Source organism: Branchiostoma belcheri, unplaced genomic scaffold, assembly GCF_001625305.1.
Source record: "Branchiostoma belcheri isolate BF01 breed outbred unplaced genomic scaffold, Haploidv18h27 scaffold2, whole genome shotgun sequence".
NCBI classification, from domain to species: Eukaryota; Metazoa; Chordata; class Leptocardii; order Amphioxiformes; family Branchiostomatidae; genus Branchiostoma; species Branchiostoma belcheri.
Window position 1 is genome coordinate 6,461,241 of NW_017803490.1, and position 118,362 is coordinate 6,579,602.

General features: G+C 39.6%; 2 protein-coding genes across 3 annotated transcripts in view; one reads left to right on the forward strand and one right to left on the reverse strand.

Annotated features, from left to right (window-relative positions):
- Positions 1–19,317, forward strand: part of LOC109468777 (ephrin-B2-like) — a 154,301-nt gene extending 134,984 nt beyond the window's left edge. Inside the window, exons 2-6 of the mRNA XM_019767103.1 lie at positions 12,010–12,124; positions 13,132–13,294; positions 14,039–14,119; positions 14,977–15,072; positions 18,903–19,317. Of these exons, the coding sequence (XP_019622662.1) occupies positions 12,010–12,124; positions 13,132–13,294; positions 14,039–14,119; positions 14,977–15,072; positions 18,903–19,060 (613 nt within the window). The 3' untranslated portion in view covers positions 19,061–19,317. The remainder of the gene's footprint in view (positions 1–12,009; positions 12,125–13,131; positions 13,295–14,038; positions 14,120–14,976; positions 15,073–18,902) is intronic.
- A 26,212-nt stretch (positions 19,318–45,529) lies between these two features.
- On the reverse strand, positions 45,530–117,832 carry LOC109468958 (ephrin-A5-like). Of its 2 annotated transcripts, XM_019767333.1 has the most exons (6): positions 117,572–117,831; positions 51,605–51,719; positions 50,954–51,122; positions 47,245–47,340; positions 46,622–46,699; positions 45,531–46,025 (listed from the first exon to the last, which is right to left on the reverse strand). In XM_019767333.1, the coding sequence occupies exons 1-6, from the start codon at positions 117,676–117,678 to the stop codon at positions 45,844–45,846; spliced, it is 747 nt and encodes a 248-aa protein (XP_019622892.1). In that variant the 5' UTR covers positions 117,679–117,831; the 3' UTR covers positions 45,531–45,843. The 2 variants fall into 2 exon arrangements, with proteins under 2 accessions (XP_019622893.1, XP_019622892.1); XM_019767334.1 differs by lacking the exon at positions 46,622–46,699 and having other exon boundaries at positions 45,530–46,025; positions 117,572–117,832.
- Positions 117,833–118,362: the final 530 nt, after the last annotated feature.

Here is a 118,362-nt window from a genome sequence, read left to right on the forward strand (position 1 = left end):
AGACTTGTTTGAAGATTACAGATTTTACGTAGTTTGGGAACAGCGTATGTACGTAGCCTGGGTGTTCTGTTTGCGACCCCCCCAATGATATTGATGGTTCCATCTGTCTTGAAATACATCTTGCAAACTGCCAGAAGAAGTTGTTAAAGTAAAACAAAGTAGAATCCTAGGAGACTTGTTTGAAGATTACAGGACTTTTGTAGTTTGGGAACAGTGTACATAGCCTGGGTGTTCTGTTAGTGATCCCCCCAACGATGTTGATTTGTTGGTTCCATCTGTCTTGAAATCACATCTTGCAAACTGCTAGAAGAAGTTGTTAAAGTGAAACAATGTAGAATCCTAGGAGACTTGTTTGAAGATTACGGGACTTTCGTAGTAGTTTGTGAACAGCGTACAGTACGTAGCCTGGGTGTTCTGTTGGCGATCCCCCTAACGATATTGATTTGTTGGATCCATCTGTCTTGAAATCACATCTTGCAAACTGCCAGAAGAAGTTGTTAAACTTAAAGTGAAACAAAGTAGAATCCTAGGAGACTTGTTACAGGATTACGAGACTTTTGTACTGTTGTTAAAGTGAGAAGTAGAATCCTAGGAGACTTCTTTGAAGATTATGGGACTTTTGTAGTTTGGGAACAGCGTACGTAGCCTGGGTGTTCCGTTGGCGATCCCCCCAACGATATTGATTTGTTGGATCCATCTGTCTTGAAATACATCTTGCAAACTGCCAGAAGAAGTTGTTAATTTAAAAGTGAAACAAAGTAGAATCCTACGAGACTTGTTTGAAGATTACGGGACTTTTGTAGTTTGGGAACAGCGTATGTACGTAGCCTGGGTGTTCTGTTGGCAATCCCCCCAACGATATTGATTTGTTGGTTCTATCTGTCTTGAAATACATCTTGCAAACTGCCAGAAGAAGTTGTTAAAGTAAAACAAAGTAGACTCTCCAGAGTCTTTGAAGATTATGGGACTTTTGTAGTTTGGGAACAGCGTACATAGCCTGGGTGTTGTGTTGGTGATCCCCCCAACGATGTTGATTTGTTGGTTCCATCTGTCTTGAAATACATCTTGCAAACTGCCAGAAGAAGTTGTTAAACTAAAACAAAGTAGACTTATTTGAAGATTACGGGTTTTACGTAGTTTTGGAACAGCTACAGTACGTAGCCTGGGTGTTCTGTTGGCGATCCCCCCAACGATGTTGACTTGTTGGTTCCATCTGTCTTGAAATACATCTTGCAAACTGCCAGAAGAAGTTGTTAAACTGAAACAAAGTAGAATCCTACGAGACTTCTTTGAAGATTATGGGACTTTTGTAGTTTGGGAACAGCATACATACGTAGCCTGGGTGTTCTGTTGGCGACCCCCCCAACGATGTTGATTTGTTGGATCCATCTGTCTTGAAATACATCTTGCAAACTGCCAGAAGAAGTTGTTAAACTGAAACAAAGTAGAATCCTAGGAGGCTTGTTTGAAGATTACAGGTTTTACGTAGTTTGGGAACAGCGTACGTAGCCTGGGTGTTCTGTTGGCGATCCCCCCAACGATGTTGATTTGTTGGATCCATCTGTTCCGATGCTTTTTTTGTCCTTGTGGCCGACGAAGCGGGTAAATGTGATTTAAAGACCAATCTAGGCAATCTGGAGTAATGCCGCCATTACAGCAAATAGTGGCACCATTATCATGAGAAATGGAGCAGGAGAGAGACCGCGGCCTATGATGATAGTGCTATCCCCGCCGAGGCTTGAAATACGGTCAGGTCATGTGTTACAACCCAACTTCGCCGTACAATCGCCGGCATGCGACAAACCCCGACCCGTAATATCTCATAGTCCGGCCGTAAAGCGAGCGAGAGATTGTGACTTAGGCAATATGGGGCGAGGGTGGAACACACTAGTTAGTGAGGTCGAACTGGCCACGCGTGCAGAGGACATCTGAAGGTCAACAATACATGTGCGAAGCCGGAGGAATATGCAACATTTAGAGATAATATATGACTACCGGCATCAGATGTTCCTTTGGGAATATGCCGTGAAAAACGGATAATGATAAAAATTTGCTTTTAATGTAGTTTAATAAAATCCATATTCCAGAACCGAGGACCCTCATAAAGGTTTAGGGCTCAGTGTTTGCAAAAGTGTCACTGTTAATTCCCAAGGCATAGAAGTACTTATGATATTAGTATAAATGCCATTCAGTACAAGGAGCAGTGGTGTGAGTGTTAATACTATTCATTATCAAGGATAGCAGTGTCAGTGTAAATGTCATTTAGATCTGAGGGGGCAGCAGTGTCGGCGTTAATGTTATTCAGCACCAAGGACAGAAGTATCAGTGTGAACTTAATGTAGTGCTAAGGGCAGGAGAGTCAGTGTGGTTGTTATTCAGCACCAAGGACAGCACTGAGCCAGCAATACAGCATCAATTCTATCCTGGGGAATAGTATTTCAATGGGGATGATATTCAGAACCAAGGGCAACTAGCTAAGGGCAGAAGAACTATTGTGGTTGTTATTCAGCACCAAGGACAGCTTCAGGGACAGCAGTACAATTAGAATTCTGACCTGGGGAATAGTAGTTTAAATAGGGATGATATTCAGGACCAAGGACAGCAGTGTTAGTGTCACTGTAGAATCAGGAACAGCAGTGTCAGTGTGAATATCCTTCAGCACCAAGGACAGGAACAGGAAAGCAGTACAGCATGAATTCCAACTTGGGAAACAGTAGTTTAAATGGGGATGATATTGCAAACCAAGGACAGCAGTGTTAGTGTTACTGTGGTATCAGGAACAGCAGTGCTAGTGAAAATCCTTCAGCACCAAGGACAGTATTAGGGACAGTAGAATATTAGTCAAAATTTTGGACATAACTGTTAGGTGTGAATGAAATGAAATATCAGGTTAACAGTGTTATAATTGTGAATGTTATTCAGTATCAAGGACAGCACTGTTGACTTGAATGACCTTGAATATCATAACAGCAAGGACATTAAGTACATGTTATTCAGCGGCAGCAACCATAGAACTTTTTTCAGCCCCAAACTTTCCTCACATTTCTCTTCTCCATCAGGTAGATTGAAAAGTAACAAGGTTACTGTCTAGTTCTTGTTTCCAATTTTCCCTCCCAAATTCCCGTAAGCTCCTAAGGATGTCTCGAGCATGTAGACACAATTTAAAAGCTCAACATTGCCAGACTCAGAGACATAAAGCTTGCATTAAGTCTGTACCACATTCGAAGGGGATGCACTAGACAACCAATTTCTTTTCTCTGGCTCTGGTCCAACGCAAGAGCAAAGCCACTTTGTTCGGAGTGCATTACTTTGTCCAATAGTTGCAGGCTAGAAGACATGTTCTCTGTGATATATCTGCCATGGATAAGTAGCAATGGCCAGCAAGCAATCGTAGATGCTGTTTCATGTATGTTAGGCCACACCATTTTTTGGTTAACGGATTTGCCCGCTTTGTTTTTTTCTGATTTGAAAATAAAAATAAAAATTCAGAATCAACAGCAAAATGCTCATATTTTGCCCTGAACAGTTGAAAACAGTCCTTTTCTTTCTAGTCGTTACAGTTATTCCATCTTTCAATGCAGTGGCATCACTAAAAGTTCAAAATTCATTGTTTGAATTTTGAACCAGTCTGGTTTGTTGACTTCATGGCTCCTATTGTACCATTTTGGGCCATAATAGGATGCCTAGGCCTGTTTTTATTTTTTTTATTTTTTTGCCCGCCCGCTCCATTATTTTTCTAGAAAAATCCGTTAACCAAGAAATTAAATTGGTGTGGCCTTAGGGAATGAGAGATGGCCAGCACAAAGGGTTGAACTGCCTTGTCTGTAACATTTGTCTGAAAGGAAAGAAGAAACTGGGGAGGTCCTATACTCTCTTCTAAGTTTCAGTGTGTTGAGAATGCTGTTCAGCACCAAGGACAGGGATGGCAGTTTCTACACTATAGACACTTTTTGTATTAGCAATTTGGTTTGAGCCAATATGTGATATTAGAATCGTTATGCTTCCTTCTGAAACTAATTTCTAACACAACTTAATGAAAAAAGGAATCCTCGATTTTTTTTTCAAAACAGCACTAGTTTTTGTCAAGTATGGAGCAATCCACTGCTTCTATGATATCACTGTGTACAAATAGAACATGTGACTCAGTGAGCAGTGGATCAAAAATTTCAGAAAGTTTGTGGCGTTCTCTGTGTCTATGTACTTTGTTGTTTGATGTAAACTTTCTTGTATTTTGAAGTCATAAAACTTTCTCTTTATTTCCTCTGCAAGAGTACTGTGGTGCTCGTGATGTATAATGTTTAGCCCTGGTTTGAATAATAACCTTACACGTCTCTGCCTTATTCTTGGCATCCTCTGTCTCTATGTACTTTGTTGTTCGATGTAAACTTTCTTGTATTTTGGAGCCATGAAACTCTTGCCATTTTCCTCTATAAGAGTACTGTAGTGCCAGTGATGTATTATGTTTAGCCCTGGTTTGAATAATAACCTCACACATCCCTGCCTTGTTCTTGGCATTCTGTGCCTATGTACTTTGTTATTTGGTGTAAACTCTCTTGTATTTTGGAGCCATAAAACTTGCTCTCTTTTTCCTCAGTAAGAGTACTGTAGTGCCAGTGATGTATAATGTTTAGACCCAGTTTGAATAATAACCTTACACATCTCTGTACTATTTTGTTTAGTGTAAACTTTCTTGTATTTTGAATTCATGAAACTTGCTCTATTTTTCCTCTATAAGAGTACTGTAGTGCTAGTGATGTATTATGTTTAGCCCAGGTTTGAATAATAACCTTACACATCTCTGCACCATTTTGTTGTAAACTTTCTTGTATTTTGAAGTCATAAAACTTGCTCCCTTTTTCCTCTGCAAGAGTACTGTTCCAGTGATATATAATGTTTTAGCCCTGGTTTGAATAATAACCTTACACATCTCTGCACTATTTTGTTCAGTGGAAACTTTCTTGTATTTTGAAGTCATGAAACTTGTGCCTTTTTCCTCTAGTGCTAGTGATGTATTACGTTTAGACCTGGTTTGAATAATAACCTTACACATCCCTGCCTTGTTCTTGGCATTCTATGCCTATATACTTTGTTATTTAGTGTAAACTTTCTTGTACATGTATTTTGGAGTCATAAAACTTGCTCTCTTTTTCCTGTGCAAAAGTACTGTAGTGCCAGTGATGTATAATGTTTAGCCCAGGTTTGAATAATAACCTTACACATCTCTGCCTTGTTCTTGGCATTCTGTGCCTATGTACTTTGTTGTTCAATGTAAACTTTCTTGTATTTTGGAGTCATGAAAGTTGTGCCTTTTGCCTAGACTATAAGAGTACAGTTACTGTAGTGCCAATGATGTATTATGTTTAGCCCAGGTTTGAATAATAACCTCACACATCTCTGCACTATTTGGTGCTTTTATAAATGAGTGGGTTGTATCAAATAATATGCCATGATGAATACACAAGCTGCACTTTGTTGGACCGATGCCAGGAGGCGCCGATATTAGAGTCTGCTGCCAAGCAGATGTACGACCCCGATAACGCAGGCAATTCTGGAGAGATGATGGAAAATGGAGCCGGCTTTTCAGGAAGTTAAGTCACCCTGTAATGAACCCGCTGCCAAAAATGTACTTCCCAGTGTCCCTTTAACCCCTTTACTGCCCTCCGACTCTGTAACCAATACAGATCCAGCCCTAAATTTAAAGGGCAAGCTTGGCAGTGAGAAGGTTAATTATGTGTAACAGGATTTAGAAAGGCTTTAGTTACAGGGCCTTTTGGGGCATTCATGAGCTGGATCTTGGATATAACTAGTAAGAAGAACATTATTTATCCATATCTTCCCTGGAAAGTTGTTGCTTCCTAGTTTTCATTGTATAAAAGGATTTAGAAAGGCTTTAGTTACAGGGCCTTCTGAGGTATTCAATAGCTGGATCTTGGATATAACTAGTAAGAAGAACATTCTGTATCCATATCTTCCGTAATAAGTTGTTGCTTCCAAGTTTTCATTGTATAACAGGATTTAGTTTCAGTTCTGAGGCATTCAAGAGCTGGATCTTGGATATAACTTGTAAGAAGGACATTTTTTTTATCCTTGTCTTCCCTAGAAAGTGGCTGCTTCTAAGTTTTCATTGTATAAAAGGATTTAGAAAAGCTTTAGTTACAGGGCCTTTTGGGGCATTCATGAGCTGGATCTTGGATATAACTAGTGAGAAGAACATTTTTTATCCATATCTTCCCTGGAAAGTTGTTGCTTCCTAGTTTTCATTGTATAACAGGATTTAGAAAGGTTCAGTTCTAAGGCATTCAAGAGCTGGATCTTGGATATAACTAGTGAGAGGAACATTTTTTATCCATATCTTCCCTAGAAAGTTGTTGCTTCTAAGTTTTTATTGTATAAAAGGATTTATTTAATGCCTTCTGAGGCATTCAAGAGCTGGATCTTGGATATAACTAGTAAGAAGAACATTTTTTATCCATATCTTCCGTCGAAAGTTGCCGCTTCTAAGTTTTCATTGTATAACAGGATTTAGTGAATGCCTTCTGAGGCATTCAAGAGCTGGATCTTGGATATAACTAGTGAGAAGAACATTTTTTATCCGTATCTTCCGTAATAAGTTGTTGCTTCCAAGTTTTCATTGTGTAACAGGATTTAGTTTCAGTTCTGGGGCATTCAAGAGCTGGATCTTGGATATAACTAGTAAGAAGAACATTTTTTATCCATATCTTCCGTAGAAAGTTGCCGCTTCTAAGGTTTCATTGTATAAAAGGATTTAGTAAGGACTTAAAGTTTGAGGCATTGAAGAGCTGGATCTTGGATATAACTAGTGAGAAGAACATTTTTTATCCATATCTTCCCTAGAAAGTTGTTGCTTCCAAGTTTTCATTGTATAAAAGGATTTAGTTAATGCCTTGTGAGGCATTCAAGAGCTGGATCTTGGATATAACTACTAGTAGTGAGAAGAACATTTTTTATCCATATCTTCCGTAGAAAGTTGTTGCTTCTAAGTTTTTATCGTATAAAAGGATTTATTTAATGCCTTCTGAGGCATTCAAGGGCTGGATGTTGGATATAACTAGTAAGAAGAACATTTTTTATCCATATCTTCCCTGGAAAGTTGCCGCTTCTAAGTTTTCATTGAATAAAAGGATTTATTTAATGCCTTGTGAGGCATTCAAGAGCTGGATCTTGGATATAGCTAGTAAGGAGAACATTTTTTATCCATATCTTCCGTCAAAAGTTGTTGCTTCTACCGGTAAGTTTACATTGTATAAAAGGATTTAGTTAATGCCTTCTGAGGCATTCAAGAGCTGGATCTTGGATATAACTAGTAATAAGAACATTTTTTTTTAATCCGTATCTTCCGTGGAAAGTTGTTGCTTCTTAGCTTTCATTGTATAAAAGGATTTAGAAAGGATTTAGTTTCAGCTCTGAGGCATTCAAGAGCTGGATGTTGGATATAACTAGTAAGGAGAACATTTTTTATCCATATCTTCCGTAATAAGTTGTTGCTTCCAAGTTTTCATTGTGTAACAGGATTAAGTTTCAGTTCTGGGGCATTCAAGAGCTGGATCTTGGATATAACTAGTAAGAAGAACATTTTTTATCCATATCTTCCGTAGAAAGTTGTGGCTTCTAAGGTTTCATTGTATAACAGGATTAAGTTTCAGTTCTGGGGCATTCAAGAGCTGGATCTTGGATATAACTAGTAAGAAGAACATTTTTTATCCATATCTTCCGTAGAAAGTTGCTGCTTCCAAGTTTTCATTGTATAAAAGGATTTAGAAAGGCTTTACCCGGTAGTTACAGGGCCTTCAGAGGAATTCAAGAGCTGGATCTTGGATATAACTAGTGAGAGGAACATTTTTTATCCATATCTTCCCTGGAAAGTTGTTGCTTCCTAGTTTTCATTGTATAACAGGATTTAGAAAGCATTTAGTTTCAGTTCCGAAGCAGTCAAGAGCTGGATCTCGGATATAACTAGTAAGAAGAACATTTTTTATCCTTATCTTCCTTAGAAAGATGTTGCTTATAAGTTTTCGTTGCTGCAAATGTGCAGAACTCCCTGCCTGAGGATGTTATAACATATCACGTATCTCCTCTAATTGCTTTCTTGATTGATAGTCTGACACCAATCACCATGTATCATCAATTATTTCCAATATCAAATACTTCGCAGAACCGGTGTAACGAGAAGCAAACTTCTGAATGCATGTTTGATCTCCGTTACCGTGCCGTTACCGAGGACCTTGCAACTTGGAGCCAATCACAGCTCTCGTTTACATTTTACGCAAGTATTCGAATACCGATTGATCCTGTAGTAATGGGTGCAAAATTATTTGGCAGGGAAGCAATCCTAGGAGCAAACAGGAGCTCGAATAGGATGGATACCAGGCTACACCCCTAGGCCTAGAAAAAAATGTTGTGTTTCCTGTTTCCTGACTGACCCTAGAAAAAACTTTCGACCCGAGCCTTTTTTTTGTGGATCCCTGCAAGGGACATAGATTTTTCAAGCTGATCGACCTCTTCTAGCTCCATGATATGACACCTGAGTGATGAAACATTGTACAATCAGTTTCCCAAGTTCCAACACTGACATTACAAATATAAGTGTCCTAATGCTAGTTTTATGTTGTTAAACTGTATTGTACATTATCAGATTGGATCACTAGAGATCACCTGTGAGAGTCTAAAAAAAAGAGGAAAAAGAAATAAAGATAATCCCTACCTACTGAGCCTATTTTTTTCAGGACCGAAGCAGGAAACACAACATTTTTTTCCTAGGCCCTATCTGACACCTCCTGAAAAGTTACATGTCGTATTTCCGCTCCTGAGCGCAACCTCGGAGATTTATCCCCTGCCCGAGACAGCCTGAGTCATTGTCCCTGAGAGTTAGGCCACACCAAGTAAATTTTATGGATGACGTCCACGCACGCATTGATTTCGGCCTGTTCCTAGAAAGAAAAAAAAAGAAATTCCACTTCCTGTAACTATGACCAAAGAGTCACGACAGTGCCACAAATCGTCAGATTGACGTGAAACCCGTAACGCGAGAACAGGACAGGACGACAACTGCTGTTACACCTGATTTATTGCTGTTTTGATTACGAATAAAAGACTTCTTGCTTGTTACACTGTGTCACCTCATTCAAATTGTGCCCTAACATTTGTCGTCTCTTAGTATATTTCTTATCTAGGCATCTTGTTTTTAGGGCCCTTCTTGTTTTTTTTTCGCCCTCTCGCATTAGATTTAGGGTCTCCAAAGGACGTCATCCATAAAATTTACTTGGTGTGGCCTTACCTTGAGTTACTGTAACTACCCGTACTTCAGTTCCATTACAAGTGATGTATACTATCGCGGCGTTATCTCGGAATTGCGTCAAACGGTTGAAGAATTGGGTCCGCCAGAATCCGCGGATGTTCCCCAGTGATAAGAGACTTTCTTTCTTGTTCATCCCCCGGGAGAAAAACGACGGATCGCGGGGAAGCGGCGGCGCTCTTTGAGCCGTGTGTATGCGACCGGAACGATTTCTGTCAGCGGAGTGATCACAATGGAGACTGTGGATATAAAACAGGCATTTAGGTACTGAGGTGTGATGCTTACGGCTTGGGATGATGGCACATTCTTCTCTGTGAGGCTGCTCAAATTGCCTCGTATTGCTGCTTTTTTAGACAAGTTTTAGATACATAAGCTTGCAATGGTGTCAATTGTACAACTTCTCTAACTGAAAGTGTCTGAGTTTTTTGTAGGTCCTGGGATTATTTCCTTGTACTCCTAGCTTTCTAGACAAGTTTTAGTATAATCCTGCAATGTTGTCATGTACAACTTGTCTTCTGTGACTGAAAGTGTCTCTTCAATGCATAGATAGCTGTATTTTGGGACTTTGTGAGAATTAGTTCTTGCAATGCTTTATTATTTCATTTGACATTCTTCCTACTAGAATAAACTGTTCTTGATTTGATCTTTTAAACTTGATTTCTCCCTCAGGTAGGCTTAGTATATGTTACTGTTTGTATCTTTAATGGCTTTCACTCATGTTGAAGTTGAATTCTTTGGAATTCAAGAGTTAAGTGAGAGACATAATAATATGACACTTTTTAGTATGACAAAGGCAAGGTATTCTAATTTCCCATGATTTGTTGGGAAAGCTTTTTAATCTCACACAATTCACACCGAGATGGCAAACATTTTGTATAAACCATAGCCAGAGCTTTCCAAAATTTAGCATGAAGTGTTGTCAGGTCCCCCTCATTATGGCAAACTGTAGTGCGGACCATTCCACAGGCATAACATCTGTCTATTTGACCAATTTCTTTTCTTTCCAGCTGCTTCCCAAAGCCTCAAGTAGCAGCTAGCCCATACAGCCCCATAAATGCCCTTAACTGTTGTAACAGTCTTCTGCGTTTGTCTGTATTCAGTTCAACAACTCTGTTGACACAACCCTCCCTAGCTGCAGTTTGTCAGGAAACTGTCAATCATTCCCCGTTGCTTAGCAACCACTGTTGCTTAGCAACCGGGAATTCAAAACAGCAAAGACTTTAACAATGGCACTCCAGTCTTTACTATAGTCAGGTCAATACAGCCCAGCTTCTGAAGTATTTAGTACTTTGTTCGCCACTCCTGACCGTATCAATTTTCATTGGCATCAATTCTGTAGAAAAATTGTTGGTCAACGTAACAATTCTAGTAATATGACCGAGCTTTCTAGCATATGATGCATATAACACTTTCATATTTTGTGATATGAACAATATTCTTTATAAGATTGTGGTTCTATGAGTATGAAGTGATTTGGATGCAAAGTTGTCTAATTCTATGTTGGTTGGCAGAATTTTTAGATATTATAAATTTGTAAAAAAAAGTGCTTGAACTCAATCACATATTTCGTTTGTTGCAATTATTACTATGTTCTTTCATCTATGTGCATGTACTAGGATTTTCACCCCTTTGTTGTGTGTTTTCAACGATGGACAGATTTGACATTTGCTCTGAAGTAGTTGTTGTTGATTTAAAGTGAGAGATGGCACCAAGGTCAAGCCAAGGTCACACCTGACCAAACCTTCGAACTATTTCCATCCTTTAAGAGCAGATCCCGACACAAAGACGTGTACGTGGAAGCTTTAAGAATCAAGTCCTGCCTGCGCAAACCAAATTGTGAAAAATAAGCTTTGATTTTGTGCCACTTTGATTTATTGTAGTTTGGATTGTGTCGTTAAATTAAGTTGAAGTGCGGGCTAGACTGTTAGGACAGCTGTGAGGACTGATTGTTACATGTGCAGACTCAATAAGGTTTAGTCTGGGAGCTTTTGGAGGACCTGAAAGGGGTTTTGTAAGATGCAAGATTTGTATTCAAATTGTAGTACATGTAGCTACATATATGTATGTATTTATGTAATCCAAATGTAATAGAACTAGTAAAATATGAAAAGAAAAGAAAAAAAAAGGCTTTTATCAATACACTTTTATTTTAGGATAGAAATGATTATTAGTATTGCTATTTTTTCAATCTTACATCTAATACATACTTTATAGTGCACCCAGATATTTTCCTAGGTTTACGTTATATGTAAAGATGTTAAATGTATAGTTACTGTTGTATAAAGCATATTCTTAACATCTGTCATTCTTAACAAGCGTCAAAAAGTAATAAAATTATTGTAAGTTATAGTAACATCTGTGTCCATAATATCACCAGGGTCCATAATATCGCCACCTTGAGAAACAGTGTGCTTTAAGATATTTTTACTGCAACATACTTTTGGTATGCACTCCTGCACACCTCAAATGTACATACCTAGGGTATGTTGCAGTAAAAATATCTTATAAGCACACTTTTTCTCAAAGTGGCGATATTATGGACCCTGGTGATATTATGGACACAGATGTTACCTAATTTTTTAGGTAATAGCTGCACCAATGCACCTGTTACCAAAAATGAATTTTGAGCCCTGGATGTCTGACCTTCGTTGACGTACACATAAGTTGACCGTTGGTTGTTGTTGACCTCTCGGCAGATTGTCCGGATGGGGGTACTCCATTACAGTCGAGCTGGATGATAAAGTGGACATCGTCTGTCCCAGGGTCTTCAACCGTAGCAGACAGGACCCACAATATAATACACTGTACCAGGTATGTTACAGACAGGACCCACAATACAACACACTATACCAGGTATGTTACAGACAGGACCCGCAGTACAATACACTGTACCAGGTATGTTACAGACAGGACCCACAATATAACACACTGTACCAGGTATGTTACAGACAGGACCCACAATACAACACACTATACCAGGTATGTTACAGACAGGACCCACAATACAACACACTGTACCAGGTATGTTACAGACAGGACCCACAGTACAATACACTGTACCAGGTATGTTACAGACAGGACCCACAATATAACACACTGTACCAGGTATGTTACAGACAGGACCCACAATACAACACACTGTACCAGGTATGTTAAAGAAATTGAGATACTATACAGTTTAAATTACTGTTGGTTATTATGTACACTGTTTTCACTGTCACTTCTGTACCGTGAACTTATCATTACAGTTAACAAATAATTCCTGGACTTTCTTTTTCCTGCACCTGCCGCCACCGTGAATATATAGTTCCGTGAACATGTCCATTTTTTCTCAGACCGTGAACTTTTGCTACCGTGAACATAAAGTGAATACAGCAAACTTCTCCTTGCTAAAGGCAGTACCAATATTTGTGCTAGCTACAAGGTACAAGCTAAGGCTGCAGCAGAGAGAGGGTTAAAAGTTGCTGATTGCCAAAAAGTTTTCATTCATGTTACATGAAGTGTTGTTTTTGTTGGTAGGTACAGGAGGAAGGATATGTACACGGTGATGTATCCCAGGGGAAGATGTTAAATGTAGTTGTTGTTTTTATTGTTGTTTATAGGTAGGAGGAAGGATATGTGCACTGTGATGCGTTCCAGGAGAAGATGTTAAATGTTGTTATGCAGCAAGTTTAAACAAGCATAATGACTTCTACCAACACAGATGAACTTTCAAGTTAAATGTTGTTGTTGTTATTTTTATTGTTGTCATGTTTTGTTTGTTTGTAATGTCTTGGGAAGATGTTATATGTTGTTGTTGTTTTTATTGTTGTTTACAGGTACAGGAGGACGGTTACGTGCACTGTGATGCGTCCCAGGGGAAGATGTTACTGAGATGTGACAAACCGTTTCAGGACAACAGGTTCACCATGCTGTTCCAGGAGTTCAGCCCCTCCCCCTTCGGTCTGGAGTTCAAACCAGGAAGGGACTACTACTACATATGTAAGGACCTTCTGGGACTGATAGTAATAAAGTACAAACTGTCACCAGTCACTCTGGTCTTCCTTAGTAGACTGACCCGGTGAGGCTTGTCACGTGGCTTCTTTGAAGTGTGACATCAACATTGGGTCATATTGCTCTTATCATTACTATGGTTTTAGTCCTAACATTTGTGCTTGGATCAACATGATAGTCACTATCCATAAGCAATGGCACCCACTATAAGAATTGTGATATATATTGACAAGGTATAATAGGATTAAGAGATAAGGGAATTCTTTTTACACAACCAAAGAGTCTCACCTCGCTGACGTTTCGGTGTCTCTCAGACACCTTCTTCAGAGCTTCTGACTGGAGTACTGCATCTCGCCGCTATATGTAGCTATATGAAACTTAGCCACGTTTGGGATAGTGTTCTCGCCGCAAAAACGCCACCTACATCGGCTACATATAGCGGCGAGATGCAGTACTCCAGTCAGAAGCTCTGAAGAAGGTGTCTGAGAGACACCGAAACGTCAGCGAGGTGAGACTCTTTGGTTGTGTAAAAAGAATTCCCTTATCTCTTAAGTTTTACCAACCTGATGAAACTATTTTCGGGAATATAATAGGATTGTTGATTACTGTTATACATAAGATAACATATCAAAGGATATGAGAAAAAAACTTGCTGACTGTGTAAGCAGAGAAATATGAACAACTCATTGCACAAAACATCACAATAAAAGACCTTGATGTTTCTCTTCTCAGCAACCTCTACATCAGAGCTGGGAGGTCTGGACAACAAAGTGGGAGGAAACTGTCGCAACGGCATGAGACTCAAGATTACAGGTAAACATCAGAAACATGAAGTTTCATGAGTAAAGAGACTCTTTTTACACAACCAAGTCTTTTATTCAGCCGATGTTTCAGTGACCATCTGTCACCTTCCTTAGGGCAAGCAACACCTGTAGCAGCCACACCTGTGCTGCGGTGCAATGTGAACCAGTCAGAATTGCCCTGAGGAAGATGAGAGACGGTCACCGAAACATCAGCTGAATAAAAGACTTTTGTTGTGTAAAAAGAGTCTCTTTACTCAGTGTCTTACCAACCTGATGAAACTATTCACGGATGAAGTTTCATGGAACTCTTACACTGTTATTTATAATATTTTGTAGTTCTAAAGCCTTGTAGTATTGTTGCTTCATAGTTATGTTTACCCAAGGAAAGCATATTGTTTTTGCTCTGTTTCCTCTTCTTCTTCTCCAAACCAATAAGGTCAATGACCAGAGGTCTGTCACCATGGTAACTGGTGTTGGGTTACATCATGCAATTTTATAGCAGGAGGGATTTAGACTCCTGTCTGACCATATATATGAATGTGTTTGAGTAAGAATTAACAGAGCAGACCAAATGCGAAGGTAAACATTATGCATTTGCCCTGTCTAGTTACTACTAAGTAATTGTTGCCATACATACTTGAAACTTTCCACTTGAAATATTAAAAATGCATTTTTTTCTTTGTACAATTTTCTTGTTATAAACAATACTTTTTGTATTTTGGATTTTATTAGACTAACTGTAAGAAGCTAATCTTTCCTTAGAAAAGTAAAGAAGACGTTTTTCAAATGGTGGTTTGAAAGTGGAAGATAGGTACACCTGTGGCACTTTTAGCAACTGTTGATTTCTTGTTGTTGTTGTTTTTACAGTGAATCAACAAACAAACATCATTCCCCCAGTGGAGAATACGTCAGAGTCCAGTCACTATGTGGTGGACCTCACACCCAACTCCATACCCAGAGAAGGTAAGCAAACATTACAACAAACAAACAAACAAACAAACAAAACATTTCCTCAGTGGAAAGAATTGCCATAAAATCTACAAACAAAAAATAAAACAGATTGAAATATAATTGTCCAGAAATCAGAATATTCAATCAAATAAACCCAGAGAAGGTAAGCAAGTATTACAACAAACAAACAAACAAAACAAAAAAATCCTCAGTGGAATGGTGGTGGATATAGTAATAATCAAATGATGCTATCCCTGTATTTGATTGTATTGGAAAGAATTGCCATAGAATCTACAAACAAAAAATAAAACAATTGAAATAATTGTCCAGAAATCAGAATATTCAATCAAATAAACAAACAAGCAAACAAAAAATTCTCAGTGGAAAGGTGGCCCTGTATTTGATTGTATTGAATTAAATTAAATTGCCATAAAATCTACAAGCAAAAAACAGATTGAAATATAATTTCCCAGAAATCAGAAAATTCAAAGTCAATATCCTCACACACCTGTTTGTTGCCAGATGTTGTATTGTGTCCTGTAGTGTCTTTTTATTTTACAACATACTTTGTACCATTTTTCATCCTTTAAACCAGCCACAAATTCAAGTTCAACCAACTGTATATTGTGGCTTGTCTGAAAGGCAATATATATGCCATCCAGTGGACCACAGAAAAGACAAAGCTTGTTGAGATAGTGTGCCAGACTTTGAAATACGATTTCCCCACCATGCTCTTGGCATGACATGGCAGTAACTTGTTAGGCCTAACGGTAATTCTAAAAAAGAACTAATCCAATTGGCTTGGCCTTTGGCTACATTTCCGTCAACTGGCCACCGTTGATATACAGCCTCTAGTGTTTCATTTGACGAAAGCTGCAATCCCCGTGACTTCCACTTTGAACTTCCTGCAAATTAGTCCAAGATACATCGTCCAATTCTGCCGGCGGGGATGTGAGTTGTGGGGGGCCTACGGTAGTGTTCATTACACTGTGGTTTTGTCAAAGTGAAGAGTATGGGAGCTTGCTGTCGGCTCATATGTCTTGTCTTCTCCTCAACCACATCAAAGTCAAGCTGACCCTTCCGCCAACCGGGTTAGAAGACTCTGTATGGTGACGGATGAAAGATGGGGTTTTCCTCACACCATTAGGCTGAGTAAGGCAGGCGGGTCATTACCCACCGACGAGGAAGCCGGAAATAGTTTCGTTTTTAATTGAATGGAACTTTTGCAAGGTCTTTTCGGGCTACAAATAAAAGACTGATGCTTGCAAAAACATCTAGAACATCTTCCTTGCCCAAACTTCTTTTCTGTACTCAAATAATCTTAGAATTTTTCAGTCCAAGAAGCCAGGAATAGTTTCCTTTTTAATTGAATGGAACTTTTGCAAGGTCTTTTCAGGCTAAAAAAAAGAAAGACTGATGCTTGCAAAAGCATCTAGAACATCTTCCTTGCCCAAACTTCTTTCCTGTACTCAAATAATCTTAGAAATTTTCAGTCCAAGATGCCAGGAATAGTTTCATTTTTAATTGAATGGAACTTTTGCAAGGTCTTTTTGGGCTACAAATAAAAGAAAGACTGATGCTTGGCAAAAACATAATTTAGAACGTCTTCCTTACCCATACTTGTCTTCTTTTCTGTACCCAAATGATCTTTTGATTTTTCAGTTCAAGAAGCCAGGAATAGTTTCATTTTTAATTGAATGGAACTTTTGCAAGGTCTTTTTGGGCTACAAATAAAAGAAAGACTGATGCTTGGCAAAAACATAATTTAGAACATCTTCCTTACCCATACTTGTCTTCTTTTCTGTACTCAAATAATCTTAGAATTTTTCAGTCCAAGAAGCCAGAAAAAGTTTCCTTTTTAATTGAATGGAACTTTTGCTAGGTCTTTTCGGGCTACAAATAAAAGAAAGACTGATGCTTGGCAAAAACATTAGAACATCTTCCTTACTTGTCTTCTTTTTTGTACCCAAACGATCTTAGGATTTTTCAGTTCAAGAAGAATTTGTGTGGTACCAGGGGCTATTTTGCCACGGAAAAACTATTCTGTTGGACGCACAAGTAACGAAAGAAAAAATGTCCTATATTTACATGGCAAAGTAGCTCCAACAGTTGAAGAAAGTTTTTGTTTTCCTTTAGTTAGCAGTTACAGTTCTCCCATATCATCAGTGTCTTAAAGTTCAAAATTCATTGTTTGATACTCAAATCCAGCCTGGCTGGTATGTTGTTTTTGTGCCTCCTGTGGCAGCATTTACATGAAAGATGCATGTTTCTTTTGTTTACTATAAATAATAACTTTTTTTATTGCAAACTGTTGCCTAGAGGCTAATTGCAAGCACAGTAAAGAACATTTACTCATACTCACTACCCGGTTTATTGTCTGTTGTTTCCCGACTTCTGAGGACGTATTTGATTAAGAAAAATAAAGAAATATAAACTGGTTACAATAATCCATTCATTTCACTTTCATTTTGCCCAGCCTCTTCATTATTTTCTGGCAAAAATCCATGAACCAGGAAATTAGTTTGGTACGGTCCTGTAGCAGTATTCAGCCAGCCCTGCTGTAAGGCCTAGGAAAAAATGTTGTGTTTCCTGTTTCCCCGACCGACCCTAGAAAAAACTGCCAACCCTAGTCTTTTTTGGGGTTGGACCACTGCAAGGGACATAAATTTTTCAAGCTGATCAACCTTTCCTAGCTCCATGATCTGACACCTGAGTGATTGTACAATCAGTTTTCCAACATTGAAAATATGAGTGTCCTCATGCAAGTTTTACTTTCTTCAACTGTATTATATAGGCTGGATCACTATAGATTGCCAAAGTCTAATAAAAAAGAAAAGAAAGATAATCCCTGCCTACCAACCCTATTATTTTCAGGACTGAAACAGGAAACACAAATTTTTTTTCCTAGGCCTAACAGAAGGCATGAGTTACAGTAAGGTACTGGAAGCGAAGCCGGCAGAGAGAGCCGCATAATCAAGAAAGGAAAGAAAAAAAGATAATCCCTACCTACCTACCATATTATTTTCAGCACTGAAGCAGGAAACACAACATTTTTTTTCCTAGGCCTAACACGTACAGAAGGCATGAGTTACAGTATAGGTACTGGAAGCGAAGCCACCAGAGAGCCTCATAATCCAGGAATCTATCATGTTAGTCTAACCCCTCCGGTAGTCCCACAAGTCAACGATAAGGTCTTTCCCCCTCCGTCAGGACAATAGTCCGATCCATCAGTGACAAACTTTCCCGGAAGATCGTGGAAAGATGAGCTACAGAAGCAATCTTTGACGGAATAGAGTTCTATATCACAAGAACTTGGAGGAGTTCAGGATGGCATATGGTTGCATCAGAGCTTCTTTTTTTCCCTGTTGGCTTGGTAATCTTGATAAATTTCTTATAGCACAATGGTAAAGGCTAGGAAGTCAGCAACTTGTGTAGGAGATAAATTACTGGGAGAGGGGTGGATAGAGTTTGTTAGTTTTTGTTTGTGTCTTTCTGGAGTTGTATGGAAGATAATAAATAGGTTAATTCATTTGGTATTTTGCATAAGATGTGACTGCATGAAATAGCATATTTTCAAATCTTCTGTAATCTTTTTATTACCTTGAATACATGTTTCAGACATGTATTTAATGCAATTCTAATCCAAAGCTCTATATATTCTGTTTTGAGTGAAATTGACCAGAATTTGACATATTTTTCATGTATGATACAAGACTACCTTTATATCACTTATTGATTTATACAATTATAGTGTAAAAGAATGCACAGTTAAAACAAAAAAAGACTCACCTATAAATGTGATGGTACGGTCTGTAACACCATACTATTAATATGTATTTCAGACACACCAGATCCTGGTGGAGGGGGGAGCAGCACCCAGGCTAACAGGCCAACTGATGAGCTTCTGCGTCCGCCTGATGCCAACGCTGGGACAAGATTAAGACTAGACGTGACCGCGGCGGCCATTTTCACCAGTCTCCAACTTATTTTCTGCTTATAGTCAAGTTCCAAAATGTGAATAGTTTATTCAAACAATGTATTCAAGCTTCTAAAAGGTCCTCAAAGGACATTCGAAATGGCTTTGTATGTAGGAAGCCATTCAAGCTATGATTAAGAATTAAGCTTTTCATGTGGTGTCTTATGAAAGAAAATTTTTTTCTTCACTTTTAAAAGAAGTATAAACCTGGCAGTGAGCTTAGCGCAGGCAAAAAACGTGCCAATTTGTTGTATATTGACAAAATTGTGAAAATACTTACATTAGGCCACACCAATTTAATTTGTTGGTTCTCGGATTCGCCTCTTCGTTTTTTTCTGATTTGCAAAAAAAAAAAAAAAAATTTATTCTGGTCCTGAATCAACTGAAAAATGCTCATGTTTTGCCCCCAACAGTTGAGGAAAGTCCTTTTCTTCCTAGTTGTTACAGTTTTCCCATCTATCATTGCAGTGGTTTGATTAAAAGTTCAAAATTCAATGTTTAAATTTTAACCCAGCCTTTTGTGTTGACTTCATGGCTCATTCCATAGCATTAAAGCCTATAATAGGATGCCTAGACCTGTTTTTATTTTTTATTTTTTTCGCCCTGTCGCTTCATATTTTTTCTGAAAAAATCTGAGAACCAACAAATTAAATTGGTGTGGCCTTACCTTATCCCACTAACTTCTCAGTCACAGGAGCTTTTGAAAATGTTTTCAGTACTATCATGTATTGGTGATTAGATTGGGTGTGTTGTGGCCTTGGGCATTTTGAGACTGTGACGGTTAAATCAGTTTCAGTACATTTGACAGTTGTTTCAGTGCTATACATCGACCATGGACAGCTGTATCAGTAATTTGGACAGCTGTAGCTGTTTCAATGACTTTGACAGCTTTTCCTGTACCATAGATAGCTGTTTCAGTACCATGGACAGTTATGGCTGTTTCAGTGACTTGAACTGCTGCCGCAGTACATAGACAGCTGTTTAAGTACCTGGACAATTACAGCTGTTTCAGTACATAGACAGCTGTTTCAGTACCATGGACAGTTATGACTGTTTCAGTAACTTGGACAGATGTTTACTACCATGGACAGTTACAGCTGTTTCAGTACCAAGGACAGTTACAGCTGTTTCAGTAACTTGAACAGCTGCTGCTGTTTCAATAACTTTGACAACTGTTTTAATACCATAGACAGCTTTTTCAGTACCATGGACAATTACAGCTATTTCAGTACCATGGACAGTTATAGCTGTTTGATTATTTTGGACAGCTGCAGCTGTTTCAATAATTTTGACAGCTATTTCGATTACTTTGACAACTGTATCAGTACATAGATGGCTGTTTCTGTACATAAATAGCTGTTTCAGTACCATGGACAGCTATTTTCGTACTATAGGGACAGCTGTCTCAGTACTGTAGATGGCTGTTTTGGTACTAGAGACAGTTATTTCACTACCATGAACAGCTCCTACATTGGTGAGTAACACATTTTTGCTTCTAGGTTGTTCTAGAGAACAGCCAAGCCTGCAATGCTGTTCAGAACACTATGATAGTCTTGGGACAGCATCCTGTGTTTTAGCATCTGTGACAGCTCTCTGACAGCTCTTGTATATAAATACTTAGAAAAAAAACCTTGCACCAATTCATGTAACCGGCTATGACATTGCTTCTTTTTGAGAGGTCAAAAATATGGCAGAATCAAAGGGACAGTCATCTTGAGCAAACAATTCACCAGGGCACATATGGTGTATATGGAGGAATTCATTTCATAGTGAAATTGTAATTTCAGCCTCTATGTGGTACATTGCACAAAGAGTTACTCATTTCAATTGTTTGTCAATTTATTACTAAGATAAGAAACCTCATTATGAAATTTCCACATTAAATTAGTGGAAACTCAAGATATTCATATAACAGTGCATTGTACAAGAATCCTCTATTCTAATTGGTTGCCAAGTGGGCTATATTTTCAGCAATGCTCGGTATTTAACAGAATTAACTCCAAATAAGATTATGGTTGTTCTTTTAAATAACTGCTTACAACAAATTCACAAGCTACTAAGTAGATTCTTTGGTGACTGTTTCTTGGTGAATTTTTATGATATTAGAAATTGTACATTATCTGTGGCCTGCAGAAAACTATAGTCAGAAATAACTGTGCCTCAATGCAGTGGCAAGGTGTGTGTATCTGGAGAAACGTTGTACAGTTTTTGGTGTTGTTGGTTCTCAACATTCTGCTGCCCTTGTTGTAATAAGGCCACACTGGTTTGATTTTATGGATGACATCTGCACGTGCATTGATTTTCGCCTGTTCTCAAAGAAAAAACATGTCCTCCAAGGCTCTGGCCTGGGTGCCATCCTCCGTAGTCCATGGTAGCTAGTGACAGTAGGGAGCCGGCATTAACTTCGGAGGACGGCACCCAGGCTGCCGACGCTCCATGACTCAAGAACTCAGTACATGCATAAAGTGCTGATTCATGAATTCCGCAAAAAGCCAGCATATGCCAGCTTGTGGTATATGTCGCTATGTACTACTGCAAATTCACAATACCAGCTTTGTATTCCTGTGGTTTAGCAGTATTTTTATTTTTGGCCGGATTTTTTTCTTTCACCCGCTCACACTAGTTTAGGGGTCTTCAGAGGATGTCATCCATAAAATTAAGTCAGTGTGGCCTAATGTATAATAGAACACTAGCTAAGGGTATACTTCTGCACCTGCCAATGTTAATATAGAGGGGGCTTTGATGGTGGGGGGGTTGACAAACTTGTCCAAGTAGAGTTTGTTAGGCAGAAAACAAGATAGAATCTGCTTTGAACCAAGGACTCAACTCTAAGTTGTTAATTGGAAAATGCATAACCTTGAACTGAATGACCTTGGACCTAACGACATTCCCCGTTAGTCTCAGCACTAATTACTCGCTAATTACTTTATTGTACAGTGGGGGAGTGAACTGACCATGCATTAATGTGCATCTACAGCAGTGGAAAGACTATTAGGACTTCACTATCTTTATATAGATTATGTTTTTGCCTTGTAAGGCAGGTCTGTAATGTACAAATGTAAGGCCACACCAATTTAATTTGTTGGTTCTCGGATTTGCCTCATTTTTTTGTGATTTGCAAAAAAAAAAAAAGATTCTGCTTCTGAATCAAATCAAAAATATTCATATTTTGTCCCCAACAGTTCAGGAAGGTCCTTTTCCTCCTACCTTTTACTGTTTTTCCATCTATCAATGCAGTGGTTTGATTAAGAGTTCAAAATTCATTATTTAGATATAGACCCAGCCCTTTGTGTTGACTTCATGGCTCCTATCATAGCATTTGGGCTATAAGAGGATGCCTGGACCTGTTTTTATTTTTATTTTTGCCCTGTCCATATTTTTTCTGAAAAAATCCGAGAACCAACAAATTATATTGGTGTGGCCTAAGGATGGCCTCTTGTGTGTGTGTGTGACTAAAAGGGAGGTATACATACTGGTAAGCCTTGTGTCCTATAATGACAAAAAAATCAGACTAGCCCTGAGTTACAGTTAAATTTATTAATAAAAGCATAAAAGAATTATATGTGCAGATTTATGCAATAAAATGTGATGGTTATGACTCTGTAAAAAGTTATTAAGGGTCATGGATATATTTTGATAATTGAACAGCTGTGAACAAGGAGCTTCTATTTGAAGTTGGTGAAAAAGCCACTAGATTTGGTAATAACAAGTTAATAAGTTAATCTATAAAGTTAATGGGTTAAGCTATAACATTGTAGGTCATATCAACTTGCTTTCCTGAACTATTAAATCACTGGCAACATTGAATGTGCCATATTGATACTAGAACAATAATGTACTCTCTAACAATTGGTAGTGGAGTTTATTTCACGCTATTTTGAATAGAAAATTAGAGTATTTTTTCTGTTCGGTAAAAGTATGATTGTGGATTTTGAAGCAATTAATGTCATGTGTGTATATTATCATGTAAGTTGAAAGAAATTTCAATAGTTTGATATTTGTATCTAAGAACACATTATGTATTTAGTTCTGTAGTATGAAACATAATATGTAGTACCATAGTGTTATATGGTAGTTCCATAATATGCCAAAACAGCTTTTCATTGCTTTTGGGAGATGTGAAAGCAACACTACTGGTAGCTGATTTGGAGTTTTCAATGTTGTATTTTGTTGGCAAAACATCAGAGTCATATTTTGTATGCTTATTTTGCCTGTTCATGCAAATTTACTTCATTGGTTTTCAATATTCAAGACTATTGTACAAACTGTGTAACTGATTGTGTATCAAATATTGATTTGTTTTGGTTTTTATGATATTTGGAATCTTAGAAGAAAGCAGCCTTTTTGAAAGATGTTGTGAAATTACATGTAATGTGTGGAAAGTAGTATCAGTGAAATTTTTCAATGCTTAAAGCTATTTTTAACATTGAAATGGTTGAGTATGAAAATTGTGGCTTGTGTCTGAGCTTCATTGCCAAGATCATTTGAGTTATCCCAATGTTACAAAATTTTCAAGGAATTAAGGACTCGAAAATTGAAACACAAACTCAAACACTCAAACATAGAAATATTAACACAATGTATAGCAGGACCCAAGATGAAAGAACTTTGCAGTTTGACCATTTTGTATTTGAAAATCAAAAGGAATGAAATAACTCTGTGGCTGTGAGAATTGACCGATCCCACATCTTCATTTCTTTACATTCTCGTCTTTTTCGTTTGATTTTGGCATTCTACGACATTGGTATCGTTTCCCGATATTTTTTTTTGCAACTTACGGTACGATATATTTTCTTCTTTTGCAACTGTTTTGTACCATTTACAGTATGGTTAAAAACTTCTTTTTTTTTTTTTTTTGGAAACAGCCAAAAATTCATCCATATAATCATATCAACATGCCCTATTGTGATTGACGGTCAGGATCGGTCTATTCCTGACTGCTGAGTTTTGCGCAGTTGTTTTCCATGATTATTGGACGTGTTTACTTGTTTGTGTTGTCACGGGTGATGTAAATAAACGGCAGAAAATGGAGGCCAATATTCGGTGTTGATTGTTATTTGAAACAAAAACATTAAAATATTGAATCGCCATTCTGCAGGGCTCATTGTCTTTTTTGTGTTTGACTGAATACTTTTAGACAATTAAGATATTTCTTACCAATGATTATGTTCAGTCTTTTTATGACCCACTCTGCTAATTATTTCTCTAGGATCAGTAAAGTTACATCATAAGTGCAACTTCCACCACTAATTAGTTAAATCATCTGAATAAATTATGATAATTAGCTTCCAAAGTCGGACTACACCAACCAAACCAAAATAAATGTTGATGAGAAAATCGGACAAAACTTTTTTGTTAAGTTTCATCGAAATGTTCTTCTGTAGTCTATTTTCACACACTCTCTTGCATTCCTTAAGGCTGAAATCAGTTATCTTCTTAATTAGATTATCAACTTCATGTTAATTAAACAGCCGTTTTGCACACCTGTGTAAAAAAAACACTTGGTTTGGTCCGTTCAAAATGGCGTTTTCGAAAGACAGGGAAAATACTGGGAGGATTTTCGGTAACTTTCTCCTTACTTCCTCGAGTTTTCGTCGGTAGAATTTTTCGTAAGTGTGTAGAAGAATCTTGGGTACTTATTTGCCGTGGATTTGCGCCGTTTTGGGGAAGTTTTGAAGAGAAAATTCGGATTTCCTGACCTGGCGAATTTCGGAGAGGACACTCAGCAAAATGGCGGGACAGTTGGGAAGAGTTGCATGTTCTGAAGACCACAACGACATCTTCTCCTGCTGTTACAGGTAAGTCAACAAACTGTTCGGCTAAAATTATTCCCAGGAAACAAGTACAAAATGTAGTAAGAATATGTCAAGTTATATTCCGCAAGAAACTCATGTAGTTCAGTGAGTTCTGAGGACCATTTTTGACTGAAAAAAAAGTGTCGCGTTTTCTTGAACATTTTCTATATGCGGTGTTCTTGTAGTCTTAAATGTATGGGTATGCACTGGAATTAGTATGTCTTATTTCATATTTGTATAACGTTGTGAGTTTATGTTATATTTAGGAAAAAGAACAATTTTCTGTTTTTCTCCACGTGGTACAAAACACCTGTAGGAATGCGCACGTGTGCATGATTAAATCCTTCTGATATTCCCGCCATTTAATCTTAAGTAAACAAGGCAGTAACGTTATCCGAATAGTTTCAAGGGATTGAAATAAAACACGGCACAAAAAGTTCGGAAACTTTTGACCAGTTGATCTTAATTCGTTTCTTCCTTCTTCTATGATCATTTGCATTGTATTGTACATTATTGAAAAGCTTGTTCATTTTCCTTTTACTTTTTAAGTTTTAGACCCCCATTTGTAGTGACATAATAATTTAAACATTTGTTGCGCTAACACTATAAACAGATGACTACTTGGGCCGTAAGTTTCCAAACATTTTACGCCGAGTTTATTCGGATTTTTCACAAACATCTCCAGCTTCAGATAATTAGATAAAGTTGCATGATTTTCAGTTGCTATCCACGTTTTAAATGGTCAATAATAAATACAGCTTGTTGATCAGGTGTCAATTTCAGTTCTAAAGTGAAGACATGTTTTAAACACATTATAACTTTTGTCATAGCTCTTTTGGAATGCCATAACTTGTCACCAGCATTTTTCTGAAATCAATCATGTCTTAAAAATTCATATATCTTAAGTTGTTCTTTGGTCAAGATGCATAACTGCAATGCATAACACTGGGCTGATAACAACTTGCAACTATTTCTTCTATTCATAGAAAGATCTATTCATCTGCATTCCTGTGCTGTGCTGGTGTCTGGTGATTTTAAGACACAAGAGGAATATCAGGTGAAAAAATCTGAATTCTTCATTTTACCTACAACTATTTGGTGTTATTTGAGACAAGTGTGTAACTTCTAATGTCTGTATAGTTAGGTGGCTGCTGACTGATGCAGTAGTGGGGATTCCTGTCTGAACCTGACAAGAGAAGATTGGACCAGGCCAAACCAGATGATTTGAGGACCCAAGAGGAATATCAGGTGAGAAAACTCTGAATTCTGCATTTTACCTAGGACTATATATTTGGTGTTATTTGAGACAACTGTGTAACTTCTAATGTGTTATAGTTAGGTGGCTGCTGACTGATGCAGTAGTGAAGACTCCTGTCAAAACTGACTTGGAGAAGACCAGACCAGGTGATTTGAAGACACAAGACAAATATCAGGTAAGAATATTTTGAATCCTGCATTTTACCTTACTTTTTACTTGGTGTTACTTGTGACAAGTGTGTAACTTGTAATGTCTGTATAGTTAGCTGGCTACTGACTGATGCAGTAGTGAGGACTCCTGTCTGAACCTAACAAGAGAAGATTGGACCAGACCAGATGATTTGAAGACCCAAGAGGAATGTCAGGTGAGAAAAATCTGAATTCTTCATTTTACCTTTGACTATTTAGTGTTATTTGAGACAAGTGTGTAACTTCTAATGTCTGTTTAGTTAGGTGGCTGCTGACTGATGCAGTAGTGATGACTCCTGTCTGAACCTGAGAAGAGTGGATTGGAGATCTAGAAGACCAGATGATTCGAGACCAGACCAGGTGATTTAAAGACACAAGACAAATATCAGGTGAGAATATTTTGAATCCTGCATTTTACCTTACCTTTTACTTGGTGTTACTTGCAACAAGTGTGTAACTTCTAATGTCTGTATAGTTAGGTGGCTGCTGACTGATGCATTAGTGAGGACTCCTGTCTGAACCTGACAAGACTGGCTTGGAGAAGACCAGGTGGATTGAAGACACGAGAAATATCAGGTGAGAAAGTTTGGAATCCTGCGTTTTATATTGTACCTTTCCGTTATGTCATGTTACTTGAGACAAGTGTATTATGCCTGTTGTTTAGTTAGGTGGCTGCATCTCTTTCCTTGTTGAAGACATGGAGTTTTGAAGCTCCAGCATACCTTTGCAAATTTGACTTTAAAAACAACATATTACGTATACACACACACAAATTAGGCACCCCTGAGTATTTTTAGAACAGGCCTATACATTGCCATACATCTGCCAGGAATATTGACATCAAGGAACCAAACCTATTGCCGCTTTACAAGATTCATATGATTTATTGTTATCACTCTGAAACTTAAGACTTCATAAAAATAACACACACTCAGAAACAACTTTATATATTGAGCATTCAGCAACATTTCTAGGAAGGGGCAAACAAACTGGTCACATGCACGTTTATATAATTTTTACTTCGTCACAAATTGTCTTATTTGTCCTCTTTTATCAGGTGTGTCCCGAGGGTTTGCAGTAGTTCCTGTCCTGACTGGGAGAAACTTGTGATCATGGGCGACTTCTGTCCAGACCAGTTGACCTGAAGACACAAAGTGAAGAGTAAAATTGTACAGGTGAGACATCGCTTCACAATTTACAAGAACATTTATGTTGTAGGCAGTATACTTATATCAAAAGTAGCATTAGTTAGCAGCATTATTTGTGGTGACCATCATTTTTACTGTTTAACATTTCATCATGTTCTTGCAATTAGCCCTCGGCCATGAATTTGCAATAAGTTTTCACTAATTATATATGTCTAGTTCTAAATTACTAAAGGTAAATGTCTCTCACTGACTTTTGGTTTCATCTCCCCACATGGTTTCATCTCCCCACATGACTCATGGTGGAAGGAAAGAAGGAAGGAAGGACCAGACTTTGACCAGTAAAGCAGTGAGAGAAGACACATGCTGACACAGTTGTGAGTATAGTTTTTTTGTGTAGCACAAACAAGTACACACACTTGCATACATTTCTATCTTTACCCTCCAACTCTGCTCTGCTCTGCTCTGCTAAATGCTTTGCTTTGCTCAAATTTACTTTCCTAACACTGTCTGAACTTCCATGGTGGTTAAATTTGGGTCAGGTTTGTTCTGACATAATTTGAACCTTGCAGTCATCGGAAAGAAATCCATTTTTTTTGCAAAAACAAACCATTTTCTGGAAAGGACTGTCACCTATTCCATTGTTTAGGTGTGGACATGTAACAAAGATAATTAGAAATTTAAACATTCAAGATTACAATCAAGAAGTTTCCAATTTACTTTGTTGATTGATCAAAATGACTGTACAGTAATCCTTTCCCAAGATTTGTGTTTGAGGGAACCTTTTTTTAGTTGCTAATTGACAAAATTCTTACATCTATTTTGAGATGTTTCACAGTTAGCCCAAAATTGCCTCAAGCACTTTGCTGAACATGCCTTAAGCCACAGAAAAGAATACCAGACCACCATGCTCATTTCTCGTGCCCATCCTTTCCCCACATAGGAACTACTTCCCATAAACTAGCCTCACTCAAACTTGCACGGTACATCACACTTTTCTCTCTAGTCTCTTTTTCCTAGCCTCCTTCGCAGTCTTTTGGGCGTCTGCATTATTTTTTTTCTGTGAGCGACACGAGTAATATGCCGCGGAGGGCCGATTTGCTGCCAAGGGAGTTTTTGCCGCGGACAGGTTTCGTGCTCCAACAAACCTTCTCTCTGCGGCAAAAACTCCCTCGGCAGCAACTTGTCCCTCCTCGGCATATTACTCGCGTCGCTCACAGAAAAAAATGACGCCGACGCCCAACAAGTCTGCAAAGGATGCTGTGGACGTTTCTACCCAGTTTTTTCTTGCCTTAGCCTTTCATCCTGTGACTCTGCTTGGTTAATGTACACTGCTCCTCACGGTACCTCACCCTTTTTCAAGCTCCTCTTCCGATACTTTGGACCTTTCCTGGCCTAATTGTAGTCTATCCTCTGTAGTTCTGCTAGCTCCCCAAATAACTTGGGACCTTTTACTATGTTAAGCGCAAATTGGCCACTTTAATTTTTATGCTGAATTTGGCGTCACAAAAAGTTGTTCGTTTTGTGTAGTTAAACATCAAATTGCCCCAAAATTGTTGCTTTTGACCTGAACACTTGCCCAAAAAGTTGGGCTAATTGGGACCCTCAGTTGGATAATTAATTGGATTAAAGTTTTCCCGCCAAAAAACTTAGTATATGGGGATTCTGACCTTTGACCTCTACTCACTTTCTCTGAACACTTAGCCACCACACTTCTACTTGCTACACCCAACCAACTCACACTGTTCCAATGCTTTGGATCTTTACACTTAACTTGTCCAAACACTGTGTGACACTCATGCTATGTCAGCCATCCCGAAACACTTAGTTACTTGTGTGAGACTTTTCTGCCAGAATGATTGTCACTCTACTCGTCAGTCAATGCACAGAAGTTTGCTCCCCTGGGGATGTCTTTGCGGAGACACGGTGTTTCGACACACCAGCATTCCTGTGCAATTGACTGACGAGTAGAGTGACAATCATTCTGGCAGAAAAGTCTCACACAAGTAACTAAGTGTTTCGGGATGGCTGACATAGCATGAGTGTCACACAGTGTTTGGACAAGTTAAGTGTAAAGGTCCAAAGCATTGGAACAGTGTGAGTTGGTTGGGTGTAGCAAGTAGAAGTGTGGTGGCTAAGTGTTCAGAGAAAGTGAGTAGAGGTCAAAGGTCAGAATCCCCATATACTAAGTTTTTTGGCGGGAAAACTTTAATCCAATTAATTATCTACTTGAGGGTCCCAATTATCCTTAGCGTTTTCTGGCAGGCAGAATTTTGGCCAAAACATTTACACAAACAACCAAGTGTGCAGGTGCAATGTGACAATTTTGGCATTCAATTTTTTGGTGCCTGACAAATTTAACTCAAAAGTGTTAGGAAATAAGTGCAAGGGCCCAAAGTGTTGGAAAAGTGTTGGAAAAGCGTGACATAACGTGTGAGTAACACCAAGCCTAGTGTCAAAGCCTGAAGGAGAAAACCTCTGGGCCAGGGTAACAAAAATCCACAAAGCCCCTCTCCGTTAGCGTAGTAGGCCTGATGACGGACAAAGTTGTTCGTCAACAAGTCTACTACGCAGAGTTGAGGCACGTGTAAGTTTGAACCCTGGGACAGAAGTTCCTCCTCCAGGCTAAGCCCAGGGACAAGAAGTTGAAAGAGAGGAATCGTGTTTTGTCGTACAGTGATAGAAACTCTGTATCAAACTTTGTTACCTTTGCTTAGATAGTTGAAACAATACAAACCTCCCGCTCCAAAATCCAGGCCTACTCTCAAGCTCATCAAATAAAGTCTGTCAGCGTAAAACATCACTGTCAAACTCTACTAGATCAACGTGAGAAGAGCCTTAAATTTTGCAACAGGTGGTTGGCATTGCTACAACTACATAAACTGTGACAACAAAGTCTGAAAACTATACGACATAACAGAAATTGGCCGAGCAAAACTAAAACGATTATTTTTTCAGATATTACTCACTCAAAACGTTTTCCCTGGCTTTGTTTTGTTACAATGTGTACTTCCAAACTCATTTCAAGTAGAAAGCAGCTTCAGAGTATTGTTCAATTTTGTTCGACCAATTTCTTGCACCCAATTCCTCTCTTTCAAACATCACACACGGCAGCGAACCTGTAGTACATTTCACTCTACAGAGAGAAAGCACAACATTGCCATTTCCATTTTCTGTAAAGAAATTGGCTTATAATATTTCCAACAATCATTATGTTTTCCATAACTGTTCCACTTCATGACTGGTAAAAACGTTACTTTATTTCTCAATTTCTCAAACTTATCAATACCTGGAATTTTAACATTTGTATTACAAATAATCTTGTTATTTTTTTGTGTTATCCTTCAGGCATATTCGTCTATGAGAGATGAACAAGACATTAAGGTTCACGATAGTTAAGCTTTCTTATGATCATGACATTGAAAAAGCTCTGTTTATTGTAATTGTAAAAATTTCTAAAATTCATTGAAAAGAAGGATTGCACATTTTATACATTTGCACTGATTATACAGGTACATGTAATTTATGTTCTGGAATTACACTGGGAAGTGTATTGATAAAATATTACCATTTCTGTTGAGAAAAAACATGTATTTTGTGTGTTTTTTGTATCTATTATTGTTACAGTAGTAGTATATAGCTTCATGTAGCTTTGTTACACCAGCTTTATGTTAACATTTTGAACTCTTGCAAATAAAAAGGACAGATGGCATTACAATTTTGTATCTGCAACATTTGTTCAACTACAATTTTATTACCATCTCAGTTGTATTGTTATAATGTTTTAAGGCCAAATCATACAGTTATTTGGCAAAATTGGTAAGGAATTGTTCTGAAAAAAGCACGCATTTCCTCAACAGCCTACAAGAAGTTTAAATCTCACAAAAAACTCCATCTAATTTTTTTCAATCAGCACTATACAGTTACCTTATTTCAAGGTCCCTAAATGTACATTTTATTTTCTTCATGAAAATTGCCATTATCATTTCAGAAACAGTCAGTTAAAAAGGCTGGATGTGTATCATGATGAAGAGGATATCAGGGAAAACATTTTGATTGCAAAATGTCTTTTGAAAATGTACCCAATTGTCATACCGAATGAAACAACAGGCAATATTGCATGTGCTCTCAATAGGAAAATGTACTGTGTTCTCTGCCAAATCCGCAATAAAATGTTAGTCACAACCTTAAACTAGATGTTAGTATAAAAAAATGTGAACTCTTTCAGAAATGACAACAAATACCTGAGGAAGGGCCAGTTTCAACAATCGTGGTGGTTGGAACTATATTTTAAAGGATCGCAGAGATGCCCTATCCCAAGATATTTCGTTGTCATTTTCAGGGGTGACTGCATGCAATGTGCTGATTACGCTTTGCGCTAAATTTCGGAAGGCAGTGGCCTGGATTCGCTCTTCATTCGTGCAGACTGGACGCAACGCAGACGTACTTACTTTGATTTTAAATTATGCAAACTTCAAATGGCAAGGCGCAAAATTCCAGTGCAGTGGCCACAATTTACTCTTCATCATGCAGACTGGATGCTTAAAACACAGTCATAGTTTGATTTCAAATTATGCAAACTTCAAATGGCAATGTGCAAAATTCCGGAAAGCAGTGGCCACAATTTACTCTTCATCATGCAGACTGGATGCTTAAAATGCAGATGTAGTTTCATTTCAAATTATGCAAACTTCAAATGGCGAGGCGCAAAATTCTGCAAAGCAAAAACCGACTTCGCTTTACGCAAAACTACAACGACAGATTACGCTGTGCGGCATGCAAACCCCTATTTTTGAAAGGGTTCACCTGTAAATAAAAGTCAACTCACAGTCAAGTCCGATGTTCTCTTCTCTTGTACATGACTGACAGGTCCTTCAGAACACCTTCAGGAATCCTCCAGGAATTACGGACAGGAACACAGATCCTCCTTGAATACAAACAGGTCCTTATGGAATGTGCACAGGATAGCAGACAGGTCCCACAGCACACACAGGAGCATGGTCAGGTCACAGTCACAGCTTCACATAACCTATAGGGTGTAAAAGAAATACACATTCAGAAAAATCACAGGCCACATTTACAAACACCAACAATAGCTCACAGTTCCCACAGCACACACAGGAGCATGGTCAGGTCCCACATGGTCAGGTATACAGTATCAGCTTCCCAAACCTAGGGTGTAAAAGAAATACACATTCAGAAAAATCACATGCCAAATTTACCTACAGCAACCATATTCACAGAACATATTATGATGATAATTTCTTTAAGTTCTAAAACCTGCTTTGGTTGGGAGAAAGAGAACATGAACTTTGCTAGTGATACAAAAGAAGAGCACAAAAATGATCATAGGACATCATGACCAAACAACAATCACTTGAAAATACATCTCACATACGACATCACATTAAAAACAATCCAAATGACAAGACAATTACGCATTTCAAGTTGACAGAACTTTTCATCAAAATACAAGCAAGGTACAAAAATGACTGATAATAGCAAATTATTACATGGAAATGCATTTCAAATATCATTTGAAAAAACATAAAAACATATCAAGCTCACATTGACAGCACATTAATGGGAAAATAAAGGATCTGCTACAAACAAGTTAATACAAACATCAAAGCTGTGTACCCTGTCATTCTGCAGGTAAGTACATGTATATGTATATACACAGTATAAGTCAATCATAAGTCTTAGACAATTATAAAAAAAGACATGACTGAAAATTTCAAGAAACATCAAGAAACAAATACAATTCTTAGCTTAATAAACACCAGGTCATATGAGTTATAACTGTGAACACTGATCAGAATTTCATAAAACACTGCACTGTTTGAACTGTGGATGAATACATGATATAATTGAAGTATACGTCACCCTGTACATGATAAATAAAACAGTCAAATAGTTTCAAAGTCACACTGTGTACTGACAGAATATTTACAATGCAAGAAACATAAGTTCATAAATTTCTATATAAACCAACAAAAGACAGTATAACATAGCAAAAGTCAAGTCATATATCAAATACACATTGATCTATAATTATAATGACCAATCATTCATCTGCATCATAATAGTGAATCATCAATAAACTGCCCTGATTTCATTTTCAACAATTCATACACATAAAATAATCTCATCTCAAGAGTTCACCCTAGGCAGCAGTTTGAGTTAAAAAGCTTGATCTAGACAGATTGGTTATTGTGAAAGAAGTCCTCCCAGGCTCCGAGTGACTTGTACCCTTCACTCAATTCAGTCTTTGAGTGAAATAAAACCTAAAGAATGGAACACAAGCTGCCCTTTCATGTATACTGACCTGCTGGGGATTCGAACCCAGGACCACAATGCCACCTGACCACAATGTGTTGTTATTTGTCCCAGTGTTCTTCAATCCCACGAATGTTGTGTTCCGGATAGTTTCAATCAACCTGAAGGACCTTGAGAGTGCTTCAAACAATCTTGAGATTTTTAAAAGAGTCTTGAGATTGTTTTGAAGGATCTTGAGATTGTCTTAAATAATCTTGAGATTTTTTTTAAATCTTGATATTGTTTCAAAGAATCTTGAGATTGTTGCAAATAATCTTGAGATTGTTGCAAATAATCTTAAGATTATTTGGAACATCTTGAGATTTTGGGGGGAAATTCTTGGGGGTCATTATGATCCGTACAGTATAATAATAACATGAAAATATCAGCTAGATATAAAATATCAGCTAAGATATGTAATTATCCATTCATGTTCCCAGCAACAAAACATACTATATTCTCTCACTTTCGCTGAACAAAATGCCATTGTGTCCCTCCTTGTAACCAATGGCTCAGAATATAATTTTTTACATCAAAACACAGAGAATTTCACCGAAGAAAAAGTAAGTCTAAACTGCTGTTGAAATCAACCCAACAACGCAAGCACGTTACCAGTAAGAGTGACGTCTAGCGGCGTGAATACGAACTGCAGTTTCACCATACGCTCTCTAACTCGAGTCTGACTTTGAGTACAAGACTAGTGTTCTCAGTTTTTCAGGTCCCGATTGAAGCGTAATTCTGTTTCTTGAATTCATTTGAACGTGTCAAATGGCAAATAACAAAAGAAGAAATGCACCAGCGCTTTGACAGCTGATATAAGGTCTTGAATATCAAAGTTACCACTAGTGCCATGGAACTTCGTCGCACATCTCCAGGCATTCTAACTTAGTCCAAGGAGCGCCCTCCGGTGGCTGTTTAATAACTGCAGCATTAAACCCAGGCAACCTCCGCCGCAAATAATATGCAATATTCTATGTTTTTGCTTAATTTCAGACCAATACACTCACCTAGAATAGTCCGGAAAGTATAGAGAACAACGTTAAGCAGTACTCACCACCTAAAACGGACGTAGTGCGTCTTCCAGAGTGAATTTTAACGACCGAGTTCTTCCTCTTCCGAACACTCTCGCCATCTTGGAACGGCGTGGTCCTGCCACCTGTACATGAACCACTGGAATTTGCATTTTCTTAATTAATCAATAATTAGATTACTAGTATTAGATTGATCAGAAGGTAATAGACAAGCACCGAGCAGGCAAAGTGGCCATAATTTGCCTTAAGGATGTTAAACGCATAATTCAACCTCGAGAAGATACTTATTCGATCGAAAATCAACATTAAAACAAGTATGGGAAACGGCTGTCCTGGTTGGTTCTTACTTAGAAATGCCTTTAACAGTTGTACATCATGTACACAAGACATATTTTTTATTATATCGGTGGCTTTTAATCTATTTGACTCCATCTCAGAACCTTACACGCATTTAACTTAGCTTGTCGGATACTAGTAGTACTCCAAAGTTGTAGGATGAGATTTTCCCCACATCGGGGAAAATCGTCATTAAGACCATAAAATCCCAGTGGCGGCATAGAAATAAGTTGAAAAAACTTGAATGTGCAGTCACCATGTCTTGATGTTTGAATCAAGAAAGAAAAAGTCCCAGCTTAGACGCCGAAAAAATCTGTTGCCGATGCAAATTTTGCGTCGCCTTTCAGAACGGTCGTCGCCTTTCAGAACGGTCGTCGCCTCTTAAGAACGGTCGTCGCCTTTCGGAACGGTCGTCGCCTTTCAGAACGGTCGTCGCCTTTTCTCAGAACGGTCGTCGCCTTTCCAGAACGGTCGTCGCCTTTCCAGAACGGTCGTCGCCTTTTCTCAGAACGGTCGTCGCCTTTCAGAACGGTCGTCGCCTTTCAGAACGGTCGTCGCCTTTTCATGCCATATCGCTGGCTGGTCGTCGCCATATATGATCGTACCATAACTTTTTTGAGGCCCAAAGCGTATAAAACGTAATATATACTACAAAAAGTATTAAAATAGTAAATATTGGTGGAAAAAATGAAAAGCACAACCTCGGATTTGAACCCGCCACGGAAATATCACGGTGTCGATGGACCGTGCTTTTACACTTAAAGTGGCTTAAATTTAGCCGTTCTGACATCAACCGTTTCAAAAGGCGACCACCGTTTACGAGACGGAAATTAGCGCTGCCTGCAATCATGTGTCCGATCATGTCTTGAACGTAATGAGTAGATTAAGGATAAGTGTGGATATTATCCGTTTTCCCGTAATATCTTTAGCCTTATACACAACTATTCCTCCGATTATGAAAAAAATCTTAGTTTCGTATTGTATGCTGGTTCTGACTATTTATTGGTGGTACCACAAAATAAATTGATTCTTCGTGTAGCTTGTTTTTGGCTATTTTAAAATGCTTCAACTATGAAATGATGACGAAAATGTGCTAAGAAATGAACGTAGAAATGTCAGTGTGACAAAGATTTCCTCATCCAGAATATTTTTTGTTTTCCCTTCCCTGAAATAGCATTGGATGACTTTAACATATGGTTGCCAGGGAGAAAGTTGCTTTGTCAGTACATGTACATGTACCTTGTAGCCAGTTGATTTTATTGGTTTATTGGTTTAAAACTCTCCTTTAGCTGCCCACCCGAGGGTGACAGCTACTCTTCCAGGAGAGAGTATACACATAAACGTTACAAAACATCAAAACACATACATATATACATCATCATATTTACATCATCATACACAGCCGAAAATGTGATACTCTATAATGTGCAGAGGTGCCCATAACCTAAATATAGAAGTCACCCTTCCTATGGTGAAATCACCCCAAGTCTTATACTACAGTCATAAAACTGACACATTCTGAAAACTATAGCTGCCTCTACACATGACCCCTGTTCTTCAATTGGGAATATATTTATGAACTTCAACTTCAAGGGGAAAATATATATCCCTGAGACATTTTTGTGTGCTTGAAGGAGAAATATGGCCACAGAATGGGCAATAACAGGAACAAACATAATTTTGAAAGGATATTTTGGATCAGAAGCTTTCTTTATTGATGCAAGAAAAAAGTACATTTGAATTTTGTAAAATCCACTTCACACCATAAAATATAGTGAAATATAATTATAAAAATTCTAAACAAAATAATGGCTAATATAAGTAAATGTGGACTATCTTGTCACAATAAGGTGAGATTATCATAGGTTTTAGTATCTTTCTCTGTAACTCTTACACTTAAGTTGTCTAAATTATATACCTTTGGTCCATGTACGGGGTGAATATGTTCATTGTCATTTATCACTCACTAGTCTGTTAGAATCAACTTCAGTCCATTGTATTAAAAGATAGAATCTGCTCTCACCTGTGAAAAAAACTCCCCAGGCAACTTTTAAGGAGGACTCCACAATTCCTGATGCTTCTGATAAGCTGCTGTTCCCAGAATGCTTTAGGGCAGGTATCCATGGCAACCCACATGATTGGCAGCAGTGTCAGACAGTAGAAGCAGCTTATCAGATATTCACTGCTGCAGTAGGATTAGAAGTTGACAGGACAGATTTGAGAACCTCGAACTTCAAGAAGTAACAAATCCTTACTAGAATTGCAAAGCAGTTGGGAAGGCAGCATCATAGCAAGAACAATTGTCCTTGGATTAAGTGCCAAGATTTCAGCAAAGATGGAATTCCAGTTGTTTGAATTTCGAGTTAGATGTCAGGAAAAAGAGCATAGGGATGGATGGAACAGCTTAGTCATGTCTTTTTTGAGTGTTTGAAAACCAAAGGTGAAATATTTTCTTCAAGCCTCAAGCAGACTTAATATTTTTCATAGGGAAATGAAAGCAGAAATTATTGGTTTAAACTTTACTTTACTTTATTTCTTTATTTCAGGCATAACTCGCCCATATACAACATACATATAAAATACACAACACAATTACATCAGTAAAAGAATAATATGACTATATGTACAGACGGGCCCAGTTATTGCGAAAGAATCTGCTACGGAATATCACTTCAGATTTAAGAACAGATTGGATAATGTTGTTTGAGGACTTGTATAGACGGGATATAAATGAGTAACATTGTTTACGCCATGTAGCATCAAATGTGTCTCTTTTTCTACCTCCATGGTTAAGCTACATGTATTTGTTTGTGAGTTTACTTTTCAGCTGAAATGTCATACGTCAGTTTCAGAGAATGAAGTGGACTACTGGCAAAGAAAAGTTTCAACCAGCTACAAACCTGCTACATTTTTTTATCCCATCTTCACCTTTGCTTAGCAAGGCCAACTAAAGTCAGAAAGTCGTGCCTGTTTCAGCCTATAAATCCATAGATTTCAACCTTACTTCCTAACTTCATCATTTAATTCTTCCACTACGACAAGTATGTCAAATGTCAGAGACTATACCAGCTGGAGAATTCCTGGTAGCGTGCATCTTTTCCTCCTAATTTGAGCTTGTTTCTCGCAGCGGTGATTTGAAGTGATCGATAAAGGACCAGGGGGTTGTTGAGGTCAGCTCTATTGACTCCAGGGTCCTGACTTCTCCGTAAATTGCTCTCCGAGGGTCCACCAGACAAGCATCGGCTCACCCGCGCTGTCAGCCAATTACAGAAATATGACAGGTATATGGCTGGCAACAGATGAATTTCTCTTGGTGTAAGAAGAGTCCACCATTGAGAAAGCATTTTATGATGACAGCATCTTGGCTTTATTTTTCAGTCCCTGTCCTGTGACATTGACTTTGCACTCGCAGACAATTGTTCAGTTTCAATTGCAATACCCTCTAAATTCTTCTGCTATAGAAGGTTCAAATAAAATGCCCCGGTGTGCGATGGTCCAAATTCTTGTCTGATGATTCACTACGGACTCCAGGAAGAGTAGCTAAATTTACACTATTGGAGATCCTAAACAAACAAACAAACAAACAAACATAGGAGACTGCACTATCCGCCCCATTCAAATGATACCCCATTCAAATGTTACACCTACATAGTACATAGCCCACAACATTTCAAAGGTTTAAACGACAACAACTCTACCAAGAATGGAGCCATAAAGTCTTTCCTTCCAAAAGAACCTTGAGCCTAAATCTTTTTGAGAGTTGAAAATGACTGAGCACATTTTACATGTCCCAGGGGACAACATTTCCTGTACTTAGTGATACCCTAATGTCCAATACAACAATGCTAGGCGATTTTGCAAAGTGCTACAATGTCCTAAATAAATCCCTGCTTTCCATGTTATTGTGATATGGCATATCAGATATAATTCATGCATCCACCTAATTCAGTCTGATGGTGGGAAATGCACCATAACTCAGCATGAGTGTTTCTGATGCACCGTTCAATCGTTTGTGCATAAACCAGCATCACTAGCCTCCGCAGCAGGCTTATAGAAGTGGGGGTTTGGTGGTCTTCAGCTGTTTTCTGATTAGCCCAGTTCTAAAAAAACGGGGGTAATTCAACCAGGCCGGCTATGCTGTCTATAACAGAATCATCAGAAAATAGCACATAAAAGCTCCCAAAGACCCTGAAGATCCCCAAAACCCTGAGTTTTTGGCATGCTATGGAGGCTATTCTGATGCATCGTCCAATCTTTTGTGCATAAACCAGGCGATGCTCATCCCTGGGATATATTCTGGTTGTCTGAGCCTACTAACTATTCTCTCGGTGGCATAAAATACGTAGTACACCATCTAAATCCTGAATATCAGTATTTACTACTGTAACAGTTCAGGCACCAGAAAGGTATTTGACAAAGCCAAGGGTTTTTGCTTAAATCGAAATGGTGCATAGAGGAGTAACAATGCATTGGAAGTGTATGTGATGATTCAGTTCATGTTCTTTCAAAATGTTGCCCAGAATTTATACTTATAGATTTTTTTCAAATTCATATAAACAGGTTCGACATTGTTCATTCTGGTAAATTATATAAATGAATGAATAAAAATTATTGCTCGACAAATCGTACATGGTACAATGTATGGCAGTAAGAGATAAATGACAGTTTAACCCAACTGGCAAATGGATACTGCCTGGCAAATTGATACTGTCTTTTGCAGCCACCTAAACATCTGCTTGGAGACTAGCAACCTGCTAGAATCCTTGGATAGAACATGATATGCACATAGATGTTGGGAGGCCAAATTGTTGTAACATTTTCCTAAAGTAGTTAAGTTTTTGTTACAAGCTGCCTAACTTACCTCACTTAGTGGCAAACAGTTTGTGGCAAAAACAGGCAGCTGCTACATGTATATGGGAAACTGTTTTGATGAAATAGCCTCCCACATCTGCTTGGATATAGTATAGCTCCATTGTAAACATGGCAGGTATAGAACACACCGTTTCAGTGGAAGAAACTCCTCCTTGAGCAGAGGAGGACACTTCAAGGTTATTATTTTACAGGATATGGTAAGGAGGAAATGTCAGACATGTATTCTGTCAATCAAAGTTTGAAACTGGGGGAACTTTGGATAAGGCATCAATGATGGCGGAGTGACAATATATTATCGTCAGGTTGGTGTTTTGAAATAGGTACAAAACATTTAAAAAAAGATTGGATTTACAAAAACACTGCAGTATGATGTGTAAAATGAGTCATTCTTTGTATCTGTGAATGCATTTAATGAACAGAATTGAACCTAAGACATAAATAAAGGAAAATCGGTCAAACACTAGAAATTTTTTTTGCCTCAAAAATCATGCAAATCGCTTTAGTTTGTAGCTTATTATTTCACTTATACTCTACAAAATATGAAACATTCGGTTTTCGGCGTCTAAACACTTTCACAAAGTCATAATATGAAATATTCCGAATAAAGTTGAAACCCCCTTACGAGCCTTTCGCTTCTCGCAATTCCCAAATCACCGAAATCCGGGAGTGGAACTGTCTCCGTTAACGAGATACGGCCCTTTTCGGCACTTCCGGTTTGACAAGGCCCTAAATTAGGGTCTCTTGGGGTTTACGATTTTTACTTGATCGACGGACAAATTTTTATTTTTCCAGAGTATGCCAAGTGTTTTCAATAACTTTTCAACGGTTCTGTCGTATGTTTTATATTGTCTATAAAAGCCACTAAAAAGAAAAGCCGTACGATAAAGTTTTATTAGTATTTTTCGGTTCGTTCACGGTCTCGCCGTTTGCAGAACGCGCAATTTTTCAGAGACGGCGCGGCGAGCCAGCGGCAACCGGAAGTGGCTATTCTGATACACAAGAATAGTTTATATCGCGATTTACACCAAACACTGGGCCGGTATTGCCTAATTTCTATCACAAATAACTTTTAATGTCATGACACAAGCTTACATCGCTTCATTTGGGGGAGTGGTGTAGTAGTTTGGGGATAAGCCGGGTGTCCACGGCGGGCTGGATTGTAGAAAGGCCCGGCGGTCACAGCGTTCAGAGTCCCCGAGCCGGCCTGGGCCGGGCTCCGGCGTTCAGGGTTCATTTTGCGAATTTCTTAATCTATAAAAGAGATCGGAAGATTCTGGCCTTCCTCTGACTTACCCCCGTTTTCTGCCAGTCTTCCCTCACGAACAAACCTCTTACACAGACTTTCTAGGGGGAAGAAATTGTTTCTATGATGGGCCGGACTCGAGCTGCTCTCTGTCCCCCCACTGATCGCCGCGCTCTGCTCGACAACAACAACAAATCGGCCGAGTCGATGAATTCCCTCCTCGTTACATTGTCTGGTGATTGTTTTATCGATTCAGGCTTACGAAGTTTAATACTAGCCTGGTCCGAATTTTCGCCTCGCAACGCTGAAAAAAATCAGCGATGCGGAGCAAAAATCTGGACGGTAACGTTATCGTGGATCGGGCGGCAGGAGCCCTCTGCCGCGGCAACCTGTTGGAATGCTCGGCACCTGTTACGAGTTTTGCGCCGCGGGAGTTTGACTGCCGACGATGCGCTGAAATCTTACCGGGTGCGAAGTTACACCCCCATCAAACTGCTTTCAAGCCGTACCCGGAAATTCAAGCCGTGCCCGCTCACAAAGTCTGGCCGTACCCGGAAATACGTTCCTCCAGTTTTGAGCGTACATTCCTCCAAAATTGGTACACTTCTCCGCGTGATTGGATATTTCGCCGCGCCCACACCCCAGCCGGCCAGAATTTTTGAGCGGGTACGTCCAGAATTTTTGAGCGGGTACGGCCAGACTTTTTGAGCGGGTACGGCCAGACTTTTTGAGCGGGTACGGCCAGAATTTTTGAGCGGGTACGGCTTGAATTTCCGGGTACGGCTTGAAAGCAGTTTGATGGGGGTGTGTATATAATCTCCAAGCAGATCATACGGTGGCAAGGCAGTATCCATTGGCCAGAGGAGTGTCCATTAGCCACCGAAGATCTGCCTGCAGTCGAAACGTCAAAGGCTATTAACACCTAGTTGTTGCCTACTCAGAATGTGTTTGCCAAGTAGTTTATTGCCCTAACCACCGGGCAAGGCTATTGTCCTCCTTGTGGGGCTGCATGGTTGGCCGTTACAGGAAGTCTGTCTATGGGTCACAACACCAACTGTTATACATGTATTGGGCAGTTTTAAACAATGGATCCGGAGGAGAAGGTTCACCTTGTGTTTTGTAATGTCTGGCATGGGGTTTTAAATTTTAACCATAAGTATCCATTTCCATGTTTCAGAAAGCATCACAGTGCCAGCATACAGAATTGTATCTGATTCAGTTAGGGGGGGAACTCCCACTGAGATGTGCGCGGGTGACTGAATTTGTCCCAGATTCAAGCTATAAACCGCTTGTAAAAACCTTAGCGTGGCCAGTTTTTCAATTGCTGTTAATAGGGGCACAAGGAGGGGCAGCAACACCATTTTTGAAAGGAAGTGCTCCTCCCTGTGCGAGTGCAGGCAGATCTTCGGTGGCTAATGGACACTCCTCTGGCCAATGGATACTGCCTTGCCACCGTATGATCTGCTTGGAGATTAGTGTGTATACTCTGGCACCCCTGACGATAGAATTGGATGCCATACTGCTAAGTTCAACTTACGGTTGACAAGTTAGGAGAGTGAAGTGCATGGATCAAAAGCGCCTCTAGCAGTTTAGTAAGGGACTGCACCCTAATGTTAGCTATGGCGCTCCTTGTACTGCAGTAATTTACTTTCGCCGCATAGGGGCGCTTTTGATCCATGGCAATTTCAGCACATTGCTACATGCCGTTGTTCCCATTTCTGCAGTAATTTTTTCGGCCGCTGCCGGGCGTTTATTTTTAACCATAACGATTTCAACCCAAGTGTCTGAAACGGTCGATTTAAACCGGCAATAAAGACGGGCAGACTTCAGAGGAAAGAATTTTACCAAGGAAATATTTGTGGGAAATATAGAAGCATGATTTTTTTTGTCTGAACGGGTAAGATGGTGGTTTGATTTTTCTTTCATCATTGATTATTCATTAAACCTCATTTATTAAATAATAAATATAGTTTTAAAAGTTTATGCATCACACACAAAAAAATTACACCACAAAAAGTTTCATTCATGGCATCATTTATAATTTTCACATATTTCGCAACTGAAGATACAAGAAATTGACCATATTTGCAGATAGAAATACATATAGAAATACTTTACACACATTGATGAAATATCTACCTCTACAGGTTGTCACAGACAACAATCATATACATGTACAAGACAATTGTAGACTCCAAATAATTCAACCTTATTGAGATCTACCGGTATTACTAATCTACAAGCAGATGTTAGGTGGCCGCAACAAGTATCAAATTGTCCAGGCAGTATCCATTGGCCAGACTGTATACAATTGCCATCCAAATTGGGTGGAAAATAGATACAGTCTGGCCAATGGATACTGCCTGGCCAATTTGATACTGTCTTTTGGGGCCACCTTAACATCTGCTTGGAGATTAACCTATTACATCATTAAAGTCTAAGAGGCATTGTAGTAAACTTGATTCAGTGCTCAAGTTACATATACAAATTTGAATTTGGGTTGATTTTGTGAAATTTTACTATCATAGATTCATAATAAGGGTAGCACTAAGAGTTGATATGAAAGTCAGTATATATTTTGTATAAATCCAACTGTATAAAAAAGCCTCGAAGGGTTGTATAGATAGCTTAAACCACATTGACACCCAATGATTTGAATAGTAGTAGTAAATCAAGAGAAATCTGGCCAAGATACAAGCATTTTCAGTACATTCTACACATATTGCTGCAACGGTATGTCTACAAAACAACAAATTTCACTGAGTTCACCTTATACTACATCAGTAACACCCAACCAGACTGAACTATTGGTACATAATTGTCACATTCTGTAGATTGTAATTGAATGTCAATCAGTCAAAGTGAAAGAAAGATAAGATGAAAATAAGGATCATTTGCAACTTGAAAATGAAATGGGTATTTCAAAATCAAGATAACTGTGCAATTCTTTTTCTCAAACCTGGAGGAAGAAAATGTTGAACAGTGGAGTTTGAGTTTTGTTACAGAATTCCCCCCTTACCCTAGTTTGATACACTCAAGCCAAAATTGCACTGCACAAGCCTTTCTTACATCAAAGCATCAGCAATTGGCACTATTTATTATTATACATCTATATTCATTTGCGATACTTTTGTCAAATATTATATAATTATGTCCAATACCATACCACTGCCAGGACATTACTTTCATGATATTCAAACTGAGCAGATGACATATTTTACGGTCTATTAAAAATGATGCATTATTGCTTTTTTTTTAAGTTTGAGAAAAACAAATAGATGTGGTCAGGGCTGTGTAGTGGATAACATGTTTGAAACCAGCTTTGGTTGCATCTTTGGTCCATCTTACTTTAAGCCAGAAATAACAAAAACAACAGACTTTCAAAACTTAAAACACAACTGTTTGAGTGAAATACAAGTAAATAACTAGAACTTAAACATTCAACAATGTAATATAACATGACTATCCCTCACAACAAATTGTCTTCCCTAGAAAAGTCACCAAGCCCTGTAGCACTTTCAAAACGTAACTGTTACACGATTTTCAACCAATGAGATTCTGTTCTCAAGTCCTTCCCTTGATTCTTTGCAAATAAGTTCTCAGTTCAAATTCTGAAAATCTACTCCAAATCTTCATACTTTAACATCTTCTCTATACATCTACATACATGTAAACCACAGTTCTTGTCCATTCTCTAAAACTACTTCATTCAAATTTTCACCCCAAAATGGTGGGAATATAGAGCTCTCTGCACTTTATACTTACAGCCAATATACAAACCATTGAAACAACAATTTACAGACTATTTACAAGATCACTGCACTCTGAGGAATGTCTACTTGAGGGTGTTAAGGGGTTTTCTGGTAAACATTTACTTTTGTAAAAATTTTGTTACTAGATCCAAAACGTGTCTACATATTTTCCTCCTTTTCCAATACTAGTAAAATGGAATAATTAATATCAAGATACAGTTTTCTAGTCTGATGTACCATGTACCAAAAAACCCCTCACATACCCTCCTACTCTCAATGACCAGGGTTCACTGTGGGGGTAGCACTACACCCCTGTTTCTGTTTAACAATAAGTTATTGATTCAATCAAATTTGTCCAATTTTTATGTACCAAAACAAAAAGTGTCATCCATCTACATCAAGCACATACATTTGTTGAAAACAATGTGTCCAACCTTTTTATGGTTCCACTAGAACTTCATTTGCATTGATATACCGGATAAAAAACCTCTGCAGAACACTAGCTATGCTGATTCAGCAAGTCATAAAGACTTGCCTCTCATACATAAGACATAAGACTCTTGCCAAATTATGTTAACCTTCATCAGGCTAACAACTGTTTTAGTACCAAATTTGTACCGGTTATGGATCAAGGTGGCATATGGCAAAGGTTAAAAATCCTTTCAGTCCCTTCCATAGTTTAACCCTGCTAATTTCTTGACACCCTGATACGTACTATCATTTTATTGCAGAGGGTTTTAACTGCAAAAACACACTCAAGCTTACCAATAATTTATCGCCGCCCTCCCCACAGTGATTCCTGGTCATTTCTATCCTTTCTCCATCTATAATTGACTGTTGTACATTTATCTCAGTAGCCAAATGTCGGGCTATAGTCTAGTCAGAGCCCACGCGAGCGCGACCGTGAATAATGACGCGGTTAACGTCGCCGCTCTCCCAGTTAGCCGCGACGGAGCGCTGCTCGTTCTGCTAAAGTCGTAGTCCGGTCTCGGCACCGCCGTTTCTTTACTGATCTCGTTGTTAATGTCGCTGCTTTCTGACCAATCAGCATCTGTAAAGAGAGTAGGTGTTAGAACTGGCATTTAACATTCCTGATGAATATTTACGCATATAAACTTATTATGTTTACAAAAGGAAAATATACTGTTTTTGCTCAGTAGATCTATCCTCTTCTCCAAACATCCTGGAGGGACATGTCTGCAGCCGCCATGCATCTGCCCTGATGCTTGCGGCTTGATTGATTGAAACATCCTCTCTCCTCCTACCATTGAAGGAACTTATAAATCGATTTACAATTACTGTACAGAGTTGCTTATTTTTTACTGGGACATATTCGACTGGGACATATACCATATGTTTCTTAGTACACTACATTGAAATGATTGTATTGTTGATTTTTCAGCACTAAATTGTCCTATTTCTAACACAGTTTAAACTCTAGAGGATGAAAAATAAGAGCAAGACAAACTATTGCATGCAGCAAAAAGTCTCAGAAGTGTGAACTTCATACAAAAGAAACGGTGTGCAGCATTTGCAGTGACTGTGAACACAGCTTAGTTATTAGCGCTTAGAAAGTTGTGAAAGCCACCCCTACGTGTGATGGGAAGATGGAATAACCCACAGAAAGAGTGTAGAGTGCGGCCTTACCTGGGATGCGATTACTGGGTATGTGGGGGGGCGATCTTCTCTGGGTTTGCTCCTCCACTACATTGGGTGTTTCTGTGGCTGGGGGGGAGGGGGAGAGAGAGAAGCCATGTTAAAGAAGAGTGCAGCGACAGACAAGCCACAGAACCAAGAAACACCCAGGTGCAACGTGTTAGCCACAGAAGTTTCTGAAGTGTCTGAAAGAACCAAGAGAGGGAAGATATCATGTACAATTCTAGCACATTTTTTTAGTTATCCACTTCATTACTCTAACCATCAAGATACCCTGGCATATTGAATGGCACATAGTACAACAACGCCTCACTGTGGTCACTGTTGGTACTACAGGCTTTGGGACTGAAGTGCTGCTGAAATTCGATCTCCCAATGTGTGACAGAAATTGTACTGCTTTAAGGCTTTTTTTCATTGTTTCTTACATAGTCTACTTATTTTCTGCTTTCCTGACAATATTTCCTTACAAACTTAAAACAGTACATTCTTATGAAAATAAAATCAATACAGATAATGTAATATAATACCAAAAAACTAATTATTAAATGGTTCTGGCCAGCATCTTGAACATCTGGACCAGTACACTTAAGTGGAGGGGTGGGCAGGATACTTACTACTTTTACAGCAGATGGAAAGTTTCATCTTCATCCCGTTCACACAGTTTCCTCCAACGGTCGCATTCAGGCCCCCATACTCCCCTGTAGATGTGGCTGATGAGAGAACGACATTTCCTCATTAGGCAAAAAAGTAACAGGGCTATGTTGATGTAGTCTCCACCAGACTCCTTTGCAGGCTGAATAAATAGTAGAAATCGGCTAAGGAGGACATCATTGGCCAGAGGAGTTGGCCGGCCATAGAGGGTCCAGCTTGCCAGCACAGGCCGATTTCTACTATTTATTCAGCCTGCAAAGGAGTCTGGTGGAGACTAATGTTGATGAAGGTTAGACATCCAGGTTAACAATGCTATACTCATAGACTATTCAAACTTTACTACTGAATAAAATACCTGATCTACAATGTAGATGTTTCAAGTGACAACCATTTACTGAAGAAGAGTATGGATGTCACTCAAAATGTCTGGAAGTAATGTCCATATTTTATCTAGGAGTACAGTTGAAGTGAATAATAGCCTGGGTACCATCCAGATTTTTTAGAGTTGCAGAGCGAAAATCCAGATGGTACCCAGGGTATATGAAAAACTGGGTTACATACAAGTCAAGACATGACAAATTCCAGGACTTACTAATGACTCTACTGTTCCATACTTCTCTGAGGTAGCATTTAAATAGCTTGAAAGGAAAACTTGTGGTTATCAAAGTCTGATCTAAGCTGATGAAATGCAGGGGTCAGACACCAATTAGCTGGTATAGACAGGAAATATGTGCAGGATAACAGAACAGGTCCTGTAGTATTTTAAAACGGCGGTCATTAAAATTTTCCATTCCCTCACCATTCACATACGACCAACCTTTCTGAACTTTCATAAATCCCACTGCTATATTCAGATGTTTTCTTTTCCTTATTATTTGACAGGAAAGAATATTGTTTCCCTTGCCAATTATATACCAATCCTATGTCCTAAACCTATGGATAAACAGAGCATGTCAGAAGAATGTACTGCACCTGTGCGAAACCAACGATAGACTCGTCTTTAACTTTAAAGATGACATCCTGTCTATAGTTTTCATACAAGTCTGTTATGTCGGAAAAGATATTATCTGTTGCAGGCAATTCCGATGCAACCAAACATCCAACAAAAATCATGAAAAATCCTGGTTTTGCGCCGGTGCAGTACGTCCTGGTGTTGGTTGATAAACAGAGCCCAAACCACTAACCAGCCCCACCAATAGGCCCAGTTATTTGTCTATCAGCACTAAGTCCCTGTGGCTTTAGTCTGTCTGCTGCCACCCAAATGTTCTGAGTAATTGACTCTATAACCTTGGACTTATCTCACTTCCAACTCTACTCCTTTTGTGTTTTACAGAACTGAGGGGCTCACATAAAAAATCCATTTGTTCAAATGGAGAAGAAAGACTTTTTGGGAGGTCGAAGCTTTTATTACGGGATAAGATGAACATGGAAGATTCTGTAACATGATACGGTGTTTCTAAAAACATGCCCTAATCCACTTTAATCCCAGTTGATCCTGTATTTGGACATGTTCTGCACAGCAGGCAAAATTCATTAGGCTTTTACGGTCGCTCAGAAACTCTGGCACAATCAGTCTACCTAAAGCCCGGACTAAGTTCCTTCATTGCGCTGTTCGCCTTTATAACAAGACAATTCAACAGTAGTGTTATATAAATATCGTACCTAGCTAAATTCTTTGTTATAACTGCATCTTATGCATAGATTTGTGTAATTAATAGTCTCGTATATGTCTTAATATTGTGTTCGCCTATGTTGTTTCATGTGCACAATGAAGAGTGTCACAAATCATTGTTTTTAATGTTTTATATACTATGTAATAAGGACGTAATTCGGGTATTCGCCCGCGAGAGCCTTCCTGAATAAAATTTGATTTGATTTGATTTTACTAAAAGTTTTTGTTGTGATGGGGTAAAACTGCATATTCTGGTGCCATCCTTTTTGACTTGAAGTTCTCAGTTAGGCTGTGTGGGGAGTGGGCTGTGGTATAATTTCCTTGGGGGCATGTTGGCCTTGGAGCTGAGGAACTGGCCTGTGTTGGCCCTGGAAACAGTCTGGCTAGAAATTCAGAATATGTGTACCTTGTACATCTACTATAATCTGCGCTATTTTCTTCAGTCAAATTTTTGTAAGCCTTTAAATGAATCCTCTGGGAGTTTGGGCTATTTTCAAATCTAGGCTGTTTTCTTCAAAGATTCCAAGCCTTTAAATGAATTATTTGGGAGCTTGGAGCTATTTTCAAATATTATACATTTCACTCCTTGTAGTATAAAGTATGAAACAGAAATACGACCAAAAAGGTGGGGACTAGAGAATTCATAATAGTTCCCACCCCCCTATACATCTCAGCTCTTCAGAACAACTGTAGAGTCAGACTGATGCTATCTACTGCCCCAGCAGACAGGCAATGTGTTAAAGATTTACTCTCGCTGACAGATCTAAAGTCTACAGACAGCTAAAATACATCACTGTCTTCTGTTATGGACCTTCGCCCTACTTTCCTAACTTTATAGGGTGTTCCAGAATCGAAGACACTGTGGCTCAAGGTACATGTAGTGGTGGAAGTCTACAAATATAAAATTTGCCATTTCTTGCCTTCTCTGAGGGTCTGAATAGGGGATAGCTTAATGGTAAATTTTCCAGAGTGCCAGACTAGTATCAGGCCGTTAACCCTTTCCCTTCAGCAGCCAGAAGCGTTTCGCCACCCCCACTCCCCCCGTCTAAATTACTGCTATGGGGAGTTGAGCCAGAGTTTCTAGAGCAAATCTTTCTTAAAAGTTCTGGTGAGATTTTCCCCCATACACGTATGTCATTTTGAAACATTGCTGTCTTCTCTTACTAGCAATCTGATGACCTCCAAGTTTGTGCACACCATTTGAAATCTGCTTTTTATCTGATATTTGGTATCTTGTTTCAAAGATGCCTGTTTGAATTATAGTCTTATTTCCCAGCTTGACACCTTCTTGATAAAACCAAGCTTCCTCCTGGCTCCATCTTTAGATTAGACTTAGAGAAATCCCTCCCAGCCTTCAGCTGTAGTATCTATGATTCAAACATAAGGAAACTGGGACAAAGGTCTTCAACAGAGAAGACAATGATAGATTCTACGTTTGAGATCTTTGCAATCCTCACAGCTTGGAGACTCTTTGACACCAGGATGTTCAAACATTGGGGAAATAGTGTAAATTATACAGTCATATTTTATACAGTCATATTTCAAGTTCTTTCCACACTATATGGTGCATAGTATGATGCCTAGCCCTTGGGTCATACAACTTATAAAAATCTTTCCCAATGATTGCTTCTGCTCTGATTTAGGTTGAGATTTACATTTTTGTCAGTGCCCGTACTTTATTCAAGGATTCTTTACAAAGTTTCTTTGCTAAGAAGTTACTATAGAGCAATGTAAGATGGAAGGAAAGGATAAGAAAGAAGGGAACATAAACAACTAATGTTTTTCTAAAGTTTCTTTCCTAAGAAGTTCCAAGAGAGCAATGAAAGATACTCACAGATAAAGTAATCTCTGCCTGGTTTGAACTCATGATTGCTTCTGCTCTGATTCAGGTTGTGGTTTATGTTTTTGCCAGTGCCCGTTCTTCATCCTAGGTTTCTTTACAAAGTTTCTTTCTTAAGCTAAGAAGTTAGAGCTATGTTAGAGTAATAAAAGATACTCACAGATATAGTAATAATCTCTGCCTGGTTTGAACTCCAGTCCGTAGGGAGAAGGGCTGAACTCCTGGAACAGGATGGTGAGGCTGAGCGGTCTGTTGCGGTACGGCCGGTCACATCGCAACAACGCGCGTCCTCGCTCAGCATCACACCGGTTATACCCGTCTTCATCAACCTGGTTAGCAACAATAGGTTAAGTCAGATAACTTATTAACTTATCTTAAACTTACTAACTTATCAATAAAAACAATGGTGGTCACAGCGCAACAACGGGCGCCCGCGCTCAGCATCGCACCGGTTATAGCCGTCTTCATCAATCTGGTTAGCAACAATCGGTTTAATCAGATAATTTATTAATTTATCTTTAACTTGCTAACGTATCTAATGAATAAAAACAATTCTAAACACATAAACAGGTTTTTAATTAGAGAATCACTTAACAAGAGACCGTAGAAAAAAAGTAATCATACTACAATAAAGATACTTAATCAATTTTTGTTGCCCAAAACATACATATTTAAAAAATATCACACCTGATTCTACAAAAATAAAAAAAGAGGTAAATTTTGCACAGCAACCTTTAATTTTGTCTCTGTAAAGAAAACAAAAGCTGTATGTTAATATGAATGTGTGTTAATGTCTTTTCTAACAACTTACCTCATATAGAACGTTGTACTCCACCAGTTCTGTGGACCCTGTTTCGTAGTGCGGACAGAAGACAGTCACCATGTCATACATGTTAGGGGACAGGTAGTACCCTCCGCCGGAAAATCTGTGAAAAAACAGAGCAAAAACTTGGTTAGAACTTGTGAAACATCACAACAACACAGTATAACACAACACAACAGCAATGCAACATGGCAATTATAATACCTCTGAATCACCAAGTTACAATAATAAAATTTTATTCTCCAGGTTAAATATAACCATCAATTTAAAAGTGTGTTTGAGACATCTCTAGTGAAGCACTATGCAGTTTACAATGCAGGTATGCAGGAGCTAGGAGTGCACTTTACCAAGTGTTGTCACATTGGAGACCTGTTTAGATAGATGCATTATTTTCAGGGTGGTGAATATATGTGACCTGGCAATCACTTATACCTCCTAGAAAATATGACACCCCCTCCCCCATGAGATCTGACCCAACCCCCCCTGACCCCCCCCTCCCCAGTCCTGTCTCCCCCCCTCCCCCCTTTTATCTCCCCCCCATCTCCTCCCCCTGTCTGCTGCTGACAGCTCCACATTCCTAGGGTCATACTGAACAGATTGCACCATTAAGGAGGGACCCTATAGGCATGATTGACATGGGAACTTCCTCTAAGATATGCCATAGATATTCAAGACCTAGGGAGAGTTCATTTATTGAAAAGAGGGAGGATCGGTTTGTTACTCTGTTATTTTACAAAACAGTAAAATTCTTGGTGGCTACAGCTACAACGCATTACGTAGGATTAAAAGGGAGAATTATGCTCTACGAAAAATGTGCCACTTACGCTCGACGTTGAATTAGAGCGGTCCGTCTACGCTACACTCAGAATTAAAACAACCAATTCCACTCTCCCCTTCTAACCCTAAATCATCTAACCCTAAATCATGAAAAATGTTTGACAACCAATAAAATGATTTGTTATGGCCTAACCTACTCAACGAAACTTCCTCAAAACTTTCCAAGTACTAAATCTCTCTACAGACTACAGCCCGTTCTTTAACAGACAAATTGTCTCTTCTTGTTCCTGTAAAACTAATCAAGTTCCTGACGACCCCTTTGTTACCCTCTGTTACAGACAGTAATGGTAACATCAGTCTCGTCCTGACTCCCAAAAATAAACCACTCCTCCCCTCACTCACTTAGAACAGATGCACACAGTCTTTAGGAATGTTGTCATCCTTGTCTTCTGAGCCAGTAATATCTTCCATACAAGTCTTCAACATTACTGGAATGCTGTTGTTGGAAAACGTCTTAGCATTGCTTATTTCTTACCTAAAGATTCAACAACTTTCTAAGTAGACTTAATTTTAACTACATTGATAAGGAATGTTGTCATCCTTGTCTCCTAAGCCAGTAATATCTTCCATACAACACATTACAAGTCTCCAACATTGCTGGAATGCTGTTGTTGAAAAAGTTCTCAGCATTGCTTATTTCTTACATTGAGGATCCAACAACTTTTTAAGAATTCTAACTGTCATTTTTGTCTCCTAAGCCAGTAATATCTTCCATACATGTCTCGAACATTGCTGGAATGCTGTTGTTGAAAAAGTTCTCAGCATTGCTTATTTCTTACCTAGAGGAGCAACAACTTTTTAAGAATTCTAACTGTCATCCTTGTTTCCTAAGCCAGTAATATCTTCCATACATGTCTTGAACATTGCTGGAATGCTGTTGTTGAAAAAGTTCTCAGCATTGCTTATTTCTTACCTAGAGGAGCAACAACTTTCTAACTAAGAATTCTAACCACATGTACAATGACATCCCTAGACATAACTAGACATACGAGACAACAACAACAAATCCAGACTACCTATTCATTATCGCTCATCTTTTTCAAAACAGATGCTAAACCGCAGTTTCTTAAGAGCCTACTTTCCCTGTTAAACAAGAGACAGAGTCTTCTTCCCTTTTACTTAAAACCCAGCTAACATAAACTAGGTCAATCCTCCACATACCAGTATGTGACCTGTACTGAACTCCTGGGTACAATTCTAAACAGTCTAGTCCTATAATACAGGACTTTCTTTACTGTAAGAACAGTTTAGCATTCTTGCTATTTAAAACCGACTCAAACCAAGACCATGACATGACTTGAATGAGTGTGAAATTGACGACTTTACGACTTTAAATCATGAAGACAAGTGTGTTTATTTTCTAGGGCTACCAAAACAGTACATATTTTTCAAGACCCACTGAGAGCCCCGCCTCTATTTGGGGTAACTCTAAACAGGACAGTTCCTTTTCTTTTCAGAAAGTGTCTTACCAAACGTTTTCTTGAGTCATAATGTTTAAGAAGTTAACATGATTTTGGACAGAACTTTACATAGAAAAAACATCATATATCCTAAACGTGTATGTTATACTGTGTTAACATCCGTGTCCATAATATCACCAGGGTCCATAATATCGCCTCCTTGAGAAAAAGTGTGCTTAAAGATATTTTTCTGCAACAGACCCTAGGTATGTACATTTGATGTGTGAAGGAGTGCATACCAAAAGTATGTTGCAGTAAAAATATATTTAAGCACACTTTTTCTCAAGGTGGCGATATTATAGACCCTGGTGATATCATGGACACAGATGTTACTTGTTGCCATGTTTAAAATTTCTTAGGACTATTCTATAATTGGAAAATTGAACCCGCTCTCTTTTCTTTCTGGTTAACTACTTTTTAGGCAACCAATTATGGCCAATTTACAGGAATTTTGATCCTGCTAAGCTGTAGACAAGGGATCCACTAAAAAAACAATTAGCACATTCCAGTCAGGCCCAGATCTAGACAGCTATAAGACAGACAGGCTCATTCAATAACTAACAAGGTAAGACAAAGATTTCTAAGGTTCATGCTTGTTTCAACAACAATTTGTAATGGCCATTTCTAAACACTGAATGTTTACTGGAATGACCTGGTAAGTTTAACAGTTACAAATTGTTTAAAATGGATTTTTGTTGTCTAAAAAGTACCAGCACACACAGAATGAAAACCCCCCCCTCCCCACAGAAAAATGAGAATTTGGAGCTTTGGTACTTAAAATACTTTTATCTGTCTCCTGCAACATTGCAAGTTGTCAATTGTCAACATTCATACATGTAATCTCAATACATTTTTGCAGGTGGATACTTCAGCCATTGAAAATGTGCTAGTGGGTACTTAGTATATTTGCCTAGCCTCCATAGCATGCCAAAAACTGGGGATTTTGGGGGTGTTCAGGGTCTTTGGGAGCTTTTAATTTCTATTTTCTGATGGACAACATAGCCGGCCTGGTTGAAGTAATCAGAAAACAGCCGAAGACCACCAAACCCCCAGTTCTATAAGCCTGCTACGGAGGCTAATCAGAAAACAGCCGAAGACCACCAAACCGCCATTTCTACAAGCCTGCTACGGAGGCTAATATTTGCCTAACTCAATGACATTTTATCCAACTTTTCTGCCTAACTCTATGACTTCTATACTGGTCCCAGTCTGTCCTTGTAAGTCTCCAGATCAGATCTGGGAGGTTCATTACCGTCCCAATTCCCACCCTGCACACAGGTTAAGGTAATAATTGAACTAGCAAAAGTGAGGATCCCTGTAATAGGAGTTAACTCCCTCCCTAGTTGCTATAGTTATGCCTCTGGAAGTCAATAATGTGGTTCTTATAATGTCTTTGATATAAGAAAAGAGTCTATGTAAAATGGCTAAGACAATAAAATTAAACTGGTATTGCCTTAAAATCCTGTTAATTTGTAAAAATCATTTTATTAATTTTTTATTTTTTCAGGCAGCATGGCTGATATCGGGTGCCTAAAGATACACAAAGATACACAAATTAAACATACACATCATTTTGGTATATAGGGTGTGCCCATCTGTTTCGAGAGCCCTTGGGCCACACAGTTGTGCAAGCACTACAGCAGGGGGCTAGTCCATTGGTACAATGGTAGCGATGTGTGTTCAACTACATACCATAATCTTTCTCATAGTTGCCTAGTAATAAGAAAAGGAAGCATTATGTACCATTTTTATAGCTTTAGAAATGAAAATTGATACTTTCAAGCCTTCCTAAGTCTCTTACGTACATTTTTACTGAATTTTACCTTGTAATTGTGCTTTTTGCCTTGAGTTTGGCAGGCTCTACAGTTCTTTTTCCTTCTCTACATGAATGAGAGGAGAAGTCAAAAGAACACGCTGCTATGTTGTACATCACACTACTGAACAAATCCCTACCCACAGGGCCACCCCAGTGTGATATACACCAAGCTTAGCTGTAAGTCTGGTACATCAATCCTTATGTATAACACTGTCAGTTTTAGTGTCACAAATGGGCTATGGGGAATAGGGGATATATGCATCACCTTGGGATGTGTCTACTAAAACACAAGTTCAGCCAGGTTCAAGTTTATAAAGGATTGGACCATTGTACTGAAGGGAGGGAGTCTGTATTTTTATTTTACTGGGTCTATGACTATGATTTTTGTTGATTGTTTGTCTTACATTCGTGAGGTTGTGGGTTCAAATACCAACATGGTAATGCCTAAAATAGTACATACTGCTTTCTCTATTCAACACTTAGCGCATAAGGAAAAGGGTATGGGAGTTGAACACACACCACTACCAGTGGACAAGCCCCTTGCTGTAGTGCTCACACATCTAAACCTGTGTGGCCCTAGAGCTATAGAAGAGGAGATGGGCACTGCCCTATATACTATCATGTGAGAAGGATTCTAAATTCATTTTACATTCCATGTTACGCCTCAAGTTCTGAGTGATGTAAGAAGCTTCTGAAAAGATTTTCTGGGATTAATTCCGTGACAACAAAGGTGTGACATACGACTAGAGTAGGTGGAAAACTGGTGGTTTGGCCTGGAGGTAGGGAAAGCGAGGTCACACGACAAACAGGAACAGGTGTACATCGGCTGATTATCTGTGTAGTGGCATTCTCTGAGATTAGCAATGTCATGCTTATCTGTAAGACTGAGATACAGGCCTTAGGCAGGTACATGTACTGATGTAGCCTCTCCAGGGTTAAACATGTGGAGATATACAACACACTGATGAGGGTCTGCATGGGGGGATCCTGGCATTAGGAGAGGTGATGATGACACTTGACGGTAAAATAAATTCAGCCTGGCCGGCAATGCTTTTAAGAAAATTTAACTGTCTTCTATAACGCTTTGGGAGGAAATTCTTTGGAATGTTTTTTTTTTTTAAATACTATGGGGGTGTCTAGCAAATCTAGTCTGTAGTCCTTGGTCACTCTGTTATGATTTTTCAACTGTACAATATGAATAATCTTTTAATAGTGTTTAATGGTGAATTCAACAAAAGTGAACAATTATGCTCCACAGAATTTACCGACAATGCTTAACGTTGAATCAAAAGTGGCCAGATATGATTAATAGTAAATCAAATTCAAATGGCTCGATATACCTCATGAAAAAAGGCCTGAAGACCCTTACTTAGTAACACTACCTGCTACCCTAAGGTTTGACTATAGGGTGATATTCCTTTGGGACCCTAAAGACAGAGCCCTTGTAATATTAACATTGTCCTAGATAAACATAGGGGTTCATCAATACCTTAGAACAACCCTGTCCACAGGAGTGTAGGCAGAGTTAAGCTGCCTCTAGGCCACTAAACCTGGATCATGTCAGCTGATATATGTTCTACTAACATCTGCGTTTCAACCTAAGGATTAGGTCTTGTCAGAAGTACCTATACACACACAAGTGATGAAACAAAGCCGCCTGCAAGACTTCAGAAGTTAAATCTTAAGGCTATAGATTTTAAGACAACTCACAAGTGTATGTTAGTGAGAGAGGGTGCGTAGTGTAAGCATCTTAACACATACTTAGGGATTAGCGTTGTCAAGACTTATGCCCTTGATAACACAATTCAGCCACTGGCGAAAAGAACCGAGTTTCCGTCTGGAATCCATGTTCTTAAACCCACAAGACAAGCCGTAACCCTTGTAAGAAGTCTCACAAGACACCTTTTGTGATTAAAGACATCAAACCCTATCACCATAATGATGAATATACTAGAGAATACTGGGGGCCCGCATGCCCTTTTTCGTAGTGCGTAAGCTGCCATTTTAATTCTACGTAGAGCGTAGACAAACCGATATAATTCAACGTAGAGCATAATTGGCGCATTTTGCGTAGAGATGCACGTTTTAATTCTACGTTGTACATTGTAGCCACTTGGAATTTATCGTAAAGCGTTATTGCTACTGTAGCGTAATACGTAGCCGGCTCTCAAAATTTAGTGTAGAGGGATCCCCCCCCCCCCCCCATGCAGGCCCCCAATAGTGTTAGCTTGGGGGCTATGTCCTGTAAGCATTCGCAGCTGCAGTGTAAGAGTGAATACAGGATTACAGCATACTTTCAAGGATTACTCTGTATGACCTGTTGTTTATCACTGCCTGAGAGAAGGACTGTCTATACAGAAACTTTGCGCGAAGAAACTTAATGATTGAAAATGTTTGATGTAGTTTATGATATTACAAAAAAATGAAGGAAGACATGTACTTTTTTTCTATCATACCCAGCAAAACAAATATTCTACTGGTGAAAAATAAATTAATTTTATTCTTGCAAAATGAAAATTACCATTGGGTGGGGGAAAAAGAGAAAAAAAACTTTTCGTATTTCGCATCAGAAGGTAAAAAATTTATTTGTCAGGCATTACAAAATAGCATTAACAATACCAAGCTTTTAAACAATTTTGTAATAGACAAAAAACTTTTTGTTACAACTGTAAAGCAATGAGGAAGGGTAGTCCAGGTGTTTAAGCTCTAGCGGTTCTCCCTTAAGGATATTTCACCAGAGACTCAATCCTTAAGTGAAAGGAGGATGCCCTTGTCTTAAATCTTTAAGAAAACCACAGATTCCCTTAACCTACAGGGAAGTGTGTGGTTTGTGGGGTGAAGTAAAGTCTGTGTCTAGCGGAAGTCTGTTCCAAGTATTCACTACATCAAGGACAAGGCATATCTGCACTGACATCTGTATAGCATATGTCACGTTATAACTTACTAGTAGGTATCAGCAGACATATATGTAGATGCCATTAAATTTCTGTATTACAAAAGAAGACATGTACTGGCAACAGGGCTCTAGCCTTTTTAAAATCCAATCCGTCAACCTTGACAGACAAAATTAACGAAAGGAAAAATATAAAAACATCCAAAGGACCACCGACAACCTCTCTCAACAGTATGACTATGATTTGACTCTCAAAAATGTGGGAAATTGTGTCTTGAAGGCTTGAAAATCCAAAATTTCCCAATATTAGTAATGAGTAAAGACAGTGCTTTTTTCTTCTAATGGTATAGCTCTGTAGACCATCAAGTTGAAAATGCTAAGATCAACAATTGGTATATAACAGCAGAAGCTTTTAGACAAAAGTTTCATAACTGTGTGAGACAAGTTATAGGTTTATTCTAGCCACCAGTAATATTGCACCAGGGAACCTACCTGCCCTCATACATGCCTTATCTAGCTAATCTGTCCCTCTAATATCACACATATTGGCCAGCTTCTATCAGAAGGTTACACTCTTCTAGTCACAGGAAATTCCGCTCACTCCTACGTGACTTTCCTGTCCAAATCTGGGGCCGGGAATTTCTCATTCCATCACACGAATGGCTCCAGACAAATTACGCTTAATAATTGTCTGAAATTCGGACACCTTGCAGGATTTGGAGACAAGAAACATGCACGTATGTAGACAATACTACGCCTACTTAAAATGGCAGCAATGCTTCCATCCTCCCTGGGGCTAGAGCAGACCACAGACAATATTCCCTTGTTATTTGACAGACATATAGGTCAGATATTGTGACACAATGGCAAACCTTTTCAAAAGGGGACAAAATTTTGGTCGTAATATGAAAACGCTGACCAGATACATGTATAGGAACAAAGACTACACACGGGTGACCAAATGTTAGGAAAAAATACCTTTTGTAGAACATCATTCTATGAATAGCATCATACAAAACATACTCAACTAAAGGCCACTTTCCTCTGTTATATCTCTTCTTGTCCATCATGCCATAATCAGAAAAAAAACAGGAATGTTCTTCCTAAACTATATGAACAAAATAAGCTCCAGGTATAGTCTTCACATTTTTTGTAACAACGAAATCTGCCCTTGCCTCCAAACTACCAAAGGCAGTTACTTACTGACAGTGATGCAACTTTGCATGATGGTGAAAATAACCTTGTTTCAAACAATTTCTTCTCTACGACAGCAAACTTTCCACTCCAATTTGTTCTAAGATGGCACAATCAGTTAGCAGTGAGTCTTCCTATAGCAGTAAACCATTCCTACAAGCCTCTGAAGTCACCTCTGACAAAGTCAAATAAAGATAGTGTAAAGACCTTTTAACAGTTTGATGCTAGTGGTTTACTTTCACACGGAAATGACTGCTGGGGATTTCAGGCCGTCACGAAGGATGCATTCCTAGACGGCTGACGCTAGTCGTGTTGGAATGGACTGCCGTAGATTCTGTGACTTTGTGACAGCTCAAACACTGGGAATTAGTCCAAATTACAGATGTTTTCAAGCTGAAGAATTGTTTTGAAGTCAACTTTCCAGTGATTTCATTTTATAGCGAGTTGAGTCAAGCTTAACGTAATTGAAAAATGAAACTCAGGATTGAATAAGCAATGTCATTTTTGTTCATGCCCAATGAACACGTACTTATTAATATTATGAAAATATGAAAGGGCTTTTGACTAGTGTGAGCTGTTTATGACTGCAGGAGGGTAGTGATTACGAATTACTAGTATGCAAAATTTTTGCCGCCATTACTGATTACGACTTTACGCTTTGCGGCTAATGTACTATTACAAATTATACTGATTTTGGGGGAGGTTGCCTACGGATTGCGAAGACTAAAAAGGCCTGATTACACCTTTCGAAAAAGGGCATGCAGGCCCTCCTACTTGTCCTACAACCACACAGCTCAGTTCTTGTTGCCTAAGTCCTGGTGACATTTGGAGGCATTTAATATAAGAGCCCACAGCCTTTGATGGTTTTATATCAACTTCATACTTGGTTATTAAAAGTTGGTATGTTTATGTTTACTTTTTAACCTGTGCCACTACTTGTAGGAACTAATTTAGGAACTGAGCTATCCTGTTTGTTTGTTTGTTTGTGCAGTAAAATCATAGTCTATAGAGACTGACTGAATGACAGTAGTAGTAATAGTAGTAGACATAGTAGTACATTTGTAGTAGCATGCCAACAATAGTAGTAGTAGTACTACTACTACTTGTCCTACAACCAAGCAGTGCAACTGTTTTTGCCTAAGTCCTGGTGACATTTGGAGGCATTATAAGAGCCCACAGCGAGCCGACTGCCGTCAGCTCTGCTTACAGAGATACCTCCGCAGCGGGGAGCCATACAGAGCACGAACCGGGGATTCTGGGTACGACCTCTGCACATTCCGCGAGTGCCTCACCAATTCTGTCAAGAGCCCTTCCAAACACGATAGCACAGTATAACACAGTATAACACGCTCTATGAGGGCCTGCAAGCCCTTTTTCGTAAGGCGTAATCAGGCCGTTTTAGACTTCGTAATTCGTAGGCAGCCTCCGCAAAAACCAACGTAATTCGTAATTGGACATTAGCCGCAAATCGTAGAGTCGTAATCAGCTCTGAGACTTTAACGTAATTCGTAATAGGCGGCGAAAATTTTGCGTAATTCGTAATCACTACCCCCCCTTGCAGGACCTCCTCTATGCATGCCAACATTTCCAAATACGATGACACTACATGAACGATGACTGTTGTTGCATATTTCTGGAATGATGAATCTCTGTTAGGCAATGCAAATAAAATCGAAAATAATTTTGATAAAAAAAATTCTCAATCATCAAGTTGATGTTGTTAGATTCTCTCATATTTTCTGGATGCTATGTCAAAATATAATTGCATGCCTTTGCCTAATACTACAAGTATAACAAACGAATTTGAATACAACCACTGATTCTATTTTTCCCTGAACAGAGACAGAGGACGCTACAGACTACCTGCTGTGTAATCCACTGCTGACTGACTCACCGATCTGTAATTTGCATAAAGTGACATCACAGAAGCAGTGGATTTACATAAAAACTGGAGTTGGATATGTTTTTTTATATGTTTGAAGAAGACGAGGAAGAAACTGAGCAAAAACAATAAACAAGAAAATTGTCTTTCATGCTGGCAATAATGATTAAAGATATTCTTTTTTTTCCTTAATATGTCAGAAAAGTGAAGAAGTATTTTGAGTTGATGAGGTGGGAGGGGGGTGGCCCGTCCTGACCTGTCCATCACCCCTGCCTGTGGACCATCCCTGGAGCCAGGCTCCTCTACAACACAAATATTTGGTCTGGAAGGTTTCAACACCTCAGGGGGGACTCAGTAATCATCTAGGGGGGGTTCTGGAAGGGGAAAGGGGCACTGAAGAAACTGTACACAAAATAACTATGCCTGTTTCGTATGTACATATAACTTGTAGCATATACATGTAATAGCTAGAAAAGTATAGGGTCCAAATCTGTTAAAATGGTAGAAGACTACTGACAGTACTGTTCCAAGTGCTTATACTAAACTCGTTGTAATTTGCTAATTACATGTATCATATGGATCTGAATATCTTGTTTTCCTGTCAATTTTATTAGTTTTTCTTGGATGTTAATAAAGATGGAGGCTTGCATACAAAACTTCTGAAAACTTTGAGTAAGGCTGTCAACAGACAATACTGCCCATACTCTCCTAAATGAAAAATTAGTTTGCAGAAAACCTATTCTTGGAAAATTCGCTGGGGAACATTTCATTGATTTTAACTGTCAAAGAAAACCACTCAATATGAGTAGTGATATTGGACCCTAAAAGCTTCAAGAAGTCACAATCTTTCCTTTCAAACCTCACACTCAGTCTACTGTATATAAAAGCCTTGACTCCACTCTCTGTACTACTTTGAATGATATTTCAGGTGATTTCCTCCCTGTAACGCTATTTCCATAATCTTGGAAGGCCTGTCATATTGATCTGACAGCAAGTCTTGAACGCCATGGTCTTCCGAACAAGTAGTTCTGTGTTTCTAAAACACGGCCTGGTGAAAGATCCTGTCTCACTACTGACTGTGAGTCAAAAATAAACAGGTTTCTGTCGGAGACTCTGAAGGCTGTCACTTCAAGCTCAAGGCAAAACACAAGGCATAAGATAAGACTTGACAGTGAAATATTCCATACGGGTGAGAGCATAGTTGTTTTCATCTTATATCTATAATACACATATGTGTAAATCCAAATTGTATAGAAACAAAACCAAAACTTAAAGTTAAAAGTTAATACAGGGTTAAAAAAAATACCTACATATTCTGAGTGGTGCAGGTAAAACTTTTCTGATGCATGTTGAATGTAACTTTTAATGTTTCCTGTACCAGTGCAGGTATGCAGATTAAGTATTTCGAGCTCTGTTATAGATACAACATATAGATTTTTTGTAGAATTCTTATAACATGAAAATGGCATTATTTCATACAAAAGTGCAATATTTTACAATGTCCTACAGCCATTTCATCAACCCCTAATAGTCTCAGATGTTTTTGTCATAGAATTAGGTCTACATGAATTTTAATAGACCAACAGAGCCAGACAGTTTGGCTGTGAAAGTCCCACGAGTCTTGGAAAGTTTTCTACCCTGTCACTTAGTCAAACAAACAGTTGTCAGAGGAACCATATCTTAGCCAGCAGGAAAAATAAACATTGGTCTGATGTGCTCATTTTTGGTGACCATTGTGTGCATATAAACTTAGTTTTAGACTGGGTTTCCTTCCTGTTTTATGCTGACTGCCACCCACTTAGTATGGTTTATTGTGAAGTCTGCAGTGAAGGTGATGTTTTGAGTTGTGTCTGTGGGGAGGGGGGCATGGAACTTGTCTAGTGTTGAAAGGTGCACATGAAGAATGGTTGATAAGAAATAAGCAGTAATTTTGGGGTCATTTCAGAAAGATAGGAAAGAATAAAAGGCATCCAATGCAATTTCAGGGCGGCAAAAGAAACTAGCCCCCAAACAATTTGAGTCCCTTTACTTTTAGGTAACACCAGAAAATACCTGGAACCAGCTTATGACACAAACAAAACAAGCAACCGTTTTCCATCAGGGTAGCCTGGGTGCCAAACCCATAGCACACTGGACACGAAATATCTCAGTGAGCATATTTTGTGTCCAGTGTGCTATGGGTTTGGCACCCAGGCTACCATCAGGGACATGAAATTTTTTCCATAAAGATATTAGTATGCTATGGCAAATGATTGATTCAAAATATGCTCTCTTACAACCAAATGGCATATTCTAACCCTCAAAGTGTTAAGATCCAGCTCCCCCGATGCAAAGACATGCAGTCTGAACTTGACACTTCTCAGGTCAAGATGATATATCTTTACACAAGTGCAGTTGTGGTTTCGTAGCTTAAGTAGGGATTTCCAGCCTGAGAGATACTCAAACATTTCAGGAGAAACATGTCAAACAGAGAGAGCCTGCTGACGTACTCTCCAAGCAGAGGTTGTGGGAGAATGATCAATAGCTTTTTATATATGGCCGTTTTTTTGTTGTTGTTTTTTTTGTCGCTACCCCCACCAACCTTCTCTGGCTAATGGATACTGTCTTGCCACCGAAAGGCATCTGCTTTTAGATTAGCTGGCATATACTGTGAGCTGTATACAATGATAATACACTGTCTAAAACATGGAAATAAAGGGTTACGAGAGACGAAGACAAATATATGTACCATAACTTGTTTTTTTTTGTGCAAAGGAAAAAAAAAATACTTGAGTTGCCTTGTATATTCTGGTGAAAGAAAGCTGGAAGAAAAGATACATTAAGTGTAAACTTAACATTTATTTTCGATGCAGTAAAGTTGTAACTTCTTCGTCAACCATTTAGTTTATGATCCCTGTAACATTACCACCTCGCTTGTTATCTTTTCCATAAGGTAAGGTCTAACTAGAAAGGCCAATATTTGCTTTGGAGCAAATACAGCGATGGGTTCACCACATTTTACGACATGGCAGGGAAAGAATGGGAAACACAAGGGAAAACAATGATTTACATTGATATAACTATAATATGAAGTAAAATACAACTAAAACAACAGTTGGATAGCTATTCCCTACTTTATTGGTTAGGAGTTTTTAATTGCATAATGCAAACTGTTGATTTTCAAAATAAAAAAAAACGTCCATGCCCGGCTATTCCACTGCTGGAGCAGGAAAGCTTGAAATACCTACCAAAACACTTGAATACAGACATACTGTCAGTATGGAAATGCTTCTGTGCAGGTGTTAATCAAGTTAAATCCCAACAGCCAATCAGCAAGAAGTATAGAGGAAAGCTGCATGCCTATTGGTTGATGCCCTGCATTCCATTGTGATGACTCATGTCCAAACGTGGTAAACAAGGCACCCTAACACAGTAATACATTTGCTATAACACAGCCAAAAAACTCAAATAAAACCATTCTAAAAGCCTGTATCACAATAATTTAAAAAACGCCTAGGGGTATTTGCCCACTGTACCTCCATACCAAATTTCAGGACCTTGGGCCCTAAAATGAAGAAGCTGAATCCATTTAAAAAATGGCAGGAGGAGAAGGAGGAGGAGGAGAAGAAGAAGAAGAAACATCAGAAAAAGCAATATGGTTTCACCACACCACTTCGTGGTGTGGTGAACCCATAAATATTTGTGAAATGTAGTAATGAGAAAATTCCGTTCTGTCTGCTTGTGTGACAGTCTACAGCCCAGACAGGTATCACTAACACACCCTTACCCCATATGGCACAACAGACCTTGCTACCTGAGGCCACAGCAAGTAATTTTTATGGATGACATCAGCGCACGCATTAATTTTTGCCTGATTATGCAAAAAAAAGACAAGAAATTTTGTTGCATTCTGACAGTTGTCAACATGCTGACAATGGGCAAAGATGTCTGTTGCCATGCTGGAAGGTGGATGGCAGATAACTATGAAGAGAGGAGACAAGAAAAGGCTCTGATCTAATGTTTTGTTTCTTACTTTGATGCTTTGATATGTGATGTTGGCTGTGTATATGTGATGTTCCCACTGAATCAAAACCATTTGTACAATAATTATGTCAAAATTTACAAATATAGGAACACTTTTTTTTGGCCAGTCTTGTTTTTTCTTTGCCCGCTCGCATTAGATTTGGAATCTGCAGAGGATGTCATCCATAAAATGTACTTGCTGTGGCCTTATGGCATGGCAGACCTTGCTACCTGAGCTTGCCTTCCAATCTCTTCACTTCCTGCACATTTCTGCGCACAAGACTGGAAAATCACGGGAAATCCCTGTGGCCTGGCTGGGTCTGTTAATTGGAAGGCCAATTTTTCAACGTTGTGTCACCGAGCTAAGTTTACTTATAACTGGGGGCCCTCATGCCCTTTTCCGTAAAGCGTAATCAGCCGTTTTAATTTTCATAGAGCATAGTCAGACTGCTCTAATTCAACATAGAGCATAATTGGCGCACTTTGCGTAGAGCGTATTCGCCATTTTAATTGCACGTAATACACAGCGTTGTAGCCACTTGGAATTTATCTTAAATCGTAATCAAGAGGCTTCCGTAATATGTAACCAGCTCTCAAAATTTAGCGTAGAGTGTTGTCAGAACCCCCCCATGCAGGCCCTCATAACTAGTTAGCATGAACAAATGACATACGGTTGTCTGATGTTGCAGAAAATGACTGACATGTCAGAGCTCCCATTTTGCGGAGGGCAAGTAGAATGATCTTGACACTGATGAATGTAGGCGGGAAAACAGGTTAATGAAACTGCTGCAGGTGTATCTTTTCTCATGCATGTCTCACAACCTTGACATGTTAATGTATGTGTAGTGGGAAACATGAACTTCTCAACAACAAAACTTTTTCAAAGACTTCTGTTTTTCCTTAGCAATCCTACATTTTCCTGTTTCTTAGTATTTTTTTTTCTATCATAAACCTCTGTGAAGAATAGCCAGAATATAAAACCTACAAGGCTTTAGGGCTGGTTCTATCATAAATACAAAACTGCTCTAAATTTTGAAAGTGTTCATCTCTAACTTTTGGATGTGTTCTCGCTACATATAGCAGCAAGAGGCAGAACTCTAGTCAGAAGCTCTGAGGAAGGTGTCTGATAGACACCGAACCGTCAGCAAGGCAACTTTTTTGGTTGTGTAAAAGAACTACTGTATCCTGCCCTAACTTTTCTTTTAAAAAAGGTGAGAGAAACCACCATTGAAATTGCTGCCGCCTCAGAATATAAAATGTCTAACTGCCAATCACAGGGCAAGTTGCCATAGCAACAGCTGTCCCCTGACCTATGAGAGAATCTCTTACATCTGGAGAGAATGAAGAGCCTGTCTACAGATAATGAGTTCTCAGGTTTATCTACAGTATCAGGATAACAAATCCCATGTTTCTCCTGCTTCTCACTTGCCTGTCTGCTGCTAAAACGTAGTGAGACTTTAGATAAACTACTGCTGGGTGGCAGTAGATTCAGTTAGGCCACAATTGACAACACTGATCAAAAACGGACTATGCAGCTCTCTCCCAAAGCCAGAATATTTTTATTGTGAATGTGGGATTTTAAAAAGAAGAAGAAAAAGTAAGTTACTTTAATATGACAATCATCGATACCTAGATTCAGTTAGGCCAGAATTAACACTACTGATAAAACATACTACATGTATGCAGCTCTCTCCTAAAGCCAGTATATTCATTATCATGAAAGTGGGCTTTTAAAAAGAAGAGTTCTGAAAGCAAGTCAATATGACAATAATCCTACCCTTGACAGTGACAATGCCCTATCCAAACTTCAGTTACAGCATTTCACTCTTCACTTGACAACACTTTTACCCCAAACTTTACTTTTGTGTTGCATTGCAATGTCGATGATGGAAAATGGTTACTTGTTTTGTGTTCTAGGCTGGTTTTAGATATTTGATGGTACCAAAAACTAAGGGGAATCTTCGCACAGCATGTTTATAGGCTATTTCAAATGCTTCAAGAATGAAAAGATGACGAAAACTTGCTAAGAAATGGCTGCAGTTAGTGTCATATCATTGACACCCCTCTGTAACATTGGTATGATCTAAAATCAACCATACTCTAAGCAATATGGATTATACCATTGCGAAATAAAGGGGTTATTGTGTAAAATGTCGGAAGCTGGATTTTCTTAGAGATTGGCGTCTGTAGGTCTGACCTGGAGCAGACCCAGGAGCAGAGGGGAGTTGAGCGTGAAATTTTTCAGGGGCAAATTTCCTGGCTGCTGACATCGCCTGTCTCCTGCAGCCTGGAGGTGGAAGGTTATCTAAAGTGCAGGGGGGAACTCCCACCCTCAGGGTTAGGCCAAATGTCACACGGAAACACTTCATAACTTTTGATGGGAAACGAGAAAAGTACTTACAGGCGTCAAATGCAATTTCAGATGCGAGGAAACAAAAAAATATTCTGGATGAGGAATTTACTCTCCAAGCAGAGGTTTGGGTTTTGGGGGTATTTTTAGCGACTGTTTTTAGGCTTTTTTTATCGGGGTTTCTCTTTTGCACTGAATTTTTTTCCCACCAAACCAAAAAAAAAGTGCAAAAGAGAAACCCCGATAAAAAAAGCCTAAAAACACGCTAAAAATACCCCCAAAACCCAAACCTCTGCTTGGAGAGTAAGTATGACTTTCTTGACCAATATCATAGACATCTTCTGGTTCTAGTTTCTGAAAAAAATCATTTTTCCTTGAAATAACTGCTGCATTTTCATGGATTATTTTACATTTAAATTTCTCCCTACACAAGTTGATATATGCTAATCCTATGGTATCCTTTCTTGTGCCGATTTATTGTAATCAGTATATTGTTTAACTGCTCTTCTGGCAGTTCTAACAAAAGAAGAGACATTTCCCTACCATCTGTCATCATTACCATGTTGCAATGGGCTCCAGACACCAATTCTACCTGTTTCCTCTTCATCATAGGAGACAATGGGAACAATTACACGCAGGTGTTTTGCCTTAAGCTCTATTTCTCGCCTTTTAAAGGTTCGGCATTCAGTGCTTTGATCACTTGTATGGCCTCTGGGGATGGTAGAATATAGATAGAACTGTTTGATGTAGTTACATGAACCCTTTTCTCACCTGATTCAAATACTATATTATTAGAATATAGCCTCCCAGTATGCAATACTCATGTTTTGCATACTGCATATCCTCTTGTGCATTTAGCCCATCTGGGCAAGAACATGCAAGAAAGATTCATATCATATCATATCATCATACAACTGGTACAGGTATCATAAAAAAGGTAGTTTCATAGCCTTTTTCATGCTGTAGAGGCAGTGGGTTGTTAATCCACTGTGTCTAGGGCACAGCATTGGAAGGCAGAGCCCATCCCTCTCCTTCCACTACCTTCTACCTCCCCAACCGAGGTCAGGTACCCATTTTTCACCTGGGTGGAGGGAGGAAAGTTGTGTCAAGTGCCTTTTTTCTCAAGAACACAACGCCTAGCCAAGTGCTAAGTGCATATGGCTAGCGTGCTTATTATGTTTTGTCTGATATTGCAAAGTCTATTTCTACCAGTTACACAATGACCACATATATACATGGACCATTTAGCTTAAAAATAACACTCCTACATCTGCCCTACTGACACCAGGGCAGCAGTCCCTACTATTGTCCATTATACCGTGAAATTGTCCCCCCAAATCCCTTTAGTTCTGGCCTAATCATCTTTTAATTAGTCCTGAACACCTTCATGCTGATTACCCTCCCATCCATTCTCACTTTTCCCCTGAGACAGAACCTTGTTCTACATCATTTGCCACCTTGATGAAAGTTATGGTATATATAGCAGTCATTCTCCATTGAGATGAAGTACTAGTATGACAGTTGTTTGTTTTTTTCAAGTAGCTAGTGGTGCACAGTTACCGATTGCATTTTCAACCAAGCACATGGGTCAACCCCTACTGTTCTGATAAGTGTGTAGGGTTCTTTTAATGGGGGGCATGCATGCCATTTTTCATAAGGCATAAATAGGCCTTTTAGTCTTCATAATCTGTAGTCAGCCTCAAAAAAAAATCAACGTAATTAGCCACAAAGCTTTAAGTTGTAATCAGCTCTGAGACTTAAACATAATTCATAATCGGCAGCAAAAATTTTGCGTAATTCATAATCACTAACCCCCCACGCAGGCCCTCAAAGCTGCTGGCTTTATGTCACCATCTGAAAACAGGACTGCAACCCCTCACACCATACTCCATCATGTGATGGACGTTTCTAAATTCTCCTCCTATAATCTTGACTCACTTAACCCTGCTGACCCCCAACTGGCTATTAAGTTTTATAATCAGACAATCTGGGACCAACAAACTAGAGTCTGCATCAGTGAAATACATAAAATTCCACACCAGTGTTTATTTAAGAAGTCTCCTATCTTTATTACGTTATATTTCCTTGAAGAATTCATTTCAAGTTGATCTGTTATCTTATGAGAATACTGAACAGCTGTTCGTCTTTTTTAACCTTTGTCTGTTTCGTTTAACCTAACTCGATCCTTCTGTGATATGCTATAACGGCAGTGAACCTTAATCCGACGCAACCTTAATCCGACACTTTTTAACACTCCTCTGTCTGTTAGGATCTAGCACTGATATGCAAAATCTTTTAATTGCTTTACAAACTCAATAAGGTACACAGCCTAAAAACTTGAAACAGTGAGCTAACGAAGTCAACATGTTGTGGAGACGAGGTCATGAAAATTGTCAGCCTGTTTTAAACTGGTAGGCATGTCGTGGGAGGAAGCTTCCGGAAGGACAGTGGTCAAAACATCGACAATTTCTCCTTTACATCCTCATGCTATACATTCAACGTCACAGCGAATAAAAAAACAATTAATAAGGTGTGTGTTGCTGACAAACCACTTGCCTAGAAGTGTCCTTCTTTTTAAGCACAGAGCGAGTTCGTTATGGTCATTCAGCGGCCGATCGAACACGACCGCCATTTTGAATCCGAAATGTACTTGTTGTTGTTGTTGAAGACGATACCACTAGTCTGTACGTGGATGTGGCAAATCATCGCAACACTTGTATTATCGCCAAAATTAGTGACAAATACTTCGGAATAGTGCAGAATTAAGTTTTTTGACTGGTAACATTATTGTAAAATTCTTCAATTATTCCTTTCTTGGAACTAAAATGCCCCGCCGTAACTGATTCGAATGCGGTCCCCTTCTTTGTAAATTCAATAGTCCCAAACCACGTGATTTGGTGTAGCGCTGCACCGCGGTGCATCGGCCTACCGACTTACTTTTGATGCCGTTGATAACTTGTATAAGTGTCTGTTGTTTGACAAAGGGATTGAGAAAAAAATGTTGTTGTGAATAGCAAAATTACAGGCAAACAGCTACACTGTTGCATGGCGTCGGATTAAGGTTTCGCTTAGAACAGAATACGCAGGGCACGGTGAAATCGGGAGCGATGTTGAAGACGCAATTTTCCCGCGATATCTCAATGGTTGGGAGAGTGACACACACGTACATGTAGGTATGGCGTTAAAAACAGGCTACAAGATGCACTAAATTATTAACAAAAATACCGAATGTCTGGTTGTGGATTCATCATTCAATCTTGCTTGTGCATAAAAGTGTCGGATTAAGGTTCACTGCCGTTATACACATCATAAAGAATAAAGAAAAGTCATAAGGGACATCATATGTCTACCGAAGCATTCATTTTATGGAATAAAAGATGAATCGCTGCTTTTAAGAAGGTAATGCTTGAAGATGAGTGTCTTTCTTGTCCTTCCTTGTCATTATACTTGTATAACAGGAAGCCCACAAAAGTAATAGTCTTCCTTCTTGCATGATAAAGTACTTTTTTACAGTTCCGACATAAAAAAAAACTCCATCTGGCTTCCCCAAGGATAAGACCATAGGGCCTGCTGATAATTGCCAATTTGTTCTGGGCCCTCTACTACAATTATAGCTCCGAGCCCATTTCTTTGAAACTGGCGATCTAATAAATGTGGCCTGGAGTCCCAAGTCCATCTTTGCTCTATAAAACTGCTTCAACTTTGAACAGTGATGACCCGCGTAGGTCTGGTTTCTTGCCTGGGGGTGGAAGGAATTAGGCTGACAAGTTCTGAGGAAAAACAGACTTCAGGAAACGGGACACAAGACAGACTGTCAGAGCACAGAAGCCAAGCTTGTCTCCGAGAAGCAAGAAACAAACCTTACATGCTTCAAGCCAAGCTTTTACAAGGGCCTGCATGGGGGGGGGGGAGTGATTACGAATTACGCAAAATATTCGCCACCGATTACGAATTACGTTAAATTCTCAGAGCTGACTACGACTTTACGCCTTGCGACTAATGTAATATTACGAATTACGTTGATTTTGGGGGCGACTGCCTTTGGATTAAGACTAAAATGGCCTGATTACGCCTCACCAAAAAGGGCATGTAGGCCCCCTTTTACCAGTGAAAGCGTATCAGAACCACAAAGGTAAGATGTGCAGGTAAAAGTCCCAAAGCCTTTTTATGGCCACCGTAGCAGTATGTTGTTAATCCAAGTTGCATCTAGGGCCCAGTATTGTAAGCCTGAGCCTATCCCTTTCCTTCCACCGCCTTTTAGTATTACCTGAGCGTCCTCCCAACCAAAGTCAAGTACAATTTACACCTGGGTGCAAACACCATCATTCCAAATTTCAAAGAAAGCTGAACAATGACATTTCTGACATACAGGAACCTCTGATGGTCTGTTGCATTCAAAAATAACCCTTCTGCCATAGAAAGATGCAGCACCATACAATCTGAACACTCCCATACATTCACAATAATCACACTCCTGTCAGGTCTCCTTTTCAGCCCCATAAATGTGTGTCAATACTCAAGACATAAGATGTATTTTCCATGTACTTATTACATAAACTACCCCCTTGCACCTTCTTCTCACATCATTTTTGATTCCGGTACAGTATCATCTACAGCCTGCGAGTCACTGATAACTGCCGTCATGCAACGGGAGTTTAGAAATGGTGTTTACCTGTAAGGTCAAACAGCCGCTTAGCTTACAAATTTCTGTCAGAAAGTGAGGAGATAAGTGTTGAAATGGTTTCTGTGCCTACAGGGAGGTGGGAACCAACTCCCAACTGTGGTAAGATGTGTGACTCAAGGTCTGATGAAAAAATAAATTCAAGTTTTGGTAAATCAACATTTTACTGTATTTAATGACGTCAACTAAGTTTTACTCTTTGCATCAAAACTTTGGAACAACTTGACAAGCTTTCTTACTGAGAATCAGCACAATGAAGTTTTAATTTTTTACTTTGTTCACTTACTCACTCACTCACTCTCACTCACCCTTCCTTCCTCGTTCCATTCTTCCTTTCTTTCTATCCATCCCTTCATAAAGTTTGCACACAGCCTTGTATTTTCGCCAACTTTCTTCCTTTCTTTGTCTTTCTCTTTCTTTTCTGGCCCTTCTTTTTTTCGTTCAGTTCCCCTCCTTGTCCCGGCCCTATTCCACTACAACTTCATTGCTCTATAAAACAGCCCAAAGTAATAGCTACCAGAAGACCAATCACTGCCCCTATAAGGGGGCCTGCATGGGGGGGTCCCAGCAATGCTCTACACTAAATTTTGAGAGCTGGCTACGTATTATGCTGAATTCAGGAAACTTCTCGATTACACTTTGCGATAGATTCCAAGTGGCTACAACACATTACATATAATTAAAAAAGGGAATACCCTCTACGTAAAATGCGCCAATTACGCTCTACGTTCAATTAGAGTGGTCCGTCTACACTCGACGTAGAAATAAAATGGCCGATTACGCTCTACAGAAAAGGGCATGCGGGCCCCCCTATAACCCCAGATCCATGGCCATTGCAGCTTCTCAAACATAGCACGGCTCAGCCAAGACCCCATAGCACACACAACGTTAAATCTGCCCTGAATTATGACAAGAAAGGTGACAACCTAGGTAGGCCTGGGGGGAAAACATGCTCGCATAACTGCTGCACAGCAGACAGGTATGCTATAATGGAACATTGAGGGAATGTCTCAGCCCTAGGTGGTGATTAAATCCGTGGAAAATATGCAGAACATCCCTCTTCAGTTTCAGTTTTATCAAAATCTCTTTTTAGGGAATTTTGAGTGGCTGGTCTGGAAAGAGTCTCCACCATTGATATGACAGGTTATAAAATCAACAGAAATATGTTTGCAACACTCCATAAATGTGAATAACAGCTATTCAACATGATCTACACTGAAAAAAAAAGCCATACTGGAGACTAAAATTTAAAGTGACATAAAAACACACCATATTTCTTTCACATAGCCTTGTAATGAGTACATTATTATGAAAATTGAAATAAGATGGCAGGTGCCTCTTAATTATATAATCTCAGGCCATCTGTTACAGTGAATGGTTCTGTTTGACCAGATGGCAACAAGGCTCTTTGCAAACTTGTGTGTCAAACAACAAGTTCTACATCACAAGTAAAACAACATTGTAACTAAGTCACTGAATGTAATTCTTCCTCATTCTTGTCAACATAGACTTAGAGCCAGTAACAAGAAAAGCAAACATATTATTAATATCTAAAAACAGTAATGTTATAACTTGGAAACAGCTGGTCATGCTAATCCTTTTTCTAAACACAAGGCCACATTAATTTAATTGTTTGGTCCTCTGATTATTTCCGAAAAAAATATGAAGCAACAGTCACTAAGGCTGTCACTAAAAAAGAAGGCCTAGGTATCCTATGATAACCACAAAAGCTATGATAGCAACCATGAAATCAACGTACCAGGCTGGTTTATAATTCAAACATTAAATTTTTAACAATATATCATTTTAAGTTTTAATCAAATCACTACATTGATAGATGCAACAACAACAACTACTAGCAGATAGACAACTTCACAAGGACTTTCTTCAACTGTTGGGGCCAAAATACGGGCATCTTGCAGTTGATTCAGAACCTGAATTTTTTTCCATCTCTTGCAAATCAGAAAAAAAAAAGAAGCGGCCAAACCCGACAACCAATTGATTCATTTAAAAATTAAGTTGGTGTGGCCTAATGTCTTTTTCAAATCAGACACCAGAGATGTTTTATGTGCATCTATAAGTACATGGCACAGGGTGCTTACAGGGTAATTTGTATGTATATACATGAGAGAGAGACTGGACTACTGGTGTGAAAACCAGCCTTAATTATAGAGTAGCCGATTCCCCAGACAGTGCTTGGTCGGTAGACGTGGAATACTGGGCCCACATGATGTGAAGACAGAACTAGCCTTGATGGAAGTCCTACGGAATTAAAGTGTTCCCTACTGAATATGATGGCTGTTGGCCAGCGGTGATGCCAGTTATAACAGTGATGATGGCCCATTATTGTACATTGTGTAATTCTTCACAGCCTACATGAAGATGGGAGGTTGTTTTGAAGCCCATAGAAAGATTTAGTGTTATTCCTTTTGGAAAAGCGGTGAAACAAGCAAGAAAAAGGAAATTAGCTTGAAAATGGTGTTAGAATTTTTCATACGTTTTTTTTATTTTAATGTAAGTAATATGTGAAGATGGGATGTTGTTTTGAAGCCTGTGGAAAGATTTAGTGTCATTCCTTTTGGAAAAGCGGTGAAAGAGACAAGGAAAAGGAAAAAAGCTAGAAAATGATGTTCAAATTTTCCACCCTTTTTTCGTCGTAATCTGAATAATACAACTTACAGTAAATTGTCGCTACTGTATATTATTATGTAGATTCTGCACATCTCACTGAAGGTACTGTACTTAAGTTCAGTCTGCATTCGTATGATGATAATGGCTTCCACTCTTTTTAACAGCCTCAATTTTCTATGATAATTGACTCGCAGGCTTTTCATTTCATTTTGCTGCATATTGAGTACAGGGTTTAAAACAGGAAATTGCCCTGAAAGGTATAATTACAGATACATATGGATCACACGTTTCAGGAGACGTAAGCTGTGAAAAGCAATATATTAATACCAACGACTGAACATGGTTAAAATAGATGAACAATCGATTCGAGATGGTAGAGACGTTTAAATTATTTATTTTCTTGTCAAGCTTTGAGAAATATCCTCTCCAAATTGAAGGAGCTGGCTAACAAGAACAACACTTAAGCTAGGAAGACGCTACCAAAAGCTTTTACAAAGCTATTATTCACAATTACCAGTAGCCATGCCATGAAAACACAATGTAAAAGCTATAGAAGAATACAAATGTGCGAAGAGAAAACTTCATACGCCAGCCACGTAAAGATTTGTGTCTTCTCCTAGAAGGAATTTTTGGTGCTTTTCACTTAGAATGTTGATGTATTGAGAAGTACTACAGAAATAGACTGAAGCTCCCCTAAGGGAGCTGAGTTATAGCCTTGGTGCTGGAATAACTACCTTACAGCAAGGTACTTATCATTGTAGCACATCATGGTGTCAGCTGGGAGAGGGTCTCAAGGGGGTTAGAAGGAATCCAGGTTTAATCAAATCTCTGAACCATATTTGTTCAGCCAGTATTATTCTATATTGTCTAACCTGCATTCACTTGAGAAAGGATTTACCATACACAATGTTTTATCTTTTTTCCAGTGCTAAAAATATATATATTTTGTAGAGAGCTTGCTTTTGCCTTCGGAAAGCCATGGATTCAAACCTCAGGCAGAACACTAAAAATGGCGCATATTGCTTACCACTCAGCATTTATGAGCAAGAGTGTATGGGAGTTAAACACACACCACTTTCGGTGGACTAGCCCCCTGCTGTAGTGCTCTCATAACTGTGTGACCCAGGGGCTATAGAAGCAGAGAGGGATGCCACCCTTCAGACATACAGTAGTTCTATACATAGCTATAGTTTTAGACAATTACCTTGTGTTATTCTGTAGATTTTAAAGTTATTTTGTACCCTGTCTCCATGTTCTTTTATCTTTGTTATTTGCAATGAGCCTTCCGGCAGGAATTTGCAATAAACTTATTACAAACCCCAACCACTTGAAATCAACTTTCACACACTCATAAACATGCAGCAATACGTCCCACATCACCACATGAAAGATTTATAAATTACACAGGCTCAATCAGACGCACAGGAGACAAGCGACATCCACATCCTTAATGCAGGGCTTTTCTCCGGAGCCTTCTGTGATCCTTTCAAAGGTCTGATAATCGAAATCGTGCAGCATTTAAAGCTGTGATGTCTTCCCCAAGGTCCCTTGGATATGTAGGAATATCAAATCTTCTGTGATGATATGCTAGATCAGTCCTGTCAATAGTTGACAGTGGATCTGTTTTTTAATGAGTAAGTTATGATATGAAAACTTTGCTACTCCGTAAAACATGTCAGTGACCTCCAACAGGAGTATTGTGGTTGTTTTTCACTGCTGTAACTCGTTGTTGTAAACTTTTCTTACAGTATTGCAGCTTGAACTTTATCTATATGTAGTTTTATCAGGTTGGTAAATGAATGGATCTGTCATGATTAAAGCTTGTTGTGTCTCTTCTCATCTTCTGTTTCTATACCCATATCCCCCTCATGTGCTACAGTTTATGACTCAGAAAAGTTACTCCATTGACTCCATTACTCTGGTGAGGGGGAATACAAGCTTAGTCACGTTTGGGACTGCAGCCTTCTCACTGTAGTGCCATCTAGCAGCAGAAAGTACACTGCAGATTCACTCATCACCGTATTGCCTACTCCAAGAACTTTATCATCCAATATTGCAAACTGACAATGGCCTTTTCCAACAAAATTTTGAACCAACATGATTTCTGTATCCAACATCTCATCTGTGCATGCTTTCAAGGCACGACTGGACAGACACATGGAGAAACACCCGGCCATGTATAACCACAGGGTCTCGAGACCATCCACTAAAACCTGACATGACAGTCATATGAACAGAGAAGCAATGAGGAGCGGTCTAAACTGGACACCTGCAGTCCTACCTAACCGTAAAGACTATTCTACTCTACTCTATCTCTTGGCTATGCTACTACCTTTCAGTATAGAAGTGCTTTTATGGGCAGTTGTGTTATTGTATCATGAACAGCTGAGGACCATCTTGCATGCCAAGGAACATATCTCAGGATGTCTGTAACTGCTGGCACATGTTTGTGGTAAGCAGTAACGTCTGGCATCTGATCTTACAGGGTGTGAAAATTCTCTGACACTGCTGTCTGTGGCAGGGCAAATGCCACCAGTACCCAGGATAGGACCTTGGCATCAGCTATTTCCATACGGGGGGGAGGGGGGGTCTTGTCAATGTCATTTTTTTCCTCAACAAACAACAGAAAGCAAACATATAATTTTTGATGCATAAAAAAAACATACATACACTCACTACAAAAGGAAGATAAGAAAGTAGGAAATTCTTTAGGAAGGTTGGAAGACAATTTCATGCCACAAGAAGGACGTTATGTCTTGTTGAAGCTCCTTGGTCACCCCTGTTCTACCCCTAAGATGGATAGAATGGGATAGTCCTAAGGGAGACTGTTGGCCACACTTCCTCTTGACCTGGGCTGAACCCTAGCATGCCAGCCATGTTTACAGGGAGATGGCCTCAACATTGGAAATAAATCTTGTCAGGAAAAAATGGAGTGGGCCCTGCTGCACTTCGCCCTTCCACTGTAAGGAAGTCCCTTCCCTTCAGAGTTATTACAGTTTTTCCTCCACCTATCAATGCAGTGGTTTTATTTTAAAAGTTTGACATACCAGCTTGGTATGTTCACTTCATCAATCATGGCTCTTATCACATGGTGCTATGATAGGATGCCTTGGCCCTGTTGCTTCATATTTTTTCTGAAAAAAATCAGAGAACCAACAAACCAAATTGGTTTGGCCTAAAGAAACATTATGAAAGACTAGACTAGCTGTGTTGGAAACTGCATAAAATATTTGCTTGGTTCAACAAAGCTCTGTAAAACGTGTTTGGTCTAAAGCTGTGAGACATCAGCACATGAAAATTCATGGCCCACCTCATTAGCAACTGGTGTTGATGTGTTAATTATCTTGCTAACGACGAGATAATACCTTCTGTCATTGACACCAAGGTGAGAAGTGAATTGCATTCAAATCAGACTCGCTGTTGTGCATGTTTGGCTGATTTACATGTGAGCAAAAACTTGAAGCAAGAATTTGAAGAAAACCACATCAAATTTTTCTGTGTGTAAATTGGCCTACAATCCTTGGGCCAACATACATAGTGAATATACACTCTTGATGTACATCTAAGGAGGCCGATTTACATACAGTTTTCGTCAGCTTTCATGTGTATGCAGATTTCACATATCACGCTTTTGCCCACGTCATCAAACTAAAAGCAAGAAATTCTGCTTGGCCACAAATACACACGTGGAATACACATATCAACTACAGCAAAGATTTTAGTCCAATACAAGAGCTATCTTCTCTAAATCTTGGCTTCTGTTAAATGTAAGATTCTTGAGTGAAGTGGAGGGTGTGTGGTGGGAATTGTGAGCCTGTATGGGGGAGGTTGGAATGTATGGAACTCTGCCCAAGTTGTCACCTCAATGGAAAGGTACAGACTGCACAGTGGGGCAGGTCAACACTTGTCTGAGGGCCTGCATGCCCTTTTTCGTAAGGCGTAATCAGGCCGTTTTAGACTTCGTAATTCGTAGGCAGCCTCCGCAAAAATCGACGTAATTCGTAATTGGACATTAGCCGCAAATCGTAAAGTCGTAATCAGCTCTGAAACTTTAACGTAATTCGTAATAGGCGGCGAAAATTTTGCGTAATTCGTAATCACTACCCCCCCCTTGCAGGCCCTCTTGTCTAGTGTTCAAGGACCTCCAACCCCCTCATTCTATTGGATTGTCCCTCTAATTCCTGGACCCCCTGTTAAGTGTGTACCTTGGCATTCATATACTGTAAACCTGGAAATTTTCGTTATGTTTCTTAGTAAAGGATTATCACAGTGACTCACTGTGACCTCACTACAGCCTTCTTTCTTAATTAAAATTCACAAAAACAAAGTACAGTACTGTACTTCATCAAAGAGGACTAAACACTTCAAAGAGAGTTGCTAGGGACAGGAGTGGGAATTTTGGTGTTTAAAATATGGCCTCAGGCATAAGACAACTTTCCAAAATCCTAGGCTGAGATTTGATGAAGGGATTTCCTTTGTTTGAACTATATTAGGACTTTAAGGGATCCTTTAGTTGAATTAAATTACCAGAGATGTTCTGTACAATGACTTTTGTGAAAAAAGCGCCATTTATACTTCATATTTTTAAATCAAAATAATATCTAAATGATTTCAATTTTGACCATTATTACTATCAAGTATTAGTCATTGCCCAAGTGACAAAATTCAACAAACTGATTGTAAAATTTCCCTCCATTTCAGTAACACCGTTGAACCGTAGCAACTCCAATCTTTATCCTATTCAATGCAACCCTTCCGATTAATTGATTCCGCTATTTTCTTGTTCTATTCTTCCAGCATCTGCTGATATATTCCGACCAACTGCCGAACAAAGCGCGGCGGCACTGCAAAGGGTTCTGGCCAAAGAAAATGCTCACCCATATCTAATGCCAGGAAGTATAAGCAAGCCTTGGGGCACTGCTTTACCTCTTTCCCCTTCCCCTTATTGTTCCCAGGTGCCCTTAATTACAGAAAAGGTTGCCTATCCTATCATTAGGTCAACGATTCTTCAAGGTCTAAGAAAAGATTGTTGCTTCTCCTTTACATGGAGGACAGGAACGGCTGTTATTGTAGACACACTAGTCTAATTTTTGGCTAAAGGGGACTCACTAGAGTAGAAATCATAACAGTAGTGGAAGGAGGGAGGGTCCAGGGAGAGTTGGGGTCTGACCATGCAGAATTCATTACGGGCTATTATAGTCAGCTGAAGGGGGAAACTAGGGCAGGGGTTGCCATGGCAACAGGGGGGAGGGGGGCAACATTCCCAGCAAAGTTCAACTGGGAGCACCTCATCATAGAAACTGTTGCCATGTGTTTACAAAAGAGCTGTCACAGTCTTGTACTGTCACGAAATCTTTGATATATGATTCACACCACTGCAATACTGACTAATGATTATGATACACATGGTCTAATTCTTTTAAGTGACTTATAAATTCCTTTATTGTATGCCATATAATTCCCATGCAATTTTACTCATCAACGTTAATTACTGTTACAATTAAAGCTACAATGTTTTTCTAACCTATGATGCGCTAAATTTTCAAGCAGATACAGGGTTTAGCTCAGGTTTGTTCACTTTTTTATGTTGGTCCATGTTTTATAATTTTCTCTCCCTCCTCCAGATTGATAAAAAAAGTAGACAATTAGAAAGATGTAAAAAAAATTCCTCAAAATCTTGTGCAAAAAAATTCTTAAAAACTAAACCATAACTCTACATCTGCTTGGAGATTTAGTACACCCTTGCCAAAGCAACAATGAACCCCCCCTCCCCATGTCTCCATCTGTAAGTAATAGAAGATGTGTGGGTGAAGAGACTTGTGGGCACAGCACAGTAATAGGGCTTTCCTATGTTAATATATGGGAATTATGTCAAAACAACGTGGTCAACATTCATATACCTGAGTTTTAGACCTTGAAGAACATACATTGGCAGGGTAGGCCAACCTCTCAAGTCTCCATTCCCAAAAAATGACAAAATCCTACGCACCTAAACCATGCGAGAATTCTACCCAAACATTGAGAAGTGACCCCTGACCTCTCTGGACAGCTGATGACCGCATGTAAACCTATATCTTCTTCAGCCAGCCAGACAACACAAACATGGCTGCAAGTCTGTTTTTTCACCAAAATTAAAATACTACAACCCTTACCTATAACATCCAAGTCCAAAACAACAACATTTCCCTAGAAAAAGACTTCTTTACACTCTACATTACATTGCCATCTCTATATACTAAAACTGGGCCCTCTGCGCCTGCGCTATTACTAACCTTTGCCCTGTCAGGGCGGCCAAGTTCAAGGTTGACACGTTTCAATCATTTCACATAAACCGGGGAGGGGTTGTTAACAACCATCCCAAGTGTCGAAGATGTCAGACCAGGAATGGTCCCCTGGGAATAAAATCTAGAAACAGGTGTCTGGGGCCCTTTTCCAGGTCTAGGGCACTAGTCTAAGGCAATTGGCGAGGCCCATAATAATGAGCAAAAAGTAATAAAAACAGAAGGAAAAGTCAAAAGCTGCTCACCCTGGCATAAGGAAGCTATCTTTCCTCATGCCAGGCCCCTAAAGTTGCATTCAAGTTAGCCTTTTTAGCATTTTAGGGACAGTATATTGCATTGTCAATAAAGAATACAGAAAACTATTAAAAATGGACTAAAAACACTAAGAATACTAAAAATTTCATGGGAAATCTGGGTCCAGTGAGTCAGCTGATGCCTGCTCCTTGCCCAAATAACTGATTTCAGGGAAATATAAGCCCTTACAGCCTATCTGGACCCCCTCCTCAAATGGGTGCAGGGCACAGCACAGTAATAGGGCTTTCCTATGTTAATATATGGGAATTATGTCAAAACAACGTGGTCAACATTCATATACCTGAGTTTTAGACCTTGAAGAACATACATTGGCAGGGTAGGCCAACCTCTCAAGTCTCCATTCCCAAAAAATGACAAAATCCTACGCACCTAAACCATGCGAGAATTCTACCCAAACATTGAGAAGTGACCCCTGACCTCTCTGGACAGCTGATGACCGCATGTAAACCTATATCTTCTTCAGCCAGCCAGACAACACAAACATGGCTGCAAGTCTGTTTTTTTCACCAAAATTAAAATACTACAACCCTTACCTATAACATCCAAGTCCAAAACAACAACATTTCCCTAGAAAAAGACTTCTTTACACTCTACATTACATTGCCATCTCTATATACTAAAACTGGGCCCTCTGCGCCTGCGCTATTACTAACCTTTGCCCTGTCAGGGCGGCCAAGTTCAAGGTTGACACGTTTCAATCATTTCACATAAACCGGGGAGGGGTTGTTAACAACCATCCCAAGTGTCGAAGATGTCAGACCAGGAATGGTCCCCTGGGAAATAAAATCTAAGAAACAGGTGTCTGGGGCCCTTTTCCAGGTCTAGGGCACTAGTCTAAGGCAATTGGCGAGGCCCATAATAATGAGACAAAAAGTAATAAAAACAGAAGGAAAAGTCAAAAGCTGCTCACCCTGGCATAAGGAAGCTATCTTTCCTCATGCCAGGCCCCTAAAGTTGCATTCAAGTTAGCCTTTTAGCATTTTAGGGACAGTATATTGCATTGTCAATAAAGAATACAGAAAACTATTAAAAATGGCTAAAAACACTAAGAATCTAAAAATTTCATGGGAAATCTGGGTCCAGTGAGTCAGCTGATGCCTGCTCCTTGCCCAAATAACTGATTTCAGGGAAATATAAGCCCTTACAGCCTATCTGGACCCCCTCCTCAAATGGGTGCAGGGCACAGCACAGTAATAGGGCTTTCCTATGTTAATATATGGGAATTATGTCAAAACAACGTGGTCAACATTCATATACCTGAGTTTTAGACCTTGAAGAACATACATTGGCAGGGTAGGCCAACCTCTCAAGTCTCCATTCCCAAAAAATGACAAAATCCTACGCACCTAAACCATGCGAGAATTCTACCCAAACATTGAGAAGTGACCCCTGACCTCTCTGGACAGCTGATGACCGCATGTAAACCTATATCTTCTTCAGCCAGCCAGACAACACAAACATGGCTGCAAGTCTGTTTTTTCACCAAAATTAAAATACTACAACCCTTACCTATAACATCCAAGTCCAAAACAACAACATTTCCCTAGAAAAAGACTTCTTTACACTCTACATTACATTGCCATCTCTATATACTAAAACTGGGCCCTCTGCGCCTGCGCTATTACTAACCTTTGCCCTTGTCCAGACAAGCACTGCAGAGACTACCTGTCATCAGCACGGCTCCATGTGCTGATAATTACCAACCATTCTGATTGACGACTCTAGAATGGACAATATAGGCTTCACATATTGGCCTGAAGTAGACTGTAAAAGAATTCTAAGATGAAGAAATACATGTACATGAAGCTCAACTCTAGATTTTGATAAAACATCATCCTAAAATATTCAGTTATATGGTTCATTACCAAATGTAACTGCAGTAGCCGGTCATGTTGTACGCAGTGAAGAACCAGCCAGTAGGCTTCTACTCTGGAACCCTGACACAAAAAGAAGAGTTGGTCGGCCAAACGTAACACTGTAACTGAAACTTATAGAAACAGAAACAGGCTTGCAGGGCCTGGAACTTATCTCTGCGATGAAGGACAGAAAGTTCTGGAGGTCTAACTTTGTATGCTACACCTCCTTGGAGGATGATTAATGATGATGATGAAAATATTTTGACTCTTCAATATAGCAAGGTAATCAATTCATTTACAGTATGTTTATTCAAGTTTATGGTACTAGGAGAAAGGACACATTCGTTAAGTTTTCAGCTAAAAGAACTGTAATATTAGGGCAATCCAAACAGCACATGTTTGTAATACTATGATACCCCCGTAAGAGCTTGCAGCAAAAATCCCTGCGACATTATACATAAAACCTCTGCAAATATTTCACAGTTTATAGTACACCATACTACACCCCACTGTTGAAAAACTGCTGAAATTTCAATCAACAGCGCTCAATCAACTCATCTCCGCACTGAAACCCTTTCTTCCTCCAAACATCCACTCCAGTTTCTTCCTCCAGTGAACCACAACAACCCCGTCAATCTATTTACTTCACATTACTATAACCATAACTCTCACCCCGCCAAGTCTGGACCTGATTATGAGCCATAACCCACCAGGTAACCCTATTCAATTCCCAATCAACCCTACAGTCTGTCTGGTCCCATTTTAGATCAGGCAATAGATAGTAATTTCTGCTCCATGTGTGAGGAATTACGGAGAGTGGTGAATGCCCAAGGGTCAGCTGTAAGACTGACCTGGTAGAGGATAAATACATACTACAGGATTGGGGTGGCTGGTAATGTAGCAGCACCACAGCGGGGAGCCTACAAGCTTGGCAAGGCCTGAAAATTGCTTATTAAAACAATTCTCTTGGCTGATTTGACAGGGGATTGGGTGCAGCAGTGGCAATGGGGAGAATGAGACAGATGGCCACCTTTGATACTGTTGCATGCAGATCCTAACCCTCTCCCGGTACATTGACTGAGAGTACGCACCGCTTCAATGTGCTCTCCTAAAGACACTTCCAGCTTCACACAAGCACAAGGCACCAAGAGTTAAATACCTAGAGAGAAGACTTTTTGACTATGAACAACTGAACCTTGTGAAAACAAGCACCAAGAGACCACGTCTAGCGATACAATAGATGTTAAACAAGGACAACAACAACAGATGGTAGATGTATAAAAAAAGGTAAATGCAGAGATGCTTTTCAAATTCAAGTAGCTGGTAGTAATGTCCCCATCTGAAAGGAGAACTCCAACTCCTCACCAGTGCCCAAGCAGGGTCTGAACCCAGCTGGCCAAGTACTAGCTACACAAAAACCTGTTTTGCTCTGAGTCAACACTCTTCATCAATGTGATCATGATGGATTCTTCAAATGCAACAAAAGCGTGACTTTCCTAAGAAAAAATGGAAGAAATAGCTGCACCAAATATTTCAGCCTAATCATAAAACAGCTGTACGTCTGTGATAAGGACTGTATTTACAGAATTACATTTCATATTTACTGCTCACGTACTGCGATCAGCGATGATAAAGCTTTCTACCCTAGCTGTCAAGTAACTTGACAAATTCCAAGAAGCTCTTACACTAGTCTTGAGACCCAAGATAAGTTATCGGCCAGGAAATACACCTATCCCTTGAGGACGACTTTTTCTTAGCCAACACATATTTCCTGCCAAGTTGATTTTGGCTTGCTCCTCTTACCGTGGCCTTTCTGTGATAGACTAGAAACAAGAATAGTCTATGGAGACCATCACCATGGAAATATTCCCTAGTTGTCTTAAGTTGCAGAAGAAGAAGAAACTCAAGTAAGATGTTTACTTCGCTACCGACCTCAAGACGCTGTTGGAAACATCTCTCGGAAGTCTTAGATGTCAGGGAAGTGCTTTGTGGTTTCTTGGCTTCAAGGCATGAATAACAAGACATCTTGCAGTGGTCCTTCATTCTTAAAGACATCCCTATAAGTGATCTGTGCCCCGTACATACCACTTTGGAGTTCTGACTAACTGCCTTGGAGTTCTAACTGACATGTAACAACTTTCAAAGAAGAGTGCCAAGTTATTTTTGCCACTTTACGTTAAAGGTAGCCTGTGTATACAAGCTCTCGGCCGGAGGTTAATGACCCCCACCCCAAGAGCTTGTGGCAGAATAGCTGTAAGACGGGCGGCCCGTTCCCTTTCCTGGAGTCACCAATAGGAAGCCGGTATTAGGAATTAATGTGGGAACCGACTGGGCCATCACGTGGCTACCGGCGCCAGGCAGCCGGATTGGGGCGGAGTACCGGGCGGGGACGAGAAATTTGATCGACTGGGGGTGGGAATTTCTCAGAAAAATGGCTGCGACTAGCCCGAAACCGAGTTTCTGTGCATTCTGGAGTCGGTGTGTGTGGACTTTGGGAGTCCCTGGCCCCTAGAGCCGCTTCAGGAAAAGACGATAAAATTTTTCGTTAAACAGAGAAACGACGTGTTAGCGTGTCTTCCTACCGGCTATGAGAAGACCGAGATCGTGAAACAGTGCAGAGCAAACGAAAACGGCGGGTTGACGACTGTGATTCTTGTGCCACGATGTTGACGATGTTGACTCCTGTCAAATTGTCGATACTTAGTTGCTGGAATCTAAAATGTTACTGGGTTCTCCTAAGCGGGAGTTGTTTATTGTTTTGATCGGTAAAACGCAGGGTAAAATACGCTAGAAATTAATTACTTTGTGGTTACCCGGTAAAAGAAAACTCACGCCGAGGGCGAGGTCCACACTTCCGGGTTCAGCGACGACAAAATGACGCGAAAAACGCTAAAAATCCGCATAGAAGTATATAATTTCCCGACTGATTCTTGAAACTATGCATTTCTTCACTAGAATATCGATGTGTGGTTGTGGGAAATAGCATTTTAGCGCTTATATCGAAGAAAGAAAAGTTGTTTACACGCGCGTCGGCTCGGTCAATCTTCAATACCGCCGGCGCTGCCGGAAGCGGACGCTACAACTAATCAGAGATGCGAAATGTGGACATAGCCGAGTGAAAATCGTGACGTAAATACAAATCCGTGGATGAGATTCTTTTCTCTCGGTGTGACTCCCATTTCCCACGAGGAAGTTCCAGAAACTTTGGAAAATAGAAACAGATTCGACTCGCGAGCGGGTGGCCGCGCCTTCCTCGGCCAAACTTCAAGTTTGGGACACGAAAGGCGCGCCGACGTCCATCACTGGGTAGCGACCGACAGGCCCATAGCAACCATGTCCGCTGGGTGCCGCACCGTCTGGGGAACTTTCGTGACGTTTGCATCTCATTAACCATATATGGCAGCCCGGGGCCGTGGACAGACCGCCGGCTTTACGCGTGCTTGACATCAAGCTTTTGGTGGGCGGCAACCTAGGGCGGCGGCCGCCAGGAGCGCGATTTAGTCAGGCTACGTTAAAGGCATCCAATGTGATTTCAGGGCAGCAAAACTGGAAATATTCTGAATAGGGTAATCTTTGTGATATTGACACATACTGCTTCACACGTCAGCATTTCATACTTTGGGCATTTAAATTGCAGAAACAAGCCCCCAAGATGAGTCCTATATTTTCTGGCTGGTACTCTAAATCAGCTCATTTTCTGTCAGAATTTTGGGAATTTTTGCTCCATGAGGGTCAATATACAATGAGACAGTGTGGTTTCAACTTAGTATGTAGATTAATGACTAGAAAGTAGAATATTGGCTTTGAAAAATCGGGTTTCCAAGCCCCAAAAAATGCACTGGATGCATTTGATGTTTCATTTTTGAAAGGAGGCTGGTTGCATCCCAAACAGGGTAGGACCTGAGGATAGACTGCACCATATGTTCACTTCTCAGCCAATATTTTAACTCAAAATCCTCTTCAAATAGGCAGGATATCTTTTTATCCCAGCGAGCGTCTTCACAAAGCACGATGATTTGACAGTAAACATCTGAACGCTTTACAAAAACCTCCTGCAAATCATCCCTGTTTTACAAGGCATTATGGGGGATCAGGGAGCACTATGGGAAGCATGTTTGGCGAAGATATAAGGGGATTACAGAACAATTGGTGGCTTAGGCGCGGACGTGTGCCAGCATTTCGTTAACATTATACAACACCTGCGCTACAACCTCCAAATCCTGCTCCAGCCAACCACCATTCACTTCTCACCATGCGCACAGTAATACCCAAGAACTTCAAAGCAACCTACATAATAAGGCAAGCGTTTGAAGATAGATCACAAAAGTCTCAAAGGAAGATACGTCTGCACAGGGGATGCCACAAATGGGCTCGGATCTTAGTACGCCCTTTCTCCTACACTTAAGGTTGATTTCTCAGCTTAAAAACTGATAAGGCATGTTCTTCGGAGATTTTTATTATCTTTATTACATCGCCTGACATTTAAAGACTGGGACATGGTGCTCTCTAGCTGGATAGCAGTGATTTGCGTGCAACCTTTTACAAAAAGTTCAAAGTATGCTGCATCCCTTTGAAGAGCAGGATCAAATCACAGGATCTTCGTAGATGAAAAACGTTATAGCCACTGGGAGCAGATTAAAAACATGAAACAATTTCAGATTAAAAATATCTTCCTTAGGTTTTGCTATAAGAAAATGAGGATATTTTCTTAGTGGTTGACCTATGCAGAAGTCACATGGGAATATGTTTTCCATGTAGAAAAGCCATTTCTTGAGATTATACTAAGGAAGCTCACACTTGAATGATCTAAGATAAAAGAGGCTTATGATACACAGTACATTTCCACCTCCCTTGCTAGGATATTAAAGCTGTATGTGAAATATCACATGCTCCATTTAATGCACACAACTGAAGCCCCCTATGTGTCTACCAGCCTTTGAGTACAGATAATCAGTCACTTAGAGAAAAAAAAGGGGTGTTTTGAAAAGACCCTCTTCAGCACAAGCAAAAAGCACTTTTGTATGATGGTGGATAAAGGGAAATGGTTTAACAAAGAACTGCAGGGTTCTCCTTAGATGTGTTGTGTAGAGAGAAAGCTCAAAACATTGCATGGGGGTAATCCCTTAAAAACTAGCTGGTTAAAACCAAAAAAGTTTGGCCTTCAAGTACCAGAGTTATCAACCGTTTTTCCTAGAACTGTCGTAGAGTGGAACTCGCTGCCAACAAGTACAGTACTAGATATGTTGTGTAGAGAGAAAGCTCAAAACATGGCATGGGGCTAATCTCTTAAACCCCTAAAAGTTTTGCCTTCAAGTACCATAGTTATCAACTGTTTTTCCTAGAACTGTTGTAGAGTGGAACTCGCTGCCAACAAGTACAGTAGGGGTATCATCACTAAATAGTTTTAAACAACGTTTAGAGTTAAATGTGGAAAGGTTAGGTGTAACAAGTCATCATAATATAGGCAGCTGCCTGCCTTCGTAGCTGGTGTGTTGCACCAAAGGGCAGTATACTACTGGCTATACAGAAAAATCTGTCATTCATTGTTCTAAAAATCTTTCATTGTTACTTTCAAGTGGTGTGGATGAATTGCTGTAAAAAACTCAATGTCAATGTTGGAAAACCGATTGTGCAATGTTTCATCACTCATGTGTCAGATCATTTGAGCTAGAAAAGGTCAATTTTTTTCCCTTGCTGGGGGCCACTCAAAAAAGGCTAGGATCCGTTTTTTGTTCTAGGGTCGGTCGGGAAACAGCAAACACACCATTTTATTTTTTTCCTAGGCCTCACAACAAAACTTGAACAGACAGAACAAGGTCAGTGTCGGCCTTAACAAATGTCAGGCCCAAATATCTCAACAGCTTACAAGATAAAAGGCACGGTTTATCGAGAAACGGCATTTGGAAAGCCTCAGCAAGTGTTTCCCCCTGATACGGCTCCAAGGTTAGTTTACGCCGCGATAAACAATGTAAAAGCCATTGTCCACTAGAAGCCATTAACATCCACAGCTGGGTTATTTCCCACTACAGTGTCACAAAACCTTCTCAAGTTTACCAAATAATATCAGCTATAAAGATATGGTGTTATTTATATATTATTAGAAACAGTTTGAGGTTATACAGCTGTGGTATAAAAGTCAGATGTGGTCTAGTCTGAATAAATCAGGATTTCTTACCAAGGGCAAAAATAACTTAAGGACTATAAAAACCCTTATACTACTACAACATAACACAATCAAGTCCTTGGAAAAAGGCATGTTTTACTTCTATACCTTCTTGATCATCATCACCCTTATAGAAAGTTGAGATGATCTTCTTCAAGTGCCTGACATTACATTTCTGACCAAAAAATAATGTAATATTTCAAACTTACCTGATTTTGACAATGGTGGATGAAAAGAACAGCACATGAAAGAGAAAAAGACAGGACCATTAGTTAAAATATAAGTTATAACTGAAACAGGCAAGTTACAAGTAAAATTCATATTGCTTTCTTACTACATGATGTAACATCATTATAATTCCTTGATTTTATTTAACTGTTAAGATATTTGTCAAAAATACAGTCCCCAAGAAATTGAAAGAGTGCATTGTCGGAGAGAACTGAGTTTTCAACCACATCAACAGTTAAAACAACGATACTGTATAGTTGTTAAAAGTTCACCATACTTTTTTTAACAGCACAGAGAAACCAAGAGTTTACAATTTATTTGAGTTTGCAGTTTAAACAATAGTAATAAATCAGGCATTGCAAAATTTGTGACTTTATAAATATTGCGAAAAATGTGAAAATTTACAGTAAAACGATGGTGTATGGTNTCCCCCCCCCCCCCCAGTATGTGTAGGGGGCCTGAGGCAAGTTGGCTATCCACAGGGGGGAGGGGGGTCTAAGGCAGGCATGTGACCCCATCTGACCTCTGGGTCACAACCTTTCCTATAACCACCTGTTATAGTGGATGTTTTACCCTTGAGCAGAGGGACAGTTCCATTAATTGTATTATTCCTGACAAATTGTTGAAATATGATATGACGATATGGTCCAAAACTTACCAGGTTCTGAATTAGGCTATTATGAGACTGTCATTTAGGAGAAGGCCTTGTCTCTTCATTTCATCACCTTTGTCTTAAATGGCTTCAAGACATTTTCATTGTCATTATGTATCATGGAAAATTGTTGAAACATGATCTACCAATATGGTCCAAAGATTACCAGGTTCTGAATTAGGCTAATGGTTATTTAACAGAAGGCCTTGTCTCCTTATCACATCACCTTTATCTAAAATGGCTTCAAGACATTTTCATTGTCTCTATGTATGTTGAAAATGACAGAAATACATGTACAATCTGCTATCATTGTTCAATGAGTGGATCCCGGATCGGAGATTCTGCTTGGTTGAAGACAATGTCAATCAAAAGAATGTCTCCAATAATATGATCTGCAAACATTGCTCTAATACTATGATTGCCTTCAATCCAGTCATCATTTGAATCCCAAACCAGAAGTTCTGATTGGCTAAAAAGAATGCCAATCAACAGAATGTCCTGTCTCCAAGAATACTAGTATGAAATGCCCACATTGCTCTAATACTATGGCTGCCTTTAATCCATTTATCATTTGAATCTTGAGTCGTAGCGTCTGATTACCTGTCTAGAATGTCAATCACCTGAAGACTCGGTCTACTTCCTTGAGAATCCTTATCTTTCCTTACTCCTCTATCCTTATCTCACCTGTCTTCCTTGATGTATTACGCTATTGTTGCTATATTATCTCCATAATGACCCCTATTTTCCTGGACCACACCTTTCTAAAGCACCACAGATTGCTCATTTGGCCCCTTTCTGATCCATGAGGGATTTTGGCAGCAAACAGTACCAGCAATTAGCTCAGAGGTTTTTAACATTCTGTTGTAGCTAGCCACCAATAAAATGACACTCAAATATTTCCATCTTAAGTAAGATTGTATTGTAAATTTCCAGCTAGAACTTATACACTGACAAACAAGTTCATCTTTTGCATTCATAACACATCTAATATTTGCTATCTCACTATCTTTTGCCTTTGGGAATATAAGATTGCTAATATTGGTTTTGCTATCTCACTATCTAACTATATTTGTCGAGTCACTTTACTTATCACCTATTTTATCTCTCAGCTGGTTTTGAAATATTGACAGACAACAGTATCAAGTGAGATAGCATAAAACAGTACATTCCAATTTTAACTCCTTTCTTATCATAGTGGAGATAGTTGAGATAGGAAACATCACTTTGGAAGTTCTTGCAAAATCACAAGCAACATTACCATCTAAATACAGAACTATAATAAATATACCAAATAAAAACAGAAATGCATGGTAGAAGCCATGAAGTCAACATACCAGGCTGGTTTGTAATTCAAACAATTTTGAACTTTCAATCGAACCACTGCATTGATAGATGGCAAAACTGTAACAACTCTGAAGAGAAGGGACTTTCTTCAACTGATAGGGCCAAAACATGAGCATTTTCGAGTTGATTCAGAGGCTGAAATTTTTTTTGCAAATAAAAAAAAAATGAAGCGGGCAAATCCAAGAACCTACAAATTGAATTGTTGCAGCCTGAACTTGGAAAATCCCTTTCCTGAAACAGGCAGAATGACTGAACATGGGACGTACAGGATCAATATAACGGTCGCGGAAAAGACAAATCCTCTGGGATATCCACAAACCACTTCACTTCACTCAAGGCCATGGAATAAAACTTTAATACTCAACACAAAAGGCTGTGATGCCAGTCTTTATATAGGAGACAATGCAGTCTTACCCATCGTTTTATCACTGTCAATCGAGCTGTGTACCTAAATATAACATCAGGTACAGGTACAAGTATAGACTACAGAGGTCTGGACCTGTACCTGTATCAACCCATGGTCCTCAAATAAAATACAAGGAAAACGAATGTTTGGAATTGCGTATTGCATAGAAAGACCCCAGTTTAAGAGAGTACTTCAAATCAAAGATGATGTTTATTTCAACACTTTTTCCAGTGCAAAAATTTCATCTTTGTGATTCGAATTGTAAGTTTCAGGTCACTCTGCCGTATTTAAGAAACTTAGAAAGTTTTAAAATATTAGCCCCACCCCACCTTATGAAATCTGCAAAGAAGGCTAGCTGCATGTAGGAAGGTTGGCACTTGAAATCATTATCCTAATTTCTTACAGATCTCTCAAGAATGACTAAGAAATCACAGAAGAAACTTAAACATTTTATATACACCTATCAGATTGACAGGTGAGTTTTATTGTTAGCAATCACCTGTACAGGTACCTGCACACCTGAGTGGTGTTGTTTATGTACAGACCGGAATTTAATTAGGCTGGATTAGCTGGATGGCTGGGAGTGGTAGGGGAGGGGGGCAGAAGTTAAACATTAATGACACCTGAGAAGGCACAGGTGGGCAGACAGCTGACAGCCCACCTGTAACACCTGAGGCAGAAAGTCATGTTCTGTGGACGTGTCAGTCAACAGGTATTCATATGGTACAAACTCAAACCCAAACTAACATCGTGTTATGTCAGTCTGTCACAAGTTCTTGCTCAATTTGTACTGCAGTCCTTGTGAAATATACTGTGGAGACATGGTACATCTGAAGGCACTCCATCATAGCAAATTGGCATGTGAAGGTATCGTTGACTGCAACTAAAATTACCTGTAGTAGACAAAGTTTTTCTACACCACTTTTTTCTTTCTTTTGATCAATTCCTCGCTAAGGTGGAATACTAACTGTCAGAGAAAAATTTCCGGAAATTAGGATACTGTTTACATACAGTTTCAATTTGTTGTCATTTTTTAATGGGAGGAACGAGTACATAGACTAGTGCAGGTTAGGTGCAGGTAGATGACATACCTGGTATTTCAAGACCTGCTTAGGCTAAGAACACTATAAATAGTAGTGAGCAAGTTAAAGCTCTGGAAATCCCTAAACTGGAAGCTCAGTCACCCAAAATTCAACCCCTCTCCCACATAGAGACTTTTTAAAAATCGGTGTCAGCAAATGCCTCAGTACCGAATTTAACGTCATTTTTTCCCCAACCGGGGGTTAGACGTGCATGCACCAGGTTTTGAAGCAAGATTTTTACGGCTGGATGCTCTTCCTAACGCCAACCCAAACCCTAGTAGGGCCCAGGAACCCTCTAACTGAGGGGGGAAATGCGTGTTAAGTGCCTTTCCCAAGGGCACAACGTCTGGGTGCATGTCCGAACATGTCTGGGTCCAACCCTGGGGATTGAACCTGGGTCTTTCGGTTGACAGTCGGATGCTCTATCCACTACACCACACAGACGCCACTAGTACCTACCCATATAACCTGAGACCTGTGTAGGGTTTTTTTAGATTCAGCGAAGTCAGCTGTTTCTGCTTGGTTAAGCGGAACTTGGCGAGGGTTTAGAACTACCTACAGTCTACACAAGTGTTCAGTTTTGAGCAGCCAAGGAGCTGGAACCAACCTGGCTATGTCCTGCTACTGAACACTGGAAATATGAGCCTTATAGTTACAAAGGGAGAAACACACACACACACACACACACACGCACGCGCGCGCACACACACACACACACAAATACTACAGTATGTAGTTAGCCATTTTGAAGGTATCTTTCCACAATTGAAATGTGTGTTAGCAATTTGCTGAATTCTGAAATACCGACCACCAAAAAGGAATTGCTGAAGAATTTTTTAAAATTTCTTTAGTCTTTTTTACTACAAACAAATGCTTCTTCAACAAATGATTTTTCCTCTTTTTATTTTGTAACATTTTTATATATGTTTTATCAGAAAAATAGAGGAAATCATTCAGTTATAGTTAATAATTGGTGATTTCTTTGCTTCAATGCATTTTTCCTAGTCAAAACAATAAACTGAAAACGGCTGCGAATTTCCTTGCTGACACGGGTACTTTGCACCCCTTCAACACCTACATGGTAGGTTCCATCCAATGACCAATGGCGTGACTACTTGCATCATTTCCCCTCCCAACAGCCTCATACATTTCAACAGGTCTACTTAACCTCGCAATCCATACCACTCGTAATGACCTGTATCCTGTTCCGTGACACATCTCACAAAAAATGGACTTTATGTCCGCTCTTCAACCCTAGTCCATTCCTTCCAATTGCCTAGCACCGATTACAACACAACACTTCTATCACCCATTGCCCTGCACATCACAACGCCCAATCTACTTCACTTATGTTACAGGACCCCTCTCCATCATGCAACCACTTGTAGACTGACGGATTGCGCTAATTTTACGTTACGCGGCGTTAGTTTCGCCATATTGATCTCCGAATTCTGCATAGCCGCTTCAAAGAAAGCGGACTGTGCGCCATCTGAATCCTGGGTAATTGTAGTATATTACATGTAGCGCAATGACTGGTAAGCTGTAGTTAATGTACAATTGGGATGGATTGAAGGAGCGAAGGGTCACACATATTCATTCATTTATACCTGCCAATACTCGGCAGTATAGTAACAGTAGCTTATGGCTGGGGATGAAAGTTTTATAAGTAGGGTGCCTGCTTTATGCTGGGTATTATCTTTTGACTGACATTTTTTTATAAATGACAGAAAAGTTATTGTTTTTTTACTAAATGCTCAACAATTTTTCTTGAATAATGGTCACTACACAGTAGCAAAAAGCAAACATGCATTTACACCAACTGAAAGATCAAAATGAATATAGAGTCTACAGACTAAGCTGTCACAGTTTTAGGGAATATATATAGTCTGATTCAAGTTTTTTCCAAGCCCTCAGTTTTAGTCTGTGATCTTTTGCTTTTACCTTAAACTTAAGTTAAAGGCATCCAATGCCCTGAAATTATATTGGATGCCTTTAAAATGTCAAAACACAAACACAAACTGGAATGGCCTGGTGTGAACCTCGCTGAAAGCTGAAAGCTCAGCTGAGGGAGAGCGATCTCACATACAATATCCTTCCCATCAGAAACGGACATTCCTGAAACAGTATCAATAAATACAGATATGCCGCCGGTCATTAGGTACAGGGCTACCAGCTGGGTCGACCCTGAGGGATCAATGTCAGACCTCCGGTCAGCTGGAAGGACCTACAAGGTGGTCAAACTATTAAAGGCACTCAATGCGATTTCAGGGCAGCAAAACTGGAAATATTCGGAATAAGCAATCTTTGTGACATTGACACATACTCATATGATACTGCTCCCACATTAGCCCATTCGAGTCAGTATTTCAGACTCATGCTATTTATGTACTACAGTCAACCTTGTGGTATGATAATTGGCTGATTATTATGAGTACAACTCAGTCCTGGGATCCCATTGTGTGCTCCTAGCAGCCAGTGTGTTTCACTACTGTACCTAGGCCTAGGAAAAAAATGTGTTTCCTGTTTCCCCGACCAGCCCTAGAAAAAACTGCTGACCATAGCCCTTTTTTGTGTGGACCCCTGCAAGGGACATAAATTTTTCGAGCTGATCGACCTTTTCTAGGTCCATTATCTGACACCTGAGTGATGAAATGCTATACAATCAGTTTACTTTGATAAACTGTATTGTGTAAGTTGGATCACTAGAGATCACCAAAGTCTTTTTCAGGACTGAAACAGGAAACACAACATTTTTTCTAGGCCTTATTATGACATTTATGTGCTCCCAAGTAACAGCCAGCCTGTGTCACAACTGTGCCCCCTGATAGTGCAGACCTTCCAGCCTCTCCCTGCCCTTCCCTGCACTACCAATTAACGCTGCTCTCACGTCCTAGCCAACCAGACAAAACTGCGACTTTAGTAAACTAACAGCCGACGCGCACGCTGAGTGATCCAACCAGTCTGTTGTCACCGAAACGCCTATTTCTATCGAGTCTTTTTTTAGAGATCCCATAGAAAAACTACTGCTATTCGATAAGCCTTCGTAATAGACTTTATCTATATATTGTCAATGCACTTTTACCATTATCTTTCACAAATTAGACCTAGACGAGATAGCTAGCTTAGAAATTCCCGATAACAGGGCATTTGCGGCTTCCTGGTGGCTTTGTACTTAATATGGTATTAGCAAGGGAACAACGTATAATGTCTCGACAAATGGGTGTAGCAAATCACCATCTTAATCTGCAAATTCGAGTAGGATGGAACTTGGCTCTTTTTTCCCTTGAGAAAACAGCTGACAACAGCCTGGTTAACAAATCCCCCCCATTCCCAAATGTACCAGCCCAATCTGTGTACCACAGGTGATGCATCTGTGGGTCATGCCACACTAATTTCAGGGGTGGTAAGGGTAAGGAGAACCTTTGAGAGGCAGATGTAGCCCATGGGCCTTTAGATAAGGGGAACCATAGGGACCTTATCACTCAGTACCTGGGCTCAGTACGGGTAATGGTAGCTCAGCTGATAGCCCGGCATCAGAGCCTGATAGCCCGAAATCAGGCCACCTACATCGACACTCTACTGTAAACCATAGCTGCAGGCCTGGGGTAGGTGACAGGCTGCTAAAAGGGAGACAGAACCCTAAACAACAGCCTCACTGCTTCTCTAATAGGACATGACACTGCTGGTGCGACAGATGTACCATTTGACAAGCAACTGTTGATTGTTTCCTCCTTTTTTTCATATTTCTGCAAAACTGCAAGGAAAAAATTACTCTGATGCATATTTAACCATCTCCTTGCTAAGGCATGCTTTTGGCATCACGAATGTCTTCATTATAAAATTAATCAGCAGGAAGAAAGTTAAAACTATTTGTAGCTTTATGACATCTTTACATGTAAAGTACAAATCTGTTTATATCTCTCAGCCCTACTCATTTTATTTTTAACCTTCTCACAGCTAAAGCAGGCTTTGGGCAACACAAATGTCTTCATTATGGCATAAGGCAGCAGGGAGGAGGTTAAACTATTACATGTAGAAGCTTTATGTCCTCTGTATAAAATCTCAGACTATATGTATATGTATCATTCAGCTCTACTCATTTTAACCTTCTCACAGCTAAAGCAGGCTTTTGGCAACACAAATGTCTTCATCATGGCATTAGACAGCATGGAGGGGGTTAAAACTATTTGTACCCTCATGTCCTCTTTATAAAATCCCAGCTTCTCTGCATCTTTTAGCCCTACTCCTTAACCCCTGTGACACCACCCATTGGTGACATACAGTTTAAAACCCTCACATTCCTCAAGGCACCTTACTGGACCCACCATTAGCTGAAGATGTCTTTAAACAAATAGACTATTGACGCTGGCATGCGGTTATGTTGAATTTAAGTTTTCTTAACGTAAACGGTGCACTTGGGTTAGGCTAAGATGGTCATTATTTCATTATGAAGGAATTCACTTGCTAACTGAGACATTTAGGATGTTAGAGTCTTCCTACTAGGCAGGGTTCTAGCTAGTGCAAAGTAGCGTAGGGGCCCCCTACACAATAATTTTGACCCCCTACGCTAAATTTCCCCCCCTACGCTATAATTTTGACCCCCTACGCTAAATTTTCAATACCGCACAGGGGCATTGTGACTGTATTTCTTTGTTTAAGAATGCCAAGTCAAAAGTGAAAAATTACCAATCAAGAATACATTGTACATACATTAGAAATAACATTTTTCCCTTTGGGTATCCCTCAAATGGCCCCCTTTTTAGCTTAAATTTTTAAAAGCTCTGCCCCATCCCCCCTCTCAGTTGCTTCACTCCCTTGACATGCGGTCAGTACCACTACGCTAAAATTAAATCCTAGCTAGAACCCTGCTAGGCTTTTCTTCTGTGTAACAACATTTCTGTGGGTTAGAATAAGATATTAAAAGGCTGCTTTGGAACTTTCTATCAGATTATAGGTATGATTTTGATGTAAAAAAAATTTGATCCAAAAGACCATCAACAAGTTGAACAACCACTCTCAACCCAATGATTTGCCTCTCAAAATGTAGGAAATTGTGTTTTTGAGGCTTGGAAATCTGAAATTTGTCCCCAGAACCCCATAGATTGCGAGCACTTTCCCTCTAGGCTGATCTTGAACCTGGTCTGACCAAAAAGAAAAATTTTGAGCTGGCTAGAGCCCTGGTACAGGTACAGGTATGCTACATGTACATGTTCAGGTCTGGACCTGTACCTAGATATTTTTATATTTTTACAGGTACAGTAACAATGTGCAAAGATTGAGTACAACAAGTCGCTCTGTGTGATATAGCTGCCTGCCGCCATGCCGAGTGCCTGCGAAGCTGGCGTGTAACGCCGAACGGTGTTTATACCAGCTATACTGATACAGATATAGATACAGATACATGTACCATATTTAGGTACACTGCCCTAGAGGCAGTCATCCATAGAAGTGTCAGTACAGGTCTCCTCACTCTCCTGAGCTGACAAAAAAAAACTCAAGCTGGCTAGAGCCCTGGTACAGGTACAGGTATGCTACGTGTACAATACTGTACATATTTTGATATTTTTACAGCTACGGCTACGTGTACCATATTCAGGTACACTGCCCTACAGGCAGTCATCCGTATAAGTGTCAGTAAGGTTCGCCCATTGACAGGCTGTGATCTGGATGTAATGAGTAATTATAGGTTACTGTGATGTGCCGTGTGGGAACCGCCCAGGGACACAAGCGCTCCAGATAAACATTACCCCTGGACACGAGAGACAAGAATCAGAGAAACACTTTCCAACATTCCTGCTCATTCTTTTAATCAGTTGCCATGGTAACAAGGAAAATATACCATATATAGATGGATCTGAATACATATTTACATTCATACGTACATGTATGGCAATTGTGAAAAGAGATTTAAAATCTACTATCTTGAAACAAAGCTACAAATGTCTTCAAAGGAAGTTGATATGTATCTCAAACACTCAATAGATAGCTTGATTATAGCCTCTACCAGGCTTCAGGAGGCGGCTGGAAAGAGTAGAAATCAGCCAAATAGAGAGATAGCATGCCAAGGGAGTTGGTCTGCTGGAAAGAACAGTTTGCCGCACCCCAAAAAATGTTCTCTCCCAGCAGACAAACTCCCTTGGCATGTTATCTCTCTATTTGGCCAATTTCTACTCTTTCCACCCGCCTCCTGAAGCCTGGTAGAGGTTAGCTGGATTATTCGGCCATTCTCAAATAGCCACAAGAAAGAATCAATGTTTTGCATGCACAATAACCCATAAATTATTAAATATGATACCTGATGCCAAAAAAGATGGCATCTCGATCATTCAAAGTACAGACAACATGGAGCTGGTGACACCATCCCTGGGGCGATCTGGTCGGTAATTGTCGTTATAATGACGGGATGTAACAGAGCTGCCGTGTGTCTTTTGTTCCGACATTTTGAATAGTTGAAATACAGTAGATTCATTTAAGTTGGAGGCGACTTAATTTGATGGTAGGGGCAAAAACACTACAGTAGGATGAAAACTGTGTATGTCAGATTTTTTATGTGTAAATTGGCCTGCTATGTCAAGAATGTATAGTCGATTTTACACATAAGAAAAATTTGACATGTGCAGTTTTCATATGCTCGTGTTTGTGAGGAATTTTCTTACCGTCAGGTTTTCAAATTACGTGTAATTTCGGTCATAAAATCAGTATTTCAAGAATTACAGTACTGTGAACAAAATAGAACTATAATTATCTGTAGAGTGTACATAATTATCACTGAGTGACATTTGAGATGACTGGACCTAAAATGAAAGGATTTGTACATCAATGCAGGATGAGGTTTGTTGTTAGGAACCTTTCTTTCAGGAATTCAACACCAGTAAATTAAAATTTCTGGACAAAACACCGGGACTCAAGAAAGATTACTGTGTCTATGTCTCCATTTACATGAAGGTACGATTGGAATGAAGTTGTTTTTGTTTCCTAGTGGCTCCAAGTAAACTAACAGATTATTTCAAACAAGTCCTTTTTTTCGATTCCAGATCCACCAGTTTGTAGACTCACTCACTCGCTCACTCACTCACTCACTCACTCACTCTCATTCACTCACTCACACTCATTCACCCACTCACTCACTCACTCACTCACTCACTCACTCACTCACTCACTCACTCACTCACACTTCTTTGACAAATAGCTATGGCAGTTTAAGTTTAACTATAAAAGTATAATATAATATTAGGAAATTTAACCAGATAGTGTGTGTATGTGTGTGTGTGTGTGTGTGTGTGTGTGTGTGAGTGAGTGAGTGAGTGAGTGAGTGAGTGAGTGAGTGAGTGAGTGAAATCTGATAGACACAAAGTTTGAACCAAAGAGAGAGAGAAACCACCTGACTAGTTTGGGGCATTTCTGACTTCTAAAAAATGCCAGCAAAAACGTCTATGTTTAAAGGTTAGACGAGGGCATGCTAGTTAGTCTCAGTGGATGATATTGTTGCTGTAACTAACTGATTTACAGTACAGGAGATCCTACCTTGTTTAGCTTGTCTGGGTTCCAAGTGTCACTACTTGGCAGTTGGAAGGGATACAAGCTAAACATTCGGAGATCCCTGGATGGATTTATTGACCAAAGAAACCACAAGGTTTGCCTAATTGTACCATTTCTTTTCCTTGCAAAGCTCAAGGATTAACATGAAGAATAAACTCTAGCTCCTTCTGTCACTGACGGAGTATCTGGGCAGCTATTTTGGCATGGTGTCCAACAGTTGTCGATATCACTTCAAGAAAGATAAGCCACAGATTCAAAGCATGCTACGGCCTTACTACATTACAAGAGCTTTCACTAGCACTTCAAATTACGCTGGCCTAGGTATGACAGTATACAGTTACTAAAACTGCTTTATCGATTTCTTCAGCAACATAAAGTTCCTCTACTTTTAGCTATTGCTTTGTGTGACAGCATTCACACACTAGTAATGCCATAGCTCACAGACAACATGTAAAATTGCCCAATACTACCTTTGTCATAAAAATTTAATCACCTAGTTATACTGTCTCTTATTCTTAGAGGGCTCGGTAACTAGGTTTTTGACATCACCCCATTTGTCTATTTACAGATCATGGCACAATGCAATAAAATCAATAGAAGACATCAATAGAGTATCAAAAATTAATCTAATTTCTAACGACCTAATTTAAATGTCCAGAACTGACAAGAAGTGTGAAGAACACTGATTGAGTAGCCTCTACCAGGCTTCTGAAGCTGCAAACTGTAGCGCCTTTAGCAGACCAACTCCCCTGGCTATTTGGCCAATTTCTACTCTTTCTAGCTGATAGTCGAAAGGTCGCTAGGTGAGGAGGTCACGCCTAGATACGGCTGATGACATCACATGCCCATATTTGGTGTTTGCCATTCTGGGCTGTTGTCATCTCCAAATTTGGCACATGCCAGTCTTGTGGTCATCACACATCATGACATATACTGTTGTCACTCAGAATAAACTTTTCTCTCAGATATATTCACTGCCTTCCAAAAGTGCCTTCTACTATAGTGTGCCTAGTCCAGTGGTTAGCGACCCTGCCTCTGGACCAAGAGGTTGGGAGTTCGAATCCCGGCTGTGGTCGCTCACCCGACATGCACACTACTGGAAAGGGTCGCAGTCCCTTGGACGGGACATTAAAAGCTGTGGTCCACAGTTCATTGTGCTTGTCAAAAAGAATTTCCCTGGTACAATGAACCTGTAAATACTGTACATAGCGTCTGTCTTCTCTGTCACGACCAGTGGGAGATTAGCTCTTCAGTGAGCTAAAACTGGATCGAGATCACTATACAATACTGTTCATTTACTTACGTACGCTACATGGTTTTGCACTATCATGTGAGTTCATGACTGAAATAACTGTAGTAGTAACACAGCATATGTTCACAGTATGAGTGTTTATGGTTCACTACCAAAGCCGTAACCTTAAAAACACCACGGAAATGTCAAAATATACAGCATTTACTTTGGCATTGCTACGGGTTTTGAGATATATTAAACAGATTGACTTTGAAATGTACTTGGCCCTTATCCATAGGACCATCTACTAGTATCTGTATCTGTATAGCCAGTATAACCGCCTTTCGGCGTAACACACCAGCTTCGCAGGCACGCGGCACGGCGGCAGCTGGCTATATTACACCGATCGACTTGTTACACCTAACCCTTGAACTTCTAGCTCTAGACATTGTTTAAAGCTATCTATTGACAATGCCCCTACTGAACTTGGTGACAGTGAGTTCCACTCTGCGATAGTTCTAGGAAAGAATGAATTCTTGAACACCTCAATCCTTGGTTGATAACTCTGGAACTTGAATGCATGGCTATTTCTTGTTCTCTTCTGGGCTGGTATTACTATTAGGTACTTAGTAGACATCCACCAGTTTATTAGTCATTTTGTACATCATGCATAGTCTGGACATGATCTGACCAAAAAAACACTTGCCCTAAGTGCTTAAACTTCTTCTCTACTGACTGACAGGAAGAAATTCATTTCGTGTAAAGTTTACATTTTTGAAAACATATCAGTGACCAACACAATAACGTGGCCCGCCCTAATTTTCAACAGGCATCTATTACCCTAAATACCGGGCATACTGCGGGTCTTACTGGCTGAAGCCGCATTTCCTGCCTGCTCCGAGGGCATACCGCGCACAGACAATACATTCTCCGAAAATTGGCGACCCTTGCCGCAAGGCTATCACCTTGATGATACACCTGTGGCACAACAATAGACAGAGGATGGCAGGTAAACCTGTCTGGGACACCAGACGTACCGATGACAGGCATATCAGGACGGCCCTTTTCACCTGTCAATCAAGTAACATCAGTAACTAGAGTTCATGGAACAAAAAAATAATCACAAAAACTCTGCTGCAGTACCATTGGGAAAAGCCAGGTGGACTATTTTTGGCCTTAAACTCACAAATACTTTACTTATGATGTTGACCTAAATACAGAGACACACAGAGCTGGTCCACCAAAAATCAACCGAAAACATATCTTTCTGACGAAAGCAATAATAGAGAGTTGCCATTGGACATGAAGGAAGCTTAATTTTGAAGTTATTGAAACTATCGAAAGTGTGATGACCTGTATTTTGCTCAACTATCCAAACTCTTACTGACTTGACTTTGCTGAATAGTTTTAGCTGACTTCAGTCTTTGCAAAGGCAAAACTTTCAAAACAGTCACAGCCAGACAATACCAGACAGTCATTTTGGCCATTCAAATCTCCAATTCAAGTCTGGCTTTCTTCCGAGTTATTATACTTTCCCCCGGCATTGTTGTATGTTAAGCCAGGCAGAGAATAGCGGAAAATTCGTAATTACCGGGTTTATACCACATTCATATCTGACCACACCCACTAATAGATAGAGGTATCTTTTGCAACAATTACGGTCTTTATTTCAAATCCGGATTTCTTCTGAGTCAATGTTACCATTGTCCCCATTGTACACAATACCCATACAAGATAACCAGTATATGAAGGTAAAAGTCCCATCACATGCCTTGTAACACCCTGAAGAATTGGGTGTCACCAGTACGATGGCAAAACGTACTGCACCTGCGCGAAACCCTGATTTTTCACGGTTTTCATTGGATTTTGGTCAATGTTTGGTCAGAATTTTACCCATTGCAGACGTTATCTTTTCCGATACAACATATGGAAACTACAGACGGGGTGTTAACCTTATATGCGCAAATACGACCTTATATGAGAAGTTCTGCCAAAGTGTTGGTTCACCTTGGATGGAGCACTAAGAAAAGCGCTGGACAGAAGAGAGTGGAAAGCACTACATGGTAGCCTGGACTGTTGACAGATGCGAGTGATAATAACAATGATAATGATAATAAACATGATTTGTAGTACTCTCCAGGCAGAGGTTGGAAGGAAAGATCTTTAACTTCTTCTGATTGGTCTACTACCATAAAACTGACCAATCAGAAGATGGATAACAATCTCTCCCTCCAACCTCTGCTTGGCTTGGTCAGCAAGTTCCCGTGATGTTTTTTTAGAGTAAGATTTTGTACTTATGACAAAGGTATGCAAGAATGACGACACTGAGCTTCGTAAGACTTTCTGCGGTTTGGTAACTAATGGCCATCGAGTAGATGGATACATTCAAGGTCGAATGTTGCATCCAAGGTCGAATGTTGCATTCCATCCTGATCACCCAGCATACATTGCTGTTTACGCTGACAAAGCCGTTCCAACCTGTGGGCTTTCATACCAACTGTGTGGTTTGTTTTAACAGTGTGATCAGTGGACCGCGACACTGAAAATTGGACTTCACACTTGCACCTGGAATATTGCGAACTGTTAACATCTTATTCTGTATCTGTATAGCCAGTATAACCACCTTTTGGCATAACACACCAGCTTACATATTAATTTGCAAGCTGTATTTGGCGTTTCAACCCTCTCTTTGCTTCCTGACAAATTGCAAGCAACAGAGAAGTGGTGCCAAAAGGCAGCACTGGTAGGGAGAAGGTTAACCAAAAAATATACAGACCATAACAATCTATGTTGGAGTTGATTAGTTTTAGAATCAACCAATAAAAATGAACTATTTCAGGTCTGGGTTTTCTGTCATTCATTTTAACTGATAAGTCTTAAGAATACTGTAGTACGAATCAGGAAAAGGTAGAAGACACCAGACACTGTACTTGAATCTAGGGCCTTCACAAAGAAAAGTCTTTTGCTACCTGTAGCTGCACCCAGACATGACACAACAAAGGGTATATTTTGACAAACTTTGAGTGCTTTCAGCCTCTTGACAGAAAGTATTATCCCGAAACAATGAACCACACGCATGCTACATCACATTTGTCACAGACAAGCTTACAACTCTGACTACCACCTGCTTCTGTATCAAACCCATGCACATAATAGGAAACATAACTTTTATAGTCAAAACATGATGACCAAAATAAAAAGAATGTGTACGCAAAAGCGTGTTCATAACCTGTATCGGTGTTAGTTTCACTCGGAGAAAGAAGACAAACCGAAAATTGTTTAGTGTTGCAACACTCCGGATAAAGCGAACCTAAAAGCTGCATAGTTCCTATCTCTGGATTTCCCGATGGCCATTAAGTCCTGAGGAAGAAGGTTTCAGGTGGCGTCTTACAGAAGATGTAAACAGAGGAAGACGTCACTGTTCTTTTCTTGCAGACCGGATGGTTAAAGCCTTTGATTATGGCTGGTTCCTGTGTTAGTTTTTCTAACTGTTACCAAACAGAGACAAAAATTTTATGAAAGACACAAAAGTATAAAGCAGAAAGCTACACAGACAAATAGCTTTCAAAATTAGATGTTTATCTTTTAGCAATTTGTTAGTTTTTCTAACTGTTACCAAACAGAGAGAAAAATTTTCATAAGACACAAAAGTATATAGCTACACAGACAAATACATGTAGCTTTTATAATCTTATATTAAGGTTCAAGCACTTTGTAGCTAACACATATTTACAGTATTGTGGCCCTTATACATTGCTAACTATTGAATTACAAGGAAATTTTGGTTTCAAGTTCAAAAAAGCCACTCAGAGGTTGGAATACTTTACTCCTGTTTTCTGCAATACAGTATCAAATTGCATAATAATAAAACCTGTATTGTTTTACGTTCTTGATAATAATTTTCTGCAATATTACAATTTTTAATTTTTCTGCCAGATAGCAGAAGGGAATTTTAAGAACTCAATATTAACATTACATGTACTCTAATACAAATATGAAAAGGCCCTGCAGAGGATAGACAATTATTTTCACAGGACTCTAGGTTTGAGTGCTGGTTTAAAAAGGGATCAATAGTTGTAATCTGTCCTCTCTACTGCCCAGACAACTGTGGTATTATCACACTGGGTGTGAGGCTGTGATGTTGGATAAAATGTCACGAAGGAAGAACAGAATAGCAGCCACAACAATGTGGATAATCTGGGGGCTTTATGCAGAAAACCCAGGTCCCTGTGTACTCTAAAGGCCTGGGGAAATAAATGTTGTGTTTCCTGTTTCAGTCCTGAAAAAATTAGGGTTGGTAGGTAGGATTTTTTTTTCTTCTTTTTTGTAGACATTGGCAATCTCTAATGATCCAACTTATATAATTATAATACAGTTGAAGAAAGTAAAATTTGCATGAGGACACTTATAATATTGTTAATGTTGTAAAATAGATTATACAACGTTTCATCACTCAGGTGTCAGATCATGGAGCTAGAACAGGTTGATCAGCTCCAAAAATTTATATCCCTTGCAGAGGTCCACCCCCCACCCCCCAAAAAAGGCTAGGGTCGGCAGTTTTTCCATGGTCAGTCGGGAAACAGGAAACACCCCATGGATTCAAGCTTACAGCCAGACTAGAAGGATCTAACCAACATGGCACAGTGGCTCCTAAAGGGGTATTCCGTGTATCTCCATGCTACATAAGGCTCCTATGGGGAAATTCTGAATCCTACATAAGTCCATAACGTATTTTCCCTCTGGATTCCAGCTTACCACTGAAAGGCAGAACATACGGTGCCTGCGCGAAGCTTGGATTTTTCGCGGTCTTCATTGAATGTTTGGTGAACAATGCACAAGAATTTTGCCTGTTACAGACAATATTTTCCGATACATTTAAAAACTAAATATACCATTACCACATGGTAGACCAGGAGGACCTACCCAAGGTAGCAGTGGCTCCTACAGGGGAATTCTGTACCTCCATAATACTAGACACAAGGGCTCCTATGGGGAATTTCTGTATCCCTGTCCGTAAATCTCTCCTTCACAACCTATCTTATGTCATCACTTGACTTCAACTTGACATCAATAGAACGTAAGCACCTGTGGGGTCCAAGGACGAAAAATCGATCTACCTGTCGCTGGAGACACCTTCCCATGGACAGGTGAGCCATCCCAGGTGTGTTAAATTATGGATGGTCTAACTCACCTTGGCAAGTTTTTGCCATGACAATGCACCTGATTAATTGCCATTGTTCATAGAACATGGCATGAAGGACGAACAGGTGTGTTTGGCCAATAATATTTAAGAAAAGTGCACAGACCACCTGGGTCTATATGTCGGTGAAGGTTAGAGTTAGACATCCAGGTTTCCAAAGTCATATCCAGTTGCTTGAGTAACTGTTTTTTGGTGTGTCTATATGGGTGGTGGATTACTCGACTTGTGCTCGGGAAGAAGTCTTAGCATTACATTTCATCTAGAACAACACATCAAAAGCAAAGATACCCATCCCTATTCCCTAACTTGAAATATACTCTGGCTTTAAGCCAAGAAGCTTAATTAGGATTTTAGATTAAAAATACATATCATTTATGCCTTTAGGAATGTTAGGATACAGCTTTACTATCATTTCCTGCCATCTTCCTGTTTCAACAAATTAATTATGCAGAAAATCAACCTGCAGCAATTTTAGGCTCTTAGACAGGCAGATATTTTTCCACAGAAGCCCATTCATAAAAAAATATATCACTTATGCCTTTTGGGATGTAGGGATACAGCTTAATACAGTCATTTCCTGTTTCAACAAATTAAGCAGAAAATTAGGTACAACTTGCAGCAATTTTAGGCTCTTAGAGAAGGCAGATATTATACCACAGGAGCCCAAATTGTCCTAGGAATTCCGGTGGCTCCACTTGTCTGCGATTAGCCCTGGATAACGAATCATTATTTCAATTTAGACAGAACTGCGTACCTCCTGGTAGGCAGGTGCCTTAGCAAAATCATCCCATGTTCAGAGGGGGGCGATTGTGTTGCTAGGGGCAACGCAATCAATCATCAAGGCCAGATGGAGAATAGACAACAGTTTAAGCATAGTTTAGATCGATATGTTGGGAATATTGAATAAATAGCATAGAACATACCTAAACTACTGTTATTGATGATAGGGAGGTATTTGCTCTGAGAGCAAAAAAAATACAATAGAATTTAGAAAAAAATTTGGGGTTGGGTGAAAATAAAAAATTCCAGGGCAAAAAAGACACCCCGACAAAAAAGCCTAAAAATGCAATAAATAACCCCAAACCTCTGCTTGGAGAGTATGATGAAGGTTAAACAATGCATTTTGTATTTTCTTCTGGTGTCTTTTATAAGCCCACACAGACTGGGTGCAAAAAGTGCAAGACACATTTAAAAAGCTTTATTCATTCGTTCATTCCTTCTTTCCTTCCTTTCTTTCATCCTTTATGGAAGGACTCCTAAACTGTTGTCCTTATTCGGTCTTTCCTGGAACATCCTTAGCTAAACTACTTAGCAACAGGAAGGATTCCCAACAGACGACGTCACTCAGGACTCAGAAACATCCTCATGTCTTTATCTCTTCTCTTCAATGTTTCCTCTTCGCTGAGCTTCACAGAGCAACAAACGCTCATCCCTGGGTTACATCCTGTTTTCTGTACAGGAACAGTCATGTGGAAGGGTTACTACTCTTCTCTATGGGGGTCCCAACATTTCAGCTGATTAGGGTACCCCTCTAGGGATTATGAAAATTAGAATAGTTTTCTGGTGATTACACAATGTTGGCACAATGAGGATGCATCAACGTTCTTTTCTAAACTGTCAAAATCTGTGATAAAATCTCTGTAAAATGTCTCATCTGCATAATAGATTTGAGATACTCTTACGTTTGGTTCTATACCATACCCATCCCCCCAACCCCCTTTTAGATTTATTTTGAATGTTCACTCAGATGCTAAAAGTACATTTGCTCACATTTTCAAAGAATGGAAAGCAGGCTGCAGACTTTAATTCAAGAAGATACTACACTGGCAATAAAAATACCTCTTGACTGAGTAACTAAGACTGATTGAACGTATAGAACACTATAATTTGTCACCCTAAATGGCTACCTCTCTCTTTGGAGTCACCGATCAAGAAATTTCTCATGCATTCTTAAACAATGTAATCAGAGAGATGGAAACCTCCCTGAAAATTGTTTCATATCCTTCATTATCCAAACACAGAAGACCCAGTGAAATGTGGCAAACTCGGGAAGGGAAATACTTGCAAAAGTTTGACTCGAATCCATGGATACTGCTGACCACAGCTGGTGCTCTTACCATAACGCAAGGTAAAAAAAAACACTAGGCTCGAAAACCGAAAACCGTGGTCCGCCTGAAATTTTTTCCATCATCTCAAATTTATTTGACAGTCTAACATCATGTTGAGCGCCAAACGTGCAACAATCCTAGAGGGGTCCAGAAGCATGCTCCCCCGGGAACATTTTGAAATCTTGACCCTCTGAAGCGCTATTTTCTGCACTTTTAGTTTTACAGTGTACAGCAACGGTAGTAGACTACAAAAGCAGTACAGCTGAGAGGTTATAAAGGTCTCTTTTTTTGTAGTATATGTATAAATGAAAGATTATTTGGTGTTTTCCGAGACCGTGTCTTAGGCTGGCTCCTATAACTATGGAGGTGTGTAGAAGTGACATGTAGCACTTCTGTGACCAAGCCTCCGATACGCAAACAGTTTTCTCAGCTTCCCACCGTCAAAGGCTGAAGTGCCTTGAAGTTGAAGACGACAAGGAAGCCGTGCCTCAGTTTAGAAACAATCCCTGGAAGATTAGAGGTTCTCTACTTTCTTCAGGTCTCCTTGTCAGCAACAAGTGGTCTCACACCACAGATCAAGACAACTCGGCGACGTTTGGGCTAAATTTCGAGAAAAATCTGTCTATGCATAGCTAACAGAAGATTTGTCAAATGTAGGAGACTTAGAAGTTATAAAAATGTTTGTGGAAAAAGTTTACTCTTGCCTTGCCTAATCCCAATCTTTGGTGGACAAAAATCAGCATGTCAAGCTATGGAAAGGTGTCAAAAGGTAGAAATTGGCTAAATAAACTGAATAATATGCATTGACTGGAGTTACATACATAGCTGGTCATAGAAGTACTCCTTGCAAGTTGCAACACAATTTCTCAGCAAACCATTGGAGAGTCTGATAATACTATTTATTAATATAGACTACATGTATTATTTTCTCTGAGTATGATATAATAGGGCATTGAGAAAGAGTTGAGTAATAACTTGAAGAATACTCATAACTATTGTTCAATGCCTATGGGTGTGTGGTATGCCACAACTCCAGGAACCCTTCTCCAACCCCAGAAGTGTTTTTGGATCAGGGATTGTGGTGAAATGATAGGACACTTTGGTGGACGGCTAAAAGTGTCCCTTGAGTGTCTCTGGTACGTGGTCCTAATCCTTTGGAAGGTGTAAGGATTAGGGATGGCATGGTGAGAACACAAGACTATTCCAAACACCTATCTCTATTCCAAACACCTATCTCTATTCCAAACACCTATCTCTATTCCAAACACCTATCTCTATTCCAAACACCTATCTCTATTCCAAACACCTATCTCTATTCCAAACATACAACTTCTTTTTTATTAATATTACAGGACCTTTAAAGTTCCAAAAGCAGACGTTAGGATAGAAATTTGTAATGACTGGTCTAGCTTCTCTGCCACAGTCACCCAAAGTACTAGCTGCCAGAGAGGCCAGACAACTCAGATAACATGACAAATTTCCTTCCAAACCTCTGCTTGGAGATTAACCGTGCTCAAGGTGTGGTTATATTTGCCTAGTGGGGACAGCAGGAGTGTTTATCTGTGATTACAGACCAGGTGGTTGATAAGGAAAGCTGCTAAAATTCTCCGACCATTTTGGAGCAGAGCCGTTTGAGAGGGAAACCCAATATCAGAATGTCAATAGAGCTGAAGGGCAGACAAGAGGGCGAAGCCTGGCTCTTTGCCGCGAAAATCAATCCCCGATTCGATTTCGTTCACGGACTTTCCGTCGGAGGAAAGCACCAGAGAAGGGGGCGGACAAAGGCGCGATGACTGTTTATCGTGGTGGATGGCGGAAGCTAAATTTGAACAGATGACGGAGGATTGGTTGTATGGACTGTTTCACCCCGTCGGCATGGCAACAAAGACTAGAACAAGACGAGAAGGGGCAGACAAGCATGCTCGTGGGGAGTATGTTTGCACGGTTGTGTACTTTACGTGAAAACCTGAACAAGTTTCTACAAGGACTCCTGCTTGAGATTTCTCCGTGTCCAATACTTTCTCACGATCTTTGAAAGGCTTTTTTCACCGCACATGGACAGCTGTTGAGACCAAAGTCTTCTCCGTGAACTGAGACACAAAGAGTGGTAAAGGATGTCGCGTAGGCAACATTACCACCGAAACCACAACCCTGTTTTCGTGTACGCTCACAGCCCTGACGTGTTCGATTCCCAGCCTGCCGTGAACGTGCCTCAGTATTGACGCGCACCTTACGCTGAAATCGAACCCTTCGCAAAAAATTCCTTGCTGCTTGCTCATATGCTGCGGTATCTATACGGCAAACCTGATAGATTTCACCGTGCGTCAGTCCGAAAGGATGTCCGTTACAGGGAACAGCCTCCCGGCCGTTACGGTCGCTTCACGCGAAAAAAAGGCGAATGTACCTGTCTAAGCGAAGCTCCTGTGTGTGGTAACAAACACCGGTATAGCCACTTCTGTTAGGACGGCAAATAAAAGAACAAGGCAAACAGCCCCGTGTTGTCCAACCAAGCCGCTGCAAGGTTTTTGGATACAATATCATACTACAGAAAATTTCATTACAAAACACAAAGAGGAAGTTTCGTATGACATTGACTGCTGCGCTGTTCCACTTCATATGTAGTGCATGAAGCAAATAGACTTGTAGACGCCGTTACGAGCTTACAAAGGGGCTAGAGTGGCTTCTGCTCTTGGAGAGTCACCCCTATCCAGTTATTCCTCTAGAAACCCAAGCCGTGTCAGAACTTGTACAAACTTTACTAGCCCGGCCTCTTGGACAACACTCTTCTCACATAAACAGACAAGCGTCCGACTGATTACTAGTATTTTCACAGGAATTTCTGACATGACCTGGAAAATGACAGGATATCTCCTATCCGTGGCCAAAAATTGTTGTGTCAACTTCCCCTGGTATGAAGAAGATACCAACATTGCTGCATAACTCGGAGTAAACGTAACTGTGGTACTGAAACGTACTACATCCCAAAAAGTACAGACATGACTCAGTTGTATACTTAACTAATGTAAAAACATGTTAAAAGCAAAAACCACTCATAGTATCATGTACTTTCCTGTTTGTATAAGAGATTTAGACTTTACTTTGTGTAAAAACCACAAGAAACTTGGGCTTTTCTTTCAACAGGATGGAACTATTGCCTCTGATATCTTGGTATTCAAAAATACCTAAAGAATTCCTGTGGGGAAATTCAAGAAAGGAACAAAGCAATTCAAAAGATACCTAATCATATGCAAAATTTTATACCACACCTGGGACAGGTAGGTAAAGTGACAAAGACCTGTGAAATGGCAGAGGACAATGGGATTCTAATAGCCTTTGTCTGTGAGTGGGATTTTAACACTCCATAAAATGCTAGCAGTGGTCTGATGCGTATAGAAATCTGGGGATGTTTTGTCTGTGCCAGACTGATACCAAGTCACATGTAAAATTATGTCTATATAGAGAAGCGCTGAAGACAAACTTGGTGATGTATGTATGCAGGGTGGGGACCTGGTAAGGGACCGAAGGGTCATGGGTGCAAGTCCCAATTTGGCCCTGCTTGACAGGCACCCCTGTGTTGTAGGAATCATCATGAATAATGAAACTCAAATTGTCACCTTATTAGGAGGGCCACCATATTGGCTACAGAAATTCTACACAAATTTGGGTCTGATTTTATCTAGGAATTCCCAAGTTCTGACAGAATTTCTGATCGATCTTGATTCCTTCTTGCCTTCTGTATACAATTAGCATTGATTATGCCCCCAGAAGAATAAATTTTACATCTTTCCTTTCTTGCCATACATGTTTGCACTCTTACAGTTTTTTGTTTTTCTGTCCGGTTACCATGAATGTAAATTTTCTAGGATAGACAATGGATAATTCTTTGTCAGAGGAAGATAGCTCGCTTCTATCAGGATTCAGAAACAGTTGGAAGGAGCAGAAATTCTACTCTTTCCAGCCACTTCTGAAGCCTGGTAGAAACTAGAAGATGGCCTACTTACTGTTCCTAGTGTACACATGCAGTTATGTGTCCTGATTTAATTCCCCCCCCCCCCCATTCAGTATTCTGCTGGCAATTACATGTTGTAGAAAAGCTAAATTAGAGCCCCTGGACCCAACAAACGAACACAACCCATCAAAGGAGAACAGTTTGTGCAAAAGTCATACACAGATTCTGAAAATACTAACTTCTTGTGTGTGTACTGAGCCCACCCAAGTTCTTTACCCAACATCTATGGCTTCTAGTACAACAAACCCTGAGCCAGGAAAACAAGACACCTTCTTATATGCAAACTTGTACCTCCCCAAGAGGTCTACTATCCAAACAAACACTGTGCATTAATCAAACTAAACCCCTGCAGAGGTGGGAGGGGGTTTAGGGCTATAAATTATGTTAGCACATACTAGTAATATCATCTGCATTTGTTTCTTACTGGTGACAATAATTAAATGCTTCTTTTGTTTCCATATCAATGACTTTGTGAAGGAAACTTTTTCCTTTCTTCTACACAGATTTCTGTATCAACATCAAACTAATTTTAGCTACAACATATCTAAATTGCATGATATTTTGAATTTGACAAAACCGGTGAACATTATCAAACTCAGGAATAACTTATTTCACTGTTGCAAAGTTAGCTGATTCCTTCCTTCGTGTTGCCACAAATAAAGATTTAAAAAGGCAGTTATACAAAACAAAACCCATTCAACCTGGAGGTACTGTACATTGTATTACCAAGGACTTTCACTAATCAAGTTTCCTTGTTTTCAACAACTGAACAAGCCTTTCTAAGTCCGTTTCTGACATAACTGTTATACCAAGCAGCTTTCTTCACTGGGTATTTAAAAGGAAAGTTGTTCTATCCCTTGCAAAAACTATCAAGCTTGTTCAAAGGCTATCCAAACAGTTAAGAAGAAAGCGAGGGGCAAATGACTACACTGTGTTTCCTTTTCTCTGGCTGTGTTTTTCCTTGGGGAAAAGAAATCTTGTAAACAACCTGAGACTTGGACCTTTGTGTCTCAAGGAGGTCATTGAATGGGACAGGACAATTGGACCTAGATAGGATATCAACATGGAGGTTTGTACAATGGTACTACAGGACGTACCGGCTTGTATCAGATGTCAGTGGGGAGAAGAGAAGTTATTCAAACGGAACGTGTTGGCGAAACACACCTCTGCTGCGGTACATACGCTTGCTTTTTACCCTGAAAACAGCTTTTAAAACAGAAGGGATATTTTCATACAATGCTGGTGGGGTTTATTCCGTAAATATTGGTAGGAATGGGGAAACGATTAGGGTTAAAGACATCCTTTTAAGATTTAATGTTGTTGTCTTAACAATTCAAGCAGACTAAGTACAATACCAAACAAATTAGAGATGTAAACATAACATCCAGTGAGTTCAAATTTTGAATGTAAAACTGTAATTTTTATACTTCTATATATTTTCCCCAACTCCAATAAGAAAGGCTCAAAGCCTAGCAAAGATTACTGGGGCGTAAAATCGAATGTAAACTTTGTAAGGACGTGTGAGGTTTACTTGTCTACCAGTGAACATGGGGATTTGTGTACTTTGCCAATACCAAGTACATGTCCACAATCAACCAATGTCGTTAGGACTTTGCCAAGAAAAATATCACAAATACATCCGTTAATTACAAGTCTCAAACACCAAACATTTTCTGAGCCATTTTTCTTAGCAGACATGACTGACTTCTTTCCAGTGTTCTAAACAAAGCAGAAATGAGCAAAAATCTTTTACTATCTCCCACTCCCAGACCCATGTGTATGTTTAAGTTAACCATATTAAAACAACTTGTTTCATTAGAAGTTAGCTGAACGAGGGTTAAACAAGACCCCATAACCAGTCCACCTGTTGCCAGGTGATCATCATGCGTCTACCACAAAACATTAACACAACTTGTTTCTTTTTACTGAAGAAAAATAATAGCAACTGCTGAAAGCATTCGCTCTGAACTAGGATCACCTATACACAACGGGAGCACAGATTGCCAAGTGATGTTGGATACTACCCATGCCGTGACATACTCTACATTCCTTGCTTCAGGCTACCAATACAGGTCTCCACACTCCAGTTAAGGTTTGCTAAAGCCCTATGTTTACAGTACTGAAGGTAAGAATTCCGTGGTCAGAGTCTGGAGTGTGTTTAGGACAAGAGTTTACACTCAGAGACCATCATCTGGACAGTACATGCTGAAATTTACAGTGTAAACTTCTCTAACCTTCTCCCTGCTGCCTAAAACTGTCACCACAAGAGAATTCGTAGCCAAATGGCTAGTTCATAAATTTCACTTCTAGATTGCTGTAGTTGGAAATTGACAATCACCTAAAATTGAAATGCAGATAATACATTTCTGACAAGATTATTATAGCAGGTTTACAAGCCTTGCTAGACATGCTAGAGTATGAACTTTAGGGGAACACTGAATCCCAAATACACCACACACCAACTTGAAATAATTGCATCTTTTGCCTTTGGGAGGTATACTGTATTGTATATATGATACAAAATTTGCTTTCTAGTTAGTGAAATTTGCCGTTGCAAATATCACTATTTAGACAAATACTGGGAGAGCATAAAGTATAACACTGAACCTCTCATCCCGAAGACGGTATCAAGGTATCAAGGTAAATATATTTCTACTCTCTCAGATAAAATTTGTAAGCATAGGGAGTTGGTTCTAGGACAGGGGGTTTGAATCTTGTTTATCTTTTCTTCTTCTTTTTTTCAAGTATTTGTAGATGAGAAAGTGAAAATATAATTGTTTCAAGTAAATCAATAGGTCATATCCAAAGACCATTTCCAATACCTTTAAACTTGGGGCGTCTTTCAACATTTTTCATCATGAAAAAAAGTTTTTTTTTATTAGAAAATTGCAGAAGTGTTGTTATGCGGCGCCCTGCTGTGAAGTTTGCTATGGTTTGCGCAAGAGATTTTTAATTTCCCACTGGGGTGGCAAAATTAGACCTAAATTATTCTTACTTCTGGGGCCTGGCACGGAACTCGGGATTATCAAATTGGGATCTGAGGTTAGAGATCTATTCGGTGGGTTAATTTTTTCTCGATTGAAACCAGATCTAGCGAGACAGGCGGAGGGTAGGTAGCCTCCGTAGCAGGCTTATAGAACTGGTATGGGGTTTGGTGGTTTTCGGCTGTTTTCTGATTAGCCCACTTCTAAAAAACGGGGGTAATTCAACCAGGCCGGCTATTTGTCTATATGCAATCAGAAAATAGCATATAAAAGCTCCCAAAGACCATGAAGACCCCCAAAACCCCCAGTTTTTGGCATGCTATGGAGGCTAGGGGGTAGACCCGTCTGGGGGAGAAGGTTTGTCCGGGCCCGGCGCCGTCTGCACCGCAGGGAGCGGGCCTCCTGTCGGGGCGGGCCGCAAACCTCACAGCCCCGGAACAACTCCCGACCGGCCGCCGACAAACGCCACGCTACCGTGCGAGCTCGCAAATTACACACTTCACACAGCTACACCAAAACTAACACCCAAAATCATCCACTAGACTCTCACTTTTCTTTTATTAAAAACTAGAAGAAAAGTTTCAGCTGCGGACTTTTATTTTATAATGCCAGAGTGACCCCTTGTCATTGCCTTTTACGCGAAGACAGCCTGAAAAATAATTCTCTTTGACAAGCGCGTTCACCCATGTTACAAGCGCCTTTCACAACAAATAACGCCCGAGTCCTGCACTCTTTCAAGTTCTAAGCGAAGCCACAGATATATGCAGATTAAAGAAAATATAGAGAAGAATTTTCCGAGAGAAGTACTCACATGTTGTTTGACATATTCCAGTAGACATCTGGTAGGATAACACCGATCGCAGAGCCTAGCCGTAGCAACAGTGCCCCGTACAAAACCCACGCCTCCGCCGCTCGCATCTTCACGTCTAGAGTACTCCACGCAAAGTCCTGGGTTCGATTCCCAAACCGAAGTTTTTAGGGGAAAGAAAAACGGGAGAAAATCTCGGGTCTCCGACCGACGATGTGATGCTTCTGAAGGTTTGGTTTACCGCTGGTTCAGAGCGAGGCTGCCGGTCTGCTTGGCTCCGCCCACTTTCGTGACGTCACCAGGGGGACTTCCACAGAGGAAATCGACAAGTTAGGCAAAAAAATATTTTAGTAGCCTCCACCAAACTTCTTTTGCAGGCTGAAAAAATCGTAGAAATAGGCCTACAAAGGGACAATACTCGGCCAGAGGAGTTTGCCGGCCATAGAGGGTCCAGTTGGCCAATTATTACATCCCCTTTTAGGCCGATTTCTACGATTTATTTAACCTGCAAAAGAAGTCTGGTGGAGACTAGCAAAAAAGTGGACAAGAAACTTTGGCTTCGCGAAACCACATTTGTTTGCTTTGCGTTTGTAAAGCCCTAAATTTCTAAAGCTTACAAAGATTTTGTATTTATTAATGTAAACGTGGAATCGACTAAAATGTTTACATCGTTGCAAAGTTAAAATATAGATCTTTTTATGTCACTTCCGTGATGTCGCAAAAACTTTTTTGTTTCATCCATACAAAAGTGCCATATGTCGATGTACTAAAATTACATACATTTTATTTGTATC

Coding starts and splice junctions, on each gene's coding strand:
- LOC109468958 (XM_019767333.1), bottom strand. CDS start 117,678: ATGCGAGCGGCGGAGGCGTGGGTTTTGTACGGGGCACTGTTGCTACGG. Junction 51,123..51,604: donor AGTACAACGTTCTATATGAG/GTAAGTTGTTAG, acceptor GTTGCTAACCAG/GTTGATGAAGACGGGTATAA. Junction 47,341..50,953: donor CAGAGATTATTACTATATCT/GTGAGTATCTTT, acceptor TTCTCTCATCAG/CCACATCTACAGGGGAGTAT.